Source organism: Chroicocephalus ridibundus, chromosome 12 (assembly GCF_963924245.1).
Source record: "Chroicocephalus ridibundus chromosome 12, bChrRid1.1, whole genome shotgun sequence".
Lineage (NCBI taxonomy): Eukaryota > Metazoa > Chordata > Aves > Charadriiformes > Laridae > Chroicocephalus > Chroicocephalus ridibundus.
In genome coordinates, this window is record NC_086295.1 from 8,871,089 (window position 1) to 8,997,296 (window position 126,208).

The window sequence follows — 126,208 nt, forward strand, 5'->3', positions numbered from 1 at the left end:
TACTGAGCAATTTTGACATTCATGTTTTCTTTCACAGTCGTGGTGCCAATTTTATAACTCAGGTTTTGCTGAGACCAGGTGCATCCGACTTAACAGGGAGTTTCAGGTATGGGTCTGGTTTGCACTTCATAACGTTTATTTGAAATTAAAAAGCTGCTGAACAAGGAACTGGACTAAGACCAGACCTTCTTCATGGAGGACTACAAAATCTCTTTGGAAAGGGTGTAAGAAATAGTAGACTTGATTGCAAGAACTGCTGCTCCTATGACTTTGTTAAAGATTTTTTTAAAATAGTAATGATATGAATGAGTGATTACAGTTAAGATTCCTACACGCTGTCTTGATTTCCAAAGTTCAGAAATCGTGCTTCAGGTTTCATTTTCTTTGTAATCATTTACAGGTTATACAGAAAAGAAGTCTTACAGAAACTAATGGAAAAGTGTGTTTCTAAAGGATACGTTTTCCAGATGGAGATGATTGTTCGGGCTAGACAGTTAGGATATACTATTGGAGAGGTACAGTAAAAGTTTTGATAAGTATATTGTGCTTTCATTTAAATGTAGATACAGACTATTGGGAGCATAGGAAATCTTGTGCACTTCCAAGAAGACACAAGATTTTCAAATTGATACAAAGAAATTGCATATGTAGAACTCTATTTTTCCAACTTTCTCAGATGAAACCAGATCTGAAATTCCAGTTACTTATTCCCCTGGCTGATATGCCTCTCAGATCCTTCCCTCTTCCTGATGTCATTTCTTTAGCTGCATACAATTTTACAAGGTTCTTCAAAGGAGGGAAAGAAGTCAAAATACATCGTGAAGCTGCTCGGAGCCTTTTCTTTCCTCCTTCATATTGTACAGGCGTCTCTAGTTAGGTCTATTCAAATAATTTTGTTTTCTCCAGCAACCTGATTCTATTTCAGATTTATTCTGTTCTCTGTCATTTTTTGCTTTGTTATTTTCCAACTTTTCAGCTATCACAACTTTCCACTTCTAAGCTGTCTGCAATCATTGAAAAAGAACTCCAAAAAATTGTTAGATCCTGTATTTCCAGCAGTCTGAGTGCTGGCTTTCGTATTTCATTGAATTGCTCTTGCTGGTGTCTTTAAAGATGATTCACTGGAATTCTCTCTGCAGCCAAATCTCAGAACCAGTTCTTCATCATCATTTTCATGACTGAATTGTCAGAGAATTCTGCTGCTGGTACTACTTTCTCTAAATCTTACATATTGCATTTCTCTATCAACATTGGGTAGACATAATAAAGCAAGCTCCCTCCTTCCACCTTTCATGCTTATGGAGCAACATCACTATCGTGTCTGTAGCTGAGGTTTGACACTACTTTGTTTGGTCTTCACATCCAGCTGCATTCATATATTGCTTTCTAATATTGCTGAATTAAATCCTCACCTGTCTATACATTCAGATACTGAAACCTAGGGTGAGGTGAGGTTTTATTTACCAGACATTTTTAAAGCAGTAAAATACACTTCTCTGGCTTAAAAAAAAAATGCAATCTTGGGTGCTCTTCAGGTGCTGCTGCAAAGACCTTTTTTCTGTCTATTATTTGATCCCACCACCCATGTATTTACATGCCTCTACTGGTTGTATAGTATCAAATAAAAGACATTTATCTTGGGGTTCAAAGCCTGACGGACAGTCTTCACTAGACCTGATGTCTCCCGTTCAGTGCTGAGACACGGGCTCTGGTTTGTGATGGGTCAGTTAGGCCTTCCTCCACAGCTCATCCGTTATATTCTGAAGCAAATGCCATCTTCCCTCCTTCTTTGGTTTCTCACATGTGGGAAGAGTTGTCTCTAACATCTGAAAAGTTGCTTCATTATTCTGCTTCGGCCTTGTCTTTAAGATTTCTGTTGTGATATCTGTAACAACCTTGACAGTGTTCACATTGCTGACTTACCTATAAATAAGACTATTGTATTTCTACTGTTCTGTGTATCTTCTCTATATTGTAACTTCCTGGGGCAGGACAACGTTCCATTATGTTTCAAGTACAGTAATACAGTATTTCCTGATCAATACTTATAATCTTTACATACTTTGTGATTATCCAAATAGTAATACCGAAATTCCAGAAGAGTTGACAATTGCATGTCTAATTCCTGGTTTGCGGGTGCTGCAACTCTGCAGGCAGAACAGGAGTTTTTATGCAGTTGTAAAATCTAGAATTGGTTGCGAGGGTAAAATATTTCATAAGCAAAGTTGAAAATGAAGATTGAGACCTGTTGGTCTACAAGGAACAAATGGATGATGAGATGAACTGACACAAGCAATACCTGAATAGTCTTGTAGGCACCTCTATTTCATTTTGCTGTACTGCTTTACTGTGTGTGAAATGTGCATGGAATACACCCTTCAGAAAATGCTTCCTTTAAGACTAATGATAGAACTTACTATGCAAGAAAGGTGAAGTCCAGCAACAACACAGGTGGTTAATTCTTACACTGAAGGGAAAGCCTGGATACCTCTTATTAGATGAGATATTAACCGTTCTCTCATCGCTGCTCAGGAAATGTGTGTTCTCACATCCTGCACTGACTACGTATTCAGGGATTTCTGTCCACGCCCCGTAGATGAGCTGTCTGTAGCTGCCAGGATGCTTACTAGAATTATCAAAGGGACCCCACTATGAAAGCCAGAGTCATTTTTGAGTCTATCTGCATGCCTTTTTAGGTATCTTCCTTACCATCTTCTTGCCCTGGTTTCTCTTCTACCGTGGACTGATGTGCTAGAATTGTGAGAAATCCTCAGTCCTGGCGCAGATGCAAGGGTGTGGTGATTTTTGTATTCCGCTTGCCAGATGATTTCTGGTTGAAAGTGCCAGCAGAACGCTAAGCCAATTTTTTTAATGACTTTTGCAAATGCAGTTCTTTATTTTAGCCCCTGAAGTATTTCAATTTTGCACACAAACATATATGGAAATTCTTGAATATTCTAATGCGGTGTTGGCAGAATGTCCTGTCATATGTCATTCGTACGTGGTCAAATTACTGAAAAGCAGTATGTTCCGACCATTTTATGAGTAGTGAGTTGATCTGGACAGTATGATCACCTAAGTAAGGAAACCAAAATTAGTGTTTGAAATGCCCTTTAATCCTGTAAATAATCTATAAAATGGTCAAAGACTGCTACTATTGTAAAATATGCACTAACTGCCATATTCAGATGTCATCTTCTAGCCAGTGGTGAATGCCGTTTCATGGTGGCGGGAGACTTTTGCCTTCCTGAGGCATTGAGTCAAAGGTATTGAATTTAACTAACAAGGAAAGTGGTGAAGGTTCATTTTAAGCCCCGAGGCTTTTAGTGCACTTAAGCTATTAAGTTTGTTCTGACTGGTGTATTATCCAGCCACTGAGTAATGTCTTTGGATCATCTTTAAAGGTGATAAACCAAATAATTTCATGCTCCCCAGCTATGGGGCATCATTAAAGCCACTGGTAAGAACAATTGACACAAAGTAAGCTAATCTGGTGCTTGCCTTCTTCCCATGTCTAAACCTGCTGTGGTTCAAAGGCCATACTTTTGTTTACAGCATATCTGATTATTTAGGTTTTGAACCTTAAAAATAGTTTTGCTTGTTTCAACAGGTTCCTATTTCATTTGTGGACCGTGTCTATGGAGAATCTAAACTGGGAGGCAATGAAATAGTCTCTTTCTTAAAGGGACTCTTGACCTTGTTTGCTACAACATGATAGTTTATTCCTAAATGAACTTTTTTAGAAAAACATTTTCTAACATCTGTGGTTTTTAATATATAATAGCAGAAACTTGATAATTTGTATTTTGCCCAGAAGACCTGCTATAAAGTAATTAAATGAAGCACCAATAATAGACGAAGTATACTGTATCCCAGAATGCTCCATTCAAAGTAAACGAACTGTATGTTAAAGTAAAAACTAATAAAGACTAATGTGCTATTCTATTTTTGTAAAAATAATGAAGTCTTAATAAAGAACACAAAGGTAAATGACCTTTTGCTTTTAGAAATGAATAATTATTCAGCCGAAGCTAAAGATGATTTTGAAATAAAGACAAGCAAGGACATTAAAAAATTGCAGAATTTATCTTATCTTTGTTCTGTGGTTTGCAGGTAGTATTTTGAATATATACCAATTAGTTCCATTTCTTTCCTCAGCACATATATACATGTATCTTAAAGCAGATATATGGAACAGTTTCTACAGAACTGGTAATAGCTTGTGTAATTTAAGAGGAAATACAGATGAGCACAGTGATTTATTCTTTGTAAAATTGTTCCTAGGCTGAAAAGAAGGAATATTGTTTGGATAAGAAAGACAATTGTATGTATGGAATAACTTTGTATTCTGTGTGTTTGTCCAGAAGCAGATGATTCCCTTTTCCTATTTTCTTTAGAAATGAAACATCTTTAGAATCTGTAAAACAAAGAGTATGACCCAACTTTTAGGGTGACAGAAGACCCAGTTCACTTTACTGAGGACATTTGAGAAATTTTTCTTATGTCAAATAACAATTTTTTCTATGTAAAATCTGTATTTAATCCAGATCTCGATGAAGGAAATAGAGTAATACTATTTTTTGTTTCATGGTTGATATAGCCAGAACTCAGAAATTATGAAGCCTTTGCAATCAGATATGCACTTGGGGGGAGAGGGGAAGAAGTAATCAGGAGGATAAAATTATTCTGATAATGGAGATACATCTATCTATCTATCTATATGAAAAATACGTCCTTATTTTTTTTGGCGGGGGGGGCAGGGTAGTTCTGTGGATACCTGTATCAGAAAATTAATTGTAGGAGAGGAGAAGCAATAAATGTCTTAACGATTACGCCTGTTTGGCTTGTATTTGTCTGCATTCCTTTAGTATGCTAGATACAGTTGTTAATATTAGAAAAAAAATTTAGAAAGTCTGTAGATAAATTATAAATTAATATTTCGGTTATTTATCACACTCAGTGGCAAAAATAATTAAATAGAACTTTAAAACAAAAGCTTATTTTCTAGTGGACTGCTTTAGAGATACCACTTTATTCTTTAGTGAAATTGTACACATCCTGATATTTTTCTTCTTTTCTGACTATTCAGAGCGAATGTTTCATATTTAATTTGCTTTAAAGTAATAATAAAAAAAAGTAGCGATAGGTTTTGCATCTATGTGTAACTGGATTACAGTGACTTAACTGTCCGTTTTGTGATATTTGCCTGTACTTTTCCAGCAAACGATACATAATTTTATTTGGTGCAGGCTAATCAGATCTAATAATGTATACAGAAATAAATTTCTGGGTCTAAAGGGCCACTGAAATCTCCAGTGAATAGGCTTCATCTGTTTGCATTTCATTTGGAGGTTTCATGGCTAAAATCAACATTTTGAGTTGAAAATAGGTACTGAGTTTTTAATGACCAAATAGTGAGTTTTTAGATGTTTATTCAAATTTCTGTACAACTGAAAACCATTTGCTAGAATACAAACTAAGCTTCAACAAGATCATATTTTTCTCAGACTTTTACGTAACAATACATAACTAAAGTCCGTGACACTAGTTATTCATGATCTAATTGCTGTGAATCAGGGTTTAGCTTTTAGAATGTGCATGCCTACTTTTTAAGTATGAAAATTGCCTGGTAAACTTCCCTCATTTACCTAGTTATGAGATCGTGTTTGGAGGAGGGTGCTTTTACATAACAATTAAGATCACAACACATGGCATTTTTTGAGTGCTCCAGTATGCGAAAGTTAAAAACGTGATGGGGCTATATTCAGATTTTAGATTAATAGGTGATATTTCTTATTATGCTTAAAGGCTTATTATGCTTACTTATGTTATCAAGAAAGAACTGCTATAAAGAAACAAAACCAACATGCCACAAGTAGACACTCTACAGTAGTTTTTGAAACAAGAAAAGGTCACAAGAGTGAACCCGATTTCAATAGCCTGCACCAAGCTGCTTGTAGAAAGCACCACCGAAAGGAACTAATACATGGATCCAGGAAAAAAGAAACAGAATGAAGTACAGGCTTTCCCTGAGTTAGTGGGATATATACATGCACACACATTTCACAATATATACCATGAAAACCATCTGAGGTTTTTTGCCTAGCAAAAAGACTCTATATTTCTTCAAAAAAACAGGACTTGCCGAAAGCTGTCTTAAAGTAAGTTTTAAACGCCTGAACTTCAGAAGAGGTAGCTGTTGTTTGTGCATTTGACCTTCTGTGCACTTGTAGAGGGGAGAATCATAAAACAGTATGCTGTTAATGCTGAGTTAGAAAAAAAAGCCAAAACGGAATCTTTGCCCAGAACCGGCCTAAATCACCTCTCCCTTCGTCCTTTCCCACATCTCAGCCTGCAGTACTTTCTTTCCAATGAGTTCCTCCACTTAGGTGACTAAAACCATCTGGTTTTCAAGTATTCCCTGCCTTTGAGCAGTTAGATCTGGCACTGTGGAACCTCACCAGTACTTGAACAGCATTCTGTACGTCGGAAAACATCACGAAAACAAGCTCTAAGACTGCATTCTGTCACTGACCTTTTCTTTTGCATGCACTGCTGTGAGTTCATGAAAAATAAACAGTGTAATACTGTAACCAGTGTTCAGAGCTCTAATAGAGGTCCTTCTTTAATAAACCTAGTATCTTTTTGGCAACTAGTAGCATGAAATAGCCATCGCTTAGTGCTACTTAAACTTTTAACAGAAACTCTTTCAGTTCCTTGAATTTGTTCTCAGCTTCTTTTAATTGAGCCTCTTTGTATTTGAAGACCAACTATGTAAATTCTTAACATAACCCCCCCCCAAATTTAAAAGAATATATATTGTAGGGGAAGAATGGCTTATAACGTAAGAAGGAAGTTATGAAGAAATGGCCATAGTATCTCTTACATTGCTCAACAATGGCTGCGGAATGAAAGCAAGTAAGAAACAGGACTAGTAGGATCTTTGGCCAAATATACCAACAGTCAGCAACACAGCGTCTCGTGGAACCAGAGGTCAAGAAGGTCTGGACCTTTTAATGGTTCCTTGTGTTTTCGAAGGATTTGATTGCTTTTTGAATCCATTTAAATTTTGGCTTCTACAGCAATGAATTCAACAATTTTAATACATGTTTTTTGTGAAGTACTTTGTTTATTTAAAACTTATTGCCTAGTAAGTTCATCAGAGGTTCTCAAGCCGTAGACTGAGAGCAGCCCTGAGGAGAAGGACTTGCGGGTGTCGGTGGATGAAAAACTGAATATGAGCTGGCAATGTGTGCTTGCAGCCCAGAAAACCAACGGCATCTTGGGCTGCATCAGAAGCAGTGTGGTCAGCAGGGTCAGGGAGGTGATTCTGCCCCTCTGCTGTGGTGAGACCTCACCTGGAGTACTGCATCCAGCTCTGGGACTCCTTGGAAAGAGAGACATGGACCTGCTCAGGCAGGTCCAGAGGAGAGCCATGAAAATGCTGCGAGGGCTGGAGCACCTCTCCTGTGAGGACAGGCTGAGAGAGTTGGAGTTGTTCAGCCTGGAGAAGAGAAGGCTCCAGGGAGACCTTATAACCCCTTCTAGTGCCTAAAGGGGGCCTATGGGAAAGCTGGGGAGGGACTTCTTATCAGGGAGTGTAGCGATAGGACAAGGGGTAATCGTTTTAAACTGAAAGAGGGGAGATTTAGATTAGATAGTACGATGCCCCTTCAACAAGTAGAAGTTGTGGATGTCCCATCCCTGGAGGTGTTCAAGGCCAAGTTGGATGGGGCTTTGAGTAACCTGAACTAGTAGAAGGCGTCCCTGCCCAGGGCAGGGGCATTGAAACCAGATCTTTAAGGTCCCTTCCAATGCAAACTATGATTCTAGTATTCTATGTTCCCTATTTCTGGTTTCCCATTCGCCTTTTCCTGTTATTTTATAGACCCTGCTCATCCCCCAACCATACTCAGTCTTGTCTTTTTAATTTCCCCCGACAAGAAGCCACGCCACACATTGCTATTCTCAAAATGTTAGTAGCAGACTATAGTATAACAACACTTCTAGTATAATCTTTAGAGATCAGGTGCCTAGAACTCCATACAATGTCTTAAATATTCATGTACTAGGGATTTATATAGTGGCATTTTAATTTTCAGTTCCTTTCTTAATACCGTTGCAATACTCTATATGCCTTGTGTTGGCTACCACAAAACACTGACTTGACATTTACAGAGAATTTTTCATTTTATGTCCCTGGTTTTACAGTTCCACATAAATCAGCTTTTCTTAATTACATCCATATTCATTTCCTATGAAGGCACAAATACTCTGCGAATGTACTTTATTATACTTTCTTAGGAATCTGTTTCTGCAAGCACTCAATCGTTTGGCAAGAACAGGAGTTTTAATTCCTTCCTGGCTTAACTTAGTATATATCATGGATATATTTGGTTGGCCATGTTTAATGAAGAGGAGGAAGAAGGTAGCTCACGTTTTGCACCAGTAATATTCACTTTCCCTGGACAGCAAACTGATTACCTCCGTTGGCAGACAGGCAAGGCTATGGGAAGGTCTCTTGTTCCATTATTGTGGGCTAGAGATTCAATGTGATGTATGAAAACTCCTACGCAGCAGGCTCAGTTGTTCAAATCCCAAACAGCCAAAGCACGTGCTAAACTTCAAGCATGCAGTCCCAACAGACTTGAAGTTAAAGAAGAATGGGTTGTGGAGTTATGCATGGCACATCATTAGGGTTATCCTTGACCTAAGTTTGGTGCTTGCACTCTGTTTGAGAGTATTTCTGAAGGCATGTCCCCAGCCAGAGCTCTGCTGAGTGACTTAAGCAGCCCTGTATTAGCATGAAGTTTTGTATCAGGCAATCTGGAGCCCCAGCTGTGAGATGCAACACGTAATTGGGGGCTACTAAGATTGATACCACCTCTTGTCCACGGACTTAGCACCTGATCAGGCATACACATGGCAGCTGTGGTCTCCCCACGCCCCTGACACCCTCAATAGCCCTGCCTCAGGGATACGCGTTACAGGTTCATACTCCGAGGTGTGGGTTTTGTCACTGTTAGGCATATGAAGATTTAAGTATGTAATTCACAAGATCAACCAGTTTAATCTCCCTGACCTAGATCATTATGATTCTGAAGCTGGGACAACCACTTCAGACAACCAAGGCCTACTTAACGTATCCAACCGAATGCGAAACCAGTATCAAAATGAAATCCCTAGCTTATCTGTCTTGTGGGTGAGGATTTGTCTGATCTGAGGTTGAAGGGAGTTGGCTTTGGTTTCGGTTTGTTTGTTGTTTTTTTTTTTAAATCTGAGGCCTTAATCTAAACCTGCAATAAAGATGTATCTAGTTGCCAATATAAGCACTGTAATAAAACATACTTTCCAGCGGACTGTGCAGAAAGCCAACTGCAAGGTTGCACAACCTTCTGCATATCAACAGTAAAAAATAATTATGACTAAGCAATAATATTTATTTAAGGGTCTATCAAGATTTCAAGTATAAGCATGGATTGAAATCTTGGCACAAATGAATTAAATGACAGATTGCCTACTGAGTTCAATACATCGATGATGACTCCAGCAACAGATTTTCAACGGTTAGCATTCCAGAGTTTTGTCCAGAGACAAATTGTAACATTAGGATCAGTATGAACAGGGTATACACAATCAAGAAGATTGCTTATCAAACTTTATCATTGTTTTACAACATATTGCCTCCAAAGTGCCGTGCTGTAGAAGACATGAATAAAGAAGGTAATCACAGAACTTCTGTAAAGCACAGAAACTTACGGAGCATCATTTCCTCCTCGGTTCATGCCACATTTTACCTTCTTTCTTCAGGCATGGTGGCCATTTATAACTTCTTATAGATTGTGATTGTTACTGTTCAGGGGAAAATACATTGGCACTGGAGAGAAGGAAACCGAATTGCAAGTTTTAATCCAAAATTAGATCTGAAAAGTCAGCCCTTGAGAGAGGGATTTCAACAAAGCAGCAGTGGGCAAAGATAATAAAATGGAAGGTTATCCCTGCAAGGTTACTCGCACTGACGTTCAACAGAAATTGGTACAATGGTGCATCATAATGAAAAAAAAAATAAAAAAACCCAACAAGAACCTTGTGTTTGGCTCACAAACTTCTTTCCTGTTTTGACTTTTTGCAACCATCTCCCACCCCCTGGAGGTGAACACAGACAAAACCACAGTTGAGAACTTGATGTTTCCTGGGAAACTGAGGATGGTTATCTAGCTCCTAAAATTCTCTGCTCTGAGGAAGGGGAAAATCTGAGCACTAAAGGATACTTCTACTTTTGTTCCAGAACAACAAAGATCTTAATCGAGCTCCTACAGTCACCGCTTGAGAATGCTTTGGGGTCTTCTGTCTCACTACTTCTGTCGGGGAATACCCAGGAAGAAAATAACCACATTTACTTACTACATGGTGAATTTCATGTCATGACTGCAATATGTTTGGAGAGTGCTTGTTTCTAGTCCAGTTTTCCATTCTGCTTGCTCTTGCAAAGGAGGCATATGGCAGTACTTTTGATGGGTAGATCCTGTCAAAGTAATTATATTACTTACTGTACAGTGCAGGGGCCGTAAAAGAGACAAGCTGCTTGAAAGTGATAAATTATTGAAATACTGAGGTTGGGTGATTTTTCAATTTTAATCAACATTTTTCATGAAGTAAATCCTATGTGAATGCAGTGTGTCTGAAAGCATTGACAACATGTAAAACGTCAATCCTATATCCACAGAATGTAGTTTGCCGTGGCAGTAGAGCATCACCTCCAAAGGACACGATACCGGACTGACCAGCTTCCAAGTGAAATTTAAGTGTTGCTTACGACAGATAAATTTCTTATTGGTCTGACTAAGGGATCAACCTTTCCTTTCAAGTTATGCCACCCAACTAAGCCAACCTATCTTAAGCAGCTCTAATCACAGATCTGCTCAATATGAGTATCTTCTTAAAAAAGAAGCAGAAAAGAAAGACAGTTCTTCCCTACTTTCATCTTGATACAGACTAAATTTAGTTCCTTCCTGGTGACTTTTCCCAAACTCACCTTCATGGAAGAAGGTTAGAGAATGCCGGCGGATGATGAAGTGTCTAAGTAACACAGGAGCTAGATGGCTTAACGGGTCTCACAGATCATTGTGAGACCAGAGATCTTAATGCTGCTGAGGATTAACTTACTTGTATTTATTATATAATGAATTATGTTAGGTGGTTAAAGCCATTAATAGTTGTCTTAACTATTTTGCATTTGAATAAAAACAAAAACATAGCACTGCTGCTAAACCAGTACATTTATGAACATGGGCTCAATTTTGACCTGAATCAGTAGCACGACACATGTTCAATTATACCTTTTCAACTTGGGAATGCTAATTGTCTCCCCTCTGGTGTTAAGTGTTTAATCTCTTACAATGCTATGATTTCACTGATTTTTCTAGTGGCCATGGTCTATTGTGAGAAACAATACCCACTTCTGTAATATAAAAAGTACATTAAGACTGTTATCATCAACTTTTGTTTCATTTCGTTTGCCTTGCTCTGTACACACAGGAGAAAAACAGGCTCAAGACTCCTTTTCTCCTTCTCCTCCACTGCCTAAATTTTACCTTTAAAATCAATCTTTTCATACAAACGTTGCTTTATTTTCATCTTTCTTTTCTAACTCGCTGTTGGCAGCTGTTGTACTGCACAAACCACCATGAAAAGTCTCACTGAACTAAAGGAGAAGCAGATCTTGCCCAACACTTGAGCACTGCTTTCTACGCACACTGTCTCACCTTTCCCCCAGGTTTTTCAGCCCTGTCATTACAGGCTTTACCTCAAAGCAGGCAATGGCTCACATTTGCTCACACTTCTGCTGCTAAATTACCTTTCCCTCCTGTTTTTCTCTCCCTTGCCTTAAAAAAATTTGCCTGCATCTCCCATCTTGTGCACTGAGTAGATATTTCTGCCTTATGATGCTCTTCTTCCTATCCATATCTAATTTAATTCCCTCTCACACCAATTTCCAGTTTGTGAACTCTTCACAAATTGTTTTCCATACCCTTTTTAGCCCTAATTCTGGACTGGGTACCACCATCATGGCTGGAAACGCTGTTTCCAGCTGGAAATTCCTCGACATTGTTGATATTGAGGAAGTGGTTAGAGGACTCTCTATCTTCATCTGCTCTGGCTGCCAGCCTAGCCTGGAGGCTTCTGAGAAGTATCAAGAAACTACAGCAAGATACAAAATTACTCTGATACTTTTACTCACAGGCAGAATGCAGGACCTGGAAAGATGTCCAAAAACTTGTCCAGTTCTCCTGCCTAGATTCCAACTATTTCTGATTGTGCTACTGTATCCTTTGCAGAAATCTTCATGTTGTGTTCATTCCCTTAAGTATCTATCAAATGTAATTTCTATTTCCGATTGCATTATCATGTTCCATTAAACTCAGTTCCTCTAACCTTCAGACACTTCCATGTTTTCTCAAATTTAACCCTTAGGTTAGAAGGTCTATGGGTTGTTTTTCTGGTAGTGTTGTATTTTTACACATTTTTAATCTGCTGCTGTTGTATTTTCTTAGGAATTTCTTCTCTATGTGTAAGAAATCCATGCTAGAGCCCTGAAGTAAGGTGGTGACAGAGGCAGTGACTTAAATGGGACAATCCTCTCCAACCGTGCCCATCTTCCAGGCATAAGCAAATGACCCAAGACATCTTGCAGCCTTAAATCTAAATCAGTGCTTGCTAACTTCCATTTCTCTTTTCTGTTACTGCCATTTGTTTTCTCAGTTAAGCCTTCTTCTATCCAACCAAAAGCATCACATGGATGTAGAGCTCTCAGTGGGTGAGACTACTGCGGTAGTTACCATTCTTTGCTCCAAACCTTTTAGAATTGTTTATCTTTGTGGTTTGTTGTCTTCTTTCAGAAAGAAGGAAAGTGTGTAATAAAACTGTATTAAATGTGCTGCAAACATTTCTCCCTTTCTTCTAAAATTTTAAATTAATTTTAAGAAGAGAACAGAAGCCTGGCCAGAAAGAGACAAGTTAGGTAAGTAAAATTATAATGCACCACTAATACGCAATGGCTATAAAGTGGTCAGTGCTAAAGCATAAATAAAAAAGTCTTGAAAAAGGAAAATCCTAAAGTTTGTTTGGGGTCGATAGCAACCAAACTGGCTTAAGTGACCATGAAGTTAGTTGACGGCTTCTGAATACGGTACTGGCTTAAAAATGCTTCAGAAATGTTTTTGAACACGCTTTCTTAATTGCGCCATCAAAGAAAAAACACCTACTCTTGGAAGGCAAACTGAAGTTATTAGAGAAAAACCAAACCAGCTTTCTTTGCTTTCCTCAGTTGAGACTTATTTCACATATGTACGTCGCAGATTTTAACTTCAGTTCTAGAAACCCTTTTAATGGTAGAGCATAACCTTTGTTTTTGCAGGTAAGTTTTGTGTATTTCCATCCTGTTGTAAAAGACTCTTTCCATGACTCACTGATTCTTATGACCACTAACGTGAAGACACTGTGAAAGTACCTGGTGAAATAAAGGTGTGATTTGCAGATGGTGACAAACAGCCCACTTCTAAATTCTGCCAAACTAGAAAGTCTCCAAGCAAGCTAACAAATACAATAAAATGTCACTAAATTCTTCATAAAAGCTATTTATGTGAATAGTGATAAACGCAGTGGTGTACACATTCTCAGGGTTTAAGTCACTTGAAAATGCAGGAGATCCTTGAGTTTCATGAAGTCTAAGTAATTTATGACAACTTTTCTATGCTTTTATACTTGATTCAAAAACACCGACTTTTCTTTCTAGTATTGTGAGGTTTAGCTATAATATGTGTCACTGAACCAGAAAGGGTTTGAATGCCGAGGATGGAAGGAATTAGGCTTTGCTTCATCCTTAAGTGTCTGTGTATTTTTGAAGTAACAAAAGCCATCATTCCCTTTCACTTGTAGAATCCTTTTTTTACTGTGCTGTCGAAATCGGGCCTCGCTTTGCTGAAGAGATCTTGAGCATCTTTGTCTCAGAACGGCACGTGGAGCGGTGTCAGGACGCAGATGTCACTGCTCCGAGCGGCACCCACCGGCTCCATTATCCCTCTGGGGGGAGGCGCAGGCGCCAAGCTCACCAGAAACATGACACACGCCCACCTTTGGGCGCTTGCCGTCGGTAAATTAAGCTGAAATATGATAAATTCAGGAGTCGGCGCGCAGCGGCGTAATCAGACACGTCCTCTGCCACCTCACATCTCCTGGCTCACCTCGTTGTAGTAACGAACGACTCGCAGTGCCTGACCCTAACGGCGCACCCAGAAGGGCCGTCGCCTCACTCGAAGCCCCCCTCCCTCGGCGGGGCCCGGCTTACCCCGCGGCTCCGGAAGGGCCGAGCGGGGCGCGCTCGGCGCGGGGCGGCCTGCGGCCGGGCCCGGGTGAGGCGAGGGGCCGGGTGCCCTCAGGCGGCGCCGCCGCTGCGCTGTCCATGGTGGGAGGGCGGCGGGGGTCGCGCGCGGGCCGCGCTCCCCGGGGTGGCCCCGCCCCGCCCCCGGGGCCCGGTGGCGGCGGCGGCGCGCGGAGCAGGGCGGGGCGGGGCGGGGCGGGGGCGCCGCCGCGGGAGCAGACGGACCGTGTGCTGCCGGCCGCGCGGTCACGTGCGCGCGGCGCCGTCACGTGGGAGGGGGGAGAAGGAAGGGGGGGGACGCCGCCGCTCGCCCGCCCCCGCCCCGGCGGCGGAGGCCCCTCAGGACAGGATGTAGTCCCGGCTGGGGGCGGCGGAGGGATAACCGGGCGGCGTCAGCTGCCTCTCCGGACCGAGCCGCAGGGCGCGGCGCCTCCTAGCGGGGCCGGGGTAGATCCCGCCGCCGCCGCCGCCGGCGGGGGCTCCCTCCGTCTCTCTCGCGAGAGCCTCCCCGCTCGGCGGGGTTGTGTAACCCGCCGGCCCGCTGCCGCCGCCGATGGTGCCCGGCCCGCGGGGCGCGATGGGGGCCAGGCCGGCGGGAATCCACCGGGGCTCGGGCCCCCTCCCCCCCGGGGCGCGGCCCCCTCCCCTGCCGCCGGACAATGAGTCCCGTATGCTAATGAGAGTCTCGCGTCACTTCCGCTCTTTCTCGGCCGCCATCTTGGCCAGGGCAGGTTCTGGGCAGGAGGGACCCGGCTGTATTGTCTGCAGGGCGCCCAGGGAGCGCCCCCCCCGCCCCCGCCCCGCAGCCCCACACCCCCCGCCCCGGGGACCGAGCCCAGTGAAGCCGCCGCTGCCGCCGCCGCCCCCGCCCCCCCGGGACCCGCTCACCATAGGCCACCCCCCGCACACTCGCCCCCCCCTCCCCATCCCATCCCACCGTCCCCCACCCCACCCCCCCCCCCCCCGCCATCCAGCCCCCTTTGTCTCCCCCGCGCCGCCGCCGGCTCCGCTCCGCCCGCCCGCCCAGGGACCCGGGCGGCGCCAGGGAGGCAGCTCCGCGCACCCCCACCCCCAGCCAGAGGTGCCGGGGGAGCGCCCGCCCTCGCTGCTGAGGAGAGCCCCGGTCAGGTAGGTGCGTGCGTGAGTCCGCGGTCCGACCCGGGCGGGGGCAGCCCCCGCCCGCCCCCTCTCTCTTTCCCTCCCGCCTTCCCTCCGCCAGCCCGGCGGGGCCGCGGCCCCCGGCAGCCCCGTTCCCCCGAGGGGCAGGAGCCCCGCCGCCCTGCCCGCCGCTGCAGACGGGGGGCTGCGGAGTTGGCCGGCGGGCCCCCTCCCCCGGCCGCACACATGTTGAAGAGACTTCGCCGCCCTTAACGGAGGCCGGTTCTGCCCCGGCCAGCTGCGGGAGAACCGCTGCGCTGCCCGGCTTCCCTGCCCGCTGCCCAGGGCCCGCGCGGCGGGGGCAGTCCCAGCCTCCTCCCTTCCCCCTCCCCGGTAGGGGGGACCACACACGGATGTGTCCCGGGAGCGGCCGCGATGGCGAGGGCCGCCGTGGCGGTGAGGCGAAGTGAACGGGAGGACGAAGGGTTCCAGCATCCCGGCGCTGCCCGCGGCGTGCCGGCCGGCAGCCGGGCGCGGGTCGCCGCCGGAGCGAGGTGGGAGAGCAGCGGCGGGTGCCGGGCGATGAATGGGGAGCAGCCTCCCCCCCGACAGCCGGGGCGTCTCTGCCCGCGGGAGGAGGCGCGACCCGCGGCTGCCATCCTGCGCCCAGCACCAGCTGCAGGATGGAGCAACGTTGACTCACCCATCCCGCCTTTCCCTACCCTGGGCTATGGTTACCCGCGTCTCTCAGACAAAGGCGGGGGAAATCAAACCCCGGAGCCTCGCACCGCTGCCGGGAGCTGCACAGCCCCCCCACCCTTGTCACCCACCCCCTTCGCTCGGCGGCTGCAGCCCGGGGGTGGAGGAGGCAGAGGGAGGGGGGGAGACTTCCAAAACAAGTACCACGGCGTACGCGATGCTAGTGATGTGCCCCCCCCCCGCCTCCCTCCTTCTCGTTAAATCGGGATTGTCGCTCCCGGTTTATGGCCGTGGAAGAAAAATACCAGCCCCCACCCAAAATGCACCGCAGCCCGAGCGGAATGCGGGAGGGAGGCGGCAGGGGGCGCCCTTCCCTCGTCGGGCAGGGCTGCGGGGAGGGGGGGGAGGGAAGGGGGGACGGGGGGGCCACCGGTCCCCCGACCCCGCCACCGGCCCCCTCCGCCCCGCGGGACGGGCCCCGGCCTGCCCCTGGCATCCATCGTACCTGCCCAGCTCGCCCGCCTCGTAGCGGCCGGGGCTGGCGAGGGAGCAGCGGGTGGTGGGAGCCCGCCCTGGGCCAGCGGATTTGGGGCACATGAAAGATTTCGAGCGGTTTTTTGGGGCCCTGTGGAAGGTGTCTGTAATTGTATCAAAACTTGGTTGTGGCTTGTGGTGCCATTTGCTTTATAAAGTTGCATGGCTTTTTTCACACCTTCTGCGCGCATGGCTGCGGCGGTAGAAACTTGCAGTGCGAGGCCTGGAGTGCTTTGTCTGGGGCCATGGCCAGAGTCCGGGCAACCTGGCACCTGACATTGCCATATTCTTTGTTAATTGGATGCATTTAAGCCATTTGGTAGGTGTGAAAGAGGTTTTCATTCCTTTTAGAGAAATTCCCCCCCGACCACCTTTTTTTTTAAGGTTGTTTTTACTAGCTATGTTCCTCTTTATTTTTACTACTGTTTTCTATTTCTGGTTGGAGGTACAAAAGGTATCTGAGATAACGGAGTCCTACCTGTCAGGGTAACTGGACCAGCCCTGGCTGGCTGCTTTGTAGCACAGCCTGTGTGTGCTGCAGGCCACCAGTCTTGTCTCCTCTTGCAGGGTCTCAGCTACTTGGGAAAACTTTCACTTGGGGACTCTGGTAACTGTAGTAATTACAAGTTGCCACCCTTCTAGGTGAGAAAGATGGGTCAACCTGTTTAGAAAAAAGAAAAGCTTTTTTTTTTGGTTTTGCTTTTTATAACAAAACAAACCAAAGCTTGGTTCCTTTTTAGATACACATTTACAGATGTTGTGCAGTAATTTGATATCAGCAGATCGACGTCATGATACGTATTGAAATCTTAAAACATTAAAAAGAGGCAACAGAAGAGAAACATACTATTGTTAATAAAATTGCACTTCAGGCTCATGGCTTGTAACATGATTGTTGCCTTTCCTGAAGATTATTACAGTAACTACTTAAATAAACTTAAGTTAAAATAGAGGTGTCTTTTTTGGCACACAACGAATAACTTGTTCGCCAAAAGTAATACTAAGTTAAATGGTTTTGTACTATTTTTTTAATAGTAAGCTGTCCTCTACTAAAATTAGTATTATTTCTTAATTAACTTTAAAAAATGACTTTTTGGTATCTAGTAGAAATGAGATGCTTCCAGTGTTTGAAGACAGCTCTCAGAGATCATTGCAAACTGATAGATTTTTAGTGCCCCATTATAGAAAAAAAATATTATTTTTTTTTTAACTTGAACTGATGGTCCATCAGACAGGTTTATAGAAAGCATCTCGTTAGGTTACTACTGCTTATGCTTGAAAGTATATTGTGTGGAACTGCTTAAAAGTCATTAAGAGCTTTTAAGATCACTCGTGTTAAGTTTTACGAGGGAGATGTTTGGATATGCAAGGGATGGGGAAGGTGAAAGGTGGCTGCCTGTGGTGAAAGGTTTGCCTGTAGGTAAGACAGACAGGTGGTGACCAGTGTCTGCTGCTCAGAGTGCTTAGGAATGAAAAACCTTCACAGGAGAACCTCTTGACTGTTTTGGAAAGTTCATGTCCTACAGCGTTAAGCATCAGCTGCACAAACAAAACATCTAGGAAGACTCTAATGTGTTCTTCAGGATGAGATAAATAACTTAATTTTTTTTCTGTATACGTAGGATAGAAGTTCCCAGTTGTCAGAAGATGCCCATTAGCATTTTCAGAATTGGTATGTGTCACTTACAGTGGTATATTACAACAGCATTTTAATTAAGCTTTAATAGTGTAAAGTATCATTTGTTAGGTACTTACCAAACTGAACTCTACAGTTACTGAATTTGCTGTTAAATTCTAGATGAATGCACGTACAAATTTTCTGTGGAAGGTAAGTTGTACTCCTGACACACCACGGAGTGAATAATAGATGATTATTCCCAACCCAGCTTTACCACTCCGTAATAATAGTAAATATTGAAAGTAAATATTAAGATTTAAAGTAGCATTCCTGAAGTACATAACCATATCATAATCTTATCAGTAGGTAAAAGTCATATAGTCCAAATGTGTATTTTGTAACTTTTTATGAAGATGGCAGCTGATCTGATTGATATAAAGAAATTGGAACAAATGATTTTGTGTGAGCAAAGACATGGGTTAATGTATTTATTTTGAGGTGGCTGCAATTAAGATATAGCAGCTTGATGGGGAATTTATTGGGTTGGGGGTTTTTTGTTTGTTTTTCTTTTTTTTTTTTTTCCTTCAGAATGGGGAAGTTCTCTTTGCTCCACTACCTGAAGGCGGCTTGAGAGAGACAAAATTTTATATGTCAGAGATGAACAAAAGAATATCAAATATGATAAGGATCATAGTCTAAAGTCTGTAGGACATGGGTGCCAGGACGGAGGCAGTGGGTAGTTATAGGGCTGCAATTGATCAGCTGATTAGTGTGGTCCTGATCTGCTTTATCTGCATGGGCAAAGATGGGGTATTTTTAAAATTATTAGTTTATCTGAATTTGTGTATTTATAATGCTGTATTTGCTGGGATTATTTGTTTTTAAGATGCATATAACATGGTTGTTTAAAAAATACAGCAGCTGACTATGTTGGCCTGCATCTAAACAAGCATTACAGTATTTTTTTATTATATTAAATTAAGACCTATTCTGTGCTTAGATTTTTTTATGTGTTGGGTATGCTTTTTGTTAACATAATTGTAACAGTATAATTGTTAATGTGGAGGTAGTCCTGCTCATATAAATACATACATTGATACAAGTGTATGTTTCCTAAGAATAGTATAAGCTATGGAGATGAGAATAAAAGATACTGTTCTGTATATGCCTTGAAAGGAAAAGAACTCCTGATTATGTTAATTTAGTTTAAAAAAAAAAATCTTATACTTTCTGTATACGTAGAAGTTTTGTTTTGACTCACCTGGCATGTTTTGGGAAGAATACCCTTGCTCTCCTAGTCAGGATGGCCAAATTGACTTGTTCATTTTGAGCTTTCAGGAAGTACTTAAATCTGGAATAAAAAAAATGAATACATGTTCTAGATTTAAATAAAGACATTTTTAGAGAGGGTGTAACTCTTATTTATCTACCTGAGGGCCATATGCCTCAAGGAAAAAAATATACATTATTCAGAGCTTTGCTATAGCTAGCTGATGGTGAAAGGCAAACATGAGGCTCGAGTGTAGTGTCTCACTTCACATTAATGCTTTTGAATGTGTGTGACGGTTGATGGTTTTGAATAAGAATGGAATAAATACCATTTTTTCTGCAGTGAGTCATTTTCAGTTACCACCATTTATATCCTTACTTTTTTTTTTTAAGGTGGCATTAAAGATGATTTGGATGAAACCTGATACTGGCTATTGGGTCCTAAACCTGTTTGCTTGACTCTATGAACACTTCACACCTGCAGGTTCTTGGCTATCCAGATCATGTGGCAAAATGTTTCATTTAAAATCTACTTCTCAAGCAGTATCTGGAACAATTAACAAGAAATAGAAATCAAGTAACTGTGTGACAGCCTGTCCACTGAAGTAATACTCTTCAGCTCATCTAGTCATTGAAGTGTAGGGAAAGGGCATGCTCTCAAGCCTGGCTTCACTGTTTGGTGTTTCTTCCTTACCCTCAGCCCCTCTTCTCTCTTTCAGGCCTCAGCCTTCGGGCATTCTTTCTTTCACCCCTTTTTACCTCTTCTCTGTATTGATTTCTGATGTGACTCTGGATCTGATAGTTCTTTGCTTGTGCTGCAGATCAGCCAGAGAAGTTGTTAGTGATGCAGATTCATAGCAGCAACAGTAAGGGGGCAAAATGTCTCTTGAAATCTAAGTGGGCAAAATAATTGTCTTATGATGCTTTCCCCCCTTCCCCCCCCCACCCCCAAAAAAAAAAAAAAAGTCAAACTTAAGTTTGTGATCTTGTTTTGTTTTGTTTCCCCATTCCTCCTGCTGCTGCTATGAAGCCTTTTGAATATCGAAGGTTCCTGAGTCAGACCGAAGACAGCAGTAGCTGAGGTGGATTAACGCTGGAATGTAGTCAGGGATTGGAACACTTGGGAGCTATGCTTAGACAGAAAGGGAAAGAGGTAAGAAATGTGAAGTGGTAAGACTGATTTTTAAGCTCTTGTTTACAGACTTTACCCAATCATGTAATGCCAGCATTTGTGCATAGTGTGTGTGAAGTGGTGGTAAAGCAAAGGAAAAACAATTAGCGTCAGCCTACTTCACTGACTATTTTTACACTTTACTCAGATGCTAGCCAGTTGGCGAGATCCCTTCAATATCTAATCTATCTACTATCTGAGAAAGCATGTATTGGCAGGGTTTTGGATGAGCTTGTATAAAAGTATTTGTATGCGCTCTTTTGTTTTGTTGATCTGTTCTGCCACTTAAGCCAGCATGCAAGCAATGCATTTTACTAGTTAGGACAAACTAAGGGATGTGGTTTCATTATTGATTTAAATAAATCTGTGTCTGTGCTGCCACTGGAAGGAGTGGAGCCGTGCTTCCTGCCACCTTACTTGCGCCAGTCCTAGCACTTCTGTTTGGGTGAGTGAAGGAACTGCTCTGCCTGAAAAACGCTCCTTTTGAGTTGGATCAGGTCTCTGCTCTGGCTGTTGACACAGTAGTGATGCCAGGAAAACAGGACACAGAGAAGACAGGACTACCGTTTTCACTTGCAGTCCAGTCTGATGTTTCACAATCAGTGTAATCCAATCATAAATTACGTGTATATTGATTACATGCTTTGTTCTTGCACATTTTACAGAGACTTCTGTGCCACTTTGTTTAATTATCGAAATGTTTTTGTGAGTTTTGGATTGAAAATTTCAAGATTATTCTGGATTTAATTTAAATGGTACCTGCTAATTTGTGAAACATGCTTATATTTCCAAAATAACTTTTATTCTGGGATTGTTCGTGCTCAGGTACAATCTAGATGAGGATTATTTTGGAATGGTAGTGCATATTCATGCAGCCTTTTTTTCCTGATCACTGAAGTGTGGATATCATGGTGTAAGCAAATAATATTCTTTGCGCTTCAATGATCACTGGTCTCGATTTCAAATTTCAGCAAGATGTGCAGGCTTTATTACATTTCAAATTGAAATCTTTAAGAAATAGCCCTAAACAAGTGAGGCTATCATATTGAGTTTGTATATTACATATTGATTTCACTGCACATACGTGGATGCATATGAACATTTGTCTTTTGAGATCTTGATCAGTCACAAATGATATTATTTAAGATGGCAGTAGGTGTGTAAGCCTACTTCTTGAGATGCTAGTGCCTCTAATTTAAAATTTCCTATACACTAAAGTATAGCATGCCCCAGAGAATGGATGCAATTTAAAACTGCTTTTCAGAACACAGTAGAGATTGCCAGAATTGACGCGGTTTTTATCATGTGTGTTCAAAAGATCCTTCTTTAGAAAACGTTCAAATTTAGCTAACAGCATTCTTTAACACACTTCAGCCTGCATCATCAAAATAAGAAAACCCAACAGAAATTCCCAGTAACGTGTAAGGTAGCAGGTTATTCATCAAGAACAGAAATGAGGAGTTGTGGTTCCCAGGGCAATCGGAATTTGGCCATTTTGTATTTTATATTGGGGCACAGAAATTACACAGTGTACAGAACTTTTACTACTTAAACAAAAGTTGATAAGGAAATAGTTAATTCCCTTTCAGTTTTGCAGTTAGTATACACACCCACCAGATGGAGCTTCTGGCACCAGTGGAAAATTCCAGAAATCAAGCAAGAATGAGAAGTGTGTGAATGACTTAGAAGATCCCTGTCTGCTGGACTGCAGAAGATATTTTTTAACCTTTAAATAAAAAATGAATGGAGAGTAAGACATATCAGCCTTACTGATTCCTTTCAGTAGAACTGTCTTCCATAGAAGTTTTCATCCGATGGGAAGTTGAAGTTCTTAGTGCAAGAGTCACCAAGCTGAAGCTAAATAGTAAGCTCCAAAAAAAAAAGAAGATAAAACAAAGTTTCATAAGCCCTTGCTGAAAACCGCATACAACCACTGAAATAGCATGTGAAGGTTTTTAGCCTAAGACTTTCCTCCAAAGGATTTTAAATGTTTGGGGTTATTTTTCAGTACTAAATTTTAAATGGACTTCTCTCTTCTCCTGAAGGAATATTTACATAGCATGTCCAGAGAAGTGGTGTGAAACCGTCCTTTTTGTTTGACACATAACTTGAAATTTTTTGAAGGTAGCTGATTTACTCTCTGAAGTGATTTTTAAACATTTTTAAATTTTTTTTTTGACAAAGGGACATTTAAGAAATAGACTATTTGACAATGAGGGGGAGTTGGGGTGGTTTCATGTGCACAGTGCTGCCAAAGTTTTACAATGCTTTGACCACATAGCAAAATACATTTGTTGATTTCCTTCAGTTTCAATAATCTTAGTTTTAAAACAATGTCAGGTTTTTCCAGAGGGTTTGTTTTGGGTTTTCTGTTCACTTTATATCTTTGTAATGTCCCTGGTCCTGTTTTGGCTATAGACACGAATTAAAGGGCCTGTAGGCTTGTGCTCGCTGATGTGCCAGCGTAAGGTTGAATTTAAGTGCTGGGTCTAACATGGCAGCTGCACACACAGTGATCTAGTTGGTGTTGAGAGGTGGTTAGACAGAAGTTAGCTGAAGACCATCGTGTTACATGGGCAGAAGCCTGGTGTTGCAGATGGTTGAGCTGATAAGGCTGAGGAGGTGCTCTCTGTTTAAAACGTTGCCATGAGAATAGAGCGCACGCTGTTAGAAAACAGCCTCCATCCTAGGATTATAGCAGACTTGAAAAATGAGCCCGTAGTTGTCTGGCGTTTCAGATGTACGTTAAACTGCAAATCTCATTACCTTCACAGGAGATGTGGGTGCACAGCCCTCTGAAAACTAGGCCAGCAATGCTTAAATAAGGAGGAAGGAGAAGAGTCCAACAGAAGAAAGTGAAAATGCTTAATGTAAGCCAGCGACAGACGTGTTGGGAGTAGACTATCTATTCACTCAGTGCAGGGAGGGGAGATATTTAATTGCAACGCTTACCTTTTCAAGGAAGTTTTTGGTAGTTTTCAGTTCTTCAGACTTTTCCGTTCTCCCTGATGGTTCTGCTCCTGGTATTTTTGATTTGCTCGCTCTTCCCTGGGATACCTTTCTGCTTCCTGATTATCGCTCTTCCTTGCTGGGCTGTCCTGGAATTGTCAGGTCCCAGAGTCACAGCCTCCACCTTGTTGCAGGGACAGGCCGTCGTTGTCCTTGTGTAAATATAGAATATTATACACCATCACACTAGCATAATTTAACCTGCGTACATGAGGAGGCTGCTTTTCTATTGTTGTGGGAACCATAGGTTAATTTTCTTGCATATTTTTCTTGTATTTTAAGAGATTTCACTCAATGTTGCCCTAACAGCCTTCTTTGCAAACCTGTTTCATGGCTGGCTTTTTAGCGCATGCTGTTGAATTAAGTTAGCTGGGCAAATCATTAAAAGTAGACCTTATTTCAAACCAGTTGGAATAGAGAGACAAAAAACACAGTTAGCAAGAAACTATCAGTCTTGTTTCATTTCATCCAGGAACATAGAGCTGCTGTGAGCTCTGACAGATGCTACTATATTGCGCTGTTATATGTAAACCAAGAACAACTTCACCTTAAAGTACTAGCAAAATAAGGGCTGAAATAAAAGAATTCTGGATGATATAAAGTCAGAAAAATGCCAGATGCTTGATGATTCTTGTCAGCAACACAATGCAGGGAAATGATACTCGGTCTTCGGGAGGCCCAGTATGGGATGAAGTACTCCCTGCGCTCAGTATTCCTATCATCAGACCGACGCACTAACTGCCACTGATCTGCTCTCCAGGCTGATGGGTCCTCATCCAGAAGCGTGCTTTCTGCAATGAGGATTCAGTGGGAGAGAGGGAATTTGGACTTGATAGAGACACAGGGGCACAAATTCTACTTGCTAGTTAGAAAATAATTCAGTATGAAACAAAGTAATCCATCACTGCTGCCTGTTTGAGGATAGGGCTGGTGGTCTTGTTAAAGCATATGCAATATTTGGTTTTGCCTCACTGTGAAGTATTTTAAGAATTTCGTCTTTTTAAATCTCTTGGAACATTTTAGTATCTTCTGTTGAAACTATACTTGCTGAAGAAAAACAATCTCTACTTTTAAGCTGTAGATGTTCTGTATGAATAATCAACAGAGATTAAAATCTAACAATTTTAAACAGTAAAAATGCTTATTGGAAAAGTAATTATAAACAACTCAACAAATTTTGCTTTTGTAAACTTTCAATTTGGTTGTTCCAGACTTCATGATACTAATGTTATGTCTTGTGTTTCCAGTCTGTTCAAGACTGAGTTTCTGTCCATGGGTGATGTGAGTTGGAGAGGTATCAGCCTTCCTGCAGAAGCATAATCATTCACATGCCATTACCCCAAACGGTTTATTTCACATCCTCCTCCTAGCAGCACTGTAACTGAAAATTTTAATCTGAATACTTCCCAAATGAATGTATGTCCCTAGGGTTGTGGCTGACAGCCATGTCACCTGTTTGATCTCCCATAGTCTTGTAATTTAAAGTGGGACGGGGTTTGCATGGGAACCTTCTAGGAAAAATTACCTGTACAAGGAAGCGCTGTTGGTATTTTACTAAGCATACCTCATCTCTGCAGGGTGCAGCTCTGCTGCCGGCACTCATCCATCGCTCAGATAAGGTGTAAACTGAGGTCCTAACCACTTGAGTCAAAAGGTTATATGACGTGCGAAGCATTCATCTCTGCATCCTGCTGCATTTCTGAATTGGGTAACTTAATTGAAATCTAAGCACTAAAATGTTCCTCAGGTAGCTTCATCCGGCAGAATCTGTTGTTTAAGCCACAAATCTGCTAAAACTTCCTGCAGCACTGTTAACTTGCTGGAGTGCGCTCTACAGTAGCTCCGTGTCAGTAAAGGTACTGTAAATGTGGTTTATAATTAGCTTTGGAGTCCTTCATAATGAAACGTACGTTATAAATGTAAAATTGCCCTTATTACGTTTCTTATCTCTTGTCTTTAACACTTTGTTTTGTACAGCAGGATATGATCCTTCTTCTATGTCCGGGCTTTGGCCTCACACAGTAGGTGTAATATAATCGCTGAGGTGGGCGTTCTGGAAGGAGAATTATTTTTGGAGGCTTTTGCATGAAACTTGTCCAATGAGTCTGAGACGCCCAAGCACCATTAATTTTGGAGGTAAATGCCTCATAATATGTACTGAATAGATTAAGAAGAGTTAAGATTTTCATTTAGCAAAGTATGGGCAAAAAATAGTTGAAGGGATAGTTCTGACTGTTTACTTCTGATGTTTGGGCATTTTGAACTTAAAGGAACACCAACTTGTACTCTAGAAAAATTGCGGGTGTGGCGGGTGTTGAGTTCAATCAGACTGGCAGCTTCATTGCATGTTAATTAGTTTCCTGGTTTAAATTCCGCCCCCCCCCCCCTTTTGGTTTATTAAAACTAACAGAGGCAAAAGTGAAAGATGATTTTGACTACGAGAGAAATGACCAGAGTGCGTCAAGTATTATGTCATGCTAAAACACACTGGGGAAAAAGCTGTGACTTACGATATGGAAGTTCAAAGATACATAGTTTAAGTTGGATGTTCCTTTAAGTTATTCCTTGGAATCTGACATTTCTTATTTGAATCTCAATTGAAATGTTTAATTTTGGAAATTCAACTGAAATGTTGTTTTTTTTTTTTTTTTATTAAGATGTTTTCTATCATTTGTCTATAAATCGGTCTGTCAAAGTGGGCTGGGATATGTACAAAGGGAGGGCAGGGAACTGTAGTTACCAACAATGAAGAGATAAAGCCGAAGGGGAAAAACTAAACCCCAACAACAAAATGAAACAAACAAACAAAAAAAAGACTGACCAAAAAACAAATGAAAGAAAATATAACAATTAGTCCCAAAAGAGTTTTTCAAAAATGACAGATTTTAAATGTCAATACATGCCTGGGGAGGAAGGGGAGAATCGTTTGCATGAAATATGATTTTATTTGAGTTTTATTCATGCTATTGTTATTGGAATAAAATCAGGTTATTGATAAAATTATAAAGATAATGTATGCTTTAAAAGTTAGTAAGTTAAGTTTGCTTTGGTAAACAACAGTAATGTAGTACTGGCACACAGCTGATAGAGAAATTAAAACTATTTTAAAGATTTACAATGTCTGGTTTCCACTGGTGATGTTGATCCTGGATTCTCATTGCTTTCTGATTTAAATGATAACTGTTATTGAGAAATACTTAACGCTTAAAAACAGGCTGTCTAGTAGAGAGCTATCCTACATGTTTTAATGAAGTAATTTTTAGCATAGTCTGAATTTTATGCACTAACTTTTTACCAAACTGCATGCATTTTTTTGATTATGCTGTTTCATTCTGCTACAGCCCTTCCCTTTTAGTATTATTATGGTTATTAAGAAATTTGGGGTTGAATTATTGGAATGAAAACCGTGGGATTGTGATACATACCTAACAAAGGCAATGGAGTAGAGCAGTGGGTTTAAGTGTGCGGGGGGGAAAATATTGCATAGGAAAAAGGAACAGCTTTTAGAATAAGGGTTTGAAACATTGCTTTTTCTGTAGGAAAAACATGGAGTATTGCATGCTGGGAACAAGTGCTTTCCATAAGGTAGCTAAATTTTAAAAGTACATTTGTTTCACGTTGTTTTAGGCTTTGCTTAAGTGTTCTAATTTAGTAATTTTGTCCTTTCTGCAGTTTTCATTTTGATTAGACCTCTGCAAAACTCTCTTCTAAACAAAAATTTAAAAAAAAAAAAAACACCAAAAAACCAACCCAAACCTGGGCCACAATCGTAGTTTGACGTTCCTGAAACATTGGTCAATGTGTACTGAAGACTATTTAAAGGATATTAATAACAGTATAAATTATTCCTGTGGTCTGTTTTGTCTTCCATGATTTAAAAATTGCAGGTATTAACACCAGTAAATTTAAAGATGTGAATGTTTTGGGTGACTAGAGAGAAATGATCAAAAGTAAACCAATTGGTTAAGAGGTAGTCTTCATCGACACCTCTTTAAAAACAAAACCAAAAAGCACCACTCATCAGGAATGCTGTTGGCAGAAACTCCCAAGTAAATAGTCACATTCTTTTTTCCTTTGGTCTTGTGAATAGCAAGACATAACATACTTAGAGGAAGTTTGAGTAGATGAGTCAGGACTTATTTCATTAACTGCAGTTAAATGTTTTGGCCAGGTTTCCCGAGGAAACAAAGCTCATGTAATTTTTCAGATTGTGGCTTGTCTCCTAATCCCCCCTCTCTCCTCCCAGCCAAGAAAAAAGTTGGCCAAATTTGGTAGAGATGGAGGTCTGAAAAGATAAATAAGTTTCATTAAATGTAGATCTCCAGTAAGAGAAGAAACTAAGGTTTGAACATTCACGAGTTTCCTTCACAACTCTCCTGTCAGCCTGTTCCTTCAATTGGCTGCAGCAATACCACGGGGCTGCCAAAAACTCTGTGGGAGGAGTTGTAAGAAATCCTGCAGCTCAGGCCCTGGGTTTCAGGAGGTGACTTCTCAATGTTGGATGTGCATTAATTGCAGAGGTGCCAGTTAGGTGTTGTGCCTGGAGCTGAACGTAGCAACTTGCCCGCCATTATCAAATACGGAGCTAGCAGAGGGTTACGAAGGAAAGAGAAGCAGCAATTAATTATCTTGGCTTAGTATTTGAAGTATTCAGCTCCAAATGAGAGTTGTTGGTGCCTGACTGAGTGCATGTATAGTATATTATTCCATGGATACAATATTATTACAGGTACAGCAGCAGCTCATGATGCCCCGTAAAGCTTTTCTTTCCCAGAAAGAAAAGCAGGCTCGTGCCAGGGAAAGGGATATGTTAAAAAAGAGGAGGAGGCGACAAGACTATCTGAAAAGAAGCGTGGAGCCGCAGAAAAATGCAGAAACAATAAAATGGCACAGGGATGATGAGAAGAGGAGAGAAAATGAGCAAGTTAAGGACAAAGATATCAAGAAGCGGTGGAGACAGGATGAGAGAGAACGACGAAAGAATGTGGACGCTATGAATTGGCGCAGGGAAGATGAGAAGAGGGAAAATGAGCGAGGTAAGGACCAAGAGGGCCAAGAACCAGCAAAGAAAGGATAAGGAGGAGAGGGGGAAAGAGTGATGAAAAGACGGACCTTTTTGAAGCAGCAGGGGGATGATGAGGGGGAGAGGGGAAAAGAGGGAGTAAGAACAATTCCATTTTATAAGTATGTGCATAAATAACAGAAAATACTAGGATCTTCTAGTTTCAAATTTATAGGAAATGTGCTTTAATGAACTGTAGTTTTTACAGAGCTAATTATTTTAATAAGACCAGATTGATCTGAATATAGATGTATACAAACTCAAAGTCAAAATGGGATAGAAAAGGCTGGGTTTGATCATTGCTTATGAAACTGTCTAGTTTGTACATGTGCTCACACCTAATACTTTCTTCAACAGTACAGTTGATAATACTGTGTTTCAGGAGCCTCATTTTTATTTCTGTAACTTTTTTCTCTCTTTTTCTTTCTTAATTTTCACTCAGTACTCACTAGGAAAGTTTAATTTTGTAGTTTTCCTTTTCTTGATCAACTGCTGCTTCTAACTGTTTTCAGCTCTGTGAACTTAGATAAACTTAGAACTATGTTCATTAAATTTCCAAAGGAAATAAACGGAATAGTCAGATAGTAACTTTCCAATTATTCCTCTAGTATCATTAGCAATGTTGACATCATACTTTTCTTGTATGTTAAAAAAAAAAAAAGAGTAAAATTTTTAAAATCATGGATTCCACTGGCTTGGTTCTGCCAGTGGACGGGTACTTCAAAAGAATCAGTAACCCTTGTAAAGAGCATTAGGCTCCCGAGCCTACTCATACAGCTTTGAGATGCCTGAATAAGAATAAAATGCACTAGGGACTAGGACTTTTCTGTTTATGGCTTTTTGGGGATTCCATAATATTTTTTTATTTGCCATTTCACAGTGATGCTCTTTACAAACCTTGTTGAGTGAAGGTATCTTCCTTAACAAAATGTTTAGGGTCATCTGCAGTTCTGTGCTTGCTGGTCATGGAAGGCTTTCCTCATGCTACAAACTGACAGTGTGGTGTCATTTTCAGTTAAGCATAAAAAGATGAAAACTTAGAGTAGTTTTCTAGAAAACCTAGACTGGTGCTGTCTTGGTTTCTTTACACAGTAAGACTTTTCTCCAGGTTATTTCTTTAGGTCTTTAAACTATTTCTGGATGAAACCCACCATTTTACTAACAAGACTGTGACATTAGAAATATATTATACTTGGTGTTTGTTGGAACCGTAACAAAGCTCAAATGTGAAACCACCACATTAAGCACTTAGAACAATGTTGTCCAAAAATGAAAATGATGTGATGAGGAAGATTTGGAATCTTTGCTGAAGATTTTAGTTGAGAGAAAAAGGCTGTCTTGTTCTGAAACTGATGCATCTTGCCTAGAATCAAAACAGCATTGTTACCTTGTGGGTGCTTTGAAGCTGTATCCTAGAAGACCTTCTATTTCATTGTTCTAGATAAAGTTGGCAGAGCTGAAACAGTCTAACATCTGTTACCTGCTGGTATCAAAGGTAGCAGACTGCAAGGCAGCGCGTCTGATGAAGTCCAAAATACAAATGACCAACTGGAGAATTAAGATTTTAGTAGACTAAAATAGAAAGAGCTTTTGGGGTCTAAAGACAGGTGGAAGCTTTCTCTTTTTTATCACCTCTGATAATTTGACTGATACTTTTTTTTTTTTGCTGTTTTTCCCTCTTGTGTTCCTTATCCTCGCTCTCCTGGGTGCATACCTTCCTGTAAGGTCATAGTTCTCAAGTTGTGAATACAGTGTATTGTGTATGAGATCAGTACTTCCCTCATAAGGGATCACTGTTGGCACTGAGAAAAATATGTAGCATAACAAAATGTTAACTGTTGCAATATAGAACTCTAAAACCGGCATGCAATATTGTATTTTACATGAATTAATTTTCCAAAGAATTGCACAGTAATCTTTTTTTAACTGATCTGTTGACTCGGTTTTCTAGGTGGTTCCAGTCCCTTGGTAACTGATGTGTTAAAGGGCTGAACTGCATGGCCATGTTAACTTGAAGTGCTTGAAGCTGGTACAGTGAGGATAGTTTCTTTTTTATTAAATGCTAAAAGTGGTTTAAAAATCACTTGGAGTAACGTAACAGGAGGATGTGTCAGACTTCACATTCTGGGTGTTTTTAGAATAGTGACTGCAATTGTTTCCATCTGGAATTTGAAGTGCTCCTAAGAGTAGCAAGTTGGTGAAGAGGCAATTTGGAGCTGAAGGTCACTGCAAATCTATCTAAATGCTAAAATCGGTGTGTTTTGTTTTGTTTTTTTTTTAAAAGAAAAGTGATGTGTTGTAGAATTTGGGGTTTGTTGAAATTTCTGTGTGACTATGCAGTGGTTACTTTTTGGGCTAGACCTTGTTTCCTTTCTGCTTTTTTGCCGTGCCATACAAATTATAAGTCTTGATTTCCTGCGTCTTACGATATTTGCTCTGTTAAATTCCTAGAACTAAGCAGAAACTTTCTCTAGTAGTGGGTTTGTCCCTCCTGTTCATTTGAAATATGTTTTTTTCCTGAATATTGTTCACACAAGCATTCCTGAGAGTGTTTCAAGGTGTTACACGGTTTTTTTTTCCCCCTACTAGTATTTTCTTTTACCAGCTATGGCCAACAAGGTTAGAGAAGAACTGAGTAGAGAAGACAAAGCCCTTTGTGAAGCAGTATGAATCTTGAAGTGAGGTCCCTTTTTTATTACAGCAGTGAACCTGAGTTCTTTGAAAACACTGAAGAAGCCTTTCATTTTAAACAAATGAGGCACAAAGTTGTTGCCTCTTTTGGCCTGCAGTTTCAGTTGCTTCCTAAAACTTGGACATAATCATTAATTTAAATCAATCAGCCTATATATTATGTCTTGGCCCATTCCCGTTTCAGGATGTGATTCTATTGAGTGAACTGAAGTGCTGGTTCCTGTAGACTTCTCAAACTTCAGAAGTCTCTGTAGTCATTTTATCGCGTAATTTTGAGGTTATAAGATGCAAGTATCAGAATTGCCCTTAAAATTAAATTCTTCCTTCCTGAGACACTTATAGCCTGTTAAAAGCCAAAGGCAGTGCTTCAGTTCTCCCAAGCACAATACCATGTACACACTTTGAGTTCTGTGAAGTCTTTTAACTGTTGTTCCTCTGCTTACCTTGCAAATACTCCCTGCTTTTCCACAAAACCTTTCCTCCCACTCCCCCTTCAGAATTTTGGGTGAAGATCCGAGCACTTCATTCAGGACGTTTTGTTAACGCGTGTGCACTAGCTAGGAAACTCATCTTAGCTTTTTGTTCATGCTTTGCGTAGTGGCTGTTGCCTGTAGCATGAAGTTTCTCTACAATAAGTCTTTGCATCTCCAAAATGTGACTATGAAATGAAAACCGAAGTACAGCGTTTCTAATGAACTTAAGAGATAGTTTGCTCTTTTTATAGCTTGTTTTTTGTGCTTACGTTTGGCTACTGAAGTATTCTAGGAATCAGTACCTGGCTGTGGACTAGACCTTTATGCTAGGTACTACATAAATACAGAATAAAAGAAGGTTCTAAATAGTTCTTGCACAGTGTAGTCTGCTTATTGTATCATTATTTTGTGTCTGATGCAGTCAGACATTTTGTGTACAAGCACGCTAAAGATGAGTGAGATCTTATTAAATCAGTCAAATTTTTCAGAATTTCTTACAACTAGGTTAGTAATCCGTTTCCTCAGGCACCTAAAAATACTACCTGGATATTTCTAGTAAGGACATTGTTGATCTTGTTTTTAAGTAATCATTTATTCTCTGCACCCAGCACTTTAGTGTAGATTGATGCGTAATTCAGTTTACGAACAAGGGCTTCCCAATGTATTTGAAGGATACAAGTCTAGAAGTAGGAAACAGAAGGACAGACACAAACTTAATTCTTACTATGTTTGTTGAATCATCAACTTGAAAATAACTGGTTGACTTAGAGACAGATCTCCCTATTCCTGTTCCTTAATGAGGATAAAAAAATGCTCAGGTTTCCTGTAGAATTATTTTTGCTGAACATATATGTGATCATCTTGACTTTTTTGTCTGTGAATGTGTGTACAGATGCGCATTCCCCTACAAAGAAAAGTTCTATAACGTATTAAATATCTCGGCCTTGAGCAGGAATGAATAGGATAGAGTAGAGCCATACAGGAAAACAATAAAAATTAGTTATGCCTCGTTATGCATAAACAGTTATGCCTCCCTACTGTAAAACAGAATAGGTGGAAATACAGAATGTCTCACTAACTAGAATCCTGGGCTGGAATTGCCATTGACTGAGTGGTATCATCTCAGGATAAATGAATTCCTCCTTTATTTAAAAAATGCAGCTGAGCTGCTTTTGAAAGCTACTTTGAGATCTGAGAGACAAGTTCTGTAGTGAGCCTGTAATATTAGGTAAGTAACACTTCTTTAACCATCAGCAATTGGTAACTGATAAACGTGTAATGTTGAGCTGCTTGTGCCTAGTGAAAAGGCTTGTGCCTTTTATTTGTCTTCACTGAAGTGCAGAGTATTTAAGACTGCTCACCTCACTTCAGTAGAAAAATAGGAGAAACAGCATTAAAAGTAAACTATTTTACAAAAGGATCAGTTGATCTGTGACCAGTTATTATGGGCATCCTTTGCGGTGGGGGATGCTGGATGTAGCGATAGCTTCAGTGCCCGATGGAAGCACTAGTGAGTTTTGTCAGTACTAGGTGCTGCGTTCCTTAGCGTTGTCTTCTGTTAAAATAATTACTTGGCTGTAAGCTTCAGAGCAGTAAAAGCAGCTCTGACAGTGAAGAAGAGATGTTCCAGGTGTCCCCTCTTAAACATCAACTTTGGTCAGATAAAGGATACCTCATTTCAAGAACAGCATTAATGTCTAAATGATGATTTGAGATGCTTTTTAATCCCAACTGGTTTAACGTCCACACTCAAGGATGTGCCAGCAGTGTGTTGTGTATATTGCAACTACAATTTGAGTTACTTGCTGTAAATAGAAATTAATGAAGATGCCAAAAACTCTTTTTGTAGTCACAGACCATAATAATATCAGACTGTATCTGGCTCTCCACTAATTATGATTAAATAGTCAAGAAACTTCCTAAATAAACTGAACTGTATTTGCTTAAGGATGAGGTTTTTGTTAAGATTAGATAAATTGGATTCAGCTATCAAGCAGAGTTTGCAAAGTAAGGTTGATCTTCAGTTTTCAGACGTGAAGATCTAATTATATCCTCTGTTATGATGTGTTGTGATAGGAAGATCTTGATAATTTCTTGTCTTTAAGACTTGACTATGAGGATGCAGAAGAGTAGAGGCTTGTTTTCAAGCACCCCTAAATAATTTGCTGTCTTTATCACCTGGGTTTATATATATATATATATATATATATATGTCATGGTGTATTTGGCATGTCTAGGTATATTAGACACAGTAATGAAGAGAAAGCATTTGATTCTTTTGGTGAGGAAGTTGTTAGTGGCATCTTGTACTAAACCAAGGTATTTTATAATAAGCATTATTAGGAGACTTGTGGCTGAGTTTCAAGTTTACAAGTGATTATTGCCTAAAGGCAAACTGTACTGACTCGCTCTGTCATGAGGAAAAAAAAATGGTTTCTTTACAAGCAAAATTAGTATGTTCTTCAAGTGGGAACTTTGGTTTTGAAGAAAATAGTACAGCTTGCTAGAAGCTTTAAAATGTGTTGGTTTCATTGACTGCTGTTTCTACAGTTGATATTTGGGTTATTCTGGAATAAAATTACTAGGACGTTATTTCCTTGGATTTGAAATTAACTTGAAAACACTCATTCAAATCCTGAACATACTTGACTATGCTGCCTCGTAATTTTTGATGAAAAAATCAAGCATACAGGTAGCTACGAAGAAGCTACTAAAGCATTACTGAACCAATGCAACACAGTGAGAGCGGTGCTTATTTAGTTGCCTTTGAGAAAAGGAATTAGTGGAGCCATGATTCATTTCTTGGCTACATTAATATTTTTCACTCTTCCTCTATGAACTGCAGCAGCAAGAACTCTTAATAAATGGATGTTCTTGAGTTTAAAAAAAATAATTATGCTGTGCTTTGAAAGCAAACTTGTGTTACTTTATTGTAGCTTAGTGTTCATAGCCATACTTCCCAATTCTGTTTAGGGAAGAGAGGGAACAGAATATTAAGGAAGCATATTTTCTTTCCAATTTGTGATCCGTGATTAAGGGTATGAATCCACTCTGTGCACCGTGTGGTATTTTTTGTTTTCCTTTTAATGCAGTTCTAGTATCGCACGAGTCAGATGTGTTTTAAGTCATGAAAAAAGGGACAGTGGGCTCAGTATTGAAAGCTATTTTGTAGTGACTGGCCCATGAGAATAAACCGCAGGTTGGAGGTGTTTTTTCCATCTGGAAATGTTCAGCTTCACTTACTATTTCAACTGCAGATCTAAAATGGAGAAAATGCTACTACTTGGAAATTGCAAATAGGACACAACCTTATTAAACCATTTACATTAATCGATAGGCTAGTTAGGAGTTTAAATTCTTAGGCAACAGCATTTTTTCCCATTAGTCTTTACTATCTTTTAAACTAATTTTTTACTAATAGTGCCCAAAATTGGCATTGCTGATCCTCAGCCCTGTTGTTAAATATTTTCAATTACTATTCATGTCTTTAAAATGGACCTGGTTCCCCTTTAAGCTATATTAGACATTTTTATAATTGAAGCAAAATTGCAACCTTCAAATAATACTTTTAGTCAAGGAGATTTTAGTTCTATTTGTTGAAGTAACTAAACTAATTGTAATACTGCCCTGAACTATGTAAATGTACTCTTTGTGGTCTTAATTTTTTTAATACAACAATTTCACAATACAAATTCCAGTTTGCAAGGGAAATATCCATTACCATTTTCAAAAGCTTTTCTACCATTTACATGCTTATACTTTGTCATAAATGGTATTATTTTTATTTTACTTCATCCAAAAGCATGCTAAGTAATAGTACAAACAGCAGGATCTGGCCTCTGCCCAGAGGTGCTGATACCGCAGTATGGGCACGGCCGGGTAGAAAAGCAGGGCGGAACTTGGCACGTTCTGTCCTTACTTAAAGCCTAGTACGCAGTACAGAGTTATAAAATGGTATGTACGTTGAAAGTGTTTCTCTTAAACTTCTCTTCAATGTGTGCCTTTAGAAACCGCTCTTTCTTAATCAAAAGAGTAAAGGGACAAGTGGATAAATTCCAGATTTGATCAGAAAAATCGGATAAAGGAACTGTAAGCTTGAATGCACATTTTGATAAAGGAACTGATTTGCCTGAGTCAATTTTCAAAGTAACAAGAAGTTAGAAACTCAGATTCAAACCTTATTTCCTAGTCCTTTATGAGGATTAAAAATAATTCACTGGGCAGGAGTGAGCAGCGTTCTGAAAGGACATGAATCACTCTAATTATTTGGACAATCACATTCACTCTTTCATTGAGAGGAAGAATGTCTTAGGCCTGGATATTGTTTATAATTGCAGCTGAAATACTTGATTATAAAAGAGTTCCGATGAGAATGGGTACAGCATAAAAAAAAAAGAGCAGTTCATGATTTCCCATACAAAGTATTAGAGGCTTTTTAGGGAATAACTGGGAAGAGCAAGTAGTTTCCTGCCCTCATCTATTTGATCCTTGCCTTCTCTGAGCTGGCAAAGAATGCCTGGAGAAATGTTCTTCACAGACAGCGTGATCAGGGTTCATGTTAGGAGACCTATAAGTGAATCTACCTATAAGGTATTTCACTAGAATTCTAATTCTTCATATTACTACAGTGGGTTTCAGTTTCCCTAAAATGAAAGGTGCTAGATAAGATGCAGAACATAGCTACTTTTCATATGAACTTAATTCTAAAATTTTTTTCAATTCTAATCCTTTCACCGAGACTAGAGTTAGCTGAAACACCTCTGCAGTCACAGAAATTAATATATTTGCATTTAAAGTTTTTTATGTGAAGAAATCAAGATGGTTTTGAGTATACTAAATATTTGTAACAAGTGTTACTTGGAGGAAGTTAATACAGAACATTGAAATACAAAACGCTGAAATTTTTTTTTTTCTGGCCTATGTTGTTTGAAAAGTGTTAGTCACTTTGCATGATGTGTCTAAGTAACTTCATTACTGCAAATACTATAACTGAGTAATTTAGAATCCCTGAGATTTAGACTAAGTCTAAACACTTTTTCTTTGGTTTCCTAGTTTTCATGTAGTGGTGTTAAAGTGCTTCTGGTAATCTGTGACAGCAGCCAGCCTGATACACGTACCAAAATGCTCAATGCTCAGAATTGCTTTGGCACTTCTGAAAATTTTCCTGTAGATCTTTACATGAACTCAGGCTTGTTTCCACTTAATTTCTAATGTATAGTTGTGATACAAATCCTGAATGTCATGATAGCTTTCTGCTCTTGCTGAGGAGCTATTTCTGAATTCACTGAGTTTGAGGAGACTGGAGCCTAGTGCCATGTGCCAGCAGCACTATTTGTAGCTTGTGAAACCCATTGACGTGGTTTGTATTAGTGCTGTTACATGCACAACTTGGCAGTTTTATTTCTGAAACTAAACAGTGTTGTTGGGAGCAATCATGGAATAGTAAGTTGTTAGTGACTGCCTTAAAGCATTACCTAGTAAAAGTCGGTAGGAGTATGAAAATAAAAAAAACCTAGTGTGTAAACAGACAAGTAATGCTTTAACGAGTATGCATGATAGTGCGAAGAGAAGGGTTGGGTTTGATTTTTTGAGAAAATTTCTTAGTAAGCACTTGTAGCTTAGCGATTGCCCTTGATCTCATGATAAAAGGGGAGAATTTTTGTCTAACTCAAATATTTAATGGCTGCAAACTTCTGTTAACTCTGCATTCTAGGCTTCTGCTTGAAAGTGTTTACAAATACTTCCAAGCTTCTAACAAAAAAAAAAAAAAGTCAATTTTTAGTTGATGTAGGTAGTCTTTGGCCTTATAGTGGATTAATTTGTTGATAGGAATCAAACCTTGCATTGTTCAAACAAAGCACCATTTCTGAATTGGCTCACAGAAGTAATAATGATCAAAACCACAGCTTTTATCTCCTGAGGTACTACTCTTTACCGACAGGCATTGGACTGTTAAAGCCTAGGGAACAAGAGAACAACTCTGACCCTTTCTTGCTATGTAAGAAGCTTCCTCCCCTTTCCTTTGAGAAAAGCTTACCTCTTTTATTGCTGGCTCCACCCCTCTCACTTCCAAAGTCACTGTATATTGTCACTGTATACTGTCATCTTTCTGCCATCTTGCACCCTCTTAAAGCGCAGGTGACCTGTTGATGATGGGTCTGTAGCTGAGCAAGTGCTTACTGCAATGACAGCAGCATACAGGCCGAGAACCCCTCTATACCCAAAAGAAGACTAGTTATTAGCATTTGGAAGAAATCTTAGCGGTAACGTCTGAATCTGGGAATCCACATATCTTAAAGTTTTAGACTTTCTTTCAGCTGGATAGCCCCAGCCATTTACAGACAGTTTAATTGGATGAATTAGCCATTTGTGTGGGGAACTGAAAGGGAGGGTTGTCTTGTAAGCTGAAAATATCCAGCTACACTTAGAGGTGTTAAGCCATCTCTCGTACTTTTTCCAGTGATTTGTATCTCTGAAGGGCTCTAACCAAGCTTTCAGGTCCCATCTCAATAAAAGAAGGATGTACGCTAAACAGCTTGTCAGCCATTGACAGCTATAAATACAGTAAAGAGAGGGAACTATTAATTTCTTACCCTACCTACAGCTGAATGCAAGAAGCATCTTTCTCACTGAAGAGACACTATTAAATCTATTGCAAGACTGACGCAAACCTTGCAGCTCAACTTACCAATTTTCCAATCAGTTAGGATACGTATGCACAAAAGAGAAACTGAGTTCTTAAGTACTTCAGCATAGGGGGTCAATTTCGTGTAAATACACACACTTAAAAAAAAATTATTTCCAGATGCAGCTGATTACTCCTGCAATAGTTGCTACATCAGTTTGTTGGGTTTTTAACTGCTCTCTTAAGCTTGTCGATATCTAGCTTATGGCCAGCCTCACTTAAGAACAAATCAGACAGAAAATATGGTAGTGAATGGTACAGCTCTGATACTGAGTTATACGGGTAAAACGAGACAGAAAATTACTAACAGTGCAACATTCTATCAGACAAAACACATTTGACTTAAACCTTTTCTCTTACTTTCTTTTTCAATAGAAACTATGTTCCAACTTCCTGTCAACAACCTTGGCAGTTTAAGAAAGGCCCGGAAAACTGTGAAAAAAATACTTAGTGACATTGGTTTGGAATACTGTAAAGAACATATAGAAGTAAGTATGAGACCTCCCGAGTGTTGTAGGTAGAGTTAAAATGCTCCAAAGCTAGTGGGACTATGAGGTCTTTGCTGTATGACATTGTTGGGGGTTTTTTTCTAGACCTGTTTCACAAAATGTTAAATTTTCACTGTGAATTTTGAAGGGATCCCCTGTATCCTGTTCCCACACTGTATTCCTGTGTTCTCATCAGCTTCTGAGAACGATCCTGAGATTCCATTCGGGCCTTGTTCAGGTGTTGCTACCCCTGCATTGCTTTTTAAATTCTACACAAAGTAGGACTTTCAATATGTTGAGCTAAAATGTACCTGTAAGCGCTTTTTAGAAAGCTTAGTGGAGACAAGATACACTTCAGGCTGTGTGTGACTGACTTGATGTGTATTGAAGGTAGGTTGTCTTTTGTTTATGTCAAATGCTTAAAAATAGCGTTTCCTATCTGAACGTTTAGGAATGAAGCAAGATACTAGGTGCGGTATAGGATGTTCTTGGGGGACAGAAGGTGATTCTGAGGTTTTCAGTCAGTGCTGAACAGCAGGGCATCAGGTTAAAGACTCACTTCTGTACCTGTGTTAGTTGCTAGAAGGGAAGGGTGCTTGTGCTGCTCTTCTGGACAGACTTCATAACTGTTGTCTCAAAAACGCAGCTTTCTCTCCTGAACACTAACTTCTGTACTGTCAGTTCACATACCTTAACTCTTCAGAGTACTTGGCAAATGATGACCTGTTCGCTTTGTCATTTCTGTTAGTGTCTCTATAAAGAGCATTTAAGTGAGATGCATAAGAAAAAGAAATGCCAGTCCTTCCTGCTTGGGAAATTTGTGAACCAAGTATAATTTTTAAGGGTAAAATTCTGAACTGGGACAAGTATTCATTTCCATGGAAATACTATTTTTGAGTCTTTACGTGCTGCCGACTTACATGCCAAAGATGAGATGCCAAAGTACTTCATAAGATTATTTTTTAATAGGAATTGGGCTTCTTGGACATCATACATGTAGTCAAGCTTTTAAAACTTTTATCTGAATTCCTGTGTGAAATTAAAGTAATTTAAAAAAAAAAAACCAAACAAACCAAAACCAATCAAACACCACCCTACTCCCTCCAAAAAAACCCCAAACCAAGCAAACATAAGAGTTATGGTAAAGCATCTATATGATCTTAAATGTTTAGCACTAGCCCTGGAATACTTTTCTCCATGACTGCTTTTGAAAATGGGGCAGGTATGTAATTACAGTCTTGGGTTAATTAGGAGGATGAGTACTGAAAATAGTTCTTCAGGTGCTTTGTGATATTGAGACTACGCGCAACTCTTCACCTCCACAGAGGTGCAGCTTAAATACCCCCACTTCCTTGAACTAATAGTGTCTACTGTTCACCAGCAGCACTTGAGAAGACTGCATGGATGCTTACAAGAGTTGCTTAAGGGAGCAGTTGATCTTTGGTTTTGATTCTCTGTACTCTCTTCCCATCTTCTCCAGGATTTTAAGCAGTTTGAACCTAATGACTTTTATTTGAAAAACACTACATGGGAAGATGTAGGATTGTGGGACCCATCGCTTACAAAAAATCAGGTTGGTAATAGTTTATGTTGACACATCTGATTCTGAAGATGGTTCATACTAAAGGGCGTTTCACAAATATGCCAAGAGCTTTTCCTGCAGTTTTACCCATCGATCTTCATTTGTCATCAGTTTAAGGGACAGCAAAAAGCTGCGCTGCTATTTTTTTATTTATTTTTTTTTTTTAAAGTAATAATCCTGGTCTTTACCTTAGTAGTATGGATAGTCGAATACTGGAGAACTGATTGGTCAAGAAATCTTACTCACCCTTTGACAACCGCACCTTAAGAGCCCGTCTGTTTTCAAGCTTAGCATGATTTCACCATCCGTCCGGTCAAAAGATCAACAATTTTATACAGTTTGTGATAAGTTTTTTATGTTTCATTATGTGTTTTCATCATTTCAGAAAAAGTTCCAATGAACGCGTCTAACTGCTGCTCTCTCCCATGTTGTTGTAGCTCTGTTAGCTGTCTGCCACATCTAAAGACTCTCATAACCTGACTGTATCCGAGATTTAGTTTTAGGTGTATATAGTTCAATGCAGCAGAATGAAGTGACACTGGAAGTCTTACTTTTTAGATGTTTCTGGGCCAGTACTAAAGGAAATTTGGGCTAGAATTGAGCTAGAAGTGGAGGGAGGAAATAATACTTGATTCTGATGAACATATTTAAGGCAAGTCATGGTGCACTGCAGTAGACTCTACCGATGGTACAATACAGAGCAATACCAGCACTGACAGAAGTGAGAAGGTGAGAAATCTCTCCACCAAATAAGCCCTCCTTTAGCATCTGAAAGGTGAGGTAATGCTCTTACAGGAAATGGGGGCCTGTATTATGGTGGATTCCTAGGGTACTGTTAATCTGAAAATGTCCCTTTCGTACTGTGTTCCATAAAATATACTGATGTTGTCCTTTTTCCTAGTTAATTGCCAAACAAAAATTGTAAAATAAAAGGAGACAGCCTTTGTTTAGTTTGTTTTATCTTGTCTCCAGCCTACCAGATGTCTGAGGCTTCAGGAGGTGGGCAGAAGCACATATTCCTACTTAGCTATGCAGAGGGAGAGTACGATTCTCCAGCTACTTCAAATGATCTATGTGTAGCTTGATGCACAAGACTTGTTTTGACACTCATGATGAATGTTTGTAACTATCTGAATTTCATGCCTTATCTCATCTGAAATGCCAGATTGCTTGTGGCTATCTCTAAGGCCAATGTAACTTTAGTTTCTGTTACAACAGTTGACAAGAACTGCATCGGCAACATGTTAAATATAAGAAAGATAAAGGGTGCAGGGAAACTGCAAGGGTGGAATTTTCAAATGCCTTCTCTTTTCTGTTTCAAGATTGTTTTAAAAATCAGGTTTGTGCTTTGATCAGAAGGAAAAGGCTTGGTGGCTTTAAGGGTTCGTGTAGCCTTAGTATATGACTTAGTAAGTGTAAATCCATTTGTTCACCAAAAATAAGTTTTGAAGAGCATCTTTTATATAAAAGTTTGTAATGGAATAAGACACTGAAATAGCTGAAGTTATATATCTGTCTTATATCTACAAATGTTTGTCAGATTTTGACGGGAAGTAACTTGCCTTCTGGATACAGTCTCATTCTACTCCATCACGCTTGCCTTTCCCCCCTGGAAATGAGCTTACGGTGAACTTTTTAATGCAGCTTGGCTGCAGGGAATGAGGCTTATTTTTGACTGGTGGAGAAAGGTGCTTATGATTTAGCCTTGCGTGCTGAGTTCATGCTCAAACTCTTGAGGGATCTCTAAACTGGCTCTTGCCACATCACGTGTATGTTCAGATGATAAAAGTTTTTAGGGCAGGCCAAAAACTGGGGAGAAGAAATTAATCTAAAGGTTTGAGACTGTTGCAGTGGGTCTTGAGACTATTATTTAGAAACATTATTGTTTAGAGAAGATCATGGATGTTGTTTTTCTAAAAACTGCTTTTCAATATTTAGTTTCTGCTTTGTTCTTTGTTTTAAGGACTATCGGACAAAGCCCTTTTGCTGCAGTGCATGTCCATTTTCCTCGAAGTTCTTTTCAGCGTACAAAAGCCACTTCCGGAATGTTCATAGTGAAGACTTTGAAAATAGGATTCTCCTTAATTGTCCTTACTGTACTTTCAATGCGGACAAAAAGACTTTGGAAACGCACATTAAAATATTTCATGCTCCAAATGCCAATACACCGAGTGGAGGCATCAGCACTTTTAAAGATAAAAACAAACATGATAGCCTTAAACCTAAGCAGGCTGACAGTGTAGAACAAGCTGTTTATTACTGTAAGAAGTGCACTTACCGAGATCCTCTGTATGAAATAGTTAGAAAGCACATTTACAGGGAACATTTTCAGCATGTTGCTGCTCCTTACGTAGCGAAGGGAGGTGAAAAGTCACTCAATGGTGCAGTTCCGTTAAGTTCCAGTACCCGAGAGGAGGGTAGTATTCACTGCAAACGATGCCTTTTTATGCCGAAATCATATGAAGCTTTAGTACAGCATGTTATCGAAGACCACGAACGCATAGGATACCAGGTAACAGCGATGATAGGTCACACTAACGTAGTGGTTCCAAGATCTAAACCTTTGATGCTGATAGCTCCAAAACCACAGGATAAAAAGCCTATGGGGCTCCCTCAGAGGATGGGTCCCCTTTCCCCTGGAAGTGTTCGATCTCTTTCGTCGCAACAGATGATGAACAGACTCACTATACCAAAGCCTACATTGAATTCCGCAGGAGTGAATATGATGTCAAATGTTCACCTACAACAGAACAATTACGGAGTCAAATCAGTACCACCAAGTTACGTTGGTCAGCCAGGGGGAAGGCTAAACTTAAGCGGTAACGCAGTTTCTATTTCACAGCAGTCGCAAACAATGAAACAGTTTTCAGCAAGTGGCAATGGAAGGCCTTACACTCTTGGAGGGGAACAGAGATCACAGGCCTCGGCAAGATACTCTCTTCAGTCTGCCAATTCATCTTCTCTTTCATCAGCTCAGTTGAAACAGTCATCATTATCTCAGTCACAGGCAGCTTCAAGAGTATTAGGTCAGTCTGGCTCGAAATCTCCTGTAGCTGCTACAGGTCCTTCCGCTGTCAATACATCATCCACACAGAAGTGGAAAATCTGTACAATCTGTAATGAGCTGTTTCCTGAAAATGTGTATAGTGTCCACTTTGAAAAGGAGCACAAGGCCGAAAAGGTGCCTGCAGTAGCTAACTATATAATGAAAATACACAATTTCACTAGCAAATGTCTATACTGTAACCGCTATTTACCCACTGATACATTGCTTAATCATATGTTAATACATGGTCTGTCTTGTCCGTATTGCCGTTCAACCTTCAACGATGTTGAAAAGATGGCCGCCCATATGCGAATGGTTCATGTTGATGAAGAAATGGGACCTAAAACGGATTCTACTCTAACCTTTGATTTGACATTGCAGCAGGGTAGTCACACGAATATACATCTTCTTGTAACCACCTACAACCTGAGAGATGCTCCTGCTGAATCTGTAGCTTACCATGCTCAGAATACTCCCCCAGTTCCTCCAAAACCACAGCCAAAAATCCAGGAGAAGTCTGATGTACCTGTAAAAAGTTCTCCACAAGCAGCAGTTCCCTACAAAAAGGACGTGGGGAAAACTCTCTGTCCTCTGTGCTTTTCAATCCTAAAAGGACCCATCTCTGATGCACTTGCACATCATCTACGGGAGAGGCATCAAGTAATTCAGACAGTTCATCCGGTTGAGAAAAAGCTGACCTACAAATGCATTCATTGCCTTGGTGTATATACGAGTAACATGACTGCCTCAACTATAACGCTGCACCTTGTCCACTGCAGAGGTGTTGGGAAGACTCAGAACGGCCAGGACAAAGGTACTTCGTCATCTCGGCTAAGTCAGTCTCCAGCGGTAGCACCTGTAAAACGTACTTATGAACACATGGAATTCTCGCTAATGAAGAAAAGGAAAATGGATGATGATGACTCCCCCTCTGCCTTTGAGGAGAAGCCCGAAGAGCCTGTAGTTCTAGCATTGGACCCCAAGGGTCATGAAGATGATTCCTATGAAGCCAGGAAAACATTTCTCACAAAATATTTTAATAAGCAACCATATCCCACTAGGAGAGAGATTGAAAAACTGGCTGCCAGTTTGTGGCTATGGAAATCTGATATTGCGTCTCATTTTAGTAACAAAAGGAAGAAATGCGTTAGAGATTGTGAAAAATACAAACCTGGTGTGCTGCTCGGTTTCAATATGAAAGAGTTAAACAAGGTTAAACATGAAATGGATTTTGATGCTGAATGGCTGTTTGAAAACCACGATGAAAAGAATTCCAGAGTCAACGTTAGTAAGACTGTCGATAAAAAAATAAACTTAGGAAAAGACAATGAAAGTTCCTCAGACAGCTATGAAAATATAGAAGAGGAATACAATGAAAGCGGTAGTCCGTTTGGTCAGCGTATTCCTGACGCTGGTGGGAAAACCTCTTCTGATAGCACAGTGGAAAACCCAGAGGACAGCATATCCAAGGAAATCGTTGAAGAAACTACATTACAGTCTCCAGAGAAGTCTGATCAAAAACAAGAGGAAAGCTCTAAGTACGAAGAGATCATTTCTGCTGAAGAACCAGCAAAACTGGTAGGTGATGTTTCAGATAGCGAAGGTGATCAGGATGATCAAGATGATGCTGTTGAATGGAAAGATGGAGCTTCACAGTCTGAAAGTGGGCCTGGTTCTCAGCAGGTTTCTGATTTTGAAGATAATACATCGGAAGTAAAACCGGAAGTGTGGACAGATGAATCCTCCCAAAGCGAAGATGCTGGCAGCAGTAAACCGACTGTTGAGACAAAAGGGGGCGGATCTGAAAGCGATGAAGAACAGTCAAAGTGGAAGAATCGTTCCTATGGAAAAGTAGAAGAGTTTTGGTCTAAGGACCAGTCGCAATGGAAAAATGCATCAGAGATTGAGGAGAACTTGTCAAATCAGCAGATGGAATGGCAGAATAGCACAATTGACAGTGAGGATGGAGATCAGTTTGACAGCGTGACTGATGGAGTAGCAGAACCAATGCATAGCAGCTTAACTGGCGTGGAGCTGAGCAGCCAGCAAGCGTGAGCTGCTCGAGTCGGAAGTGTCAGTAATACGATCCAGTCGACAACTGTCTCAGCCCTCTCATTTCAGTCTGACTGCTAAGCTTCAACTCTGACTGGTACTGCCTTTCGAGTGCTAGGTCATGGCGTGTGGTGGTTGTGGCCACTGTTATTCCAGCGGTTATTTAAGGATGCTGTTGGCGAATCTTGCTTGAGAATACCTGCTGGAACGAGCACAGTAACTTAATGTGAAAACAGATAAGCTGGTGGCTCCAGAATGCACAGAGAAAAGCAGAGGTTTATTTTATCTGCATTTTCAACATTTATTTCACTCTTGTACATGTTCAGTTGTATGTCTTTTTAAACATTACCCTTTTTCACATGGTAGTGTAGGGCCAACCATACAAGCTACCAGTTCAACGTGTATAGTAGACTATGGGGAAATTGATTTTTTTCATGTATCATTCTGAATAGTTGAAATGTATATTTGTACAGTCTTTTAGACCTATTCAAGTGAAGCTTATGAAATTGTTCTTGTGTACCCATCATAGATTTGTTTCTCTTTTTTAGTGTTGCCCTGCTGTGTAATAAATGCTGTATCTAGTTTACCTAGCAAAAGCTTGAAACTGCTATAGTATGAATTTTGACAAACTTAGTTTTTGCACATAACCTTGTACAATCTCAAAACAGAGGCCAGCAACATAAAAAAATATATCTGGACTCTATTGTATTATAGAATTTTCTTGTTCTGAATATCCTTGACGTTACAACTGATGACAAACGTATTTCAGAGCCATTTTCTGAAATCTTTTAAGCTAAAAAAAGAAAAATCACATGCAAGAAACAAGTTTGCAGCTACTAATTTTGACACCTTTTAGATCTGTATAAAAGTGTATTGTGTTGAAGCAGCACACTGAAACAAAAGTGCTGTGTTTTGAATATTTAGTTTTATCTTTAGTTAACACCCACAAGGTGTTGTATTCATTTATACCATCTAATATATGACACACTGTTGTAGTATGTATAATTTTGTGATCTTTATTTCCCTTTGTATTCTTCATTTAAGCATCTAAATAAATTGCTGTATTGTGCTTAATGTAAATATTTGCTTTATTACATGCAAGTGCTGCATTCCTGTTTGGTAAATCCCACCTTGCTACATTCATTACTGGTTTGGTTTTTTTTCTTCTCCCCCTGCAAAGTGCTCCACAGCTCTGCTGGGACGTGTCTCTATAGGACTTCCTTACTGACTAGACAGATCTCCTTCAAGGGTATTGAAAATCCTACAGAACTAACTTTGGCTGAGTTTGTCTTTACTATTTAGCATTCTAGGACACTAATTTATAAATAGGATTGTAGTAATTTGCTTGCTCTGCATCCAGGAGAAACAAGGTCTATGAATTACTTGCATTTTTCATCCCTTTGTACTTACGTGAATGGAGATCACTTTCATGTATTAAAAAGTTATCTAGAACTACGTCTCTCTCTGAAGTACTATGTATTGAGGGTAAATGACAGCAAAGGTATTTGAATACTTATGATTTAAACATGGGGCATGTAGTAAGTAATTTGAATACTTAAATTTTAACAAACTGATATTTATTTTTTTTTTGATGATTGGTTTGGTCAAACCAGTTACGCATTTTGGCAAGTGTGCAGTACACAGAGCTGCAGAACCAAAACCTCAGCGAGATAATAATTTACTGAAGAGAGTTGAATTGTGATGAGAACAAAACTATTCTTAATTAGAGCTATGAGTCTGATTTAGGCAAATGCCTAATAAATATCAGAGTACCAACTTTCTGATACTTTACAAGAACTAAATTGACCTGTGAGGTTTTCATTAATGTTGTAAAGGAGGAAATAGTTCTGTCTGTGCTCTTCAATGTTTTAAACAGCAAAACCGTTTCACTGAAATCTTGAGAAAATATTTAGTTATCTCTCTAGCAGGCAGGTAGATAGATATAAACTGTTATTTCCACTAGTATAACAAACAAGCCACTATATAAGCCAAAGAGGAGAGTCTGCGTATGCTCTCGTGTTCTGCAGCTAACTTGTGCTGCTGATGCACTTTGGAATGAGCATTTCCGGGTTTTGTTGAACTAATTATGTGTGTGAAGTGATGACTGAAAACAGTTACCTTTGGATGAAGATGGTTTAAATTTGGCTTGTGCTTCCTTTCCCCTTTCACAGAAGGGATACATAACTCCTGTTCTGCTGTTTTAACTGGGAGGAGTGGAAGTTGGACTGGCTCCTCATTATGCACTCAACTGGTAGACTATATGTTTTAAGAACAATACAGGAAAAATATTTTAGACAGTTACATCAGCAAAAGGGTTCCTTATGTTTCTCTGCCTTAAAAGAAAACTTGAACCTCAACTAATTTTCTTAGGAGGGTTTCTGAACTCTCACTGAAAATAACTTTTCAGTAAATCAGCTGGGAGTCTGTTAACTGTTGCTCACAGATGCCAATGGGATGGTAATCTTTTCCCCAACAAAACCAGGCACTCAAAGTCCTAGAAAAGGTTATTCCTTGCTAAGAAAAGTTGGTCATGCTCCTTTTGGTCTCTGTAGGCCGCTCTAGTTCACGGGAGGCTGCTGCCTGAAAACTTCAGACATTTCAGAATTTGTTTTGTTTCATTTCATCTAGGCTTTAAGGGATTTTTCAAATACTCAACAGTTTAATGGTAGTACAACACCCTTTATCTGTTAAGCAATGAAATAAAAAACTGGGTATCATCTTACAAGTCTGCATCACATTTGTCTCGATATCTGGCAGGGTTAATTTAATATTAGGGAACTCTATAGTTAAAGTCAAATTTCCAAACTTTGACCTGTTTGTGGTCGGTGAATAGTAAGACTATGAAATCTGAACTCTAGAAATGCTTCGTTTGCCAGAAAATTCTATGATAAGAAATATCATTTTATATAGTGATTAAATTAATGGTCTTGTACAAAAACAGTCTGTCTTACCAGGAATATCAAGAAGAGTTGGGGGGGTGGGTTTTTTAAGTTTTGACATAAACTTTCTAGTATTTCAAACAACTTACTCCTCAAATCTGGATTTTAGCCTAGGCAAGAATTCCTTTCTCGATTTGAGGGTAACCACACATTTTTGAGGAAGTCAAAAAAGCAGAAGAGGTAAAATGCCCAATAAAACTGGAGGAACCTTAAACCCAGTTTGTATAGTCTTAATTAATCACACCATTATAATTGTGTGAGATGGAAGCTATCCAGCTTTTGCATACATTGCTGACGTTCTATAGCAGAACTCTAGAAAGCTGCCAGCTGTGCTGCAGAGTAGCCAGCTCAAGCCAACACTCAAGTTCTTCTGCTGTCTTCAGTGGGAGACCTTGAAAACACAGGAGTCTGTGCAGGCTTTGGCCAGCACAACAGAGCAGAAAGACTATTAAGACTTCTCTAAAGAATTTGTTTCAGCCAGTTTACCTGAATTGCAGCAGAGCCAAGTGCAGTTTTCCATCTTAAAATACGCTACCTGAAATCTAAAGGTTGTAACAGTTGAGGCTGGAGTAGGAGGTTATTAGCATACGCATTGTTTCTAGACACAAGACAGCTTTGTACAACAAAAACTCTTTCAGAGCTGGTGGCACCTGTAATTTGACTTCTGACAAACACCCAAAACTGGCAAGGACAGGCAGAGCTTGTTAAGGGGAGTTGCATTTTATATGGCACTCTGCTTCTGTGGGTGTTCACATGTGCTAGCAATAACTTATTTTGAGGCATCCTTCACTGCGCTGACCTGCAGCTGGGATGTCGTGGTTCAACACACGCACTTCTCGTTCTTTCAGTGCACTCCTCTCCTTCCATCCCCTGCCCTCGCCCCCTGAAGCACAGTTACAGCTAAGCTTTCCTCCAGACTAAACCATTCTTTTCCAGCAGCGTCAGACCGACTGCTTTTGCGAAACTTCCAGTTTTCTATCCAGGGCATTGGCCGCTAAAGTCACACTTGATCTCAGCATTTTCCTTTGGGTTCTGTGACTTAACCATTTATCTACACCGGGATTTCCACTCAATCAAAACCTTCTACATGATGTTGCAGCAGTAGCTGCACTGAAGTTGTATTTCACAAGCTCTTAATCTTACTGGAAGTTCAAGTGACATTTAATGCTGCCATCCTCTGTTCAGCAGCAGCAAGAGCCGTAGCAAGAACTTGCCAATTAATATTTGACCCTTTGACATGTATTTTAAAGACAGAAACCTGAATATTCACCCAGTATTTTTATAGGAAAATGCTATCATTCTTGCCACCAAGGAATTAGTAGGTTTCAAATATCCACTAAAACAGTTACAGTAAACAATTTACCATTTTGTAGTACATATATTTCATACACTGCTATAGTATTAAAACAAGTTTATTGCATTTTTATCAGAACCAAAAGATTTCAGGAATATGTTGTGTGCGCTGTCTCTTCATTTCTGTTAATAAAGAAGCTGATATTTGGATAAACAGGTTGGTATAATTAAGAGTACTTTGTTCCTTTCATAACTGATTAGCCTCTGTAATACCAGCTGATTCGTAATAATCCATTACAATAACCTGCATTGCAGGGGCAGAGACATCGACTAGGTCTGCCTTCTCTTGCTTTATATTTTAATTCAACTTTATCTTTCATCATCAGTCCCACTAATAAATATGAAAAGGTTGAGTTCATTTATTTCTGCATCAGAAAAGCATTGGTCTCCATGGTTACTCAAAGCCATGTAGCTTTACTTTCACCATAAGCTTTTTTTTTCCCCTTTACAGAATTTGCATCAGGTCCTCCATCTTGAGTTTTTCCACACATATTTTTAAAACAAGAGCATTTATTTCTGTTTCTCCGTATTGTACTGTATGCAAAGCCACTCGTCTGAAAAGCGTAGAACCTTCTCTTCCTTATGCAGAGAACTGAGTGGGTTTTGTTTCCCTAGACCTATTTTGCAGTCAAGAAAAAAACCCAAACCAAAACCAAACACAAACCTCCAGGTGCAGAGATGAACCCCGCTACTCCCGGTCCTGCCTAAACAGCATCTGCATTACAAAATTGCACATCCAAAGGTCCACAACAGAAAGTTTATTTGTACCATTCAAGTTATATTACACAACAGCTTTTAAATCCCTATTCCTAGTTTGCAATAGAGTGCTGGAAGCTTCAGCCGTGTGCAGTTTATTGAATTTAAAATTTTGACACTGACTTCATGTTCTCTCGTAAAATCTGAACATTTGTGCACTTGTGAAGCTGGCAGTATTAGCACATTACTTGACAGTTCTAACATGCTATACTAGAGCACTCTTCAACATTCTGATCATTTTAAGTATAAAAATGTGAAAGTAAACAAAACGGGGTTTTGTACATTTTCTTCATTGATTTAGGAAGCACATCAAGTAAGTGCAAACTACTGTGATCAAATCTTAGAATAAATGTTCCAGCCTCCATATAGCTACAACATGATCAGAAACGTTTAGCTTCCCTTCGAAATGCTAGCCAAAGATCAGAAATGTAACAGTTGCTTCTTCCTAATCTCATCAATATAAACTGTAAGAATAAATTCAGTCTTTCCTAAAAAACTTTTGGTCATCAAAAATTAATTACGTTGATACTTAGTACCTACATAGTTCATAGGAAAAAAGTCTTCAGCTGGTAGGGTTTTGGCAGGTCATTGGAGCGTGCTGCTGATAGAGGACATCTCTGAAACAAGAACAGGACAGAAATTAATCCTGTTGTTAAAGAACAGGAAATAATACTTTAAGGAGTTGACCATGTAAAGACACCTGGGGTGGGGAGAGGAATTAACATCTCAGAACTGAGGTTACTTTCCAATACAAGATAATTGGCTCTGCAAACAATGGTGAAAATGTGACGTCTGCTTTCACACCTGATTCTGGAGACTCTGCAGTCATCTTAGCTGGATTAATATTGAACAGATAAAAATAGAGTAGAACACAGGGGAAATTAGTTTTAAAGCAGAGAAAAATGCAAATTAATTAGTAACACTGGAAAATACTGACTACGGAAGAAATAATAGAACAGGATTTGGCGTTGCTTCTAAAGTTTTTAAGAATTCAAAGAATTGATTAATCCTGAATTGAGGAGATAAAATAGTATTTCTGTAGCGCAACAGTTCAAACCTCTAACTAAAACCACAGTCTCAATGGAAAATGAGGGGTGCATCCCTCCCATAAAACTAATGATCTTCCGGCTCTAAACTTACCGTATTTCCAGAGAACAGTTTGCTATTTAGATGTAATCCTCACATTTATTTGTATTTAATTCTCATTCATGTGTTTCAAGCTGTGCATCTGCTTACAAACATTTGTTGCTAGTATCCACTGCTAATTCTTTGGAACAGACACTGGCTCTCCATACACATCTAGGGACAATTTAAGAAGTAAATATTCATTTATACTATGACCTAGGTAGTGGCTGCTGAAGCTGCGTTGCTGTGCGGCCGTTGTCAGAACGGGCAGGATGAACGGGGGTCCCACTGGCAAACTCATGATTTGCACATCTCGGGGATCAATACCGTGTTCTCAGAGAAGGACACTTGCTACCTATTAGGATACACAAACTTTGCTAGGGGGAGAAATGTTCCTTTAATGATAATCATCAACAGATGCACATGGTTTTGAGGTTTTTATGTGCAGACCCAAACAAAAGGAGATAGGCTCCTTTTAATGGGCAGAATACCAGCTTTTTTTCAATGAAAAATGAAAGTTTTTTTTATCTAAGATTGAAAATCAACAGTGACAACCACTAAGACAAGATGAAGAATCTGAATTGATCGTGTAAGAACTAGTGACGAAGGTTCACCTCTGCAAAACAGAAAGGAGAAAAAAAGCCTAACCAAAGAAGCTGCAAAACTAGCCAGCTGTAACAATTCACAGTGGCATACTAACATTTTCTGTATTCTCCATAAAATAATAGTAGAGAGAAAGAAGAGTTAAAAACCACTATGATTTTCAAAGTACCTTCATTTCTAGGGCAGTCTTGCCAGTGGTGATAGCAGGAGAGAAGGCGGCAGGAACAGGGCTATGAACGTTATCTAATGTCACAGGCCGAGTGACAATTTCTTTGCAGAGAGCCCTGATCAGAGCAATCAAACCGAACTAAGGACACGAACCTCCCAAACTAACCTCCAACATAGACTCAGGATTTCCCATAGCTCATGAAACCACTGTCTCACTCCGATTTGTAACTGGGTATTTTACAACTGCTTATTCTTCACACTTACCATCCAGAATTCCTCCAAATAGATGATGCGGTGACTGCAATGAGAATTCACTACTTTGGTTTTCTGAGATTCCTGCAATACTATTCTGATGCTTTGACAAACAATACCTTATTACTTATATAGTACTACAGGTATCATGATTCATAGATATATTTACTGCATTCTGACCTACAGGTACTACATATTTTCTCTTGACACAGGTAATTTGCGCAACTGTGCCATAAATACTTACAAAGTGACTCCTATTTTACATCTACCCACACCAAACTTTCATCGGGGAACACTCTTGTTACCAGCTTATGTTAAAGGAGCTACTTCAATCCTCATTATCTTAAAGCACAGCTGCTGAATCACTAGTAAATGAGAGACAAAGGTACCGATCCGTAGGGCTTGACCATATTTTACAAGGAAGGGGTCTGAGAAAAGCCACCTTTCACAATGGTACAAATGCCACGTGGGGTTAAAAGACACAGGCACGAGGAATCTCTGTGCTGTGCACATCACACAGGCTGGAGATGAAATAATTCCTTTGTGGTCAGGCTGCTCTCAAACTTAAAGGAAAAGTGATATGGTTGCCTGGTAAGGAGGGAGGGCTGGGGTGGGGGGGGGAGAAAGAGAAAATGTCTTGAAATTCCAAAGCCTATTGAAGTCATCAAAAGAGAAAGGTTTAAGTAGCAGCAAATAGCTTTTCACCCCTAGATCACTGGATTCATGTCTGCCGCAATGTAATGAAGGCCAGATTAAAACCCTTGGAAAGTAGGTGCTCCCATGAGGATGGCGTCCGTTCCATCACGCACAGCCACGAGGGACACTGACTGCAGCAGTGGCTTGCTGAAGGCCAAGTGCCCATGAGACTCAACGGTGTTTGTGTCTAACCCGGGCTATAAAGGCCTTGGGCAAGGTTCTGTCATTTCACTGGTGTCTGGAAGCACCTCTGGCACCTCCTATTCAGTGCAAATACATATTTTTTTTACATTATTTCTCCTCTTAACTTATCTCTTAGGTCAGGCTTGAGCCAGCGGAGCGCAGTGTAATGAGCTTTCATCGTACCTGAAAAACACAAGCTGAAAACAGATGCCCTATACCCCTGTATACTTTGCCCCAAACTTGGAAACTGTTTAATTAACTTAAAGATCCAACAATGGGTGAATAAACTGAGGAAATACAGATTAAAGGAATTATAGAGGAATTTAGCATTTGGAAGGAAGTATAACAGGTTTAGATGAAGCTAGATCAAATAGTAGAAATGAAAGGATTAAAACATTTGAGAGCGCTTTTGAAAAATAAAGTACGCACAACAATTCTGCACTTGCAGGCAAATAAAAGAAACGGCATGTAGAATCATGCCTGAAAGATTAAAACTTCTGGTGGCAGCTTTAGAGACTTCAGTCAGTTGCATTTTAACAGGCAGCCAAGTTATCCAGGGAGACAAGTCGTGTGACAGAGTATCTAAGGCACTAAAAGCACCCCTCGAGAAATACAGTTTGAAGCCCCTAAAGGCCAGGTCCCCCGCTGAGAAAGCTAAATAAATACACGAGAGCAGTAAGAAAATGACCCATTTAAGCGCACAGCGGTTACTCTGACAACTGCAACCCAGCGTCAGAACAGCAAAGCTGGGTCAAAAGGTGATCACTTACAAGTTGTATCCCATCCAGGAAACAGCTTAATTCACAGGCAGTTAAATTCTACCTTCCGTTGAAGAAAAATAAATGCTGGCCTGAATGCGTCTGCTTACTCCGTTTTGTTTCCATTGCCAGACTCAAGTCCGCCTGCACAACAGCATTACATTTAAGGCAAGTGCGCCAAGAATCGCTGATGTGGACACAGAAAGTTGCTTCCCTTCTACCCAAGTATCTACAACATGGTGCAGAAATCCACGTTGGTGCTGCTTTCATAACGCAGGTGTAGGGCATCTACCCCTCGGGGACCACGAGCCCAGCCCAGCCAGACAATTCATCCATCCGTCTGTCCATCCCCGACTGTCCGCTCCTCCCAGACAGATGAGGGACCTGCTGACACCTACAATAACTACCTCCGGGAAGCAGCTGGGGAAGCGCAGCAGGGACAGTCTCTCTGCAGCGCAGGGGCACCGGTACAGCCACCAAATGCCCCAGCAGAATGGTTTGGCACCACTATAAGGATTTCTGACCCTATTCCAAACAGTTTGTTTATCCAGGCTATTTGCAGTGCGCCTGACCACTACTGGTAAACGTTGAGCTATTTTCACAGACAGGGAAAACAGTGGATTACCTGAGAAAAGGAGGAGGGGTATTATTTCACACAGAAAAAAAGAAGTTTCCACATGCTGTGTCTCTGGAAACAACTTAGCTGGTAACTTGAACCTTCATTCTTATTCCAACAGCAGTCAGCCCAGATCCACCAAAAAAACCCCAAACCCTCCTTTAAGGTTACCAAATTTAAAGCCTTGGTAGTTCAACTTGGATGTATTTACAATAACCGTACTGGGGTAGTTATCCTGCTGAACTCAGCTCCTCAGCAATTCTGCTGCTTTAAAGCAGAGAAAGGAGCAACAACAAAGTATTTCGCCCAAGCTGCTGGACTGTGGTGCCGACTTTGCCTTAAGTAGTATTCATGTTTCCAGAGCTCCTGAATCCATTTCTTCTACATCTGCTCCTACCACCTGCAGCAGCACTAGCACACCTTGTCCTTGACACCCATGAACCTACTTGCTCCTCTTTACAGTGAAAGAGGGGGAAGGTTTCTGGAGTGGCTCAGCAGCGCTGTGAATACCCAAAGGAAATGAAGCAGCTCAAGGAGCGCTTCTCCACAGAAACCTGCAACAGCAATTTGAACTCTGCTATGAAAGACAAAAGCAGTTTCTTGGCTATCTGGCAATAGTTATTTTTCAGATTTGGTCACTCTCATGGGTATTAAAATCAATACCTAAACTGTAGAAATCAAAACAGGGCAAAAACCAAAACCTGTTTCTTCGGCAGCTCCAAAACCAAGCAAACGTTCTCACTTCTCTCCAGCAAAATTTTAAAAATGATGATTCAGATCCCTCTTGATCTTAATTTGTAATATAATTTGACAAAACAACGGTAAAATAATTTTCATTTCTAGTAAAAGAGATTTAAAGTTCAACATTAAAAACTTACTTCTTAAAAACCTATCAACTTTGGCTTTTCCAACCAGCCTTTTGCTTGCTGCCAGCACAGCGCCAGCGGGCTCTTGTGAGATGCTTTTGGGAAAAGTATGCATTAAGGAACAAAAACGTTCTTCACACATCGGCTCCGATGCTGGGCACAACAAATCCTCGCCCACATGTTCTCTGTTAAACACTCGCTATGTACCAAGAAAGTAATTTAATAAGGATGTTTCTAAAAGAGAACAAGGGGTCTGATGTCCTGCACATCAGGGAGACTTCTCTTGCTCAGGCTGACGTCCGTGGTAATTCTTATCTCCCATTTGTGCCAATCCCACTGTGCCAAGACAAACGAAACTCAGCTCTTCTACAGCATGTGCTGAGTAAAGGTGCCAGTGAAGCATAACGCCGCATGTCATCTACACAACTGGGAAGAAACAAGCAGCGTAAAACCAGTGCTAAGGCTTATCCTTAGCTAACTAATAAAACTCCAAAGCTTCTTAAAGTTCCTCAAAGTTGTTTAACCAGCATCAAGGAATCACCTTTTAATTAGCAACTTTTAAATAGAATGAAGATTAATCATAACAATAGCCTTACAAACTAGGCAAACACCACTGCACCTTGGGAAACCAAGGCAGAAAGGTTGCGTGATGCGTCCCAACAGAGAGCAAGTCACGGCAGAGCCCAGCTTTAAATCAGGGCTGGCAGGGGAATTCTAGCAGAGCCTGCAGCACTGGTTTAAAACTTCACCACCTACAGCTGTCCTCCCCATTCCTCCCCCAGAGGTTATTTTTCTCTCCTTCAGCAGAAGGAAGTGTGTCACCACATCAGAGCCATCCGAGTTCAGCCTGGCACACTACCTTAAATCACTGATCAAAGTAGGTCTGTACTAAGGTGCCAAAACTATTAATTACAAAGGCCAGAACACGGGTGTAAGTTCTTCTCTTCAGGCCAGTAGTAGCTTCTGTCCTAAGGCAAATATAGTCATGTCAAACCACTCTGATTTTCAGAATACAAGCTTCAGAGCCCAATTTTTGCTTATCTCCCACAGTATATATATTTTACCCAGTATGACTTGCAAGAGCTGGATTCCATTCTTGACTTCACGCACACAATATCTTTACTATCTCAGCAAGGTAAAGAAATCTACCTAGCATTCTTTAAGCCCAGAATGTGACTGGATGAGAAGCACAAGCTGCAGGATTTTCTTCCTGAGAAAATACAAGTCTTTTCTCATTCTGGAACCTGCGCCTGCCACGAGCTGGAGATCTGATCTCACCCACGGCACTCACAAAAATTGCCAGTTACAATCTCTGCAAACTCACTCTTACAGAATTCTGTTTGAAGACCACCTCACCTTCTCCTTTTCCTTCAAGCCTGTGGGATTACTGTGAAGGCTTTCCAGATGATTATTGACTCTTGCATCAATTTTCTTATCACTGTTTGACTGACAGACAGGGGACAAAAAAAAAAAAGTTCTTCCTATGGTGATCTGTTCCTAGTCCCCTAATTTGAGGGCAATATAAACTTCGAGGCCTACCGTTTCCAAGCAGAAGGCAATCCTATCACTTTCTAGCATTATTTATGGTCTCAAAAGCACAGTAAATAGCTCACAGACTGACTGGGTGGGTTTCATTCTTAAACAGCTTATGAAGTAAATAATACACAACAGAAATGGGAAATTTACTGATTAGAATTAAATTCATTCCCTCACCTGTTTGCTTTGTAACTCAGAAGGCACAGGCCTTATCCTTCTGATCATATTATCATCTCAATCATAAATCACAACCTTTTTCTTCCTGTTGTTCTGAACATTCTGTGTAAGCACTTCAGAGCAAGGCCAATTCCATGCAAGCTCCAGAAAGCATCATACGTATCCTTTTGGCTGAGATTAGTCATTAACGACAACCTTTCACTTATGACTTATGACTAGAATCTCTTCAAGGGAAGGATAAATCAGGCTTCCCTTGGTGAAGTACAGTACCATGAAAACATGTAAAAACAGTCAAAAAGCTATTTTCATTACATAAATAGTAATGAGATACGTAAGGTCAAGAGAATTTAGAAAAAGCATAGGAGAAAAAAAAAAACACCTACAAATGTCCCCTTTTCCCCCCCTCGCCTCAATCTCTTCAGCAAAGATCTATTCAACAGCTGCAATAACGATCACTGCACAAATCAATAATCCTGCCGAAGCCACGGGAAAGTACAGTTTATCAGCTGTTCAGTAAGGGAGGCAGAAACACAAGGATGCAGCAGCTCTTCTCCTGCCAAAAGAGCGTGGTACGCAGAGGAAATGTGACAGCTTTGAAGAATCCCACTGCAAAACGTGTTCCCTTTAAGTGTATAGGGTAAGATTTTGTGCTTAGGCACGTTACCCACCAGGCTTTCTTCCCTTCAGTAATGGAACTAGTTTCCCACTGATACAACCATATATATACTGGCAATACACTGTTGCCAGAAGCAGCACGTCCTTTACAAAGGGAAGTCGGGATTTGTTTTGTTGTTGCCATTTGTGACTGGTCTGACAGTCTGTGTCTATGAGGCCTCCTAAGGCAGACTGGCTTCAGCACTTGCAGTCTCTCAATTTATTTCTGAACAAGCAGCAGTAATACGTTTGGGGCTGCTCCTCACGTGTTAATCTTCCCAAAAGCCAAAGGGGAGTAGGAGTGAAAGAAAGAATGAGATAAACTAAGATAAATAACAACAATAATCCTAGCATTTCCACCTGCAGGAGCACAAAGGGCAGAAACTGGCCATTTGACTTCACAGTATCCTTTTAAACACAAGTCTTCTCATTTTACTAGCAAGATATCTCTTTGCATTCTTTGCCATGGTTTTTACTGCAAGGTCTGCTCCCAGAATTTGCAGAAAAAGAAAAAACCCCAACAAAACCCATAGGAGCAGAAGGATTCATCTGAGGATGCTAAAGTTGCTGGTTCATGTCATTGCGAGGATGCTGTCAGTCATCTTAAAGGGCAATCAGAGGAGCTTCCTGATGATTGAAGAAGAGCCAAATGTGATGCTTACCTTCAAGAAGGCCAAAGAGGAAGACATGGGGATCCACAGGATGTTCAGCCTAACCTCAGTCCCAAAGAAAATATGGAGCAAATCCTTTTGGAATCCATTTCAGCACTTCAAATAAGAGGAGGTGATTGAAAAGAGTCAGCATAGATCTAGTAGGGGCAAACAACAGTTTGCATTAATTAACAGCTGGCTAGAAAGCAGCTTTGCAGGAAAACTACTAGTGGACCTCCGAGACAAGCAGCTGAACCCAACTCAGCAGAGTGCTCTGGCAGTGATCAAAGCCACCAGTGTACTGGTATCAGTACGAGCACAACCAGCACACTGAGGGATGTGATCACTCCCCTCTATTTTGGCATGAGACCGAATTCGGAGTACTGCATCTGATTTTGGGCTCCCCAGTTCCTGAACGATTTACTGGACTGACATACTTGGAGCAAGTCCAGCAGAGGACAATCGAGGCGCTCGGGGGCTGAAGCACATACATTATGAAGAGAAGCTGAGACATATGGTTTCTTCAGCCTCAAATGCAATTTAGTTGATGTCTTTTAACTGTCCAACGAGTAAAGACTTATAGAGAACTACTTATAGAAAAAACAGAGCTGGACTCTACTCAGAACTGTATAGCAAAATGCTACAGGCAACAGATATAAGTTGTGGAAAGAAAAATACCAATCAAACATAAGGAAAAAAATATAATCTACACAATGACATGGCCAAAGGCTGGAACAGGTGCCCAGAGAGGCTGTAAAATCTCCCTTCTTGGAGATGTTCAAAACTTGACCAGACAAGACCCTGGGCAGCCTAATTTAACTTTGGTTGACCCTGTTTTCAGTAGGGAGTTGGACAAGATGACCTTCAAAAGTTCTAACTTCTATTATTCAGTGATTCTAACTGAGGCACAGGGACAATAAATTATTTGAACTCTACTTGTGGTCTTAATCATGTTAACCCTAAATTTTAAACTCAGCATCTCTGGGTTATTTATTCCATTCCCTAACTGCTGGGGAATCCCCACGTGGTATTAGGGTTAGGTAGGTTTTCTGCCTTCTTGCACAAGTTAAATTATAAATTAAAAAAATGCAGTGTTGCACTCATATTATCCAGTGGCACTCCAAGCAAAATGTGCAAAGTCCAAGTCTGTGGCTATGTCTGTTACTCATATCCAACACTCAAAATGAATTTATTCATTACTCACTAATGTATCACTTGCTGACAGTCTCAGTCCAGTTCCCAGGGGACAGAGTTATACCCACAGACCTTCAAAGCAGGTATTAGACAGCTTTTTCCACAAAGGCACTAAAGTGAACGAATACGGAGTCTCTACTAGGCATCTTATCCTGGCTTTCAGTCTTTCTGAAACAACAGGTTCAGGCATAAACAGCAGACTCCAAGGCTGTCAGTCCTACACTTTTATGAGCACTTTTTTCTATTTCTTTATTAATGCAGTGTCTGAGTCAAGAACATACAATACCAGAATAGTAATAGCCTCAAATTCTAGGTCCCTTTGCAAATCAATTCATACCAACACATTTTCTCATCTAAGACATTTAAGCATTTGGAGCCTCTTGCACATGGAACAGCAGCTGAGGTCCCCAAGGAACATCTCAAACTGCTTTCACTTTCTGGAATAATACCACAGACAAAAGTAAACAAAAATAATACCATCCATCTGAAGCATGAGGCAGCATTATATTCAGGAAGGAGCCTGTAATTATAATGAGAATCAGATAAGGCTAATAAAAAAATAGATTGACACAATAAACATGACAAAGCACAAGGAGTTCACGCTCCTCTCCTTAACTTCGTAAATGATTTACTCTAAGTCAATAGGAGCAGCCAAGTTGAGGAAAGAGCCTGCTTTCCAAGCTGGCTCGCTGTTTCAATATTATCATAATATAAAACAATCTTCCAACTCCTTGTCTGAGATTACAAACCAGCAATCAGGCAGCATGGACGTGAGACACAACTGAGGTCAAGTTCATACTAGAAAGGCGTTTGGATGTAGTCTGAATGACCCTGAACAAGAGCCTTTACAGCTTCTGTACTTCGGTTCTATTACCTGTAAACTGCGGGCAATGAAGCAGCATGAAACTTCATACATAAACTCGGCAATTTTATTACAGTAGGTCCAGCAGCACTGAAGGAATGGATGAGGCTGTCAGAACATCCCATTGCAATTTACAGCTGCTGTCTCCCCTTCACCTGTGGTGCACTTCACTAAAGAACTTCGTTTCACCTTCTTGGAAACGTCTGAAGCACACTGGGAGGCTGCTATTATGTCCCATAAGTTTTCTCTTCTTCAGTGTGAACAAACTCAGCTGTCTCAGCCTCTCTTCATGGATCATGTCATCCAGCCCAAGCATCTTGATGATTCTCCCCTGAGCTCAATCAAATTTATCAACATTTTTCTTGTACTGTGGTCCCCAAAACTAGATGTGGTATTCCAGATAAAGTCTAAGGAATATCCGGTTAAGAGAATAATCACTTCCCTCAATCTACCGGTCATGTTTCTGTTGATACTGCCCAAACATCTGTTGTCCTTCATTGATGGCACACCGCTAACTTATGCTTAGCCTGTCCTCTAAAAAGGTCCCTGGATCTTTTTCAGTACAGCTGCTCTCCTCCCAGTCGATCCCCAGCTTGTACCACAGCAGGGTGTTAGCCCATCCCGTGTGCAGGATTTACTGCTTGTTCTTGGTGAATTTAGTAAGATTCATATGAGCACATCCCTCTGGCCAGCTGATGTCCTCAGAAAGGCAGCCCTGTTCTGGAGAACACTCCTTAGTTCATTACGGTCCACCAACTCGAGGATGGTGCATTCTGTCTCCACCTCCAGGGCACTGAGAAAGACTTTAGGCAAACGTCTGACCAACTACACCCGTAACTGGCCTCCGGGTAGAGTACAAACCATTAACAACTACTCTTTGAGTCTAATGATCTAATCATTTTTTTCACCCATCTACTAGTCCACCTATCTACATCATAACATCCCAAATTGGATGCAAGGATGCTGTGGGTGTCTGTATCAAGAGACTTCCTAAAGACAAGGTACAGGATATCAACCGCTCTCTCCTCACCCACAGTTACATCATAGTCACATCATTCCTGATAACTTCACAGTTAGAACAAACTCAACATTCCTAATAGAGGAACAGTGCTAGAAAAAGTATTCATGAAGAAAAAGTATTAGGACAGATCCTAGTCCTACTATATTTCCATGTAAGGCGATGGGCACTGAAAGCACACAGCACCTTGGACAATCCAACAGTTACTAGAAATGTGGCAAAACTACAAGCATTAGATTTAGCCTGGCAAAAATATGCAATATTCTAATGCTCATTGGGAAGGCATTCGGAAAGAGAGACTGACCCCCCCACACAAGTCATAGGAGAGGGAAAATTACACTCAGTTTCCAAGAGTAATACAGGAGGAAACAAAGATCAATGAGGTTTGGCTTATATGTCAGTGGCTGTGATACTGTTCTACGTAGTACAAGAAGAAATCTGTCCACAAATACAAGAATAGCCAGCGTGCCTACACTGTCAAATCAAAGCTTAGTAACTTGTCTCCAGCTGAGACCAACAGCTGATGCTTAGAGTATAAAAACAGGGCAAGTATGCAGTGTTCCTGCCTTGAACACTCCCCTAACCTAAAGGAATTTGCAGCATAGGCGTTCCTAGAAATAGAAAGGTAACTTTGCAAAATTACTTTGTCTGATCAAATTTAACACACATAAATCTTTTGTTTACAACTGCAACAATGAGTTCCAAACTTCATTGGTATATTGCATAAAAAAACCCTCCTTTGGTTCATTTTGAATCTATTTCTTGACAATAATTTCTACTTATTGTCTCACGCAATTTCAGATTTCAAAGAACTCTAGTGATTCTTCTTCAGTGTGGAAAAGAGAAGACTAAAATTACAGTCTGCTCAGCTGTTTCCCAAAGGGATGTGGTTCCAAACCCCCGTTTCTAGATGCCTTTTCTAGTTGTGCTGCAACAGGACCAGAACCTCAGTCAGTACTAAAGATGAAGCCACAGTTTTACAGTGTGGCACAAGTTTTTATTTTCTTTCTTGCACTTTTGCTAATAATTCCTAACATTCAATTTTCTTTCTTGCCTGCTACTGACCTGCGTGCTGAAAGTCTTCATGAGGCCATCTGTGATTACTTCATGATCTCTTTATTTAGTGAAAAATGCTAGTTCAGAGACCAATACCATTCATGTAAGGCTCACTTGCATCACTTTGTATTTATTGACACCAGCACTGCGCTTGTATGCTTTGCAGGCCTGTCACGGAACATATGTGAATAGCAACTTTTAGCAACCTGACATGAGCACAGCCACAGTGCTTAAGTGGGAGGAGAAACAGCCCAAAATGAAAAATAAAAACAATAATAGTCCCACTGAAACAAACTTCCATTTCTCTTTTTCTATAAAAAGAAATACAGTTTTGTCTCAGTAACAATTGATACCCAAAATTGTTGTTATGGTCTGGAAATTATGATAGTTTGGTTTTACAATTCCATATGGCCCTGCTACTCTGGAAATTAAAGGGTTAAGCAGGAATGGTGGGGGGGTTTGCATGGATTAACCAGAGTTTTCTGGAGGAGACACTATCAGTGAATGGTTCTCCTTCAATACATAAAGTTGTGTCAACTGACAAGAGAATACAACAGCCTGCAGTGTGACTACGCAAAGGCAAGGCGAGGTGCCCTGCACACCAGGGCACGGGTGCTGCTGGAGAACTGGGGGGATCCCAGTGCTCCCACACCGAGCTCAGCCGGGAGGAGTGAGCCCCAGCTGCCGGGGTGACTCTGGTTGGCGCACACACACACACACACACGTGTGCGCAGACGTTTTCTGCAGACTGTCTTGCCTTTTTGTTCCTGGCAAACCGGAGCAGCTCGGGAAATATTTGCGGGTCTGGCTATTTAAGCAGGAGCAGCCTAGCAGGGAGCACGCAACCATCGCCCAAGACTGGCTCATGCTGCTGGAGGAAGAAAATCGTTTCCATAATAACTGTTTTGCAGCGTACCAGCTACGCTTTCTATAGCATTTTGCCACCCAGCTGAATTACAAAAAAGAAGGGCAAACATGCTATTCTCACACCTTTTTTTTCCCCCAAGCCATATTGACACATGGACTCTGCGACAAAATGAATGCTACTGAAGCCCAAAAATATCTGCACTGAATATAAATATATTATGAAATAGCTTTTAAACTCTGCCCTAAAGCACTTTCTGATTGGCTGCCAATGATGTCACACATCCATAAAGCCCAATAAAACGCATGGGTTAACAAGTCTCATTCCTGTGTATGAACCGCGCGCAGCAGGAGTGTGGGGACTCCGGGATCCAGGCGAGACTGGGGGGACCCTCCCATCGCTCCGGCAGTTAAAATCCCACCACCTCAGGCTTCCAGATCAAGCAAGCTGCACTGACCTTAACGCTCCTTAACTAAGCACTGTTCACGTGCGAGAGAAGCCTTCCTAAAGGATGCAGTAGATCACTGTCAGTTTTTAGGTATTAAAGATACACTCATGCATATTCCGAGCAATTAGTTTGGTCTTATCCGGCAGTTATGACCTTACATTTTGAGTCAAAGGTGACCTAAGTACGTTATCCTTTCCAAACAGGAACTTGACCTTCAGTCCTGTTCAATAAACTGTTACTCCAGTGAGTAATGTATTTTACAAAAGCCCTAACAAAACTGAAATCTGCAATTATAGAAAACTCAAAAACTAACGCTAGAAACATCAACTAAGCCTTTAAACCATACAATTTGGCACCAATTGCTCAAATAGTAAAATACGTTAACTCTTTCTGTGCACTCATGCTTACAGGTTGCCTGACAAGGAATACTGGTTTGCAGGTTTAGGCAGTTTCGACAAACGGAGCATTCTGTGCAGAGAGAAATTTGCTGTGTGAAATACTAAGCGTGTGTGATACTCAATTACCAGCAACCAATATTTGTTTCTTACTATGAATACAATTCTTGGAGCTGGCTTAGTTTCAAATGTTATTAGGTAGATAGCATGTGGTGTTGTAGTAAGAAGTCTTACGCATGAACTGAAAATATACTGAATTTGATCACCCTATTCTAGGCAGTTTTGCTGCCAAATGTGGGCTAATTTATATATAGCAGCCTATTTAATAGTTTGCACTCGTACTTCCAAAGCAAGCACAGAAGCAGACCACATAGAAATATGAAAACTTTTCCTGATTTGCTACATAAAACTTTATTTGTTTTTCAAATCCTTGTCTAAGGTTTAGGAACATTCAATAGACATTAAACTGCAAACCATGCAGTTCAAATATGGAGCTGCTCTCAGGTACCACTGCAATGCCCAAAGCATTATCACAATGTAAGAGAAAAGGCTGCGTATTGCTCTCTGCTGTTGTTCCTTCTGCCTCTCTTCTCAGTTTCATATTAAGGGCAAAAATGCTAAAATCAGTCAAAGGAAAAAAACACACAAGCTCAATGTCTAGAAACCTCATGCTTTCCTCGATTACTCCTAAAGGATCCCTTTACCACCGAACCTCAGCACATACCATCAAATATTCCAAGTGGAACAAATTCATTAACTTGTAAACACTACTTAACTAACTGCAAGCCAGTGCCAGAAACCTAGAGCACTGTTAAATCAACTCCAAGCAGGCACTGCATTTCATGTGTTAATACTTGCCATCTGCTCATGTTGCATTTTTTACCACAAGAAAAAAATGTGACTGCTGAGTAAAGACACTTAAAAAAAAAAAAAAAAAAAAAAAAGAAGGAAATAAGAGAAACCTGGCCCCACTTAGCCACAGACTATGGGCTTATTTTTATTATTTTTTTTTTGCACACATACTCACTCTCTGTCTCTCTACCAAAAACAGAAGAACGGATGTAAAATAGCCTTTTTAGCTATTACTGCCTTATAATAGCTACATTAGGAAATCTTAAAGAAAAGAGAAAGTGCCTGTGCATGTTTGGTACTCCAGACAGCCAGAAATTTGCCTCAGGGAGAAACACTTTGTAAGAGAGGTGGGGGCAGGGGAACATGCTGGTAGAGGGAGCGTGCAAGGGAACCACAGCGTGTGCGCCTGTGCCTGCATGTGCGCATTTGTCTTGGAGCCTCTGGAAATGAAATGCTCGTCGCTACGGCTCCTAGAGGCTCCAGCACAGCAAAGCACCTTTCCTGCAACACCACCATTACATCACCCACAAAACTGCCTGCCAGGCAGAGAAAATGGCCCAGCCAGGAAGGGATGGATACCAGCAGATGGAACATTTCTCCACCTTGCTAAACGCGCCATTTTTAAACTTTTTTTTTTTTTACAAAAATTAGCTTTAAAAGAAAAAAAAAAAACTCCTAACTTCTTACCCCCTTGAATACTAAAGGTGATCAACATTTTGTCCCAAAAACTTAGGCCTGTGACTTAGAGGATGACAAGACACGATGATAAACTTTGTTTTAGTTTTGGCCAAAATGGTATTTCATCTGATATTCAGTGTGCTTCTAGTAATAATCTTAAAGAACACACAAGCATTTCAGTAATGCAAGTGAAAAGGAATTTGCTGTGGCCACCAGGTCACCGAGGAATAAATATTTCTGAAGTTATGTGCCATGAAGTTCTGCTTAGCTGTTGCCAAGAAAAAAAAAAAAAGAAAAAAATTTGCAAGATCTTCATTTGTGCCTTTTACCAAGTGTCATGTTTTACATGGGTGCTTATAAAGAAAGCATCTGATGGACCACTTTGGTGCGTGACACCTACCATTAGTATGTCAGATACCCATCTAGATCAGCAGGTCCTGATCTAGATGGGCAAATTCTAAAGGAAGATTCTTTACAGAAGCTGTCAGGGAGAGGAGCACATCCAGTGATGGTGCGTGAAGTGGAAACCTACCCACTGGAAGCTGGACAAAACCTTTTCACAAAAGTCACTGCACAGCAACGGTGCACGAACACTGGCTCCAATATATGCCCCAGTTGTAATGATAAAGTCAGTGCATGAAACTTGAAATTGTGACTTCTGGCTAAAGGTCTCTCAGCCATTTCCTATTACTAGTCCACAGAACTATTTTGCCTTCATAAAACTACAGCATGGTGCAATTTGTCTGGATGATGCCTTTCTTTGGGTGTACTCCCAATGTTACCTACCGTGATCTGATTTTGGCAAAACTTTATTAGCTGCTGGGGTCCTATTCCCATTGACTAGAAACAGTAAAAAAAAAAAAAAAAAAAAAAACAATTAAAATAGCATGTGTGTAAAAAAAATGTCAGCCTATGTCGCACACAACTGAAAAAGGACACTAACAGGATATATTCATGCCACAAATACTTGAACACAAGGCATTCTTTATAGTGAAAAAACCCTCATCTGGTCCCAGATCCTTCATACTTAAAACTCATGCCTTTTTACTTCCACCCCAGATCTTTCACCAGATCTTTGTCTCCACAAAGGAGCCCAGGTGTTTCTTGAATTCACTGAGCATTTCCAACACTTAACTCATTCTCACATTAATGAAACCCATATGTTTAAGTATTAGTGTCCTCAGTTCCTTCCTTACTGCCCTTTTCCTGAGATTTGAATTCATTTTGTGAGTAGCTTTCTCTGTACTAAAAAAAGTTGCACAGATATCATTAACATCTTTAATAATTTTGACGACTACTGTGAAATTGCTTATTTACTTGAGACAGTTTCGATGCTAGGAAACAAAGATATGCGTCTCTCCTGTTACAACATTCAAGTTCCTATTTTCAAAAGTATATTGGACCAAGATTACCCCTTTTACAGGTACCCATTTAAGAGCTACTTCAAGAATTAATGTGGCAGACTTCAGACATTAAATGGAAAGCTCAAAGAGAGAACAGCTTGCATTAAGAGAGCTGCAGTGATTTTCAACCCCAGTTAGGCTTCTCTGCCTCTTGTCTGGTGTCCCTCCCCACTGCAGAAGTGGTGGCTAAACTGCCTCAGTTAATAATTCAACATATGTAAGAAAATGAAACTTTGGTTTCACTTTACTTCAACATATCAACAAAAGATCCAGACACTGCCGTCTTCTTCACACAGGCTTGGCACCCACTTCACCTATTGGACTCCTAGTTATTCCTTTTTCCTCATTATTGCCTCGTAATACGGGTATTTATTCTAAATGCATTTAACAGCTACACATGCTCCTAGATGACACGCAACTCTTTAAATAAAGGTCCCAAACAAAATCCAAGTGGAGGAAGTATGAACAACGACCAAGATGAGCAGTCATCAGGAAAATGAGTCATGGAGAAGGGCAGTAGAATGCCCCAGGAGACTTCCATACGTAACAGTCTCACATGGAAAAGTCAGAGGCACTGGAAATGAATTGACAAAACACTTTTAAAAAGTGATGAGTGTCCCAAGTAGGAACATCTATGTGGCAGCACAAGGAGATGGAGGAAAGAAGAGAGGAAGGGGGGAGTTAACTGCCACCTGTGTGCAGCCGGGGAGGGCGGCAATAATCTCCATGGGCAGACAGTGCCACAGGGCGAGAATAAGACTCCGGCTTTATTTGGGGCAAGAAAGCAGAATGCACATTTGTCAGAGTGCGCCTGTGTAAAAATCATAACACCTTCTGACTGACCTACCTTACCCAGGGCATTTTGGAGGAGAACAAGCAGTTTAGTAACAGCCATGTGGCCTTTAGCAGCACCACAGTCACTTGTCGAAAGGGAGAGAAGAAAAAGTTTCTACAGTATCTGACTCTTCACTTCACCTCTCACCTCGTACACAGATTATCTCAAGTACTTTAGTGAAAGCTAAGATTCAGACTAATTTCACAAACAACACTATTTTGTGGATCACTTTGCATGAGAGTTGATAGCTATACAAATACCTATGGTTAACTTTATTTGATAGTATTTATACAGGGTCAAGATCTTTATTTCCCAGACAGCCTTCATATTTCATTCATCTTAATCTATAAATGTACTTCCAGAAAAAGTCAACCTGATTTACAATAAGGGTGATTTATATGAGAGTTGCTCCTCTTTAAGTATCACTTTAGGATACTGTGAAAATCCACAAGCTATAACGCATTCCATATTATAAAAGCCAAATCAGAATAAAAATTCCTTTCCAAAACTCCCTCATGCCAACTTCATCCAAATTTTAACATAGAGATTACTCTGTGTGAAATATCTGGAGTGAGAATTTTTCTATTTAAACCTTTTACTAGCTCATAGTATCTTCTTGGGTCTTGTACCAGTTTATCCAGTTATGGATCCTCTGTTCACCTGTTCTTTTTTAATCCTTTAGAAAAGGACTTCAGGTGGAAAGCAGAAGTGCTACAATAGTTCAGCAAAGAAGTTTCATCCAAAGAGAGTCTTCTACTCCAAGGTTCTGTGGATGCTTCAATGCAGTGCCAGGCCATACTGTAGATTTATGGTACAACCATAATAAAGTAATTTTTTTTCTCTATGCCTCCAATTCCCGTCAGCAAGATGGTGCGTGTCTTTCCTTTTGCCCATTTGTCTGGTGTGTTTACCCAGAAAGCAGTTTGTGCCTGGAACTGCCGTCAACCACCTGCTTCAAGATTTAGCACCCTGATCTCAGTTAAGCCATCCAACCCCCACTATAAATTATGAAAAAAAAAATAATAAAGTAAAATGTTCGTAAACATAAAATCACTTTAAAGGGCAACTTTTTTTTGGTGCAGAATTAAAAATAGGAACAAAATAAACAAAGACATTTTTGCTTTTGTCACACTGAGACCACAATTTCTACAGACATTCCTCTGATGAGACACCATTACAAAAGTATATATTACATGGTTACAGAAATAAGTGGTGGAGCATACCATGCTGTGGAGACAATAATCCACAGAAATATGGTAGAACAAAGTTCCCAACGAGCTCACCACAACTATGGCTAGCAAGAACGTAATTTCTCAATGTATTACAACGCATTTGAAATGTTCAACCCTAACATCATCTAACCTGCAGTACGCTTCTGCAGCTCAGCTAGAATTTAAGATGTAGCTGGTAGAGCATAAACTGAGAAAACCAGTATAACCAAAAGAAACCCTGAAACAAGGAAAACAGTCATCCTTTTTTAGTAAGAGAATTCTAACATTTTGGAAAATGTGGTTAATTTTGCTTAACACCAGATGTGTAAATGGCACACCTGTAACAAAGAAACAGGGATGTTGTGAGAAAAATCCAGACAATTCTGCTAAGAAATGGACCTAACAGCACCCTTCACAACGTGCTCCTCTGCTGGCCCTGGGGCATTCATGCCAGAGACACAGCAGCCAAGTTTTAGCTTTTATTATTTTATTGCTTTTGTTTCTTAAGAATCGACGGCAGCACAGGTTTATGAATAGGAACCCTGAACCACGGGGATTGTGAAGCGTTAAGTATTTTACACGCATTGTTTTGTAACGATGAGTGCACACAATCCTGTTTGACAATGGATATAAGGGCACAGAGCCTCATATGGGAGACAGAAATGCAAGTAGAAACAGAAAATCTGATACAACCGAAGACATCCTATATTGCCCAGAAGACAGGCCAGCGCAGAACTGCAATGTATAACATGCAAATGCTTAAATCAATAGTGCGAGCAGGAGCCACTGCTTGCTGCATTCCTTACAGGAACAGCCAACAGGAACATGAGAAAAGGGGAGGGTGAAGAGACATTTACCAATTATTTCACTGGCGCCAGCTAAAATCTTTTCTGTAACTAATTCACTTAAACTCTGCACAGAGCAATGTTATGTAAAACATTTCTAAGAGAAGATTTTTTTCTTGCCTTTCAAGAGCAAGCATCAAAGCCTAGTAAACCCTGTACTGCAGAATATATTTAAAGCTCAACAATACTAACCAATAGAGCCACTGAAACTGCACTCTGGAGGAGGAGCTCTCTACACGCAGAGGCTGGGTTTCTATTTTCTGGCACAGATTATACCAGCTTACAGAAAGGCAGTATTTCACAAATCTTTACATATGTAGCCAGAAGCTTTTGTCAGTGAAACGCAATTATAGCTTAAAAACAATTTCTGTGATAGAAAAGAGATGAGAGCACTAATGAAGGTGGCTTTCTGACAAATCAAGTCTTTCCTAACTGTTTTTATTCATTCATTTGATTTCAATACTGGAATTTTGCAACAGGAATTGGCTCGGTCTCTTTCAAAACATAAAGGGCCTAATCCCTTCCCATCAGGGAACAGGAAGTCAGAAGCCAATCTTAGCACTGATTAAAAAAAAGAATCGGAATTGTTATTTTAACTTCTTTGTTGCACATAAGCTAGATATATTTTTTTTCCGCTACCATTTCAGCATGATGGCTCGATTAAAAGCTGATGTCTCCCCTAAGTGGCATCTATTTAGTACAAGAGACCCTTTGCACCAACTGCTCTCTGCAGAGCAGCAACTACACTACAGTTTCTCCCCATCACTATATATGTAACTCAGAACACAAATCCTTATTTATGTGCCACTCTGCTGTCCTGCTTTGGACAGTCCAACAATGACATCTGTAGTGTAAAGGCTTTTTCACAACTGCTGTAGGGGCATTCAAACAAAATCGGTTCAAGTGGGAACAGGCAGTATTTTGTACTTTGACTTCTGTTCCTGCACACTTGAAAACTGCCTGCTGCACCCCACCAGCCAGGCTCCCACTTCTCCCCCAGCCTTCCCTAATGCTCTCAATACAGGGGTGCCTGCACGTGTACATTCCTACTCCTGCCTGCAGTGTTCAAGCCCCAGCACTCTCAATCTGCTCCTCCAAATCGGTCCCGCTTGATGTCCAAGCACAGCACTGCAGCCTCTCTCAAGCTCTTCCACTCTATGCCAGACTCGGCAAACTAGCAAGAAATTCTTGCTTAACTTCAAGAATTGTGTAGGCTCCCTCAAAGAAGCAGGCGAAAGAGGGATAAAGCCACGGGTAGCTGAAATCTTGACTTCTGGGCTTGCTGCATCTCCTCCCTTGAATCTTTCCATTTTGAACTGTTATCTTTCCCAACACAGAACCAGTGGGACTTCTCTGGGGCTCCCAAACCAGTTAATGAATCAGTCCAAATCAGAACGGAACTGGATGAACTTCAAGCATAGCTGCAAGTAAAATAAGCTGAACCTAAAGTTCTTAACATTACGTATTTAAGTATGTGTCAGGTTGTTTTTATTTTCTCCAATACTAAAAAGATGGCTGGTAGTATTCAACACTTGAAAATTAATGAGTTTTAAATATGAACATAGTACACCCTCAGTTTTGAAATACTCTGCTCTATTTTGTCTCTTCACATCTTTCCCATCTGGTATGTTTTAGTAATAATTTAACAAATATTTTTCTTCAAGGCTGTCAGAAAAATCTCATAGCATTTTGGAAACACTAAACATTATCTTGTGAGGTAAATTAGGACATAAAGAAGTAGCATGACATATATGTGATCACACATTGTCACTGGCAAAGACAGTAACAGAAATCCCAATATGTGCTGCTTTGGAGTCTTCAAGAAAAGAAATTGGTAATGTATAGAAAACAGCGAAGCTGAAACCGACATCAAGTTACATTTGAAGGACCATCTGCAAAAGTTAAACAAATGCAAAATCTCAATATAGGAAACATTTCTTCTTCCAGTGATATATTTTTGTATAAGATTTATTTATGAAAATTCAAACCCAGCTAGCTGTCTTCTACATTAAGCAAAACCTTAACTCTACGTAGCTCCTTAGTCCTCCTGAGCTTCCTTCTCTCAGAGAATGAATCTACTACTACTATGGAGACTGCAGCCAGAAGTCCATGTCCACTTCCACACCTTACACTGGTAACCACAGAAAAAAACCCCTGTTAAGTCCATGTCTCTTTCCTAGATACTTTAGTCAGTGTAACTCATCAGTAACTTTTGCTCATTACTGAGCTCAGATGAACTAATAAAGTAGCACACAGAATGCTTCATATCCCGTTATCAATTTCCCAGTTCAATTTGTCAGAATTCACCCCAGGTGTCAGGAAAAACCATTAGCCAGCACCTTAGCAAAGACAAGATAGCAAACCTCACGTCAGATAAGCAGCTGCTGTCTAGAGATTATAATATTAGTAGAAAGAAAGACAATAAAAAGCCTCCAAAAAAAGAGATAAATCTAACAAACATGCACCTTTTTCTTGATACCATCAGCATGAGATTTTTTGGAGGTTATGATTTTATAAGCCTTTCCCTGCAACTATACGAGCGTTAAAACTTACTCTAAAAGTAAATATTCGTCAAGATTCTCAGTCAATGACATTGAAAGAAAATTTCTGGCTTTAAGAAAATGACAGATATCACAAGATGCATGACAAAACAGCAAGAGTTGGTGACATTCAGTTTTCTTCCATTGGAAAAGATACTAGTCGGGTTTTTTTTAAACTCTACATGCTGAAGTTTTCTACAATAGATTTCCTGTCCTTTCTCTAAGATTGCTGAACCCCAGTCAGCCAGGGCACAGATAACGTCTTCGGATAAAAGATTTGAAATCACAGTTCAAGCTTTACAGAAGAAAAGCTTTTCTTCCACAGAGCCGCAAACTTCACAAGAGAAAGTTATTTCCTCTGTTCTGTTCCCTCAGGAGGTGTTATATTCTTATAACCTGTCAGACTTACACCGTCATATTTGTAATTTATATTTAGTATAAGGTCATTTCTTTTCAGACCAACCTGGATATTCCGAACACAAAAAGTGAATTCTGATTACTCATTTTTCTCCCACAGATTAGACACCTTTCCCTGTGTCATTATGCGCTGGAGTCTGTCCGAAATAACTTTCTGAATACCCAAAAAACACAGACAAAAATAAAAAAGACAAACATTACAGAATTTAGCTGCACTTTGAAACATAATTACAAAACAATGAGAATGAGATTTTCCTTACATTTAAAATAGCATGCATGTTTAATTAGAAGAGGAAAAAACAGTTGAAATACATATAGATGGACATACTCCACTCTACTCAGAGAGAGGGGAACTCAAACTTTTTTTACCCAGTCTGATCAGACTATGGAGAGAGACACATCAGTTACTATCATTTCAGAACAAGTTAAACTCACCTACAAAAATGGTCAGAACAGTTCTAATTTTCAAATGGCAAAAGATGCCAAAAGGGCATCTCTGCAATGATATCCTACATAAGAGGGGAAAAGGGGTGGACAACTAGAAAGAAACAGATTTGGAGAGAGTACAGAAACTTGGGTAGTTGGCACGGATCTTATTAGGTTTCAGACAACAGTCAAACCAAAAGGAAAGTTGCTGCAGAAATTCAAACTCCATTTATGTCCTTAAATAATTCAATCCTTTCCTGTATACTTCTACTAGAAGTAGTCCCTTACCAGCACAGAGCAGAATGGAGCCAGAATTTACAGTGAGAACCATGGTGTAAAAATTATTAACAAGTAGTTGCACTGCATTATTCAAAGGTCCATGCAGCCAAATAATCCCTCTTAAGTGGTGACCAGTTGAAGGGGTTGCCTAGGGAAAGGTTTAAAGGGCAAAAACACAAGCTTACTCCCCAGTCTTCAAGAATTTGTGGCTGAAGGATGGATATTTTGTTTAATACCCATTGCTGGATTTTTTTTTCCCCATGAATTTGTCTGATTGCTTTGGGGATATATAACATCCTGTGGACATAAATTCTCTGGCATATTAATACATTGTGTAAAGTTAAGTACCTCCCCTTTTGTATTGTGAACCTGCTTGCTGATCATTTCATTGGATGTCCCTGGTTCTTGAGTTATGGGAGGGAGTGAATAATCATTCTCTATTCACCTGCTGCACATACAGAATGACTTCATGAATCTCTATCCTGTGCTGTCCTGTCCTCCCTCAGGCTGAATCTTTGTCTGTTTAGAAATTCCTGTGAGAGAACTTTTCCTTATCTGTGCTCATCCTCGTTACCTCTCTTACCATGCTTTCTAGAGGTACTATTTTGGGGGGAAAGGATGGGAGGGAGGGATAAGATCTGTACAGTAGGAAGCTACAGCATTCCCTATTTATTTTTCCTCTTTTGTTCACGAATATTATAATTCCAAGATGTCTGCAAGCAGGAATACACAGTTACACAGTATTTCAATTTTTTTCTTTGTAATGATAAGGAAAAAAATCCTGAAAACCCTATATGTCTTCAAGCCCAACTCAAGCCAGCTACTGAGTAAATAGTCTGGCCTTTTCCACATTCTTATTGGCGTCCCAGTTATACAACACTATTTGTATAGGCAGACCAACCGTGTAAAACTTCCAGCTTTGATATATTTTCCAGACTGGGTATCTGCTGCAGCTTTAACATGTTTGGAAAGTTTTAGGGAACAAAATCAAGCCAATTCAGGTAATGAAATTAGGGAAAAGTATGTGTTGCTTAGCTCTTTTGAAAAGCTCCAATGCCTTCATAAGCTACAGCAGAGATTTTAAATTGGCAGTACACTGCCCTCCTATCAGGGACGTATTTTCCCATTCCTATGAAAATATTACTAAATCTGGCCAAGTTACGACTCTTTACTGAGTCTATATAAACTGTGGTTTTCTAAAGATTCACTAGAGTTTGACAGCTGAAGATGAAATCAGTATGCACCATCTCCTGTCTGCACCTCTGTTAACCAGATTGAATATTCATTATTCTCTTTAAGCAGTTAAGGTCTGTCCTGGATCTGCAGAAACGGAACTGGACTTTTCCTGCAACTGAAGCTTACAGCAGTTGCTATGACACGAGACAAAAATTTGGAGCGGTTCAGCTGTACGTACAGGATCACCAATACCTGTCCATTTTTGCCTACCAGGTATTATGAATCCTGGCGCTGAAGAAAATGAGGAGGGAAACATAATGGTGAAAATACAGAAGGATACAGAAGGAACAAAAGAAGGCAGGAAGGTAGTTGAGACTAGAACAAGGATCCTGATGGAGATATGCTAAGACTGAAAACATGGTAGATTCACATCGAGATGGAGAGGGAGGAATGGAAGGGATGAGTTCAGAAAAGGCTAACTAGAGATTGTGATGAATTGCTGTGGAAATGACAGATTCAGAGAATGACCTGGGAGCTTAGAGAAGGAAAGTAGAGTGTAGAGGTAAGTGGCATGAAGACACTATTGGAAAAGAACTAGGACAGAAAGGACGAAGACTATGTAAATTTTCCTCGAGTCCACATCAGATCTCATTATCTCTGACTCTCAAGATTCTTCCTCTATCAGCAAATATCGCTAAAACTCACTGAAAGAGTTCTCATCCCCCTCTAGTGCTCATCCACAGACCCTATAAAGGAATAACTGACATAAAAACAAAGACTAAATAGAAAGAACAATCTATGCTTATGTCTCTCACTGCAAGATGATGTATAACAAGCTTCCTGTTTGCATATACATATACAGAGAAGATCCTTTCATTCAGGAGCAAAATGTAGAAAATTGAATTGCAAAAATTACTACTGGAACTATTCAATGCCTAAGTAGCAACACTTCAGAAAAAGAAAATTATGTAAATTTTTAAAAAACGTAGAAAAATTCCCTTTACAGAAGCAAACTATACCTAGTTCTTTTATATCACTTAAAATTAATAATTAAACATGCTGTAAAGCCACATTTGATATAGCAAGGGTATTTAACATCACTTTCCTATCTGCTGGGAGCAGCTTTAAAAATACTCACATTTTTAAATGAAGAGACAGTTACACACTGAAATAATTTGCAAACGGTATTAAGAACGGTACCGCAGCTCTTCTCTGCTTCAAGCACTTGCTCTTCTAGGAGGGAAATACGGTGGCAACCATTTTAACAAATGCCTGTGGAGAGAGGAAAAACATCTAATGAAAATTAAAAGCACCTGTGCTGGGTTTCAACATTATCCGAACTAGAGATCAGAAGTCAAAGTAAAAGCTCAGCAAGATTTCAGAGTGCAGTATTGCTAATAAAAATATCCAAGGGGTGCATACTCAGGAGTAGACTACAGATGTTTACAGCCATGAGAAGAACCACCGGTCATGACCTACAGCTAATTTTTCTCCTTACCTAAGGGCAGACTTTTGCTCCCTTTACAGCATAGAGTGTGTAGGCACTTACTATCTAAAGGTCTGGCAACATTTCAGCAGTGAGGTGAAAAGCTCTTCAGAACCTGCAAAGACACTGCTACTACTGGTGGGAGCGAGAAAGTGGCCAAAGTGGTAGGAGGGATGAGACAGCAGAGGAAGAGATAAGGACAGGTGACTTTTAGCTAAAAAAGGTCAGGAATTATTGACCTAAAACACACATGTGTTCAGTTTCAGTTGAAATTTGAGCCATAACGAAAGACAGCTAGAAAGACCACAGTATTTATTTGTGAAAATACAGAACAGTTTGTAAAGAATCTTCATACTCTCTATTAAGCATTAAGCTTCACTTTTTTTTTTTTTTTTTGAGAAGTTGAGCACTGCCCATTTTAGGGATGGGGAAGGTGAGGTAAATTAATTGCCCAAAACATACCAGTAGCAACATCAAAATTAAAACCCAGCAGATTCCCATCCTACATAACCATTACACAACAGTCCCCCTCTTTTCTACTCTTGGGAGTACAAGTTAATTTCTTCCTTGAAAATCCCCATGGATGCTAAGCTTTAAATTTAAAAGTTCTAATTAAAACATTAACTACTGCTCAAATTGCCAATTTAATCTTGTGCTCTCAGATTACTGCCATTACAGCTGGTAACGTTAGGGAGAAAAACTGATTCCTAGCCAATCAAGGTATCATCCTCCCCTGATAACCAAAAAAAAGCCTCTCAATGACATTCTGCTGCATTATTCAGGGGCAGCCTGGCAAAGACTGGTGTTTTCTTCATATTCCAAATTACTGTGTCCCTACAGTTGTAGTAAGTGAACGGGGTCAGGAAGGTTGGTGGGTTTTTTCCCCCTGTATTAGAGCGGAAAAAAGTAATAAGGAGCCCTGTTGCTTACCATACTTTTGGCACAAGTAATTGCTTAGAGTTTTAATTTTATTTTCCTGTTCAAAGGCAAGAACATCCCCCCCAACACTCTCCCCAAAATCCCAACCACCTATAAGCATGGAATTTGCAAAAAGAACTAAATCGGTGAGACACTTCCAGAAACAGTTGGTTTGGAACCTGATTCACTTAGATTTCACAGTCCCAGCTTAAGTATACATTCAAGTGTGGCCAAATTGTCAAGTATGGTGAGACCCCGCTCGCTATTTCTTGGACTGGGGTACTCAGTTCTGAAAATTAGACAGGTTCTAAACAAGTTAACAGTTGACTCCCACTTTTGTTCTAAAATGCCTTTCCTCAGTTTCCTGTCTGAAGCTTTCTCCTGGTGTGGTGGAAGTCCATAATACACGAAGCAGTTCGATAAGTCTGTTACCAAATGTAAGTGTAAAAATACAAACTACAAGAAATTAATTGCATTTAACGAAAACTTGCTGAGAGCTAAGTCAATTGTCCTGTCCCTCCCAGAGTCATAAACCTTACCAGAGGCTATCACTTTGTACAGAGGCAGAGCTTGAAGCTTAAGCACTGCCTATCTGGATTTAATGCCACAAACACTTGGTTTCTTTCGCTTTGAGTCAGTTAAAACTGACTTTAAACATTACACAATTTATCTCGTCATGTTTTCATTATATTCCTCCCAGAGGCAAACTTGCCCTCAGATGACACAAATTTTAACTACTGCTTACTAAATATGGTGAGGGCATCATCTTAGTGAGTCATACTGGCTTCCCTCAGTCAGGATACAATAAACACCAAACCAGACACACCAGAAGATGGGAGCTCCGAGATCTCTCCACTGCTACCTAAGATGATCATCAACAACTTAAAATGGGTATGTCCAGCAATGGATGTGAGACTTGAATTTTTGAAGTTATAAATACTTTCACAGATACTCCTTCATGTCGCAAAACAAATTAACATTATTAGCGTTATTATTAACACCAAAACCACATCTAATGCTTTTAATATACCATTAGGAATTGTAGAATCCACAGCAATAAATTATTCAGTGACGTTCCAAAACCATAAATACTTATATATGCTGAACCATGGGTAAACATACTGATTTAAAAATAAACATAAGACAACAGAGAGCCATAAACACCTGAGTGCTCCATATAAATACCTGGACAGTTAATGTATAGAACACATAAAAAGAAGGATGTGAATTTTCTAATGCAATGAACAAACCTCTAATTTATCAACTTTGCCACAGATGTGGTTCATTTCTGTCGCCTTGTCTTTAAGGAGCAGAATGGTCTCGTCCAGGATCTCTGATGCATCACTTCTAATCTGCATGAAAAAAAAGTATCTCACATGAGGATGAATCGTGAAGATAAACACTACATTTTTTTTTCACTTCGCTGTTTTTTTCACATGAATATTTCAAAAACCACCTATTCAGAAAAGTTATCACAAGGGCCCTTTTGCACTATGTTATAAAGTACAGATTGGAAAAAAACCCAAATTTACTTTCTCAAGTAATCCATGACACAATAAAAAAACTGATAGTAGATGACAGGACTCCCACATCAAAACTGTAACCAGATCCTTCCCTCTTCTCCCCAAATTTCCACACTACTACTCCCACAAGATCATCTACTTTCTTTTATGAAATACTGTAGACATGAGGGGTAATGATGGATTTAAAATGAAAACTGCCTTTAAACTGCCTTTGATTTTATTAGGATTTTGCTACCTAATACAACCAAGCTTGTTTCTGATATCTGTACGAGAGCCCAAACCTTATCTGAAATCCTGCTAAGTAAGTGTTGTGTTATCAAGAATTACCCAATTTCCTATACAACAACTTCCAGTGCTATGTTAGGTGGCAGTTACACACGCCTCCAAGGAGAGCACTATAGCTAATGGAACGTATGAGCCAAAAACCATGGATAAGACAAGAACTAGGAAGAGCTCTCTGAAGGGAAAGATAAAAGCAAAACCAGGAAAACCTCCAGTAAAACACCCAAATAGGCATCCTAATTTGTAAAACAGAGCAGCAACCCACTGACGAGAAAAAAAGAGAGGCACTTTTATACAAGCTTTCTCAACTACAATGGAGGTCTTGGTTCATTTCTGGAGTAAAGCTGTCCTGCCTACAATTTTAATAGGCTTAAAAAATACCTAGGAATGAGGATCCCTTCAAAAGAGATACTTGTCCCAAACACTGAGCTAGAGGATATTCCTCCTTCAATGTCATAGGGAGGAGTAAAGATCTTTCAGCTAGAACAGGGAGAACCTGGAGTTGGGCTAATGCTGCAGGGAATTTTCTGGGCATTTTGAGATTTAATCCAGAATCTCAAATCAAGCATAAATGCCTGCTATAAAATCATTTAACCCATGGACCATGCTTTATAAACACTAATAGGTACTTAGATGTTTTACTAATGATCATATGACTCATTTGTCTTTTCTTAAGAAGTTGTGTTTTTAAAAGCTGAGTATAGACAAAGCTATATACGTATAAAATGACTCATAGTAAGGTTTTATGGTATTTTTATTACCAGAATGAGTATATGCAGATCAAATGCTTTTATAGTGCTCTAAGTGTTCTGTAATAGGAGATCAAACAGATGTATCAAATAGTGGTAGCTTGCTACTGTAAACAAACCAACAGTATGTCCTGTATTACCAATCTCAGCACTACATCCACCAAATATATATATATATATACACACACACATATCCACGGACACCTCCCCCAGCAGTGGCACAACTGTATACACACAGTATACACAACAGACACACTCTGTTATCTTTACAGTATGTACTTTATATCCAATAGAAAGCAAGCACAGACACTCAAGCAGGATCCCTGTGAATGGATTCAGATTTCTATTTCCTAATGTTAAATAAAAATACAGAACGAATATCTAATGAAGGAGCCGAAGCAGATCAATTTGACGTTTGTTTTGTCGAATTATTTTGGGTCAATGGTAGACAAGAAAACCCCTCCTCTATCATAAAGCACTTGCGAAAAACAGGTTGGTGATCTGTCTGAGGTGAGATTCACACTCAGGTAAACTACAACAGATTAAAATTTGAGCCTGGACTTTCCAAAGATAAGGTAACAAACTTATTTGCTAATGTTGGTCTCGGAAAGGACGAGGGGAAAAGCCACTCTTACAGCTAAATGCTAGATAACTACTGTAAATATAAGCACAGTTTGGGACACAGCCAGAAAGAGGGAGATGTTGTACAGACCCAGTACAGCAACTACCAACAGAACAAGGTCGAAGCAGACACGGAACAAATCTAAACCATCTTACTTTGAGGGTAAAAGCAAACAACCAATACAAGACACAAGAGAGCTGATTTTCCAGCAAGCAGCCTGTGGTGAAAAGAAATGATATGCAAATATGATTCAAGAAGAGTCACTCTGCAGCAGCCTGCAGAACCACAGCGACAGAGGAGTTCAAGAGGAGTCAGCACATGACAAAGGGAAATGATTCTCTTGGTACAGCAGCCTCTCACGAGCCACAGAAAGCAGGACTGGTCTGAAACCCCACATTATAAAAACAGATTTATTTCCCCTTGTGCAATGTATTTTACTTTATCTTACTGAAGATTTAGCAGAGTGCTCAGCACAAGCACCAGAGCACAGCAGACCATGGGAAAAAACCATGTATTCCTCTTACTAGGTTTTACTACGCTAACTGAAGGAGGAGGTAAGGAAGGGAGGTTTGATTCAGCTTTGTTTTCTAACAATTCAAGTCAGCAAGACTAAGCTCAAGGAGGCAGCAAACCAGCAGCTCCAAAGTCAGTCAGGAGACAGCACAACCAGAGTACAAATGATGAACTGGAACACAAACCAGGAATGGCACCCTGCATGCAGGGCAGTGAGACCTGATCCTCGCAAACACTGCAGTTCAAGCTGTACCAGTTAAACAACCACAGACTGTTGTTATTTTGTATTTTATAAGAGCTATTATTTTTTCAGGAAAATAACAAAAAGCAGCTGGAGCTACAAGTCAAAGATATTGTGCAATTTCTAGTTGTGACAGGGACTTTTTTGAAAGGATCTCTCTATATTCTATTTCAGTCTTTGATCCCATGTTAACACAGAACAACATAAAAGGATCACGAGTAAAACTAATCACTGTAAACCAACAGCTCAGTGGTGAGAAAAGGGAAAACTGAGGTTGGTATGTTCCTGAGAAGTTAGCAAACCTTAGCCACAGCGAACCAAATAAAATAACCTCTTCCTCTCTTTTCCCCAGTGATGAAACCAGGTTTCACACCTAGGACCTCAGGGAAGACGTTCCCATACTGTAAGTCCATGAGACAAAGATAAGCAGCTAGCAGCTGGTCTGTGGAACTGTAATAAAGCAAGATTTATAAACACATAATTTATGGGGGCAAGTTCTGCAAGAAAGTTCAGTGGGTTGAGAACCACTAGCCTGTGGTTTTATAAACTGGTGAGTATGCTGGAGGATCAACATACATATTTAAAAAAAAACAAACCAAACCAAACCAAAACAAAAAACACCACACAACAAAACATAAGCAGAGATTTTGTATCTAACTACACATCCTCTTCCGTGGATTAGCCAAAGCCAAAGAAATGGAAGTAGAGAATTTCCACATGTAACTAAACCAGCTGTGCCTCTCTGAATAACTATCATTTTCAATTGTGCTCTCAGATATACAAGAAGCACAATCGTATCTAAAAAGGTAAACAACAGTGACCCATGGAAACAATGAGAACAGCATATACAAGAGTCTGGTTATGACAATTAAATTTTTTTTGCTTTTGTGTCACTGGTTAAAATCATAGCTCAGTTAAAAATCACAATTTGATAATTATACTTGAGAGGCTCTGAAGCCACTTAAAAAGATATTAATTTACTTTGTTGAAGTCAGTGCCCTAAGGAAGACATCACAAAAAGTTAAATAACTGGCACTAAAATTCTTCTAGTACAATCTTTTCACTGCAAGATGCTTCTTCCGTGGCAAGTGTGAGGCGTGCTGGACTCTATTTAAATTGTCACTGTAACTTACCTACTGTACAAGTGTCCATTTTAAGTGCTGTGCCATGCTGTGCCTAGCCAGGTGCAACAGTACGACACTGGAAATAGCATTTTGTCTTCCTAGCACTGAGGATCCAGGTTTTTCCTCATTGCAGTATTCAAATGTATGCATCGAGTACTTGTAAGTGAAAAGCAGCAGCACACCCAAAGGAGAAAAGCCAAATCCCCCTGTGCGAATACTTTACTGAATGCTGGACTGAAAAAAAGCAAGATTCCCCTTGCCTTTTGTTGGCATAGACAAAAGACCAAATTATTGCTAGGCACAGAAGCTGGAATCAGTTCAAATACTACATTATATTTATGAGATTCCCAGATACCACTTGATGTGCTGCTGAAAGGAACCTTACGTTGTAGGTACCGGATAGAAAGGCACAGCATCAGCACGCTGACTGCAATGCTTTGATGTTCCCAGATAAGGTCAATAATCTGCATACTAGGGAATTATTCACAGCCTGCAGGTTGTGGAAAAATGTTTTCAGGGGCAATGCAAAGATAGCGTATTGAAACTAGGTTAGTGGTTTTTGTATAGAAAAGGTTGGCAAGAAAAGGGATCTCACAGGAGCTTTAAAAGCTCACTGGATCCATCTGGACAAGCCAACCATCTTTCCCTATACTGGAGACAAAAATGTAAGGTGTGTGCCTGATCGATGAGGAAAAGCGTAAGGTACACAAAAAATCTTAGCGTAAGCTCCCAAACAGAAGAATTCAGTGAATGAACTTACTAGTAAGTCAGACAGAATGCCATCAGCAGTGAAGAGCTATTGATTCAAACCACTTGCTTTGAGCAGGTGATGCCATATCACTGACACAATCATCATCACCTTTCAGGAATGAACTCAAAGGATTTTTTGGCCCAAGAAACCAATCTCTTGCATTCTACATTTTGCACTGACTAAATGTGCCATAGTAGAGAATCTAAAGCTGACAAGCAAAAGCCAAGGTGGATCAAAAAAATAGACTGCATTCTCTGAGGTTCCCATGCTCCTTTACAGCTATTTTTGTCAAAAACTGAATGGAAAAACAACTGCTTAAACAGCCACTAATACTGAACCATTCTCACAAGGCAGCTATTTCTCCTTTTAAGTCCCCCACCAACCATGTGAGACTTTGATGAACCAAGCTTTTGTTTCTTTCCACTCTATGTCACTTCCTTCTGGAAGCAATGATATCTCCTTTCCATAAGCAAGACATGCCAATGACAAAACCAGACACCTCTGACAGAAATCAAAAAAAAGGATTAATAACTGGCTATACTGCTGACTGATTTGCCTAGAACAAGGATGGTGGCCTCGCTTCTCTTGAGAGGAACTCGCATCCAAGGTGCAAGAAAGAACTGTCCCATAACCAAATAATAATAATCATTAGTTAGCTGATAGTTTGAATAAACTGTGTCAAACATGTCAATTTGAGTTCTCAATGGGTTCTTGCAGACCACACCACACTGCTTGCGGTCTGCCTATGACTTAAGAGTTCCATCCTTGAGAGTAAGCAGAGCATTTCTCCAAACAACACTGGGATACATGAACAGAAAAGTGGAAACATGCTTAGGGGGCAACAGAATCATAGAATTGTCTAGGTTGGAAGGGACCTTTCAGATCATTGAGTCCAACCATCAACAATACTGGCATTTGCTCTGTGAACAGAAGACCATGTGCAGAAAAGGCCAGCTCACCAATGTCTTTCGCTTGCAATGAAGCTGGTAAGAAAAAAGCTTTTCAACTGCCTAAGAAACACTGGCTGCGTAAGTTTCTGATCTGCTTCACTTTATTCTGTCCCTCTCCATTTCTCTATGCAATTCCTAAGAACCATCCAACAAAATAGCTCATAGGCAAAAGTCCCCCAGGAGATGTTGGCTGGTCACTTCTTGCCATTAGAAGTGCACGTTCAATACAATTAACAACCATTGTAGTTGCCAATGACACATGCATTATACAAGATGACTGAAGACAGAAGAAAAATGTTGTGGTTAGTGCTAACAGAAGGTGGGGTGGTCTGTGCATCAGCGATTGTAAGTCCCTCTAGGTAAAGTTGGTCCATGCTATGGGAACCAGCGCTCTATGGAACACTTGTGAAGGGTTAAAATGCAGTACCAGTTCCTCTACCTAATTTTACATTTTTTTTAGCCTAAGGAAGGAAAGAAAAAGTTGGCTGCAAAAATCACCTTCATTATTTTTACATGAGCAGCATAACCCACACAGCCTTCAGACAGCACCGCTTCGCACGGCGAGGCCTGGGGGAAGCTGAGCGGTAACGCACACCTCTGGCTCTAAACGGTTTATCCCAAACAATTAGGCACTGACAATGGCCAAGATAATTGGCGCATTATGAACGTTGCAGAGCGCATCAGTGGGAACCCCATCGTTAATTAGTACTCCCCACTCACTTATTCTACCCATTATCAACTTCTCTCTTATAGCCTCCTAGCGGACACAACCAGCTGGTGGTGTTTGTCCATCACTGGTGGCCTCAGTTTGTAGCTGGTGAATGTCACTGTGGTGCCACTGTCTCACAGGGATCCGGAGGAGCCTTCAGGGAAGGTTTCATAACGCAAATAAAGGTAACGGGAAGGACGTGGAAAAACACGGATTATTTGATTATTCTGCTGAGATCTACCTCCGGCATTTCGCCGCCGAGCGAGCTGGGAGGGCAGGACGCCGCCTGACGGGAGGTGGAGGGCCGGGGGGACACGGAGAGGACAAGGGGGGGGACCTGGGCCTCTCCCGCCCCGCGCGCGCCCTCGCGCCCCCTGGCGGGCGCGGCGCCCCGCTGCGCGCGCAGCGCCACCGCCCTCCCCGCCAAGATGGCCGCCCCCCCCCCCCCGCCCCCGCCCCGCCTCGCCTTCCCCCGACCCCACACAGGCCCGGCCGCCTTCCCGCCATCGGGGCTCGCGCCGCCTCCGCTGTCCCGCAGGGCGCCTCCGGCCGCTTCAGCAGCTCCCCCGTCGCCTCTCCAGCAAATGTCACCTAAGGGGGAGAAAAAACAGTCACAGAGGCCAGGCCCGGGTGCGCTCCCCCGCGCTCATTATAGCGAGGAATGTAAAATTTATCAGTTCTGAGAGGCCTTGTGGCCCCCGCGCCGGGAGGTGCCCCCACGGCCGTGAAGGGCCTCCCCAGCATCGGCCTCCACAGGGATCCCGCCGCCCAGGTCTCACAGGGAGATTCCTGCCCGCGGGCTGCTAACCCCGTAACAGAAACGTGTATTTCAGCAGAAGTTCCCCGCCGGCTCAGGTTTTGAAGCGTAAAAGTTGATTCTAACGCTTGCACTGGGGTGTAACAACAAAGCGGGATTTATAGAAGTTGAAGTTATAGCCCACATTATTCACTGACAGAAAAATGGTTAAACCCCACCAAACCCCAACCCATTACCAAATACCTAAAAGAAAAAAAAAAAAAACAACCAACCCACCCCAAACCACCCTGACTGTTAAGAAGCAGAGATATCGCTATGAAAGAGAACCAAGAGCCGCCGAGAAGGGCAGTTTTGGGCAGCTACTGAAGTTTTTTTCCCATTTCAGGAAGAAGCCCGTACCCAGAACACCAGAAAAACTCAAGGGCTGCAGGAGTGCCTGCCTGGAGCCAAGAGCCCCGCATGCCACCTCCGCGGGGGACAAGAGCGGACAGACTCGCACTCCCAACTGAAGTTTAGAATTAAAGACTGTTGTTCACAAAATCTCAGTAAAAAATTACAACTGCAAGGAGAACAAACCACCTACTATTCTGAGCGTATTTTTAAAAACAAATGGAATAATCAGAGTTCAGATACAGGAAATTGAAATCAGCAAAATTAAATGGCCACCCCAAATCCTGCATTTGCACTGTAATTTAAATAATTTTTAAAATCCTGAATCTATTCTCCTATTCTAATCACATCTCAATCTCCAAAATGAAAATAATTAACCTGATGAAAACTCTCTTTTTTTTTTTTTTTAAATAAAGCCAAACAAAGGGAAGCTGTCCCATTCATTGGGGCTACTTTGCTAAAATGGTCATCATAAAAGCAGAACAAGAGCAAGGTTTCTTTAGCAGACCTCTTTATCATTTTTCATTTATCATAATCTTGTTCGTAAATAAAGTTTGTTATCCTTTCACCTGGCAATAAAATTAAGGAGACATGAGTCACCTCTGAAATTCAAACTTTAGTTATCAATCCAACAGTCGGGCTAACTCCAGGATTTTTTTTTGCCATTCTTAAAAGTGCCCAAGCACTTCCCAAAACAGGTACAATCACTCTTGTCTGGAACAATATGGCAAAAGGGAGCTGCTATCACGGAAGGGCATTAGATAGAAGACAGGGTGCTGGAAGAGAAAGAATAGGAAAGAAGACTCTGTCAGAAAGGGGTAGAACAGAAAATACTAGACTCAATTTAGACTGAAGCAAATGTTAGGAGCAGCATACACGTAAGTTCACCCCAAAGGCTGCGCTTCATGTGGACTGAAGATGGTCACTGGCATGCCACTCCTCTTTTACTTTATAAAACCCGTTCCACATAAATGGAGCAAGCGTCGTTCTCTGCAGAGCCCGGGTCAACTTGTCAGCTCAAATGAGGTGGTGTTATGCCTCTGGAGACCTCTTTGCAGCCAACTCCTGCAACAGAACAGATTTGAGGGAATGATTTCAGGTACGGAGGTATTCCTGGAGGTAGCTTCTGCACCAACGCTGAAGACGGTAATAGGGAAGGCAAAATCCTTTTGCCAACCAACCAGAGAGGAGGAGCAATAGAGAAACAGAAGTTACTAGTGGGGCAACAAAGTACAACACATCACTCTAGGAAGGGTGTTCTGAAAAGGCATCCAAGTCATCCAGGGAGCAATGAACCCAGGAGACCAAACCCACCATATCAAGTGAGCACGCTATTCTAGGTCTGCAATCGTGCAAGCTGGGGAAGGACTCAACTCCTACTCACTTCCAGGACAGTGATTCAAAGACTAGAAAGGAAAAATTATGCTATCACAAAGAGGAAGGGAAGAACAACAAAAAAAATCTTAAGCACACAGAAGAAACAGTGTCTGTATTCACAAGGGGAAACATGTGTGTGCATATATAGGATGGCAGAATGCAGGTATGAGCTCAGGCGATGTTCTGAGTAGCAGGAATGTGACCCAACTTGGCCTGAAAGCTGTGCAACTACGTTAGAGCAGCACTGAGCTAAGACTGGTATGTATTGTCTCAGAGAAATTGTTAGCAGCTGGCATCTTCATCAGCTTAATGACCACACCTGTCAGCCAATTAAGGTTATTTCCTAAGACGCTTGTGTCTCACAAACTCTGCATGAAGTCTTCATGGTGGCATAAACTATCACATTGTAATCTCACTTATACAAGATTTAAAACCTAGCCACAAGTTTCACAGCCTCTTTTGTGTACATAGCTGGACAGAAGAAACCTCAAGACACATTAAACTCCACAGGTTCAATGGGAACGATCCATAAATGCTGTAAATCAATGCATGGATTTCAGTGGTGCTAACATGAGTTTACATCCCCTAACAATCTGTTCCACATCTGAGGTAAAGATTTCTGTGTGGAAAAGTTGTTTTCCTTCGGCTGCTCCTTAGCATGGTCAAATAAAGGAACAGAATTTCCATATCTAATTTCTCCTCAGAAAGAAAGAGCACTCTTCCTTCCCACTGCACATAGGTTGTCTGGAAAGATCACTGCTAAACAACAGAAAAATACATTCTTTTCAAATAAGAAAGAGTTCCCAGTGATTTCGCATTACTATAATACATTTAATTTGTGAAAAACCTGTAAACATTGAGTCTGAGAGTCTGATTCCTTGAAGTCGTCATAAGGCAGAGAAACATAACTGCTAGCTTTTCTGTTAAGCGTATTTTACACCAGAGCAGTCTCAGTGGGAGGTGCAAGCATCAGATGGCCTACAGAACAATTCTATCAAACTCCCGACATTTCTTGGCAAGTCTGTGCACAGTCAGCTTCACGGGCCTGAAGCCACTAACGAAGCCACATGTTCAGGACGAGCACAGTTGGCTTAAAAAGACAGGCCCAAACTGATATTGAACTTACAGCTTTGCTTAATGGTAGCAATCATTAAATGCATGGCTGTAAAGCAGGTGTAATTCCACTAATTTGACAGATGATACATTAAAGAACCATCCACTTAAAGAAGCTGCATTAACTGTCCAGGTTACTGTCCTGCTGTGACTAACCTTGCAGATGCTGCAGGCCGGTAGCTGGCTGACATTACTAGCCACCATAATAGCCACCGTGAGCATCTTGCATTCATAATGTTCATAAAGAGTCAAACATTGGAGTAGCATGTGTTAGAGGACAGAAGCAAAGTTTATTGACACCGCTGAGAATAAGTTAATTCAAAACAGATTCACAGTTAATCTTTACTCTAAAAGTGTTACATAGCCTGAAATGTAACAGAAGACAACAATAGAAGGAAACAACAGAAAATAGATACAAACAAACCACATAACACTATTTCTTCAAGGCATGCTACTGTAAAAGCACACTAGGCATAAAAAAGCCAAAATACTATGTTTAAAAAGGACTCAACTGCAAAAACTTAGCAGTTCCATGTGAATTGCAAAAGAGAAAAACAGCATTCTAAAGGGCCAATGTATTTAAGACACCTTCAGAAATGGTGAAGAGGGGCCTCTTGCAAATTGCAGTATCAATAGCATATTTACCATCAGCTGTAATTACTTACTAAACAGACCATACAAGCTCCTCCAAGTGATTATAGAACTCACTGTGTATTTATCATTAAGATCTGAAATAAACCCCACTGAACACATTTCAAAGTAATGATGAAAATACAGGGTGACAAGTGTTTCTTAGTTAAGACTAATTTCACAATCACTTTAAAATTATATAAGCTGGCATTGGCAGTAAAAGTAGTCTACCCTTTTCCATCACTCACTTATGCCCCTAAAGCCAACCTTTTGCGTGTGAGAGGGCAGACATTCACAGTGGAATGAATCAGGAAGACATACTGAGTTGAAAACTAGCCATTAATTTCTTTGCCATATAATTTTATTTCAGATCAGTTCTTCAAGTCATGGCCCAGCCATGCTAAGGCTAGCACTGACAAAGAAAACAGGTAGCGAGGGGAAGAGACACGTTGGATCTTTTGATAGCAGTGTTAACTTATCATGAAACCTTAGCCAAAGGCACAACAGCACCACTTCCAGATGGCATTTTAATGTTCCCATATATCCACTGTTGATTCTCCTGTTTATTTATGGAAAGAAAAAAAAAATTAAAACCACTACTTCATTTTGTAACTTAGGGAAAAATTATGCAGTCTAGCAAGGTTAGCTTTCCTTTCAGACTTTATTTAGCGTAGTATATACTGTACCCATAGTGATATCCCTTTCTCGGTACCTCCCCTTAAACGTCTTTGTTTTCTCAACAGCAATCTCCTCCTCTTTACTCCAAGCCCAAGATAAGATAAGCTTTTGTAACTCCTCCTGTCTTCTTTCATTTTGCCTCAGCATTATGCTCCCGTTCAACCTTATAACAATTTACCTGCTTTTCCCAAGTATTTTTTTTTAATACCAAATTCACTCCTTGATAAAAAGATTTGGGTCAGGTATTTTATATCATCAGCTCTTCAGGCCCATAAGATATGAATATAGTGTTCTAATATCACACTTCATTAAGGAACACGAAAGAAGAAAATTCAGCACTAAATCTCTTCTACAAAGTTTTCCAAAAAGCCTTCCGCTTTCACTCAAAAAGTTAAGCTGCCTTTGTCGGAGCTTGAAGTGCTCTCCTAGTGTGTCATTAAGATGAAAAGGTAGGCATAAAAAACTTCGAAAATAGCCAAACCAGAAAACCACACAGCTTTTTATAGCATTAGAGACTCCAGCAGGAACATTTCAATATTGCTGAAAATTAACAGGTTCTTCAGTACGATGTCCTCCTATGCCAGCTTCAGAATACTGAAAAAACCCTACAAAGGGAAAGCAATCAGTGTATAAGGGGAAAGAAAAAGAGCAGAATGGCAAGTGTATTTCAATAGTAAAAATAAAGCCCTTCGTGGCTATTTGCAGGATACATTCAAATCAGGCAAATACGTCATCCAGCATATGCTTGAAAGCTTTCACTTAGCAAAATCTTCTACTGGAAGATCTTATTTTGCATTCATCATTGTCATAGTCTCATTTGCTACAACTGCTACACAAAATTAAAAATCGTAATGAAAATTAGGAGTTACATGTTAGAGGAAATTGTTATTGCTAATCACAAAATTAAAAAAAAAAAAAAAAAAAGGAAAACTAAGGCAAGTCTTTGTGAAAAGGAACCGAAAGGCCTTGTTCTGATTTCCACAACACCATGGTATGTGACAGAGCTGAGCTAGCGAGACAGGGCCCACAGGAAGAGACACTCAAGAACATTCCACAAAAGCTATGATTAATCCCCGAGTAGAGAAATACCTAAATTATATCCCTGCTTTGAGCAAGCTACCAATATGTGCAAGAATCAAGAGAGATCAGTATTAAAACAAGTGTTTAATTTCAGCTGAAAATGCCTGAAGGAAACAGAATGACTTGCAAGTAACAAAGAACACAAGTTGTTTCTGTCTTCCTTGTAAGAACTGACAGACTTGGCATGCTGCTATAAAAATACACAGTCTGCCATACAACATGATACAGGACACTTGTTTTATTAATTGGCAGGGCTTGATTTCTTATTTAACACCAGTATAAGTGGCACTTGATAAAGCCAATAGAATACAGCTGACATGAACTAATACTTCAATGAATACTTATTCCCCACCAAGCGGTTCACTTTGCAATGTCATCTTAATCAAGCTTGAAAATTCATTTTTGTAATTCTTAATAGCCTCAACAATACTTGTTTCTGGCCCACTACAGATGTGTAGATGACTAATAAAGTAGATCTTAATTCAGAACTAAGACAGAAGCTGTCAGTGGTTTAACCACATGAAAATTACGTGGTTATCATGGACTAAGCATTATATCATATCCTTGAAAATGCTGAACGGAAAAATAAAACACATCCAAATCTTGGGATCTTTAAGTGGTCTGACTTATTGCAAATCATAGATAACCATATATGGAGAGATAAAATTGATGGGAGCGATGATGTCAGGAGACAGATATAGAAAAAAAATATTCTCTGAATAGTAAAACTGAACAAGATTTCCCGCTTTGTTTGTTTGTTTTTTTTTTTCTTGGAGACAAAAATAAGTCACATCAATGTTCAACTGCGAAAATGAAGGAAGGAGGTGTTTAAAGACTGGTTTAGGATTGTCTTTTATCTTGAGAAGAGAAAAATCTAAATAATCTGCCCAAAGAGAACATTATTCACTTTACATCTCCACCAGGCTCAGGTGGGGTAGGAGCTACCTACAGGTCAGAAAGGGGGATGCTCCCAAGTGCTCTCTATTTCTGTTTTTTGTAGCCTTCCTCTCTTCTTTGAGAGTGGGTGGGGGAGTGTCTTAACCTACAAAGTGCATCTTCAAAACCTCCCTCTTTGCCATCAGGGATCTAAAGCGTCCCCTATCCATTACCAGGATGGTGACAGTGCTATGCAAAATCACCACTGTCACCCTCCTGATTGAGCTAAACAGCTAGATTCGGGTAACTAACCGCACCTGAGATCCCCCAGCTAAGCATCATTCCACTTAATCATGGAATGGTTTAGGGATTTAAGTTGGAAGGGACCTTAAAGATTGTCTAATTCCACTCCCCCTGCCATAGGCAGGGACACCTCCCACATCAGTGCTCTGAGCCTGACCTTACCGCCAACGGCAAACTTGGTTTCCACAAGAACAAATAACAGAGTAAATAACAAAAGAACAAATAACAGAGTTCTGTGTTTCCACAGAACAAATAACAGCCACAGCCATAGTCATTTTTTTTAAAAAAAGGAAGCACAGAAACACTTATTCAGCTATTCAGGAGCTCAGCAGTAGCTCAACTTTATCCAACACCGCATCCCAGAGACGGGAGACCCGAAGACTGGACCCCCCTCAGCGAGAGGGAACGCAGAGACCCCGCTGTCCCCGGGACCGAGACAAGGCTGGGGAGCGGCGCAGGCGGGCGGGAGGGGAGCTCCTGGCACACCCCGCCGAGGGGAAGAGGGGCAGAAGCCCCCGATGCTCCCGACCATGGAGAGCCCGAGGGCTGCCGGCGCATCGGCCGGGGCAAGCGGGCACCCGGCAGCCTCCGTTCCCGGCCCGGGGGCCGAGCCGCCCCCGGCCCTCAGGGACCCCCCGGCCCGGCGGGGGGCCGGGCCGAGGCCGTCGCCCGCCCCCGCAGCCTCCCCCGCCTCAGCCGTCCCGTCGGGCCGTTACAGCTGGGCGCCGCCGAGCCCGCCCCTCGCTCCCCGGCTGACGGACCGCCCCCGGGCCGGGGCAGCCCCCGCTCGGCGCACCCTCCCCCGCTCCTACCTCCTCCCCGGGCGGCGGGGCCAGGCGCCCGGCCCCGCTCTCCTCACCGCCGCCCCCGCCCGGGGCTGCGGCGGCTCCTCCGGCCGCAGCATCACCTTCAGCTCGCCGCCGGTCCCCGGCTGAGCCGATGGCAGCCGCCGCCGTCGCCGCTCCGCCCCCGGCCGCCGCTCCTCCCCTCGCCCGGGCCCGCCGCCTCCGCGCTCCCCGCCCGCCACCTAGCGACACGGCAGCGGGGCTGCCCCCCGCGTCCCCGAGCGGCGTTAGCCCCTCTCTCCCTCCAGCCATAAGGGTCTCTTCAAAGAGACAAGGGCCCAAGGCTTATTCTCGTTTAAAAGTCACCAAAATTCTCCTTCTCGCCCACGGAAAAGCGCACCCCCAGCACAAAGCTTCCTCTCCCATTTACCACTCTTAAAATCAGGGTTTTTTCGTAGCGTTTTGCTTGAACAAGCCTGTACCGCAGCCTATAGGACAGAGGCTCAGATATTCAATGCTCAGATAGATGCACTAGAGCCGATCTCTATTTTTGGCTGCTGCTGAAAATGCAGCTTTAAGGTGCTCAGAATTTCTCTACGCCCTGTTTGCAAGGAAAGTATTTAAATGACTTGAGGTTAGAGACATTCAGTTTTATAAGAGGCAGAGCAGAACTCGTGACACAGTGCCTAAATCACAAAAAGACCCTGTCCTTCTCCCTGGGGAAGCCTGCAGTTAGAGAGACTACAGAAGATGCTCTTCCTTGCATTAGGCTCCTTTAAAACACCCTCTTAAACGAAAGCAATATTTTAGAGAGGGACAGATGATCAAGACAGCAATCAGTGTCGAGATAAAAATAACCATCTGTTCTCAGTTTGTTCATTGTTCTTCCTCCTCTAAGCAGGAAACAGGACCTACTTGATAACCAATGATCAGTCAAGGGCTGGTGGATAGAAGAGGGGGAGGATTTCTCAATAACAGCATGTTTCTTCTCAATAACAGTGTTGTTCTCAGTTGGAAGAGGTCACAAGCAGCCTGCCCTCGAAAGAAGTTTGGCCCACACATCTTGTACTGAAGACTCATACTAGGGTCAAGGGGTCTCTGTAGTGCCAGGGACATAAAGCAATATGCAGTATTTTCAACTGATCAGTTTGAGACATTATCTAATTTTAGGTTTTTATACTATATAAAACTACTTTTGAGTGCTTGCAGAGCAGAAGGCCACAACAGGCCTGCACTGTCATCCAAAGCTTTTCTTGGCTTTGGAGAAGACCAAATTATTGCTGAATAACAGGAGGAATTAAAGTTCAGTTTAGCATTCATAAGAAAATGCCGAGTTTATAGTCTGTGGTTTGCTGAGATCAAAGCGGCCTAGCTTGAAGAGGTACTTGAAGCAACAGAAGAAAGAGCTAAAAGGTTGCAGTGTTTCCCCAAACCTTTTGTCAAGAATAGGGACAGACACGGTGAGCTGAATCTAGTCTCTGTCGCCCTGAAAATAGCACCAGACAGACCCTTCTATGCTACACTTGTGGTGACTAAAAACATCTTAGCTAAAAGATTGTAAAGTATTTGCAAAACCTGATCTTCCACTGACCAGCACTGCATAGAGGAGAAGCACATTGCATCTCCGGGCACTTCATTTCTCATTTCAATTGAAGCTCTCCGGATCTGGGCAGCCACTTTGCCATGGATTTGCAGAGTTAACAGCACAGACCTGTTCTCTGCTCAGCCACTCAGGTACCATTTATGCTGTAGACCCCAAGGGTTTGTATTCGGTATCTTTGAAAGAAGTGTTTCTATCAGGGAAAGATGCACGCAATAAAACTTCAGTGAGATTTGGAAAGCGTGTTTGGGAAGCTTTAACAGATCAGAATGAAATATTCCTAACTTCTTGTATATCACAGATTAACTGTTACAAAACTAAGTTATCTATCATAGGAAGAGTGTGAAGAGGTATGCTTAGAAGAAACACAAGGAGCCAGGGGGAGTACTTTAGGTGCTTTAAAAGTATTAAGATTCCTCCTGATTATTTCATATAGACTATGCCATCCATGTGAGCTTTAGCACTGGCATCAATTATTTACTGTGGAGGAAGCCTCTCAAGAGAAAACAGTGCTAAAAGGAACAGATCACACATTGTATTTCTGTTCCTATGACCAAGTGGCTTCATGACCTCTGCCTCTCTCAGCTGTAAGGTTGGGATAACCCTTCTGTCCTCACTATCCTAACAGTTTCTCAGTATAAAGCACAGCCCAAATACAAGGAAAGCCACATGTTGAATTCCTTCATTTTTTCAAGATACTAACTTTGCAGGATGACTCAAAAAAGCCAAACAATTTTTCTACATTATACAGATCCAGTTACTAACCACACGAAGTATTTCTGAAAGACAGGTAATAGCATTTCAATGTTTAATAAAACACCCAAATTGTCTTTTGCAAGTAGTTTTTTTTGCATTAAGTTTTAGCTCATTTATTCTTAAGTTTGCAAGTTGTTCTTTGCAAATTCTTAAGTTTTCTCATTTTACAGCACAGGATAGAAAAAGTATGAAAGGCAGACTTAATAACAAGGTTATTAGGGGATATAAGCTATTAGGATTTAAAATTTCTGAATTACAAGTCCAAGCATTTTATGTAACCTTGTGTAGCATTCAGAAAGTCAGAGAAATCTATGTTTATATATTCAATACTTTCTCCTGAGTGTTTTAAGAATTCCAAATCCTTTGCATCCTCCAACAGAAAGAGGAGAACCCCACTTTCCCCCCACTGACTCAGAGTCCACAATATCCAGAATAGCAAAGCAGCAAAAGAAAAAAAAAATAAAAAAAGGAAAGGCCTTGTAGGAACTCCAGTGCTTCACAACAAGAATACCCTTTTTGTGCCTAGAGGTTATTGTTACAGCTACAAGGGTCTAAAGAGAGAGGCAAAGCTTGCAGGTAGAGACAGTATCTTTTATATGGCCAGCTTATACAGCCTAATGTAATAGACAAATTTTTGGCTATTGCAAAATTAAGTATTCCTTTCTGCAATATGCTGGGACTCTTACCTCCTTTGTTAGTATATCTCCTATGCACTTCCAACTTTTTACGCTCATCTCCATTTTGTCTTGCAGCTGTGAATAACTAGGCCACATTTTCAGAACCGATTTAGACATGCCAGATTATGATACACATCAGCTTTGTTGTAACCACACCAGTAAGTTATTTTTATGCAAGCATGAGCCCCTGCACTGGATGATGTCCCTACCTTCTCTAGCTCCTTTCACATCATCTGCTGTTCTCATCTGTGCCTCAAACTCCGTTCCTTGTTTCTGAGCATTGCCAACACATCTGTGACTACCAAAAAAAAAAAGCCATATCAGTAACTAGGTATTACTGGGTGCTCAAAAGAAAGCATTTGTGGAAAGCAAACGTGGGGGCAATAAATATGTTCTTATATACTTTCTTAAATGTAGTATCACAGAGCCCAATATAAGTCTTTCATACTGATGAAATTGCAAGGCATTTCCTTATACTATCAGGTAATAAAATGGTAGTTCAAGTACAAAGGAATGTTAATTGGAAGGCCAGGAAATTTTATCTTCTTAGCAACACTTCTGAATTGCTGTAATAAGAAATGCTGGTTAAATAGCACAGCGCTTCTTCAAATCGCGTTGTGCTTCATATTTCTAAAGCACTTTTAAAATCAAGCATACTACATTAAGTCCTCAGAGACAAATTTATCTCCTATTTGAGAGGGAAAGTACACAAGTGATCCATCACAGCCACACAAGGAGTCTGAATTCTTAAATTTTGGCTACAATCTTGCCTCTCTAAGAACCAGCTGTACCATTTCTTGCATATTTCTACAGCATCCAAGAACAATACTGTTACCGTCCAACACATTTTTCCTCATGCTAGTATTGGAAGCCATTTATGTAGCTACCTTGAAGCCGATTATTCCCCTCTAGCATCACCACATGCAATTGCTACACAATCATATCTGAATACTGATACTTGTATTGCAAGGAACACATGTTCATCAGAAGGAATTCAGGCAAGTCTGAAACTAGAATGCCACAGGTAGTTTTAAGATAACAAGAAAACTTCAAAGAGGTATTTAGCACTAGTCTCAGTCTTTCTCCTGCTATACCAAGGAGAGGATTTTTCAATTGATTACTTATGAAAAATCCCAGGAAGTCTTTCTATCTGCAACCATACATGAGTTTTCAATTTCATAACATAACTGAAGTCCTAACATCTTGTTAAGAGCTCATCACCTTGAGGAAATTTAAGTACTGTTGGCATTTAAAGGACGGACGTGTTATTGCATGGTACTTAACAGTTACATTCCTTCCTCAAGGAGGCAGCAGTAGAAAAAGTTACAGTCTCCCTTTACAGTTAAGTTTCCTAGTTTAGAAAAACTACCAGTAGGGATCAGAGTGATTTGCAGAAATAGTGCTGCTGACTTGAATGAGTATGCATTTTAGTCTCGTACCCTTAAAGTGTCTCAGATTAGCTTCCGTACTGCGCCTCCAGTCCAGGTCCGCTGGTTAGTCCGCCAGGTTAGTCCGCTCCGAGTTCTTGTCCTGCCTAAAGCACCCCATCAAGCTTACTTTATCCTCATAGATACATGCGTTCCTGAGGATACGTTCCTTAGTCTTCGCCCCTGCAATAACCCACCCCCTTGATTCTTAGTGGATTTTACTTAGGAGAAATTCTCTTCGACACGGAAGCTTGCTGGAAGGCATAGAGACACTAATGGTCCAGCAAAATAATCTGTACTCTTGCTGGAAGAGCACTTCCCGCTCAGTGACAGTACCCCCACCTTCAGTCAGTCCCAAGCCAAGGAACACTGGAGGAGATGCATTTGCAGAGAGTTCAGGTCAATGTCAGGCTAATTCTGTGGAAGTATACCTTACATGAAATAGTGTCTTCTACATTCAATATATTTTTGATCTCCTTAAAAATGACTTCTTCAGGAGATAAAATTTACTATGAATCAAATAAGTTGGTAAATGGAAATTATATTCCGTTGCACTTTTGTAATCTGTTGATATTTAATTTCCTCATACAAAACTGTTTACGCACAGCTTCATTGCTTTTTACAATCCTTTTCAGGCTGACCAGTCCTCAGTTTTGTTATACTAAAAACATTTTATAATGCATATGACATTACTTTTTTTCAGTCTGGTATGCTTTTTGAAAACAAGCAATTAGAACTGCACACTATTAAAAGCATTGCTGAACCATGGTTTTATACATTAACACGGTGTTGCTGGTTTTGCCCTTCATTCCGTTCCTAACACAGTTTGGGTTTTTACGCTACAAGTGTGGGACTGATGTTTTCACTGAACTATCATAGCCCAGGACCGGCTCCTGAGAGGCACGTGAGCTTGGCATTCATCATTACATGGGCAAAGATGGATTTTTTTTCCCCACACATGCACACTAAACCCTACACTGAATTGTTTGCCATTTTATTGTCTAATCTTGAAATCTGACTTGCAAAATCTTCAGATTTTGCTCCTCAGTTTTTCCTATCTAATTTATTCAAAATGTCCAATACTTGAAAAGTTTCAGCTGCAATACTAGGAAGTTACTTGCTCTTACAACAATTCACATGCTAAAAAACTTTGAGTCAGTGAAATATCTCCCAGTTTCAGAGATTTATGCATTTGGATAGAAGTTCTGAAGTTAGAAAATACTACACCTGAATTTTAATTCAGGCAGGATGAATTTTTAAAACTCACATCATTTCAAGAATACCATAGCGATTTCAGCGTTCCTTGAGGAAAGGGGTGAGCCATCAGGTTCTGTGCAAAGTAAAGAAACTTATTCCAGCTACAAGACATTGAGACTCGAGTGCACAGATGAAGTAGACTGGGTTCTCTCAGGTACATACCCACATTAAGATACTCTAGTGCTGTTATCAGTCTTTTTGTCACCTTCCCATAGCTACATAGGCAAGTATGAAAAGCACTGAACCATACAAATGAAACTAGTCATGCATATATGAAGGAAGGTACAGAAGAGAAGTCATAAGATTGGCTCCGAGACCAGCAGTCACAAAAGCCCTACACAAAAGGGCAAAAAACCCCTAAGTCTTTTGTCACTAGGTAAATGTTTACAAGGGCTGCCAAGGCATTTGATATGGGAGAAAACATTTGCCAGTGGAACGGGTGCAAGTTAAAACTTTAATGCAGACAGTTATACCAAATACTTACAGTAACAGTGAAAACTTCCACATCACCAGTAGCACGTGACAAAGGTGACGGAGGATGAGGGACCATCTCCCCGGCCTCACGACCTGAACTGTACTGTGAGCGGTCCTCTGGCAAGTGATACAAAGCAAGATTCATTATTTGCAGCTACTGTAGGAATAAGCACAGCACAGGTTATTCGACAGCGCTGAAGGACAAATGTTTTGAACGCTTCCATACTTCCCATGCACGGAGATCTGCTCCAGAGAAGGGAGCAGAGGAAGCAAACATTTAAGACAGCTATGAAAACACAGCCCACTTGCTGCCCAAGAGGAAAAAAAAAGAATGAAGCCCACCTACTTTCACACTTGAGAATAAGAGGATACATTCTTCCTCATTTTTACGTATCTGACAAAGTAATTGAGAAAAAACCATTTTATTTCTATATCCATTTATTATTCCAGTCTGTAAAAATATAAGACTAATATACAACTACAGCTAGCTTGATTTTGTAAAATCAATCTTCATTCAGTGAGATATCAATGTACATTATACATTAAAGTTGTAAGAAAAATACTGATATTTGACATTTTAAACAAGTTCATTCATGTAAAAATCACATTGCAAGTAAAATTTAATTAGAAAATACATAATATTCACAAAAATACACGTATGTTAAAGACAGCTTGTGAGAACATTGTCCTAAATTTAATTCAGTTGTGGAAAAAACATATGATTCACAGTTAGGCTTGACTTATCCAGTACCATAGCAGAACTTCAAAATAAATGCATCTTAATTCTATTAAGAATTTGTTCTTTTTTTCCTATTAAGGTGCACTTAAGTCTCCCAGTCACAAGTAAGGAATGACTTGTCCCCCCACTGTGCATGGTCACAACAGTTAACACTAGTCAAAGGAATTTTAGTTTTCCATTCCATTTTGAAATAATTTGGATATTTATAAATTAATTTATAAAATCTGGATTGAAAATACAATTTACATATACAGGATACTTAATACACAAAGATTACATTAATAGCAGCGTAATATTGTCAATCATGCGTAGCATCCTCACTATCACTTTTGGATTTTTCTGGGTTTTTTTTAGCTAAAGATAAAATCTATATAAAACAGTCAAGCCTTTAAGTATTTTCTTCCAAGGAGAAAACTGCAAAGATGTTAAAAATTTAGGAGGTAGTGAATGAAAGGCTAACAATATCAGCATATTTTAAAAACCCTTATACTGAACCCCAGTACCATTTAACTATAAAATTAAGTTTAGCCACTCATAATCAACCGTTGATCATCGTGAAGTAACAATTTAAAAATATTTCATAATTAACAGTGTATGCATTAGTAAGATATGGAAGAACTTTAGAAACTTTATGGTAACTGCAGCATTAAGCAATTACATGCTGTGCAGTCTGTCATTGTAACTGTAAATACATACTTCTAAAAACCCATTTTTAGGTTTATTCTTTAATGTTTTTATGAAGTCCCAAATGCTCGGTTTTGCTACATGTAACCACATTTCTGTAAAACAAAACATGATGTGTCAAAAAGAACGTTGTCTCACATTTAATCGCTTTGCAGGAAAGGTCCTAAGAGATATATTCTCATGCAATTTAGAGTAGGACCCTAGTTAAATTTCTACAAGTCCTTAATACTGGCATTTATATTCAAACTATTCATGCATCTGTTCTAAGTACAGATTAGGTAACACAGTTTGGCAGCACACTAACCTTGGGTGTTTGTACCTAAGCAATAAGTTACCTTGCAACACTAACACTCTCAGACTCAACCCTCCTGTGTAAGTTAATAGCTCAAAGCTATCATCCAAGCTGCAAAATACTAATGTACCACATTAGACCCATAATGTATTTCCACTGAATGAAACTTTACACCTGTATTAAGCGCACTACCAGTTCATCTTCTGTATCTGTGGACCTCATTTCTCTTCTCATCCAAGTGCCTTTATTCCTTTGATTATTCACAATACATTCAAGTAAATAAAAGGCACAGAAGTGCAAACTAGCATAATAAATGAAAGTCGCCCTCCACTGATGATTTCATACAGGAAGGAAAGTCTTTTGATAAAGGAAAAAAAGACATTTTAAAGTAAACAATCTTCCTTAAATAAAGGAAGCGTAGAGCAGCACTGATAGAAAACATGTCTATTTAAAATCTACATGTTGCAGAATGAACGTTTCTTTTCCTCATTTCATATTAAGTGGATGTAGTTACTTAATTTTTAATAATCATTAGCAAAATCAGTAAAACACTTCAAAATTCTTGCTCACATCAGAAAAAGATTCCAGGGCCTCTCCACATGCATACTGAAGAAACCATAAATAAAAACAAAGCAGAACTCTAACCTGTATTTGCAAAGTGCCATTGTCTGTTATGCCAACTCTCCGTAAGTCAAAAAGGGCATGAATACAGCCTTTCTTGACATCCACGAGACTTGAACTCCAATGGTACTGAAGGCTCGAGATATGAATTTAATGCTCATGAGATATGAATTAAGATAATATGCTCATAAGAGCACATGCTCATAAATTTTATGCTCATGAGATTAATTTAATTTTTGCATTTAGTAAAATTAAAAAGCAGTAATTTCTGAAGCAATTTTGTTTACGTTATTACAAAAATATTAAACAAATACAGTTTTAGCCTCTGATATCCTATAAAGACTTTTACAGATGCCTTAACATTAAACATACAGTTAGTCTCATTAGTAAAGTTACCAGAGGTAGATGTTGCCGCAAGACAGACTGAGGGAAAAGAAAGAGGCTAGTCTCCTTTCCCATTCATCATATCCCCCCACAGGACAGAACATGCTTCCAAGAACGTAGACTACTGGCTCTGATCAGCACAGTACCACAGTACAGAACTGGGAGCATCCCATTTCTTTCTTAGAGATTGGCAGAGACTGCTGGGTCCCCGGTGAGAAGCTCCATCCACCTTCTCCCCAGTGCTATTAGTCCCCATCTCATTCTCCTGCCACAGCTTACGTTTCCAGAGAAGGGTCAGACTGGGAACTGAGGAACAGAGGGGTAATGCAAGAGATACCGGGAAGGGGAAAGAAAAAGCCAGAAGCCTCTCCCTGCAATTCTCCTAGTAAGTTTGCAGCTGATTACAGGCATACTTATGCACTTGCAGTATCAGGACTTGTCATCAGTATTTTGTTTTACATATAGCAACTTTGTAATATTCAAAACACCCAGTCAGTGGTACACAGAAAGATCATAATTTACAGTTTAGTTCATTATAATGAATAATTTAATATCACATGGCTCAAGCAAGTTCTATCATAGCCTCATTCTGATTTAAACCTTTTTTTTTTTTAACCCAGGGATTTAATTTAAGGTGTTCTAACTTGCTTAGGTTTGAAGAACATCACTTTTTACATAATTCAGACCCACTACAACAAACCTTTCCTAGTAAAAATCTTTACAGCTTCTACTAGGACTGCAATTTTAACACAGATTGTTATGTTGTTTCTGTAGCATTTTTACATTTGATTTCTTTGAAATTTACTGGGATTAGCAACTAAATCAAATGATATCCTTAAACACTGCAAACTAAAAATGAGAACAGGCCTTCAATACATAAGTGTTAAGACTTTCACATTTGAATTTCAAAATCATAGTCATTAAAAGTAAGCTTGCCTGGCCATTACAAACAGTAAAGGTGCATGACTAATGAGCCTGTGGTTGCACATTCACTTACAAAGGAACAGTCAACTTCAGAAGGCCCCACCTTCAAATCCTGACTGTTGTCCAGTTGCTGACCACTATCATACATCCCTGTTGCTCAACTAGACCAACCAAGAACATCCCTTCCCACCCAACCTCTGCTTATTTTTCAGTTTCCTCATACAGAGCCACACAAACGCTCTACCGGCTAAACAGCAGTCCAGAACAGGAATGAAGTGGCTAAAGCAGCTCCATCGCACATGAGCAGCACTTGAGATGAACATGAAACCACAGTACATTAGATAGTCAACCTCACACGATAATGGAAGTTTACTTCTATAGAACCAGTAGTATTCTGCATTAAAAAAAATAATTATAAAGTACCATTAAAAAAATCTCACAGCCATCTCTTAGCTATCCTTCATTTTCAGTTTACATTTTCTTCATCCAGTTTCAGTCATTTATCAACTATCTTCCATCTTTGTGAAGTATTTACATTGAAGTGCAGAATTAACTGAAGTTAGTCAACTTACATAATTTTGAACTTCTTGTATTTACTTTTTTCCCTCCTTTTAATCTAACTGCAGTGCTCGGTAGATGGAGAGGTATAATATGTATTACACATTAAGCCAAATTAAAACACGTATGGCATCCTTACTTAATACAAAATACACAATGTAATTTCATAGCGTTATTATAGTTCCATCTTCTTCTAATGACTTATGATCTGGATCTTGTACTTCATATTCCATGCTCACGCTGCCTGCTGAATGATTCAAGTTCATCTCACTGGAAGGAAGGAATCCATTTTGCGTTGACTCATGAAGGAGTTCAATTTGTGTCAAGGACTCAAGGCTTTCACTGGTAGGTGCAGCTTTTGGAATCTGCTGTGGCTCACCACTGTCTTCAATAATAATGTCCTCTTCATCGCTCTCCTCTTCTCCTTGCAAGAAATTCGCTAAAATATTTGGCGTGCTACTTGGAAGGCTAGATTCAGTAGACTGACCAGAGCTGCCAGAAGTCCGACTGTTCCTCACAACATTATTTCTCTGGTTTGCTGGTCTTACCGTAATGATCAGGTTACGGCTGTTCGCAATCATCATGTCTGTAACCTGATCAAGGCTTTTTCCTGAAACCTCTATTCCATTCACCTCCAGTACTTCATCATTGACAGCCAGTAAGCCAGTGCTTTGAGCCAGGCCTCCAGGAACAAGCCTAGATATGAAAATCCCTGGAACTTTCTCTAATCCATGTGGTGTTACTCTGACGCTAGAGCCATCTCGTATATAGAATCCAAGGGGTTTGTCAGTTCCATATTTGTAAAGGCGTACTCTACGATGGGTTTCTGGAAGAATATCAACATCTATAATAGAAGACACTGGTCTGAAGTCTTGTGGCATGCTAATGACAATGTGTGGCTTCTTCTTGTGATTATCCGGACGTAACACATTTGATAAGACATTTTTCTTCCTTGTCATAGTATCCGTACCAAAGGCACTGTAGTCTGCATCTTCTGTAAGACATAGCACATTGATAATTAGATCACTTTATGTGGTCCATATCACATTGCTATTGTGTTTTAGGTTAGCAGAATGAAACATCTCAGCTAGAAGGTTTCTGGCTTGCTATAGCAGAAACATTTCTTTCTACACATGAAACAAGAGCTTTAACATTATGAGTTTCAAAGTTTGTAATACTTTTGGTCTCCTACTACCAAAGGAAAGACAGTACACACAAAAATTAAAGCAAGTTAGCAGCAGTAGAGATACAAAGAACTATACTCTAGCTGCTTGAGAGAAAGGTTAGAATGGAAACAGTGAGTACATTCCTAGAAACATTTTAATTTTATTCAGAGTAATTCCACTAGTTAGTTTTCTCTCCTCAGGTTTCAGATCATTGGAAAAGAAAGAATGAAAAAGGGAAAGCAGCCAGTGTGCCTATTATTGCCTAGTTCCTGGAAGCTCGCCAAGTGACCTGGATTCAAACTCCAGAAAGCTTATTCCATTCTGTACTCTCTTCCCTGCCCCCATGCAATGTAGGTAAAATGGCTGTGGAACAGAAACAAAGAGATCTTGCACACAAATACTTTAAGCTAAACTGTTTGATACAAGCAATGCTGTAATTGCCACAATTTGATACAGAAGTATGCAAATGGCTTAGAATTTTAAGTCATACAAATACTTCTAATGGAAAAGAAAATATGTTCTGCAGAAGCAATTCTGATGCCTGAAATGCCTATTCACAAAAGGAAGCTTCCATTTTTCTTTTTAATATGCTATAACTCTTCAAAAATCAACAAACCAAAACATATTCAGATTCAAGTTTCCTTAGATTTACACTTCTATTTTTGCAATGTTTTCTTCTGCAGTAGATAAAAGCAATCAAGCAGAACTAGTCTGCACTAACCCTGGGGCTCAGAGAAGTTGGGATTTCTTTGTATTATCACATTAAGATGCCATTGGTACAGCCAAGAAAGTAAAAGAATTGCTATACATTTTAATCAGTGAATTGAAATAACTGTGGAAATGCTACCCTAGTGTGAAATTTCAGGAGAGTTGTCAATTGCTGATGAAAAAAGGACACAGTGAGAGTTGGTAAGTCAGAAGATTTTTTTTTTTCCAGGCTAAGATGAAGATATACAGACATGTACCAGTTATATCCGGACTCTTCAGACGATTTAAGCAAAATAGAACACAGAAAGTAGTTCTGAAGCAATAGCCTACCACTATTCTAACATGTAATACTAACCCCTTCCCTTCCCCAGACATTAGGGCTGCTGAAAACAAGAAAAGGTTTTTAAGAATGATTGGTCTATTAAGGCAGCCTTGGAATTCGTATTCTAAAAGATAAGGGACAACAGGAAAAGAAACAAATTTAAATTAGCCCATCAAAATCCCAAAGAGATTTATTGAACTCATACCTTGTGCATACACAATAGTAACAAAATAGTTCATCAACATGGGTTGAAAAATGTGTCCTGATGATGGCCTTGTTTACATTTCTTAATTATTTTTTTTTGTTTAAAAAAATAATCAGACATTAAGGCTGGCAAAACTGTTTGCTAAAGACAGAACATCTTTGTATTAAACTTTACAGATAAACCTGTTCAACAATTTGACACAAGCAGGAATTATTTCTGAAGACAGCTAAGTCTACATGGCCAGGCGCTTTTGTGGCAATCTCAGTTACTTCAGGAAGACATTAATGCCTCTCTAGAATATTATATCCATCTTGCATCGTTAATTTTTACTTCTTCTGTTTCTCAGATTTGGCCACCTTTCTACCCAGACTGGTGTTTCTGCAAGAGTTACCGAATAAACAAAGGCAACACTGACACAAATTGTTCCACATGTGTTACTTTAGCACAGACACCCCACAGTGCTCTCACTTCATGTGAGAAGGTGCCTACTGACAGCACCCTAGGGACTTCTCTCTCCCACTTCACCCACTGAGACAGCCTCTGCAAAATCTGGTTCCCTGCCTCCTTAGGATCATCAGGTAAAAATGAAGCTAAATCTAGGACTGGGCCAGGAAGAACAGTCTGAAGTTTAACAAAGCCAAGTGCAAAGTCCTTGCACCTGGGATGAGACAACCGAAGAGCCCAGTACGGGCTGGGATGTGTGTGGCTGGGGAACAGCCTGCTGAAAGGGACCCGGGGTGGACAAGCTGAACAGGATTCAGCGGCGTGCTGTTGCAGCAGTGGCAGGCTGGATCCTCGGGCTGCATCTGCAGGGGCATTACTAGCAGAGATAAAGACGTGATCAACCCACTACTCTGCACTTGTTGGGCTACACCTGGTGCACTGTGTCCAGTTCTGGACCTCACAATTCAAGAAAGATGAAGACAGACTGGAGAGGATCCAAAGGAAAGCCACAAAGATGATCAAAGTGCTGGAGAACCTGCCCTATGAGGAAAGGCTCAGGACGCTTTTCTCTGGAGAAGTAAAGGCTCGGGGGTAACGTCACCACAGTATTTCAGTACTTAGAGGTGGCCACCAAGGGGATGTAGACACATGGAGAAGACTGGGCAACGGGTACAAGTTGCACTGGGAGAGGTTTCCTCTCAATAGAAGTCTTTCCCCACCGCCCCAGTGAGAACAATCAATCACTAGAACAACCTCTGCAGGGACTCAGTGGGGTCCCGTCACTGGATGTTTTCAAAATGCAATCAGACAGTATGCTAGATAATCTCATCTAGGCTCCCTTTCCCATCAAAGATTGGGACAGATGATCTTTCAAGGCCCCTTCCAACCTGTGCTGTTCTACAATTCTAAAAATTGTACAAGGAAGAGTAGGAAGGTAGAAGCAAACAGAAGAATCTACACTAGCTATGCTTGAGAACATTAAATCAGATGATAGTAAATTCAGGAAATAATTTTTAGTTTATTTGGGAGCCTGAAAGGTTCTCTCTGAAAAGCACAGAATTACTATTGTTCTTCAACAAAAGAGGTTAAGGAGAAAAAAATTTAAGGTTAATTTAAGGTTAAATTAAAATAACATTAGATCTCAACATCAAAGAAGGCAGCTTTAGAAACACTCTTAGGCATCTGAAGAACAGATTCTAGGCTGTTAAGTCAGTTGTGTTGAAGAGTGGGTTGATTAAAAAACAATCCAACCTCCCAAACCAAAGCATAACAGGTGGACTACATCTGAACTGTAAAACACCTCCAAAAATGCAAACTTACCATCTTCTCTGTAAAATGGATTTTGAGATATCTAACGGACTAAAGATCAGCCCTTAAAAATCCTGTACTTCACTGCTGAAAACTAACACGCTGATTTTTCAGACAACATGGAGCAATTCTTTTAAAGTTTGTTAAAAATTTATGATCAAAGAAAAAACCGTGAGAAGTTTTGCCCTTATCTCTACTGACAACCCATCCAACCAGTTCTGAGTTAGACGTCTGGTTGTTAAATTGTGAGGATTTTTGCAATTCAATGAGTTGCAACAGCTTCTCTTTTTTATTTGGAACTACAATTGCTTACAAAACAACTCAGAAAGGGCAATTGTGAAATAAGATACTAGATTTGCTTTAAATATCTTTTACTGCTAAATACAAAGTAACACAACAACAGCAAGAAAGTGATAGTACAGGTGAAGATTTTAGACAAACAATAGACAATGGTGAATTTAATATTAGAATTAAAAGTGTTAGTCAGTGCAAAGTTTATTTTTTAAACCATGGATTTCCTCCTCGCCCCCCAGCAGCCGGTATGCATCTTAGTGATCTCAAAAACTATGTAACAACTTTTTTTGTACAGTGCAAGTCTACTTAGTGTAGATCTCTGATACTTTACAACTCTGGTTTCAAAACTGCACAATCAACGTTAAATTCCACAAGAACAGAGAAAAAAATATTCCAAGCACCAGAAAGACATTGCACAGGCGAGACACGTCACTTTGCCTCATTTCAAAAGCTTCACTTCTTTTATGTTTGTAGTAGTAACATGTTTCTAGGCATTTACCACCACATTGCTCCAGAAGAGCTCTATTCTTTGGCAAGTTCTCCAGAAAGGCAGCGAGCAAGTCAGAAAGAAGCATTTTGACTATTAGTTGCATATAGTTCAGACTTTAAGACACATTATGTTTGGGGTTTTTTCCCCTTTGGAGTAAACTCATCTAAAGACAATAACAAAAATTAAATATGCACAATTTGTTTGTGCTAGAGTGCAAGTTGCACTAGTTACCTAGGATATAGGTACCAACACATTGGTACCAGTGAAGCCCTGGGTTTCTACTGCTTTTACTACAAGAGTTGGCTTAGAAACAGTAGCATACCAAAACATTATCAGTATTGATTTTCGTACAAGCGCTCTTACACATGCATTGCAACACTTAAGGGTATATTCAGCTTGGGGGTTTTTCTCCTTAAATTCAACATGCAGACATTCAGATTCTTGTCAAAGAACCAGACAGAGTATCTGGTATTTTGCACATTCAGTCATATCAAATGTGTATCATATTTGACATTCCCAGCTTGCCACAGTGGGCTGTAAAGCTTCTTCACCTTCACAGCAGGCCACATACCAGGATCCCTCTCCTGACACTCAGGCCTTCTGTGCCTACACAGTAAGTTTGGCATATATTAGATATACAAACATATACACATTTATTACATCCAAGAAGTAGAGTTACTGTCTCATGCAAACGACCACAGTAAGTTTGTACTCTTTACCCAACAGTTAGATCTAGAACTACTCACGTGGCTTTTCACAACTTCCCTTCCAACAAGAACTGAGTCCACAAAAATCACCACCCAACCTGCCTTCCCACAACTACGAGCTAATAAGGCCTAAAACTTTTGTCCAAATCAAATTTTTTACGGTCATTGGGAAAACATGAAGATCAGTTGCAAATAGACTGGCTTTGAAAGAATTATCATGCAAGTATATCTGTATGTGAACTAACAGATTCAAAAGTGCTTTTAAAACAAAAACTAAGATCAGAAAAACACGTATTGGAAGAGACATGAACTTCAAAAGTCTCTTTCAGAAGACAAATAAACAATCTGAAATCTTAACACTGAGCTGGTGCTTTTGCTTTTAGAAACTAACTTCTTAAGTTACATGACACATTGTTGAAGTAAAAGCATCACAACATCGCAAGCCACATGTCAAAACATTTAAGAAACTATAAAGCACCACAGGGTAGTTGTTTTGCATTATAACTAGTCTTAGTAGTCTAAAAATTAAAAATTAGCACAAGCCTTAAGATATACAGTTCACGTTACATAATTTGTGGGAAAAAGAAATAATGCAGAGTTGATGAAAACTCATCTCTCCAAACCTCAGCCAAGCAGCATGACTCTGTTTAACCTCTCTTGCACTGCTAAACAAATTTTCTAAAGCAATATTCTCGAGTACAAAAGCATCTTTGTTCTGGCACCTTGCTAATCAGTTTAAAGCTGCAGCGGAAAATATTTTGGCATAGAGCCAAAGGACAAGGCGTTAACTACAGATAGCGTTGAGGAGAATGTCCACATAGTGCAAGAATGATTTCAAGCTCAAGGTGGCACCAATTTGTATATACTTATTACATGAAATTTAAAATGAAAGCCCATAAATGCCAAATCTGTTTTCAATTTAACATTGTTCAATACAGATATTTTAAATGTTTTCCTGATCTATTTGCAAAGTAATGTAGAGTTACCCCTCAAAAATTCAATTTTCAAAACCCCAAAATCATTAGTGCATTTGAATACAGGTGAAATTTAGTATTTTTTAAATAAGCCCCAACAAATCTTGTCTCTTATTTAGTCACAAGTTGTAACAAAACATGGTTTTAGGAAACTAACCTATGCTTTTAGGAAGAGGACTCAGAATAGCTAGGACATTCCAGAGAGAGCTGTTTAAAAAGACAATTCTTCTTATTTTTCACTAAAATAAAACTTCAGTGAAAAGATCTACTTCAAGAGGTACAAATACATTAACCAAAGAATTCACTTTTATTATGTACAGCCATGTACATGCAGAACTTGCATGAGCTGTATATTGTAATTTAATACCCTGCAAGTGAGTTTTAAGGACATCAGAATTAAATATATCTTTTATTAAGCCATCATCTCTATTATTCTTGTATTTACAATGCAAAGTCCCCCACATCGAACTGCCCTTCAGGGCCTGTGCAGACTATGTCCGTTGCCCCCCCCCCCATTTTATCTTCAGTAAGATTTTTCTCACAGACAGAGTGACTCCCATACATCTGGATTTAATCATGATACATCAGTTTAACCTTTAAATTCCAGATGTCAACAGTACCTGTTAATCTGTTAAACTGCAGAATGAAATTCCAATAAGCAACTGTTTTCCGCAAACTGACGGCCATTCTTGACTTGTGCAATATCAAGCCACAGTTTAGATTTATCACTGGAGCAGTTTAAAATATTTTTGAGAGTAATTTAGATAAATACAATTAGAAGAGTCTAAGGGGAATAATGTGATCGGATTTCATTTCATTACAGGATCTCTCATTACAGCTCACATTAACCAAAACACATAATAAATGCCTAGGACAGACAACTTTCTAGCTTTCATAAATTAGGAGTCAAAATCAAAGAGAAAAAGAGTGCTTACTCTGGCATAACAAAATTTCTGAAGTTTCAGAGTCTCATTGTCACTTATTAATAACACTGCAAAAGCACCCTGTTGGTCCCATTTCAACCCCTTAAGGTGTTCCTTGGGTGCAATATACTAAGAAGTTAATACTATTTACCCTAGATTTTATTGTAGCCTGCTCATACCTTATGTTAGCCTTCCACAGATTGCATGGAGCTTCTCAATACGTAAGACAGTACAATAAAATTTCTTGTCTTTTAAGACAGCAGAAAGTTTTTCTCTTCCCCACAGTGGCTTTTTGCCAAAGATCTTAAATTCCCAACTATTACTTACTGCTGGTAACACAAAAAAAGGTAAAGTTCCGCTAGAAAATCCACAGAAATTTTTCAGATTACTTAAGAGAACGTATGAAAGCCACAATAAGTCTTGCAGGCAGAAAAATACCTTGCGTAACTTGTTATAGTTCCAAAACAGCACAACCAAAGCTGTCCCATCAATAGCAGGTTTTCGTTCAGACTTTTGATTGTCAATTGCAGAGTACAGCCAATAAAGATATGTGCAATTAGATCAATTAATCACACCTAAACAAATTATGCTGCACAAATTATGACACATCTCTAACTCCTGCAATTCAGCTTTAGTTACAGGCAAATTATGACAAAATACAGAATCAATTTATTTCCTCATTTTCCATCAAACAAACCTCTGTTCTATATGTCAAGGATACTAATGGAATCAAAGCCCCAGTTTAATCAACAGAAGTGATCAAAATGGTCATAACTAATACTGAACAAAGTACAGTGCTGGAAGTGCTGGACTCGGATGCCAGTCTGGCTTCTTTATTCCCTAAAACTCCATAGCCAGAAGACTGTAGTCTCAAAGGGAAGGTGATGACAACTGATACTTTCTGCATAACTTTTCCTGCTAATCAATTCCTGGCATGATAAACTTAAGTGGGTTAATCTTGTTTCTAGTTCTGTACATTATATCAATTCTATTATCAGTTCTCACACCAGAGTACTAAGAAATAATCCATCATGCTTTAAAGGTACAATGAAGGTATAAAGTGTTACAAATGTAACACTAGTAACAGCATTAAACATGTAACACTAGTAACAATCTAAAAACATATGGTGTTAAAATATAAACTCAATAATCCCAGTCTGACAAAGTGGTTTATCTGTTCTCGTCATATGGCTACTGTAGGAGATTAAACGGAATCATAGTCCTTTTCTACCTCTAGGTTCTATTAAAGCAAGTAGCTCATTCCTTTGGCAGTTCAGGACTGAAAACACAGGCTTTACTAGACTGTACTATCCTCAATACAAACAAAATAAACACATTTTGCCAGCAACACAGCAGCTGGCAGGCAGCCACACTGTTTTTGAATATCGTTTTTGTGTCAGGCTGTTGTGGAACTTATTCATTTTTTGGAGTGGGAAAGTTGATAAAAGCTTCCGATGCCCAAGTACTTTCTAAGGAAAATAATCCCGTCTTAGCAACAACCAGAAACAGTGCACATCTCTATAAAATAGCTAAGCAAGAAGCTGTCTGCTATTCAAAGATCAATTGACTGCCTTATTAGGATAGGAATTGCACGTGCATGTGTTCATATATATATAAATACACATGATGCATGCACACTCACACCTGTATGCACATAAGCAGAAAACCAACAAGTGCAGAAATCAGGTTTTCCTGACTTCTCTGGATTAAAACAATTTCAAATCCCATCACTAGATTTCTCCCCTCCACTTTAGTTCCATATACTGAATATGTTCTCCTGGACAAGAACAAATACAACTTCAAATTTGATTTTTTCCCCCCCCCCTTCATGAACAAAAGCAGGTAACAGAAAAAGACAACAGAACTTTGAGCCTAGAAGACATGCCACTTTTAAAGGCAAACCAACAAACTCAGCAGTGCTCACATTTGAGGTTTGCTAGCTGAAATAAGCTTGTCATTTTGAAAGCTTCAGAACATTTTATTAGGAAAGTGTGATAAGAGTAGCATATTACAAGGTTAGTCTTTAATTTATACTGACATTTAATGCTTCATGTAATAAGACTTTCAAGATTCCATCCTGTAATGGCCTCTCTTCTTGTCTGATCAAGATCAGAATTTTAAGTGAAAGGCAACCAACATACAGAGCACAAAACCCTAGAGGTTTAAAGCTTATTTTCATTTGCTTACATAAAACCAGAAAGAAGCATTTGTTATGAGATTTAACTTGACTTTATCTAACTGAACTAAATACAAGCAAAAAAAGAACGAAGCATAAATAGGTTGCCTGAGGAAGCTCTTGCACGAGAGGTGAGTTGTGAATACCTTTCATGATCCATAATTATTACGGAATCCAACATGATGAAATAGGACTGAAGGGTTTTTTCCTCCATACGTCACACTGTTTACTGCAGCACAGTATAACTGGATAAACAGATGATTCACAGACTTTAAGCGCACTTACCTTTTCTCTGAATGAAAATCCTGAGTAGAGGATTGGCTGTGGAAACTGCTTTATGATAATTGTCATCATTATTGATGGGCAGCAGGTCTCCATGAATGTCCGTATATCCCACTAGCACATCAACATTTGGTATCTTGTGCACATGCTGCAGTAATCCATAGAACTCCTCAAACTTTCCAGGTTTGGACCTCTCCAGAGAAAACCGTCGAAATTCTGCTCCGAACTACAACAAAATATATCTTACATCATTAATATGGAAATCTAACATTCTCAAGCAATAGAATGATTTTAATGTTAAATCATGGAATTAAAAGTGCACTAAAAACTACAACCAATAATATTGAAGTGGCATAAAAAGGTCACTTTAAACTGGGGTTGTTGGTTCCCCCCCCTCCAAAGTTATAACTATTTTTGGTTCTTGATAAAACATGTACTTTTGAATATGCAAAAATTGTTTTCATTGTTCCATTTAGGTCAAAGCATTCACTAATACGGCAGCTTAGCATTAAGGTGACAAACTAGTGGCAAGAATAATTGCAGATTCTTACACACTCACGAAACAACCATGCTCTTGGTAAGGGACGGCATTCATACCCAGCACTGATGTTGGTGGCTCAAAAACAAGATTATGATTAACCTCCTATGGTATGTGACTACCTGGAACTTTTTCAAAGAAATTTCAGTGCACTTTAGAATGGTATGCATAGATTGTTATACAGCCATGGTTAACCTATGCAAGACTGAGTAGTTCTCAGATTCCCAGTTGTTCAAAGAAGAAATGAAAAAAGCCACCTGAAGCCTAAAAAGGATGGCTGCTGCTTTTCAGTACAAACGATGTGCAGTAAAGCTTTAGTGAGCTGATCTCACATCAATTCTGCTCTTACCTAAAGAGAAATGTAAAGGAGGCAACTAGCCACTACTCCTTAAGAGCATTCAGAAGATTTGCCTGCATGGTCCACACTCAAATGTGGTTGTATCCAGTGTATAAAAACAGTCAAGACTCAGATGATATACAAAACCGATTTAATCACTGGCACTGTACTTTCAGGGGTAGGATTTCCCTTTAGTCAGTATGATCATTCAACAAAAAACCCAGCTCCCTAGCCTACCCAAGTTTCAGTCTCCTGAATCATCTATAACAAACACTTATTAAAAAACAATGCTAGCAATGATTCAGTGGTGGCAGGCATAAGACTAAACTGGGTGCAAATAGAAAAGTAAGCATTTGATATAGACCAGACAAATTGCAATTTTAGCAAGCACAGCGGTAAAATTAGTGTTCTACCCAACACATGCAGGACCCAAAGCAAACAGAATAATGGATAAAAATTACTCCAAACCCTCCATATCGGGCACACACAATATACCAGAGATGCTAAAAGGAATTAAGAGATAGCAGCAGCCAGGTTACTAAAAGCAGACTAGCTCCTATATGAATTTAAAGGGTAATAAGCTAATCATTAACAAATAGAAAACAAATGAAAAAGTCAGTTGGTGCCATTTTTTTGTGAATTCTATAGCTGACCTACAGTGAACATGTGGACTTCAAGTAATTTCTTTAGCAAGTTTAGTTTTAAGCAGAACAGAAGGGTACGTGGAACAAAATATTCACGGACTGAAAGTTTGAGCCTCAATATCACATACTTGAGTATATGTTGCACTGAGTAGGTGTGAAGGTGCACGTTACCAAGCCTCCACACCAACCTTTACCTCACATTTGATTACAACCTTTTGAAGAATAAAAGCTTTAGAGTTCTCACAAACAAACAAAGGAATGAAAATAAGGAGACAAGGACCCCGTTGTTAGCACGTTAACACCATGCTAACTCAAACACAGCCCAGCAAAAGAAGGTACATCTTCCAACACCCCCACCTTCCTCTAGAAGTTTCAAATAAAAGAACTATCTGGGAACATTCCTCTTCCAGAAATCCTCCAATTACAGTAACATTAACTAACAATAACACAGAAGGGATGATTCATACCTGCTCACAAGCAAAGCAAAGAAAAGCCTGCAGGAGGAACTCCCATTACATCAGAAGCAGCACGCTTAATCATGACGTCAGTGAAAGACTTTATCCTGTCTCTCAAATCTTTCTTCAGCTATGTGAAGCATGAATGTCACAGGAATTGTCCATGCATTGCATCAATTTCAACTGCTTGGCTTTGAAAGACTCCAGAGTTTAAACATAATTCACTAATAAAGTTTAAAAAGCCAACCACCTCAATCTCAGTTTGGAGTAAAAGTTACCAACAATAGTTGGTGCAAATACCAAAAGACTAATAATCTGATTATTACTTCCTAATGGAGTTTTCCATATGTTCAATACTATTATAAAGCAAATAAAGACAAAAGTAAAACTATACAATTTCATAGTTTATTTTAACCCCCTGAAATGTTTTCGTTTTATATCAAATATTGCACTCCATTCAATTAAATAGGCTGCACTTACAACTTCTAAGAAGGTTAGAGGAGATGAAAGATTGTAAGAGACTAATTTACGAAGAGAAGGCTTCTTGCCACCTGAGCTCTTTCCAAATGTATTCTGTTACACTGGTAACTCATCTGGGAAAACACAGTACAAGCAATGTCAGTGCACTAGGACACAGACTCACTTACAGTAACAATATCTGCCTTATCAGTATATTAGATTTCATTCAGAGAAAAAAAATATTATTCCAAGTCATAAGAAAGAGGGGGGAAAACATGAATTTTATATCTAGAGAAATAGAAGTTCATTTTGGGGCTTTCATACCATTACCAGGCACTCCAGTTTGGGGTATAAAACTTGATTTTCTATGACGAGAGAAAGGGATAACTGGAATTAATATACTATGGGGATTCCCCTGGGCAAGTTCAGACCAGTTACCCAAATCAAATAAACTAGACTAACAAAGATTTTGCTTATATAATTGCAACTACAGTTGGGTTGTGCTGGCACAGCTTTGTCAGTTGGGGCACAATTATTGATTTGGAGTATCTAAATAAAGAGCTGTACATTGCTAATAAGTCTTCAAAGCCTAGACCACTCCATGCTAATGGGTCCCTCCACCTCCCACACAAACCTTTCTTCTTTCTCTTTAGAATTTATTGCTTTCATAAAAGGAAGATGACTCCTATGCTATATTAAAACAAGGTGCTGTTAAATAATGCATTAGCAACAAGTAGTTCTAGGAATGCCTTGAAACCTGCTTCACAATATGCACTTAAGAGACAGTCCCTATTTATTAGAACTTCTACACTTCCCTGTACAAACACCAAAGAACACATCAAACAGGTGATCCCTAGATATATTTTAAACCAAGGAACACACACAATGGGGGAACAGTAAGCCTAGAGTTTTGGGCTGAGGCAACAAGTATTTATTTATAAACACATCATACTGATTGTTTTCAATCTTACAAGAGCATAGATGAAAAAAAGACTTCACCAACCACAGTAACAGCTATGCTTAACTAGTATGTGAAATCACGGCTACCAGCTATTCCCGTACTTTCTGGTTTTGTCCATATGAAAGTTACCACTTTAAAGAAATGACCGTCATTCAAGCTATAGAGACCAACCATACATTTTCTAGAAGTTTCACCACTACGTTATCCTTAAAAAAAACACACAACACAAGTCCTGACCGCTTCACCTATACTGCTGCTTTAACATTGCTTAGCAGGAAAGGAAGGAACAGAATGTAAACAACAGACTGTAGACCAGTTTAAAAAAAAAGCCCACGAGACACGTTTTTCTACCAACGGAAGAAAACACATTCCCATGTAGGTGCGCTTGCAATTCCCCTAAACAATTAAAAGGAGGTTTTAACTCAAGTTACTCACATTTATTTAACTAATAAGTTGCATTAATACTGCACATCCAATGCTTTTACAATAATTAACTGCAGAATACCATGTCAACAAAATATTTCAAGTATTAACCAGAACAAAAATCTAATTTCTTTCAGAACATCAAAGTTTTGTCACCAAGACTTTGTCTAACCAGCACATGAAAAATTAACAATAGGAACAACGGATGCAGATACACCTATGAGAGAATTTATACAATTGTGCAAAGCTTTGACAACATGAAACTGTCGGTATAAACCGTGACATACAGATACACTCATAAAACCAGTGTAAAACCTTCAGATAGCCTCTACAAGATGGCAAGCTCTACTTTAAGGTAAGCTAGCCACGGCTTAGCTTACCTCTACCAAGTAATGCAGGTTATGCTCTACTCCACCAAAAAAGTACAGAAACAGTCACTAAGTTAATGTACTCTTTTTCTAATTCAGACGAAGAACAGGTTTCCGAGTTTGAATCATCTCCAAGGAGATGTCTTTTGGCCTAGATATCCCAAACTTTCCCCAAACATCTACTTCTGTGTATGTACGCAGAAACTAAGGGGTTTCTCCACTAACCTGTTTTTGTAAAACACTTCAAAAATACTGCCCCCCGCCCCCCTTCCCCTGCAGACAGCGAACCCAGCCAGCGACACCACCACCTAACCCCGACTGCCGCAGCCCGAGCGGGCCAGCGGGGGCTGGCCGGGGCAGGGACAGCCAGCTGGGGCAGGGAGGCGCCCCTCGGGCCGACGGGCAGCGGTGGTGCCCCGACGGCGGCGGCTCTTGCATGTCTCAAGCCACACCAGGGCCGCGAACCGGCGGACACCGGTCCCTCGCCCCCGTTGCCCCCCCCGGCAGGTGAGTCAGCACCTCTCCCGGTCCCCTCACCGTCCGTCCCCCCCGCTTCCCCTCAAGGCCCCTCACACCGACTCTACTGCCAGACACCCCCACAGGGCCGGCCCGGCTCCCCGCCGCCGCCCGCGGCCCTCAGGCGCGGCGGCCAGCACCCACCTTACTCTTCACCTCCATGGTGCCCAGGCTCCGGCTGCCCGCAGCCCCGCGGTGAGGCCGGTTCATGCCGCCGCCGGGTCGGTGCGTCTCGCCTTCCCTCCTCTCTCTCTCTCCGCCGGGTGCCCCCGAGCGCGCTGCGGGAAGGGGAGGCGAGGCAGAAGGGGACGGCGACCGGCACGGCCCGCAGCCAACTGCCCCCGGCAACCGCGGCCGCTCCGCCGGCTCCGGCCGCCGCGACGCCTCCGCCCTCAGACGGGGGTGGGGAGGCGGGGGGGGACAGGAGGCGGCGCCACGGCGGCTCCTGGCACCTGCCGCGCCGCCGAGCCAGCGGCGCCCACAGCCGCGGGGGCGAGGCAGCCGCGCGCCGCTGCCAGTGCGCCTGCGCCGCCGGGAGGGGCCGGGCGGCAGGCGGCGGGCGGGGCCGCGCACCTGCCGCTGCCGAGCATGCGCAGTCGGCGGCGGGCGGGTGGCGGCGCGCACCTGCGCGGGGCTCGGCGGGGTTCCAAGATGGAGGCGGTTGCCCGGCGCGGGTGAGGAGGGGAGAGGAGGAGGGGCTGTTGTGTGATAAGGAAGTCTTTTTTTTTAATCCCCTCCTTTCTCCTAGGGAGCAGGTGTGGGATGTGCCTCGGGAACCTTTGCCCTGGAGTGGCCGGGTCTGGTGCACACACAGGGCGGAAGCGCGGTTCTGCGCCTTCTCCTCAGGCGCCTCAGCGCGTACCACGCTCTGCGCTGGGGCTGGCTCGGCCGCGGGCTGCGCCCCTCGCCACCGGGCGCCACCAGCCAGCTCTCCGCGGCCTCCCACAGCGCGGGGCAGCCGGGGCCGGCAGCCCCGGGGCCAGGAGCCCTGAGGGACAGGCCGCCCTGGAGGCGAGTGATCAAGACACCTCAGACATCTTGTGATCCTGCGAGTTTAGCAGTAAAAGTGCACCGGTGTGAGAATATGTATTGGCAGGTTACTTAAAATAAGTCTAGATAGGGCTGAAAGTTTGAACTTTTACTGTCAGGAGGCATCTGTGCACCCATCCTGGGTGTAAAGGTGTTGATGGAGGTTGTTTTCATTTTAACCACGAATAATACTGCAGGATCTGGTAACATATCAGAGGGCTTGTCTTAGGTAACCTTGTTTATTGGTTTAATTCTGAGATCGATCAATTATTTTCATATAAAGGTCTGCTTAGCTACCCCGAGAGAGGTACTGACAAACCTCCTTACTGGAGAGACCATAAACACCTGAAGAAAAACTTCCTGAAGAAAAAACTTTCCACATATATAATTTTACATGTATTGGTGAGAAGAAAGCATGTAGATTAATCTAGTTATGTCAACAAACCTTTGAAATACAGGTCTCTCCCTAATCTATAAACCCGATAGAGGAGAACTCGGGTGAGGCGTCCTGTGTAGACGTGTAGACGGCTGCGAAGGGAGTTCAAACAACTCCTTGGAGTTGAGGCAAGGTATGAGTGTCTAGTCAGTTCTCAAGTCTCAGTTGGTAATCAGTAATTAAAAATAAAACATCCGGTGCTGAATCACTTTTAAGTTGGTGCTGTTTTTTCTGCAGTTGATCTTGCTGCCGTCATGCCAAAGGCAAAGAAATTGCAGCTATCACACAAGCCAAGACAAGTTGTAATTAGTACAGAGGATATCGTTAATTGTTAAGTGTAGTTTGCTGTCAGACAGTGTCTAGGCTAATTCAAGTCTTCCCATCCTTTATCTAGTGTGTTTTGGTTTTACACTGCAAAAGGATACACAGAGAATTCCGTCTGTAAATTTAGATAAAAATCTGATCCTGGTGTAAAAGAAGATAGATTACAACTATGCGAGCAAGACATGGATAAAACCTCTTATTTTGTCACTTTGTAATTACAAAATTGAAAATAGTTTGGACTGCTTTCCATTTCTGTCTTCTACAACATGCTTTGCTTAATGAGCTATAGGAAAGCACAGAGAAAGAGTGCAAGTGACATAAGAGAACAGTGCTTTCTCCAGGTTTTTAAAGCTATTGGTTTGCCTCTATTCTTTTGGAGAGAGGGAGGAGGAACCTCTTGAAGGTGATTTGTGCTTGAAGCCATTGTGCAGCTACTTTTATTGCTGTAGATTTATGAAGTATCGTCTAAGATAATTTTTTTTCTGTTGTGCATTCCTAGCATGGTTGGAGTGCCATGCAGTGGGTGTGGTAGCATGCTTAAGGAGTCAGGGCAAATTCATTTCAAGTCACTGGAACCAACCTAATAAAAAGTATTAATCACCACCTTGCTTTCATCACAAGGAGATGATGTATGAGGAAGGAATGTGATAAACAATTTGATTTCAGATAAAGGTAGGGAGAGGGGCAGGCTTTTTGTGGCAGTTGTAACACAAGTTTATAGAGCTATTTTAGTCACAAGTTCTGTAAAACCTGTGATTCAGACTTGATCAAACTATTCACGGCACGCTCAGTTCAGTTTCAGCTTCTGTGAAGTTGAAAGATAGGTTGGGTTTCCTAATCTCTGGACAGTTGGGGAAGTTTTTTGGGAGGCCTTTTTTTTTTCTTTGTTTGTTTTGGTGTAGAAATTCGATCACTAAATCCATCATGGAGTATAGTGAGATTCTACCTCACTGCTTCTTTCCCATCTTGAGACTTCCCACTTTTTAAGTGGAATGGTATTCCATACAGCCATCCTGGGAGTTGGAAGAACACTTCCAAGAATAAAGCATAGAAAATGTCTGCCAGTGTATGTTGGCTGTTATTGATGACCCATCTAAACTTTTATTGTATAATTCAGGGCTTATGCTCTTTTTATATTTAACATAAACTATTATTTATTTACACTGTCAGTGCTAGCTCAGAGAAGTGAGTGTTAAATTCAGTAGATTGTAATCTGATCTTGTATTGGAGCTGATGAGAGGTTGTGGGGTTTTTGATGGGAAGAGAAAAATAAAAGAGGAAAAGAGAAGCTTTATTTAAAAGATGGTAATAAGGTCATACCACAGATTCTCCTGCTTTCTTAAAAAAAAATTAAAATCTGTACTTACAGGCTTTCATTTTGATACCTTCTGCAATTTTCATACATTAATCTTGCATATGAGTTATATTTTCCCTACAAACAAGGAAGTTTTCAAGACCAGTGCATACGCCTGGGTAACTGGATGTGTGACCTCAAATTGCTTTTACCTTCCCCTTAATAAGTGAGTTGTAGAGACAAACCATTTTTGTCATGAAGACATTTGATGTTCACAAATGCAAATAATATTGTAGAACACTATTTATAGGTGCCCTTGAAGCCATGGAAATACATTTCAAAACATTCAGTTAATACTCCTGATCCTGGAGCAGGATATGTGAATTTACAAATGCTGCATAAGATAGAATGAATTTGAGAAGGGTAGCTTGTTATATTTTGTCTCCATGAAATACAATCGATACCAACAGCACTATACAAACACAAGAGCAAAGCTCATCAAGTAAACCCCCATTACATGGCAGTTTAGCTGATTTATTAATAATAGTAATATTTAAATAGCACCTGTATAATAAAACCTGAATTTATCTTGAAATTGTAACAGTTGTGGGATTTTGTGGATTTTAATTGTGGTTTGGAGATTTTTGTTTTGGTTTCCTGTATTATTTTCTTGGGGGGGAACCAATAGGTGGTTTAGTAATGAATGTATTTATTTTTTAACCGTACAGCTATAAAATTACTTTTAGCATCAAAGTAGTGATATTAAAGATTGTTGCTCATCTTGTGCAGAAATCAGTAATACAATACAATCCTACCAATAGTATAGTGGCTGTGTAGGTACGAGTGTATTTCAAAAGTGCTCTGCAGCTAGGGACTGCTTCTCCTTATCAATGCATTTTTGTTTGGGTACCTGGGAAGGCTTGAGAAATATGTCTGTGTTAAAAAAAAAAAAGTAATGTAGCACTGCCAAGTCCACCACTAAACGATGTCCCTAAGCACCACATCTACAAGTCTTTTAAATACCTCCAGGGACGATGACTCAACCACTTCCCTGGAGAGCCTCTTCCAATACTTCACAACTCTTTCAATGAAGAAATATTTCCTAGTATCCAATCTAAACCTCCCCTGGCGCAACTTGAGCGTGTTTCCCCTCATCCTATCAGTTGTGGGTAGGGAGAAGACACCGACCCTCACCTTGCTACAGCCTCCTTCCAGGTAGTTGTAGAGAGCGATAAAGTCTCCCCTCAACCTCCTTCTCTCCAGCTTAAACAACCCCAGTTCCCTCAGCTGCTCCTCATAGGACTTCTGCTCTAGACCCACCACCACCTTTGTTTCGTTGCTCTTCTTTGGACACGCTCCAGCACCTCAGTGTCTTCCTAGGATGGATCAGAGGAGCAACCAGAGCGTTAAAATGGAAGAATTTCTGTGTTCTGATTCTGCCTCTGCTTTCTTCATTGCCTGTCAGCAAAACAATTAGCCTTTTTTGTCCCCCCTGCTTCTCCTCCAGGCACATTTAGTTGTCACTTTGATGCATTATTTACTTACCTGTTGATGACAAAAGGAAGTTATTAAAGTTCATATATGAGATCTTTTCCAATAAAATATTTCTAGTTTCCTAGGGTTGTGGGGTTTTTTTCTTTCAATTTGTGCTTTTGTTTGTTTTATTTTGTCTTACTTTATGGGAAAAGTTGTCTTTGTATCACGCTGCCTGTCAAATAAATGTTTGTTTCTGGTGTGCTATAAATCTAGATACAGTTTTGGAAACACATTTAAACTTATTCACACCAAATATTCCCATAAATTAAATTTAAACGTAGGTACCATACCAAGGAATTTGCCCAAATCTAGGAAGAATTGTGTGGAAAAGAGTGACTAGCAGCAATATACTCTAGAAGTCAGGGACACCAAAGCTGTCACGCTTCTTGCCACAGAATTGAGACTGTAACAAACCTGGGAGCACTGTGAAAGCCAGCTCTGGTTAGAACTCCTGAGACAGGTGTGCTTGGTAGGCTCGAGGATCCACTGCTGAGGAAATCCTCAGAGTGTACCGTTATGGAATTATTTATTAGGCAAGAGAAATCAGTGAATTACTTCAGATTTTCTTACCGCTGCAGAGATTTTTGCATTTCATTCTGAATGGGAATTCCATCTTTGAGCTAGCTCTGACATCAGACCTGTAATGGAGGCTATGTTGCAAGTACTTTAGAAAGTATGCCATTTGTCCCAGTGGTGGATGGTCTGTAGAATATTGCTGTGATTTTTCTTGGTTAGGGCCTTTACTTGTGATAAACGTTTTAAGCTTTTTTGAAAATACTTTCCTAACAAGTCAAAAGCTAATACTGATATATTCATTTGTACTCTCTGAGGTTTCTAACTAAAATAATTAAAAGCTTTCAAAGCTTTTTCTTACCATTCATCTAGTAATCCATTTCTCTCCAATGACTCTGGATTACTTCGAAATTCTTTCTTATTTAAACACGGCGGTACTAATCACAGCTGACATCTCACACTTGCACACGTGGGTAGAGTTTAATGATTTCATTCTTCTGGCTAAAATGTTCAAAAGAAACCATGCTAGAGCTTGAGCTCCATAGGTCAGTAGATAACACTTCAGTGTTTCTTTCCTCAAAACTGCCCATAAGTAATGGGTGAACATTACTTATTTGTTTTTCCAAGTATTCCTATCTAGAATTTGGAAAAATTACGACAGATCAAAGGAATAATTGCTCCAAAATTTCTTTTAAACTTCACTTGGTACAGATTAGAATTTTAATTTTGTCTTATTCTTAGAGAATTAGATAAAAAGCTCCACCTAATAAACCTTGTGGAATAAAGACTTTGCTTTTAAGCTTGTCTGGAAAGCACAATATTGCTATTTATGAGTAAAACAATGCCCTCTGCTAGCGGCTGTAACCTGGAATAAGTAATACTTCAAGTGCCATCTACTGAATAATGAGTACTTGTGCCTTTTACTACAAAGGAACGATTTTATACAGAATGGTGGTCGATAGATCTTAAAAGTATTTGTGACTACACACAGTACAATTATAAAGCAGATTATTAGGCTTTGTCAGTTATTAAAGGCAATTTCCTATCAAACACGGATAACATTTGAACTTTAAAGTGAACAAGCTACTATGGATTCTGACAGTTTAATCTTTTATAAGCACCCAGCTCCTGTTACACTGTACCTTGCTTCACAGCTACATTGGCCCATGTCGTCTTTATGTCCCCTTGTCCTCCAGGGTGTGATGTTTGAACACTCTGCATCACTTGTCAGTGTGTTATTTTGACGTCACTCAGTAGGGAGTTTGTATATCACTCCTGTAAGCAAGTCCCTCCTGCCCCATACTTTCACGGGTACTCTTTCAGAAATCTTCATTTAACTCCCTTTTCTGGAGCTTGCGTGCTTTTCTATTTCTGCCTTCTTTCGGAACTTCTGGAAACAAAGTTGTGTCCTCCAAGTTGGCCCTGTGGCCGAGTCAAACTGCTGTGACAGAAATGTTCAAAGAAAGGGAAATAATGGCAGGACCTGTTTCAGTTCTGTTACTTGTCTGACTGCGAGAAAATTAATTATTTTCACAAATGATTCCTGCCTCCAATTGCAAAAATAATGATAGCTCTTTGTAAAATAATTCATTATTACTTATTATGATTGGATTGTCATTGGATAATACATGAGTCATCCAAGATTGCTCACTCATGCAAAAAAAAAAAGTACTGGAAGTGCCTGTGACAGTTATGATGTAATGCAGGTGCGACTGGATTGCACACACGCAGGGGTGGATTAGCCAGTTGAGAGTGGGATCTGGGGGAGGTTGCCGGTTCGGATCAGGCGTGGGAGCACTGGCTGTCACCACTGTCCCTCTCCGTCGCTGGAGGGTCCCGGCAGAGGGCACTGTGGAGGAGCTGTCGGGATGTCACACTGCCACCCACCCCTCTCTAGGTTACTTGGGTGATTATTACGATGCGATGAGCGGTAAACGTCGTGTTTAGCTGTTAATTATAATATTGGCCCTGTCTGTATGCTATGTTTCTAGTACAATAACTACTCTCATAATCTTATGTGTATTTGTAATTGTATATAAAATTAATCTTGTACTCGATTAATATTTTGTTGATATAGTGTTGCAGTTGTAAGATGAAGTTAGCAACATTTTAGGAAAATACAAAACAACTATTGTATTTAAACAATTCATATTAACATAGGCTTTTTCTCCTTGGTATTTTTATGTGTGTGCCCATAAACAAGTCAAACCCACTGTGAAACCCCAGAGTTTAAACAGGCAGACATTTATACAGTAACATAATAGAACTGTCACTGTTTATTAACCAAATAGTACTGATACAGTGGTAATAAGTCAAAATAGAAAAGTACAAGCCAAGGGGAGTAGAAAAGCAATTCATTTTTTCCGTGTATGTCACATTTGGAAATACTGAATCCATGTGAGTTCAGCCGCTGTCCCAGTTGCGTTCAGCTTTTAGA

At 40.4% G+C, this 126,208-nt stretch overlaps 3 protein-coding genes and 1 long non-coding RNA gene across 16 annotated transcripts in view; 2 read left to right on the forward strand and 2 right to left on the reverse strand.

The window, feature by feature from the left end:
• DPM1 (dolichyl-phosphate mannosyltransferase subunit 1, catalytic) overlaps positions 1–4,832 on the forward strand; it is a 12,023-nt gene extending 7,191 nt beyond the window's left edge. The window contains exons 7-9 of one of the 2 annotated variants that reach the window (XM_063349734.1): positions 38–106; positions 401–515; positions 3,611–4,832. In XM_063349734.1, coding sequence (XP_063205804.1) covers positions 38–106; positions 401–515; positions 3,611–3,715 — 289 coding nt within the window. In that variant the 3' untranslated portion in view covers positions 3,716–4,832. The remainder of the gene's footprint in view (positions 1–37; positions 107–400; positions 516–3,610) is intronic. The other variant, XM_063349735.1, reaches the window with a different exon arrangement.
• Positions 4,833–15,124: 10,292 nt separating this feature from the next.
• ADNP (activity dependent neuroprotector homeobox) lies at positions 15,125–46,937 on the forward strand. 8 transcript variants are annotated; one of them, XM_063349908.1, is made up of 9 exons: positions 15,125–15,508; positions 20,629–20,751; positions 23,544–23,639; positions 25,756–25,914; positions 27,318–27,363; positions 28,508–28,814; positions 39,065–39,177; positions 40,658–40,750; positions 42,723–46,937. In XM_063349908.1, the coding sequence occupies exons 5-9, from the start codon at positions 27,325–27,327 to the stop codon at positions 45,858–45,860; spliced, it is 3,690 nt and encodes a 1,229-aa protein (XP_063205978.1). In that variant the 5' UTR covers positions 15,125–15,508; positions 20,629–20,751; positions 23,544–23,639; positions 25,756–25,914; positions 27,318–27,324; the 3' UTR covers positions 45,861–46,937. The 8 variants fall into 8 exon arrangements, with proteins under 8 accessions (XP_063205978.1, XP_063205972.1, XP_063205976.1 ...); XM_063349902.1 differs by lacking the exon at positions 23,544–23,639; XM_063349906.1 differs by lacking the exon at positions 23,544–23,639 and having other exon boundaries at positions 25,759–25,914.
• Positions 46,938–50,892: 3,955 nt separating this feature from the next.
• Positions 50,893–93,728, reverse strand: LOC134522333 (uncharacterized). Of its 5 annotated transcripts, none has more exons than XR_010073039.1 (7): positions 93,574–93,728; positions 87,581–87,769; positions 87,305–87,480; positions 86,042–86,148; positions 79,344–79,445; positions 76,828–76,961; positions 50,893–51,522 (listed from the first exon to the last, which is right to left on the reverse strand). It is a non-coding gene; the product is annotated as an uncharacterized LOC134522333 (long non-coding RNA). The 5 variants fall into 5 exon arrangements; XR_010073038.1 differs by having other exon boundaries at positions 86,035–86,148; XR_010073040.1 differs by lacking the exon at positions 87,305–87,480.
• A 6,461-nt stretch (positions 93,729–100,189) lies between these two features.
• PARD6B (par-6 family cell polarity regulator beta) lies at positions 100,190–119,083 on the reverse strand. The gene is made up of 3 exons (XM_063350226.1): positions 118,784–119,083; positions 113,942–114,164; positions 100,190–104,933 (listed from the first exon to the last, which is right to left on the reverse strand). The coding sequence occupies exons 1-3, from the start codon at positions 118,847–118,849 to the stop codon at positions 104,104–104,106; spliced, it is 1,119 nt and encodes a 372-aa protein (XP_063206296.1). The 5' UTR covers positions 118,850–119,083; the 3' UTR covers positions 100,190–104,103.
• Between the last annotated feature and the right edge of the window lie 7,125 nt (positions 119,084–126,208).

Excerpts from the sequence above, each read along its gene's own strand:
- ADNP (XM_063349908.1), top strand. The coding sequence starts at position 27,325 with ATGGAGTATTGCATGCTGGGAACAAGTGCTTTCCATAAG. Across the intron at positions 27,364-28,507 it reads GAACAAGTGCTTTCCATAAG|GTACAGCAGCAGCTCATGAT; the intron begins GTAGCTAAATTT and ends ATATTATTACAG. Across the intron at positions 28,815-39,064 it reads GAAGAGGGAAAATGAGCGAG|AAACTATGTTCCAACTTCCT; the intron begins GTAAGGACCAAG and ends CTTTTTCAATAG.
- PARD6B (XM_063350226.1), bottom strand. The coding sequence starts at position 118,849 with ATGAACCGGCCTCACCGCGGGGCTGCGGGCAGCCGGAGCCTGGGCACC. Across the intron at positions 114,165-118,783 it reads CCATGGAGGTGAAGAGTAAG|TTCGGAGCAGAATTTCGACG; the intron begins GTGGGTGCTGGC and ends ATTTTGTTGTAG. Across the intron at positions 104,934-113,941 it reads GATTTTCATTCAGAGAAAAG|AAGATGCAGACTACAGTGCC; the intron begins GTAAGTGCGCTT and ends TATGTCTTACAG.